Consider the following 123,904-nt stretch of genomic DNA (forward strand, 5'->3'; position numbering starts at 1 on the left):
CTTTCTTGTTTGTCTGGAATTTACCCTTTGACCCTTTTGACTGTTCCCTGCCCTTCTTCCTTATTGCCATTAGTTATTTCCCTTTTCCCATAACTCCAATCAGTTTTTCATGTTCTCACCCAGTGAAAGATGAGGAAATTGCAAGCAGAGGATGAATATACTATTAGGTGATTTGAACTGCATTCCGATTACCCTCAAGAATCCTAAAAAATGAGGACATTTGCCTGATAGATCACCGAATTATTTTTATTTTTTTTTGAATACTTTCTAAAAACTGATTAAACTTCCTGGATCTAGAAGAAAAGAAGCTAGTTGTTTTTCGCACAGCAGTGTATTTGTTGCTTGGTTTCGCCATGGCTTCCTGCCGCATCAGTAACGTCAGGGAGCTGGTAGCCATCGTGTGTGGGTTGCTGACGGCCATCATTTTGGGACTAGGCATCTGGAGGACTGTGGTCAGGATCCAGAGAGGTAATGTGCTGCTAAATTAAACTGAAAGCGAGAGAAGGCATTGAGCCTCTGTCCCTGGGACCAGGTACACCAGCCCAGGAGAGTGCCTTGTCTGGGCTGAGGCTGCCCACTGGGGTTCTATTTATTAAATATTAAAGACAAGGGTCAATTGATGGCTAGCATAGGGTTTATATACATGAAGGAATCCGAGTGTGTGTGAAGAGACAGAGAATGACATGGTTGAGTTGTCTTCTTTAGGCTTTATGCTGTTTAATTCCTGATTGAACTACTTGCAGAGTAACAATTAAAACAATAACATTCATTTGGTTTTATTTAGCTAAATTCAAGAGAGGTAAATAATTAGGGACACACACAAAATCAAATATGCATAGAATGGAATTTCAGTTTAGAAGGAGTTTAGGAATGCTATCACTAGGGTTATAAATAAAATGTTCTTTTGGTACACACATAAATATCCCACTTTCCAGGTATAGAAGATGACTCAAATATTGATATCTTCTTAATGGTTATTTGACAAATATTATTTATGCATCTGCTGTTTGCCAGAGGTGAAACTGAGACAAAGGACAGACGTTTGGGGGAACCAACAGGGCACAATGTGAGATTGTAAAGGTCCATTTTTGAAAATAAAAAGAGGTCAAATGTATTGGCTGCTGCTGGAGTGGTAGATGGGAATGGATGTTTTTCTAAACAAAAGACAGTATTTAGAGAGTAGTGTATTAATTAACAGTATTTTGAGAACAACATGAGAAAATTTACCAGAACAAAAACAAAATTTAAACTTGGGGAAAGTGGTTTTTGTTTGTGTGTTTAAGGTTTGTAAAAAAGTTTAACCTGGATTTAAAAAATTATGAACTATGGGTTTTACCCTGTAAGGCTGCTAAATTTATTTTAAGACCTTATTTAAAGGATATACTTTTTAAATGTTTGTAGTACTTCTCTTCCTTCTTTTCTTCTTTCTTTTATTTATATGACATCTAACTTTCAAAGGGAAATTTGTGGTGACTTGTAAAAGGCACAGGTATAATAGAACCATTAAAACACAGACCAAAGTACAAAAAGAATACAAGGAAGAGGAAATAGTGGGGCTTAGAAAGAATATTTAAAGTTCAAGGCTAGAAGGAATTGCTACAAATAAATACAATATGTATCTGTATCCCTGAATTTCCTGAAGGCTAAGATCCAAAGGGAAGTGCCATAGGTAACAAAGATGTCACCTCAAACAGCAGAAGCATTGCCACTCCTAAGAAAAGAGAAACTTTTCCCTTGCTCTGAGTGGAATTTTTCAAATGGCTCACTATATAAGGGACACCTCTCAGCTTTTAGATCAACCCCATGGAAAAGGAAGAGTTATTGCTATGGCTTAAAGAAAAAGATAAAAAGCTAGGTACTGTTTGCTCTTACTAATTTTCCTTGCACATTTTACTGAGGGTGAGTTTTAATTGTTAAAACCTGTTTTATTCCATCCTGTTTTGTTCCAATTGTTTCCATTCATTCCACTCCAACTTACTCTTCTTCTTTCCACTCACTCCACTCCACTCCATTCCACACAGTTACTGAAATGTTCTTCTTTGGCCCCTTTACTTGGGTATAGGGATCAATTGTTTTCAAATTTATTTTTTTGAGGGGGGGGGTCATGGATATCTCAGGGAAACTGATGAAAACTAGGAACACTTTTCAAAAGAAATAATATGCGTAAACACATACATAAAATTTTGGGTCAATTTACTGTATTGCATTTGACGTTAATTTTGTCAACAGAAACAGAATTTTAAAAGTCTTTGTAATGAATATATATCACTTATTTTTCATGAAAAATTAATGCCTTCTTTCTTAAAAAATACATTTTCAGATTAAATTTCCATGAGAAGTTACTGTTGTTTGTATAGTGAACATTGTATATGCTGTTTAAGCATTTAGTGACTATAATGCCTAAAATTTTAAAAATTGTTACTATCTTCTAGGTTTATTCTAAGCACCTCACATGCCTTATCTCATTTAATCCTGACAGCTGCCTCTGAGGCAGGTATTAATGTTATCTCCATGTTATGGATGGGGAAACAGAGTTAGGGATGGTTTTCATGTTTATATAGTAGAAAGCATCAGGTCTGGATTTGAGCCTAAGTCATTCTGCCTTTGATACCTGTGCTCTTAACTTCCAAACTCTTCTGCCTTCCTCGAGGGAAGGCAATTGCAACCCAAATGATTCATCTTTTCTTTTTGAGGCAATAATGTCTGAAAACCCTAATTCATAAAGTTATGCTGTAGCCAGTAGAATCAGAGCATCCAGCTATTTTGCCAGGCAAAGTTAGGTTTAAGTCATGTTTCATTGTCTTCAAGTCAATGGGATCTGTATTATTATGCCATTTACAAGAGTATACATCAGCATTCCTGCTTTAATTTTAAGGTGTTTGGTATTCAAGTGGTATCTACAGATTTTTGGCTGTGGACTAACTGCCAAAGCTTTGCCCCTTCAACTAGGTTATACAAAGGTGCTTCTTCTAGCTTTGCAATGTTCAATAGCTGTCTGCCTTTGATCTTCTAGTCCAGAACAGCAAAAGATGCTGTATTTCGTAGCAGTTTTAATCATGATGACTGCGTTTAATTGAAAGGTTTCTTTCATTCATATGTTTGATGATCATATCCCATCAAACAAGCCATTGATGAGCTCATCTCTGTTTAATTATTCTAAGAGTAAGTTTTCCCTTTTCATTTTTTAAATGAATCATTGGTTTAAATATCAAACAAGTGCTTCAAGACATGGCCTCTAGAATGCCAGCAAGTTGTGTGTGAATGAAGTAGAGAAAAACTTCTTATTCTGCTCCTATTTCTTAATAAATTCTCTTCTTAAAGGTCACAATTCAAGGCTTTGGTTGTGATGAATTTGACAGAATTTCATGTAGCTGGATAATTCTTCTTTCAGGATTGCTGGGTAGTATTTGGCATTTTTATATGCAGATGATGAAAACATTAAGAAATAACGACCTCCTTTTCACCAAAGCAACTCAATCAGATATATTGCCAAGTGTAACATTTCTTCAGTCGATGCATCCAGTAACAAGATTACTTAACCATTTGAAGCTTTGTGTGGCAAAGAAATTTATCAAAACTATCGATGACATCTGCAGTTTCCAAAATGAGCACAATGCTAGAAGTTCTCTGATGAAGTTGGTTTGCCTGGAATACCCTTCACCCAGCGTTTCACATGGCTGCCTCCTTTTTTGATTATTTAGGTCTTTAGATAAATTTCACCTCCTCAAAGAGACCTATCCTATCTACCCAGTCTAACATAACCATCCCTTTCACTCTCTTTCGCATTTGTTTTTTTTTCTGGCTGTTATCATCTGACAATTTCTTACTTATTTGTTTACTGTTTTACTGTCTGTCTCCCCACTTCTAGAATGAAACCTCCAAAAGAACAAGGACATGGCTTATTAACCTATTTGCCATGTATTTGGAACCATACTTGGAATAAATTTGCCAATGCCTAGTTGATGAGTAAATGAAAGAATCACATGAATGCTAGAAACTGGACCAAGAGCTAAATAGTTGTATTCAGAAGAGAAATAACTATCAATTCCTTGTCATTTGTTTTTAAATGTTAAAATAAATGCAATGCTGGAATTGTTCTCATCAGTTAAGAAAGATACCATTTTAATTTTCTTCCTCAGCTCTAAGCCATGAGACACACTGACCATTTTCCAGGACTCTAGGCTTCATTAAGAATTTTTCAACTATGTGTGTCCTGTATTTAACCATGTGATCAGCAATCTTGAAGAGTGCTTCTATGTTGGAGCGAATCTGAGTTTTGCAAATCTCCAGCCTTTTCATACTGGCATTCTTCATACAAACCTATCCACATTGTTTGGTGCATTTTCAGAATGGACAGACATAAGGTGCCCTGTAATCTCTGCTTTGTGTTTCCAATAGCGAGACCCTTGTAACACATTGTGACCTTCAGGTTCTGTCACAGTTGTTGGTAAAAGTAAAATGAAAACATAGTTAAGCTTTCTTCTATTTTTTTTCCTTCCCTTGTATTTTCCAACTTAAGCTGGGCTTGATGTAAACATAGACAGGTGTCTATAATCAAAATTATAGGGGATGTTTTCTTTAATACCTACCAATGAAAAAGTGTGTTAACCTCCTAACACATAAGTAAAGATGATTTTACCTTTTTTCATCTCATCTTGCCTTTCCTGGCTCATAGGATTTCATGCTGTCATCATAACTCTCTCTCTCTCACCTCTCCAGGTTCTCAAACTTTCATTCCCTACTACAGGGTCCACCTATGCCTTGTGCTAAGAAGGGACTAGAGTAGGTTGAAATGTTCCTAAGCCCCAAGGTCAGACTTCATAGCATTGATAATTCTTGCACAGTGGGAAAAGTAGGATGTGGCAAAAGGTCAATGAAAGTTCATTGTTTCTCAGAAAATAGTTTCTCCACAAACACTTGGTTTTCATTTTACTCAATTACAGCACTTCTCAAAGAGGTAAACTCCATAATAAATCAAACACATGTGACTGTGTCTGGAGGAAAGTTGCATTTGGGGGGTTAACAAAATAAAGGTCCAGAGAAGTGTTTTTGGATGAAGGAAGTTGGGTTTTAGGGAGCAGTACCATTATTCGGTCTTAATCCTGTTGTTGTAAATCTCTTCTGCACCTTTACTGGTCTCCCTTGTTGCCTCCTCACATAACCATCCCTTAAATCATAAGGTAATTCCCATGAAAAGGATGGAATTATTTTTTGAGGAATAAATTTTGTTATGTAATTGTCTGAGAGAGATGGATTATTTTAACATCAGAATTAATGAAGTTTAAAGTGTTTATTCTATTTTCTTTTTTTTTTAATCTTCATTTTCTTGAGATATATTCACATACCACGCAGTCATACAAAACAAATCGTACATTCGATTGTTCACAGTACCATTACATAGTTGTACATTCATCACCTAAATCAATCCCTGACACCTTCATTAGCACACACACAAAAATAACAAGAATAATAATTAGAGTGAAAAAGAGCAATTGAAGTAAAAAAGAACACTGGGTACCTTTGTCTGTTTGTTTGTTTGTTTCCTTCTCCTATTTTTCTACTCATCCATCCATAAACCAAACAAAGGGGAGTGTGGTCCTTACGGTTTTCCCAATCCCATTGTCACCCCTCATAAGCTACATTTTTATACAATTGTCTTTGAGATTCATGGGTTCTGGGTTGTAGTTTGATAGTTTCAGGTATCCACCACCAGCTACCCCAATTCTTTAGAACCTAAAAAGGGTTGTCTAAATTGTGCGTAAGAGTGCCCACCAGAGTGACCTCTCAGCAACTTTTGGAATCTCTCTGCTACTGAAGCTTGTTTCATTTCCTTTCACATCCCCCTTTTGGTCAAGAAGATGTTCTCCGTTCCACGATGCCAGGGCTACATTCCTCCCCGGGAGTCATATTCCACGTTGCCAGGGAGATTCACTCCCCTGGGTGTCTGATCCCACGTAGAGGGGAGGGCAGTGATTTCTCCTTTCAAGTTGGCTTAGCCAGAGAGAGAGGGCCACATCTGAGCAACAAAGAGGCATTCGGGAGGAGGCTCTTAGGCACAACCATAGGAAGGCCTAGCCTCTCCATTGCAGCAACCGTCTTCCCAAGGGTAAAACCTATGATAGAGGGCTCAACCCATCAAACCACCAGTCCCCTATGTCTGTGGTCATGTTAGAAACCATCGAGGTGGGGTAGGCGAATACCCCTGCATTCTCCACAGGCTCCTCAAGGGGGCACTACATGTTTTTTTCCTTGTTTTTCTTTTTTTTTTTTTAACTTTCTCTTCTTTTTTAAATCAACTGTATGAAAAAAAAGTTAAAAAGAAAACAAACATACAATAAAAGAACATTTCAAAGAGACCATAACAAGGGAGTAAGAAAAAGACAACTAACCTAAGATAACTGCTTAACTTCCAACATGTTCCTACTTTACCCCAAGAAAGTTACATAATATAGCAACATTTCTGTGAACTTGTTCCTACTATATCCATCAGAAATTAACAGACCATAATCATTCCTGGGCATCCCCAGAACGTTAAATAGCATATCTGTTCTTCTTGGATTACTGTTCCCCCTTCCTTAATTGCTCTCTATTGCTAGTTCCCCTACATTCTACATTATAAACCATTCGTTTTACATTTTTCAAAGTTCACATTAGTGGTAGCATATAATATTTCTCTTTCTGTGCCTGGCTTATTTCGCACAGCATTATGTCTTCAAGGTTCATCCATGTTGTCATATGTTTCACGAGATCGTTCCTTCTTACTGCCGCGTAGTATTCCATCGTGTGTATATACCACATTTTATTTATCCACTCATCTGTTGAAGGACATTTGGGTTGTTTCCATCCCTTGGCAATTGTGAATAATGCTGCTATGAACATTGGCATGCAGATATCTGTTCGTCTCACTGCTTTCCGATCTTCCGGGTATATACCGAGAAGTGCAATCGCTGGATCGAATGGTAGCTCTATATCTAGTTTTCTAAGGAACTGCCAGACTGACTTCCAGAGTGGCTGAACCATTATACAGTCCCACCAACAATGAATAAGAGTTCCAATTTCTCCACATCCCCTCCAGCATTTGTAGTTTCCTGTTTGTTTAATGGCAGCCATTCTAATTGGTGTTAGATGGTATCTCATTGTGGTCTTAATTTGCATCTCTCTAATAGCTAGTGAAGCTGAACATTTTTTCATGTGTTTCTTGGCCATTTGTATTTCTTCTTCAGAGAACTGTCTTTTCATATCTTTTGCCCATTTTATAATTGGGCTGTCTGTACTATTGTCATTGAGTTGTAGGATTTCTTTATATATGCAAGATATCAGTCTTTTGTCAGATACATGGTTTCCAAAAATTTTTTCCCATTGAGTTGGCTGCCTCTTTACCTTTTTGAGAAATTCCTTTGAGGTGCAGAAACTTCTAAGCTTGAGGAGTTCCCATTTATCTATTTTTTCTTTTGTTGCTTGTGCTTTGGGTGTAAAGTCTCGGAAGTGGCCGCCTAACACAAGGTCTTGAAGATGTTTTCCTACATTATCTTCTAGGAGTTTTATGGTACTTTCTTTTATATTGAGATCTTTGGTCCATTTTGAGTTAATTTTTGTGTAGGGTGTGAGGTAGGGGTCCTCTTTCATTCTTTTGGATATGGATATCCAACTCTCCCAGCCCCATTTGTTGAATAGACCATTATGACTCAGTTCAGTGACTTTGGGATCCTTATCAAAGATCAGTCGGCCATAGATCTGAGGGTCTATCTCTGAATTCTCAATTCGGTTCCATTGATCTATATGTCTATCTTTGTGCCAGTACCATGCTGTTTTGACAACTGTGGCTTTAGAATAAGCTTCAAAGTCAGGGAGTGAAAGTCCTCCCACTTCGTTTTTCTTTTTTAGAGTGTCTTTAGCATTTCGAGGCATCTTCCCTTTCCAAATAAATTTGATAACTAGCTTTTCCAAGTCTGCAAAGTAGGTTGTTGGAATTTTGATTGGGATTGCATTGAATCTGTAGATGAGTTTGGGTAGAATTGACATCTTAATGACATTTAGCCTTCCTATCCATGAACATGGAATATTTTTCCATCTTTTAAGGTCCCCTTCTATTTCTTTTAGTAGAGTTACGTAGTTTTCTTTGTATAGGTCTTTTACATCTTTGGTTAAGTTGATTCCTAGGTACTTGATTTTTTTAGTTGCTATTGAAAATGGTATCTTTTTCTTGAGTGTCTCTTCAGTTTGTTCATTTCTAGCATATAGAAACATTACTGACTTATGTGCATTAATCTTGTATCCTGCTACTTTACTAAATTTGTTTATTAGCTCTAGTAGCTATATCGTCGATTTCTCAGGGTTTTCTAGATATAAGATCATATCATCTGCAAACAATGACAGTTTTACTTCTTCTTTTCCAATTTGGATGCCTTTTATTTCTTTGTCTTGCCGGATTGCCCTGGCTAGCACTTCCAGCACAATGTTGAATAACAGTGGTGATAGCAGGCATCCTTGTCTTGTTCCTGATCTTAGAGGGAAGGCTTTCAGTCTCTCACCATTGAGTACTATGCTGGCTGTGGGTTTTTCATATATGCTCTTTATCATGTTGAGGAAGTTTCCTTCAATTCCTACCTTTTGAAGTGTTTTTATCAAAAAGGGATGTTGGATTTTGTCAAATGCTTTTTCAGCATCTATTGAGATGATCATTTGATTTTTCCCTTTTCATTTGTTAATGTGTTGTAATACATTGATTGATTTTCTTATGTTGAACCATCCTTGCATGCCTGGAATGAACCCCACTTGGTCATGGTGTATGATTTTTTTAATGTGTCTTTGGATTCGATTTGCAAGTATTTTGTTGAGGATTTTTGCATCTATATTCATTAGGGAGATTGGCTGGTAGTTTTCCTTTTTTGTAGCATCTTTGCCTGGTTTTGGTATTAGATTGATGTTAGCTTCATAAAATGAGTTAGGTAGTGTTCCATTTTCTTCAATGGTTTGAAAGAGTTTGAGTAAGATTGGTGTCAGTTCTTTCTGGAAAGTTTGGTAGAATTCCCCTGTGAAGCCATCTGGTCCTGGGCATTTATTTGTGGGAAGATTTTTGATGACTGATTGGATCTCTTTGCTTGTGATGGGTTGATTGAGGTCTTCTATTTCTTCTCTGGTCGGTCTAGGTTGTTCATATGTTTCCAGGAAATTGTCCATTTCCTCTACATTATCCAGTTTGTTGCCATACAGTTGTTCATAGTATCCTCTTATAATTTTTTTTAATTTCTTCAGGATCTGCAGTTATGTCACCTTTTTCATTCATTATTTTGTTTATATGGGTCTTCTCTCTTTTTGATTTTGTCAGTCTAGCTAGGGGCTTGTCAATCTTGTTGATCTTCTCAAAGAACCAACTTATGGTGATATTTATCCTCTCTATTGTTTTTTTGTTCTCTATGTCATTTATTTCTGCTTTAATCCTTGTTATTTCTTTTCTTCTACTTGGTTTAGGATTGGTTTACTGTTCATTTTCTAGCTTCTTCAGTTGATCCATTAGTTCTTTGATTTTGGCTCTTTCTTCCTTTTTAATATATGCATTTAGTGCTATAAATTTCCCCCTCAGCACTGCTTTTGCTGCATCCCATAGGTTTTGGTATGTTGTGTTCTCATTTTCATTCATCTCTATATATTTAGCAATTTCTGTTGCTATTTCTTCTTTAACCCACTGATTCTTTAGGAGTGTGTTGTTTAACCTCCAGGTATTTGTGAATTTTCTAAGTCTCTGATGGTTATTGACTTCTAATTGTATTTCATTGTGGTCAGAGAATGTGCTTTGAATAATTTCAATCTTTTTAAATTTACTGAGGCTTGTTTTATGTCCCAGCATATGATCTATTCTGGAGAAAGTTCCGTGAGCACTAGAAAAGTATGTGCATCCTGGTGATTTGGGATGTAATGTTCTGTATATGTCTGTTAAATCTAATTAATTTATCAGATTGTTTAGGTTTTCAATTTCCTTATTGGTCCTCTGTCTGGTTGATCTATCTATAGGAGAGAGTGATGTGTTGAAGTCTCCCACAATTATTGTGGAAACATCAATTGCTTCCTTTAGTTTTGCCAGTGTTTCTCTCATGTATTTTGTGGCACCTTGATTGGGTGCATAGAGATTTACGATTGTTATTTCTTCTTGTTGAATTGTCCCTTTTATTAGTATGTAGTGGCCTTCTTTGTCTCTCAAAACATCCCTACATTTAAAGTCTATTTTATCTGAGATTAATATTGCTACACCTGCTTTCTTTTGGCTGTAGCTTGCATGAAATATTTTTTCCATCCTTTCACTTTCAATTTCTTTGTGTCCCTGTGTCTAAGATGAGTCTCTTGTATGCAACATATTGATGGTTCATTTTTTTTTTGATCCATTCTGAGAATCTATATCTTTTAATTGGGGAGTTTAATCCATTTACATTCAACATTATAACCGTGAAGGCATTTCTTGAATCAGCCATCTTATCCTTTGGTTTATGTTTGTCATATATATTTTTCCCCTCTCTCTATTAATATCCTTTATTGTACCCATACCGAATCTCTTTAGTACTGAACCTTTCTCCAAGTCTCTCTGTCCTTTCTTTGTTTCTCTGTCTGTAGGGCTCCCTTTAGTATCTCCAGTAGGGCAGGTCTCTTGTTAGCAAATTCTCTCAGCATTTGTTTGTCTGTGAAAAATTTAAGCTCTCCCTCAAATTTGAAGGAGAGCTTTGCTGGATAAAGTATTCTTGGTTGGAAGTTTTTCTCACTCAGAATTTTAAATATATCGTGCCACTGCCTTCTTGCCTCCATGGTGGCTGCTGAGTAGTCACTACTTAGGCTTATGCTGTTTCCTTTGTATGTGGTGAATTGCTTTTCTCTTGCTGCTTTCAGAACTTGCTCCTTCTCTTCCGTGTTTGACAGTGTGATCAGAATATGTCTCAGAGTGGGTTTATTTGGATTTATTCTATTTGGAGTTCACTGAGCATTTATGATTTGTGTATTTATGTTGTTTAGAAGATTTGGGAAGTTTTCCCCAACAATTTCTTTGAATACTCTTCCTAGACCTTTACCCTTTTCTTCCCCTTCTGGAACACCAATGAGTCTTATATTCGGATGTTTTATATTATCTATCATATCGCTGAGGTCCGTTTCGATTTTTTCAATTTTTTTCCCCCATTCTTTCTTTTATGCTTTCATTTTCCATTCTGTCATCTTCCAGGTCACTGATTCGTTGTTCAGCTTTCTCTAGTCTTATACAATGAGTGTCCAGAATCTTTTTAATTTGGTCAACAGTTTCTTTAATTTCCATAAGATCATCTATTTTTTTATTTAGTCGTGCAATGTCTTCTTTATGCTCTTCTAGGGTCTTCTTGATATCCTTTGTATTCTGTACTATGGTCTCATTGTTCATCTTTCGTTCTTTGAGTATCTGCTCTAGGTGCTGTGTCTCCTCTGATCTTTTGATTTGGGTGGTTGGGCTTGGGTTATCCATATCGTCTGTTTTTTTCATATGCTTCATAATTTTCTGTTGTTTTTGGCCTCTTGGCATTTGCTGAACTTGATAGGGTTCTTTTAGGATGTGTAGACCAATTGAAGTCCTTATCTCTAATTTATCAGATCTACAGCTTCGTGGAGTACACTTTCTCTAACTAACCAGCAGGTGGCGTCCACGAGCCACCTGTTGTCCACAAGCCAGTTCTCCCCTGCTTTGCCTTTGTGGTGAGTGGGGGAGTGAGTCTTGTGGGGTCCAATTGGTGTACCAAGCTTGCGTGTGTAGTTGGTGTTGCCCGCCCTGTATATGGGGCGTGTTTCTGGGCAGTCAGGGAGTGGGGGTGGCTCTAACAATCAAATCTCCCTGGTGCCCCTGGAGTTTTAAAGCTGCTGCAATAGTCTAATCCTTCAGTTCAGTCCTGCCACAGTTTATCTCTGCCACTGACCCACAAGTCCTTGGTATTGGTGTATGGCTCCTGAGACTTGCAAGTGGGTCCCTATTCCAGGCCGTGCACCCCCTGGTCCTCTGTTGAGGGATGACTGTGCTATGTCACAGGTGAGTGCCGTCCCCCCAGGGAGGTTCTGGGCTGCTGGGCTGTGTAGGGAGGCTCCCAGTCTGCTGAAATGATGGCTGAATGGGGCTTTGTTAATTCACACTGGTCTACGTTCCCAACTCTGGGACAATCAGCTGAGGTTGCAGGGAAGGCTAATGTCCACGCCCAGTTTTGTGGAGTGTGCCTGCTATTTGAAGCACTTCCGTCACACTGGGTTGTCTGGGGCAGCTCTGGGCTATGGGGCTGGCGATGGGCAGGAGTGTTTCCTGTCCACCAGGATGATGGCTGTGAGCAGACACCCCCCTTTTCTTGGGAAGTTGTGTTGTTTAGTGACTTTTCTCAGCCACTGGATTATTGCGTTTTGTCTCAGAGCTCTCCTAGTTCTGCTCTTGGCTTGACCTGCCCAAATAGCAAGTCTTTGAAGCTTTCTGTATTGGGCTTCTTAGAGTAATTGTTTTAGAAAAAGAAAAAAGGATTAAAAAAAAAAAAAAAAAAACGGGCCCTCTTCAGAGATCTAATGGGTTATTGAAATGCTAAGAGACAAAGCAACCAGGGCCATTAAGGAAAGGTCCACAGGGCAGAGAGATCAGCTTTTCTTCGGGATTTGCATATGTGCCTCAGGGCCCTTCCCCTTTCTGTGTTCACCAGAACTCCAAAAATCCTCTGCTTTTATTTTGGAGTTTTTCGTGTTGTTTTTTTTCTATGCCTGTCTCCTCTCTGCTGGACTGGCTGCTCTCAGATTCTCTGGTGTCTGGTCTCAGTCTATCTATGGTTGGAGTTTGAATCAGTAGAATGAGCTTCCAATAAGGGCAGCCACTGCAGTTCTCCCTTCTCCTTCCCGGAGCTGACAGCCCCTCCTCCCCCGGGACTGAGCCTGGCAGGGAGGGGCGCGGGTCCCCTGGCCGCAAAAACTTACAGATTTCGCTGATCTCAGCAGTTCCACGTTTTCATGAGTGTTGTATGAAGTATGCCCAAAGTCAGATTGCTCTGTGGTGTCCAGTCCACGCAGTTCCTGGCTTTCTACCTACTTTCCTGGAGGAGTAACTAAAACATACAGCTCACCAGTCTGCCATCTTGCCCCACCTCTCCTGATTCTATTTTTAAAGTCACTTTCTTTAACAGGCTAGAATCTTGGTTAAGTGGATTACAGGTCTTAGATATCTTTACTTTACACTCTGAATATGACCATCATCCATGGGTCTTTGATGACACATGTTGTTGAAAAGGATCTATTATAAGTATAATGGTTAAGAGTATGTTCTTCATAATAAGCTCTGGAGCCAGACAGCTTGGGTTACCTGTGTAGCCTTTTGCAAGTTACTTAACCTCTCTGTGCCTCAGTTTTCCTCTCTATTATAGGAATAATAATCAATCTTATCTCACAGGGCTGTTATGAAGATTAAAGGACTTAATACATTTAAAAGGTTATGATGATGTCTAGCAAACTGTAAGCACTCAATAAATGTTAACTACTATCCTCTAATTTATGGATATTTAGATAATTCAGCACAGAGCATAGTTTAATCATTCTCTGAATTATACCTTGAACTGCAGACACTACTGACCTAGATTAGACCTTGGATTGAGGCTCAAGTTATCAAACTGAAGGTCTACAATAGGTTTAATCATTACGTTCAATTGACTAGCTCAAATAGAAACAGAAACAGTTCTAAAAACTGCCATCTGTTCCTGCATTTGTTTTTCAATGTTCACGCTACAGTGCACCATCAAGGGGAAAGCTTATTAAATTATTTAACAAGTTTGTTGAAATATTTAATCAGGTAGTTAATACTGAACAACATTCACCTTAAATTAAACCTATACTTTATATATTTTATTGGTATGCATTCTTTAGTTCATTTTTTTTCCACAACAGAATAAAGTTTCCTAAACATTTTCCGCATATTTAAGACTAAACTTTATCTTCACCCAACTGTTTCAAATTCCCAATCTGGGACAGATGCCAGATGCTTGTATTTTAAACCCCCAAAGACTCTAAGCCAGACACTAAAAGGATTCCAAACAGAATTTCTATGACAGAGAAAAATTACAATTTGGTCTAGTTTAGGAGAAGGAATTTATATTTTCCATTTGAATTTTTAAATATTATTTTATGCTACTTTTTCAAGTAGCATGAAGTGTGAATGTCATTATATATGTTTTTAATACTCACCTGTGTTGTGTTTATTGCCTTTTTTGCCGAACAATATTCCATTGTATGAATATACAGTAATTTTTTGTTTATTCATTTTCCTATTCTATTGATGGACATTTTTGTGGTTTCCTTTTTTTTTTTTTTTTTCTGCTATCAATAAAATTGTCAGGTTTGGGTTCCCTGGAAAACAAATTCTGAATTACGGATTTATGTACAGAAAGGCTTAGGAAGGTGCTCTTGGGGTCAATATTTATAGGGAAGTGAAGGACACAAGAGTGGGCAGATAAAGTGAACTGAAACACAGCCGGTACTGGCATGGCCCTTCAGAATTGTCTGTTAGTTATACACTACTGATAAGTAATCTATTGCTGCAGAAGAAATCACTCCAAAATTTAGTGGCTTAAAACAACAATTCTCATTTTTTATCTCTCATGGTTTTTCTGGATCTGGAATTCAGAAGCAGCTTGACTGGGCAGTTCAGGTTTAGTTTCTCTCATAAAGTTGCAGTCAGATGGTGGCAGGGCCTGGGGTCTTCTTGAAAGCTTCTTCACTCAGATGTCTGGTGCTTGGGTTGGGAAGACTCAAACAGCTGAAACAGCTGGGGCTCCTCAGGCATCTCTCTCTATTTCTATGTTGTTTCTTCACTTGATCTCTCCAACATGGAAGCTTCAGAGTAGACTTCCTTTCATGTCACCCATAGACCCAGTCTCCCAAGGCATATGCCCTGAGAAAAAGGGAGCCAGGTAGAAGCTGAAGTACCTTTTCAGATGTACGTTTGGAAGTCACACAACATCAAGGCAGATGCAAGGTCTACTCAGATTCAAGGGGAGGGAACACGGACTCCAGCTCTCAGTACACGAATGTCAATGTCAGATCATAAGAGGAGCAGGTGAAATGGGTTATATATTGGTGCATCCATCTTTGGAAAGTACACTCTGCCATACCTCCCATTAATATTGGGGGATATGCCTTTATTCCCTGGCATTGACCAGCCACAGGATGTGTCATGGGGATTTTTTTTAAACATAATTTTATTGAGATGTATTCACACACAATACAATCCATTCAAAGTGTACAATCTATGATTCACAGTATCATTACATATTTGAGTATTCATCATCATGATCATTTTTAGAACATATGCAGTACTCCAGAAAAATAAATAAAAAGAAAAAAGAAGATGCCAAACATCCCATACACCTTTACCCCTCCCTCTTATTGAACACTGGTATTGCCTAGGTACCTGTTTTTCCCCCTGAAATTTTATTGAGATATATTCACATATCATACAATTATCCACAATGTACAATCAATTGTTCACAATATCATCATATAGCTGTGCATTCATCACCACAGTCAGTCCTTGAACACATTATTACTCAAAAAAAAAAAATGAAAATAAGAATAAAAATAAAGGTAAAAAAGAACACTCAAAACATCCCATACCACCCCATCTCCTCCTATGTTTATGTTTATGTGGTCTGTCCAAAAGCAAAATTCCCCTCTAGCTGTGAACCTGTGAAACTTAGAACAAGTTATGTGCTTTCAATATACAAAGGAGGGACAGTCATAGGGTAAACATTCCCATTGTCATAAGGAGAAACTGAAAAGAAAACATGGTTAACAGGACCAAAACAATTCCTAAAACCCTCAGGGCAAACTCTGTTAGATTTCAGTCTGAGAGTCATTAACAGAAGGATGTTTTATCCTTGGGGCTTGAGAGAGCAGGAGTCTAATCCTTCCTAAGGGCCTTTGCAGCAGCCCTTTTCTCTCCAAATGCTGGGGTGAGTGTTCCAAATATCCACATATTGGGGAGACCACCTTCTCAGCCCCACCCTCCTCAAACATCAGGGCAACACTCGGATTCTATTCCATCTCTGGGGCACATACTCAACCCCTTCAGAACAATGGGGTGGCAGCCAGGTTCTCCCCAATTCCCTGGGAATGTGCTCCACCCTCTTTGGGACTTGGAGTGGCAGAACATTTCCTAAGCCCTTGACCTCCAAGGCACGCTTACCCTTTCCATTCATTTGGGCTGCTCCCCTTTCCCAGCCAGGATCTCTTGACGCCGGATCTCAACTTCCATTGGCTCTGTCTTCGAAGGAATTTCTCCTTCAATTTGTTCCTTGTATGTCTCCTCCAGTCCAGACTGGCAACAGCTCTGTCTATAAAGATCTCACAAAAATTCTGTTGGTTTGCGCTTGAAGCACACAGGGGTCAAAGCCATCAGACAATAGGACTTTCCACAAACCCTTTCTGAATAACTCCATCTCCAATCTTGGCTTGTACTGAAATGGCATTTGGGTTCCATGTTTGGTTAAATCCTCACATTGGGCTGTAGCTCCTGGGTTTCCATCTGCTGGAAGCCTGGAATTTTCCAAACCATCAGCTTCTGATTTCTTTGAACCCAAGAGTTCAGTTCTAAGTTTATCTCTCTTTGCTCACGTTTTACTATAAGCTGCAAGGAGAAGCCAGGGTACATCCTCCACACGTAGTCTGCAGAGCTCCTCAGCTAAGTATTCCAGGTTGTTGCTTTCAAATTCTGCCTTCCATTGGACACCAGGACACAATTTTGCCAAATTCTCTGCCACTGTAAAACAAGAATCACCTTTCTTCCAGTTTGCAACAACACATTCATCATTTCTGCTCAAGGCCTCATCAAAAGTATCTTTAGAGTCCATATTTCCACAAACAGTCTCTTCAAAACAGTTTAGGCCTTTTCTATCAAGCTCCTCACAATTCTTCCAGAATCTTCCCCTTATCTATTTAAAAAGCTGTTCCAATGTGTTTGGTATTTGCAAACTCAGCAGCACCCCACTTCTCTGGTCCCAAAATCTGTTCTAGTTTGCTAATGCTGCCGGAATGCAAAACACCAGAAATGAATTGGCTTTTATAAAGGGGGTTTATTTGGTTACACAGTTACAGTCTTAAGGCCATAGAGTGTCCAAGGTAACACATCAGCAATCGGGTACCTTCACTGGAAGATAGCCAATGGTGTCTGGAAAACCTCTGTTAGCTGGGAAGGCACATGGCTGGTGTCTGCTCCAAGTTCTGGTTTCAAAATGGCTTTCTCCCAGAACATTCCTCTCTAGGCTGCAGCTCCTCTTCAAAATGTCACTGTTGGTTGCTCTTGGGGTGTCCTCTCCTAGCTTCTCTGGAGCAACAGTCTGCTTTCAATGGCCATCTTCAAACCGTCTCTCATCTGCAGCTACTCTCTCAGCTTCTGGCATTCTTCAGAGTGTCCCTCTTGGCTGTAGCAAGCTCACTCCTTCTGTCTGCGCTTATATAGTGCTCCAGTAAGTTAATCAAGGCCCATGCTGAATGGGTGGGGCCACACTTCCATGGAAATTATCCATTGAAAGATCTCACCCACAGTTGAGTGATCACATCTCCATGGAAATATCCAAATTCTCCAACCCAATCAACACCAATATGTTTCCTGCCCACACAAGACTGCTTCAAAGATAATGGCATTTTGGGGGACATAATACATCCAAACCTGCACATTAGGAGTGGAATTTCTGTGTCTTATATAGGTAAATACTTAACTTTATAAGAGACTGCCATATAACTTTCCAAAGGGGTTTTACAAGCATTTTTAATTCCTAGTAGCAATTTATTAGAGTTGTAGTTATTCCTCATCCTCAGAAGCATTTTCCAGTGTCAATTTTTTTTTTTAATTTTAGCCCTTCTAGTGGCATGTGAAGTGGTATTTCATTGTGGTTTTTTGTTTTTTTTTTCCATTTTTATTGAGATTGTTCAGATACCATACAATTATCCAAAGATCCAAAGTATACAATCACTTGCCCCTGGGTACCCTCATACAGCTGTGCATCCATCACACTTAATTTTTGTTCAATTTTTAGAAACTTTTCATTACTCCAGACAAGAAATAAAGTGAAAGATGAAAAAAGAAAAAAAGAAAAGGAAACTCTAAACCTCCCCTATCCCTAACCAACCCCCCTCAATTGTTGACTCCTAGTATTGATATAGTACGTTTGTTACTGTTTATGAAAAAATGTTGAAATACTACTAACTGTAGTATATAGTTTGTAATAGGTATATAGTTCTTCCCTATATGCTCCTCTATTATTAACTTCTAATTGTATTCTCATACATTTGTTCTGGTTCATGAAGTGATTTCTAGTATTTGTACAGTTGATCATGGACATTGCCCACCATAGGATTCAGTTTTATACATTTCCATCTTTTGACCTCCAACTTTCCTTCTGGTGACATATATGACTCTGAGCTTCCCCTTTCCACCTCATTCACACACCATTTGGCGCTGTTAGTTATTCTCACATCTTGCTACCAACACCCCTGTTCATTTCCAAACATTTAAGTTCATCTTAATTGAACATTCTGCTCATACTAAGCAAGAGCATCTACATTTCTTCCACAAGGCAGGAGGGAGAGTCAAAGAAGGTAGAGAGGCAAAAGAAATAGGAAACAAACAAACAAACAAAAATGACAGCTAGGAAGCAGCAAAAGGAAAAATAACCTTAAATCAAATTAGAATAAAGAATCAGACAATACCACCAATGTCAAGTGTCTAACATGCCTCCCCTATCCCCCCCTCTTATCTGCATTCACCTTGGTATATCATCTTTGTTACATTAAAGGAAGCATAATACAATGATTCTATTAGTTACAGTCTCCAGTTTATGCTGATTGCATCCCTCCCCCAATGCCTCCCCATTTTTAACACCTTGCAATGTTGGCATTTGCTTGTTCTCCCTCGTAAAAGAACATATTTGTACATTTTATCACAAGTGTTGAATACTCTAGATTTCACCAAGTTACACAGTCCCAGTCTTTATCTTTCCTCCTTTCTTGTGGTGTCTCACATGCTCCCCATCTTCCTCTCTCAACCGTATTCATAGTTACCTTTGTTCAGTGTACTTACATTGTTGTGCTACCATCTCCCAAAATTGTGTTCCAAACCACACACTCCTGTCTTCTATCACCCTGTAGTACTCCCTTCAGTATTTCCTGTAGGGCAGGTGTCTTGTTCACAAAGTCTCTCATTGTCTGTTTGTCAGAAAATATTTTGAGCTCTCCCTCATATTTGAAGGACAGCTTTGCTGGATATAGGATTCTTGGTTGGTGGTTTTTCTCTTTCAGTATCTTAAATATATCACACCACTTCCTTCTTGCCTCCATGGTTTCTGCTGAGAGATCCGCACATAGTCTTATTAAGCTTCCTTTGTATGTAATGGATTGCTTTTCTCTTGCTGCTTTCAGGATTCTCTGTTTGTCTTTGACATTTGATAATCTGATTATTAAGTGTCTTGGCGTAGGCCTATTGATATCTCTTCTGTTTGGAGTACGCTGCGCTTCTTGGATCTGTAATTTTATGTCTTTCATAAGAGATGGAAAATTTTCATTAATTATTTCCTCTATTATTGCTTCTGCCCCCTTTCCCTTCTCTTCTCTTTCTGGGACACCAATGATATGTACATTATTGTACTTTGTTTCATCCTTGAGTTCCCGGAGACGTTGCTCATATTTTTTCATTCTTTTCTCCATCTGCTCCTTTGCGTGTAGGCTTTCAGGTGTTTTGTTCTCCAGTTCCTGAGTGTTTTCTTCTGCCTCTTGAGATCTGCTGTTGTATGTTTCCATTGTGTCTTTCATCTCTTGTGTTGTGCCTTTCATTTCCATAGATTCTACTAGTAGGTTTTTTGAACTTTTGATTTCTGCCGTATACATGTCCAGTTCTTCCTTTACAGCCTCTATCTCTTTTGCAATATCTTCTCTAAACTTTTTGAATTGATTTAGCATTAGTTGTTTAAATTCCTGTATCTCAGTTGAAGTGTACGTTTGTTCCTTTGACTGGGCCATAACTTTGTTTTTCTTAGTGTAGGTTGTAATTTTCTGTTGTCTAGGCATGGTTTCCTTGGTTATCCAAATTGGGTTTTCTCAGACCAGAACAGGCTCAGGTCCCAGAGGGAAGAAATATTCAGTATCTGGTTTCCCTGCGGGTGTGTCTTAGAAAATTGCTCCACCCTTTGATGCCTCAGGTCACTGTGCTTTTCTGCCCAGCAGGTGACGCCTGTTAGCTTATAATTCTTTTTTTTTTTTTTTTTTTTTTAATCATCATTTTATTGAGATATATTCACATACCACGCAGTCATACAAAACAAATTGTACTTTCGATTGTTTACAGTACCATTACATAGTTGTACATTCATCACCTAAATCAATCCCTGACACCTTCATTAGCACACACACAAAAATAACAAGAATAATAATTAGAGTGAAAAAGAGCAATTGAAGTAAAAAAGAACACTAGGTACCTTTGTCTGTTTGTTTGCTTCCCCTACTTTTCTACACATCCATCCATAAACTAGACAAAGTGGAGTTTGGTCCTTATGGCATTCCCAATCCCACTGTCACCCCTCATAAGCTACATTTTTATACAACTGTCTTCGAGATTCATGGGTTCTGGGTTGTAGTTTAATAGTTTCAGGTATCCACCACCAGCTACCCCAATTCTTTAGAACCTAAAAAAGGTTGTCTAAAGTGTGCGTAAGAGTGCCCACCAGAGTGATCTCTCGGCTCGTTTTGGAATCTCTCTGCCACTGAAGCTTATTTCATTTCCTTTCACATCCCCCTTTTGGTCAAGAAGATGTTCTCCATCCCACGATGCCGGGTCTACATTCCTCCCCGGGAGTCATATTCCACGTTGCCAGGGAGATTCACTTCCCTGGGTGTCTGATCCCACGTAGGGGGGAGGGCAGTGATTTCACCTTTCAAGTTGGCTTAGCCAGAGAGAGAGGGCCACATCTGAGCAACAAAGAGGCATTCAGGAGGAGACTCTTAGGCACAAATACAGGGAGGCCTAGCCTCTCCTTTGCAGCAACCGTCTTCCCAAGGGTAAAACTTACGGTAGAGGGCTCAACCCATCAAACCACCAGTCCCCTATGTCTGTGGTCATGTTAGCAACCATGGAGGTGGGGTAGGCGAATACCCCTGCATTCTCCACAGGCTCCTCAAGGGGGCACTACATCTTTTTTTTTTTTTTTTCCTTGTTTGTCTTTTTTTTTTTTTTTTTTTTTAACTTTCCCTTCTTTTTTCAAATCAACTGTATGAAAAAAAAGTTAAAAAGAAAACAAACATACAATAAAAAAACATTTCAAAGAGACCATAGCAAGGGAGTAAGAAAAAGACAACTAACCTAAGATAACTGCTTAACTTCCAACATGTTCCTACTTTACCCCAAGAAAGTTACATAATATAGCTACATTTCAGTGAACTTGTTCCTACTACATCCATCAGAAATTAACAGACCATAGTCATTTCTGGGCATCCCCAGAACGTTAAATAGCTTATCTGTTCTTCTTGGATTATTTTTCCCCCTTCCTTAATTGCTCTCTACTGCTAGTTCCCCTACATTCTACATTATAAACCATTTGTTTTACATTTTTCAAAGTTCACATTAGTGGTAGCATATAATATTTCTCTTTTTCTGTCTGGCTTATTTCGCTCAGCATTATGTCTTCAACGTTCATCCATGTTGTCATATGTTTCACCAGATCGTTCCTTCTTACTGCCACGTAGTATTCCATCGTGTGTATATACCACATTTTATTTATCCACTCATCTGTTGAAGGACATTTGGGTTGTTTCCATCCCTTGGCAATTGTGAATAATGCTGCTATGAACATTGGCGTGCAGATATCTGTTCGTGTCACTGCTTTCCGATCTTCCGGGTATATACCGAGAAGTGCAATCGCTGGATCGAATGGTAGCTCTATATCTAGTTTTCTAAGGAACTGCCAGACTGACTTCCAGAGTGGCTGAACCATTATACAGTCCCACCAACAATGAATAAGAGTTCCAATTTCTCCACATCCCCTCCAGCATTTGTAGTTTCCTGTTTGTTTAATGGCAGCCATTCTAACCGGTGTTAGATGGTATCTCATTGTGGTCTTAATTTGCATCTCTCTAATAGCTAGTGAAGCTGAACATTTTTTTCATGTGTTTCTTGGCCATTTGTATTTCCTCTTCAGAGAACTGTCTTTTCATATCTTTGGCCCATTTTATAATTGGGCTGTCTGTACTATTGTCATTGAGTTGTAGGATTTCTTTATATATGCAAGATATCAGTCTTTTGTCAGATACATGGTTTCCAAAAATTTTTTCCCATTGAGTTGGCTGCCTCTTTACCTTTTTGAGAAATTCCTTTGAGGTGCAGAAACTTCTAAGCTTGAGGAGTTCCCATTTATCTATTTTCTCTTTTGTTGCTTGTGCTTTGGGTGTAAAGTCTCGGAAGTGGCCTCCTAATACAAGGTCTTGAAGATGTTTTCCTACATTATCTTCTAGGAGTTTTATGGTACTTTCTTTTATATTGAGATCTTTGGTCCATTTTGAGTTAATTTTTGTGTAGGGGGTGAGGTAGGGGTCCTCTTTCATTCTTTTGGATATGGATATCCAACTCTCCCAGCCCCATTTGTTGAAAAGACCATTATGGCTCAGTTCGGTGACTTTAGGGACCTTATCAAAGATCAGTCGGCCATAGATCTGAGGGTCTATCTCTGAATTCTCAATTCGATTCCATTGATCTATATGTCTATCTTTGTGCCAGTACCATGCTGTTTTGGCAACTGTGGCTTTATAATAAGCTTCAAAGTCAGGGAGTGTAAGTCCTCCCACTTCGTTTTTTCTTTTTTAGAGTGTCTTTAGCAATTCGAGGCATCTTCCCTTTCCAAATAAATTTGATAACTAGCTTTTCCAAGTCTGCAAAGTAGGTTGTTGGAATTTTGATTGGGATTGCATTGAATCTGTAGATGAGTTTGGGTAGAATTGACATCTTAATGACATTTAGCCTTCCTATCCATGAACATGGAATATTTTTCCATCTTTTAAGGTCCCCTTCTATTTCTTTTAGTAGAGTTATGTAGTTTTCTTTGTATAGGTCTTTTACATCTTTGGTTAAGTTGATTCCTAGGTACTTGATTTTTTTAGTTGCTATTGAAAATGGTATCTTTTTCTTGAGTGTCTCTTCAGTTTGTTCATTTCTAGCATATAGAAACATTACTGACTTATGTGCATTAATCTTGTATCCCGCTACTTTGCTAAATTTGTTTATTAGCTCTAGTAGGTGTATCGTTGATTTCTCAGGGTTTTCTAGATATAAGATCATATCATCTGCAAACAATGACAGTTTTACTTCTTCTTTTCCAATGTGGATGCCTTTTATTCCTTTGTCTTGCCGGATTGCCCTGGCTAGCACTTCCAGCACAATGTTGAATAACAGTGGTGACAGCGGGCATCCTTGTCTTGTTCCTGATCTTAGAGGGAAGGCTTTCAGTCTCTCACCATTGAGTACTATGCTGGCTGTGGGTTTTTCATATATGCTCTTTATCATGTTGAGGAAGTTTCCTTCAATTCCTACCTTTTGAAGTGTTTTTATCAAAAAGGGATGTTGGATTTTGTCAAATGCTTTTTCAGCATCTATTGAGATGATCAATTGATTTTTCCCTTTCGAGTTTTTAATGTGTTGTAATACATTGATTGTTTTTCTTATGTTGAACCATCCTTGCATGCCTGGGATGAACCCCACTTGGTCATGGTGTATGATTTTTTTAATGTGTCTTTGGATTCGATTTGCAAGTATTTTGTTGAGGATTTTTGCATCTATATTCATTAGGGAGATTGGCCGGTAGTTTTCCTTTTTTGTGGCATCTTTGCCTGGTTTTGGTATTAGATTGATGTTAGCTTCATAAAATGAGTTAGGTAGTGTTCCATTTTTTTCAATGTTTTGAAAGAGTTTGAGTAAGATTGGTGTCAGTTCTTTCTGGAAAGTTTGGTAGAATTCCCCTGTGAAGCCATCTGGCCCTGGGCATTTATTTGTGGGAAGATTTTTGATGACTGATTGGATCTCTTTGCTTGTTATGGGTTGGTTGAGGTCTTCTATTTCTTCTCTGGTCAGTCTAGGTTGTTCATATGTTTCCAGGAAATTGTCCATTTCTTCTACATTATCCAGTTTGTTGCCATACAGTTGTTCATAATATCCTCTTATAATTTTTTTTAATTTCTTCAGGATCTGCAGTTATGTCACCTTTTTCATACATTATTTTGTGTATATGGGTCTTCTCTCTTTTTGATTTTGTCAGTCTAGCTAGGGGCTTGTCAATCTTGTTGATCTTCTCAAAGAACCAACTTTTGGTGATATTTATCCTCTCTATTGTTTTTTTGTTCTCTATGTCATTTATTTCTGCTTTAATCCTTGTTATTTCTTTTCTTGTACTTGGTTTAGGATTGGTTTGCTGTTCATTTTCTAGCTTCTTCAGTTGATCCATTAGTTCTTTGATTTTGGCTCTTTCTTCCTTTTTAATATATGCGTTTAGTGCTATAAATTTCCCCCTTAGCACTGCTTTTGCTGCATCCCATAGGTTTTGGTATGTTGTGTTCTCATTTTCATTCGTCTCTATATATTTAGCAATTTCTCTTGCTATTTCTTCTTTAACCCACTGATTGTTTAGGAGTGTGTTGTTTAACCTCCAGGTATTTGTGAATTTTCTAAGTCTCTGATGGTCATTGACTTCTAATTGTATTCCATTGTGGTCAGAGAATGTGCTTTGAATAATTTCAATCTTTTTAAATTTATTGAGGCTTGTTTTATGTCCCAGCATATGATCTATTCTGGAGAAAGTTCCGTGAGCACTAGAAAAGTATGTGTATCCTGGTGATTTGGGATGTAATGTCCTGTAGATGTCTGTTAAATCTAATTCATTTATCAGATTGTTTAGGTTTTCAATTTCCTTATTGGTCTTCTGTCTGGTTGATCTATCTATAGGAGAGAGTGATGTGTTGAAGTCTCCCACAATTATTGTGGAAACATCAATTGCTTCCTTTAGTTTTGCCAATGTTTCTCTCATGTATTTTGTGGCACCTTGATTGGGTGCATAGACATTTACGATTGTTATTTCTTCTTGCTGAATTGCCCCTTTTATTAGTATGTAGTGGCCTTCTTTGTCTCTCAAAACATCCCTGCATTTGAAGTCTATTTTATCTGAGATTAATATTGCTACACCTGCTTTCTTTTGGCTGTAGCTTGCATGAAATATTTTTTTCCATCCTTTCACTTTCAGTTTCTTTGTGTCCCTGTGTCTAAGATGAGTCTCTTGTATGCAACATATTGATGGTTCATTTTTTTTGATCCATTCTGCGAATCTATATCTTTTAATTGGGGAGTTTAATCCATTTACATTCAACGTTAAAACCGTGAAGGCATTTCTTGAATCGGCCATCTTATCCTTTGGATTATGTTTGCCATATTTTTCCCTCTCTCTATTAATATCCTTTATTGTACCCATACCGAATCTCTTTAGTACTGAACCTTTCTCCAAGTCTCTCTGTCCTGTCTTTGTTTCTCTGTCTGTAGGGCTCCCTTTAGTATCTCCAGTAGGGCAGGTCTCTTGTTAGCAAATTCTCTCAGCATTTCTTTGTCTGTGAAAAATTTAAGCTCTCCCTCAAATTTGAAGGAGAGCTTTGCTGGATAAAGTATTCTTGGCTGGAAATTCCTCTCACTCAGAATTTTAAATATATCGTGCCACTGCCTTCTCGCCTCCATGGTGGCTGCTGAGTAGTCACTACTTAGTCTTATGCTGTTTCCTTTGTATGTGGTGAATTGCTTTTCTCTTGCTGCTTTCAGAACTTGCTCCTTCTCTTCTATGTTTGACAGTGTGATCAGTATGTGTCTCGGAGTGGGTTTTTTTGGATTTATTCTATTTGGAGTTCGCTGAGCAGTTATGATTTGTGTATTTATGTTGTTTAGAAGATTTGGGAAGTTTTCCCCAACAATTTCTTTGAATACTCTTCCTAGACCTTTACCCTTTTCTTCCCCTTCTGGGACACCAATGAGTCTTATATTCGGACGTTTCATATTATCTATCATATCCCTGAGGTCCATTTCGAGTTTTTCAATTTTTTTCCCCATTCTTTCTTTTATGCTTTCATTTTCCATTCTGTCATCTTCCAGGTCACTGATTCGTTGTTCAACTTCCTCTAGTCTTGTACTATGAGTGTCCAGAATCTTTTTAATTTGGTCAACAGTTTCTTTAATTTCCATAAGATCATCCATTTTTTTATTTAGTCTTGCAATGTCTTCTTTATGCTCTTCTAGGGTCTTCTTGATTTCCTTCATATCCCGTACTATGGTCTCATTGTTCATCTTTAGTTCTTTGAGTAGCTGCTCTAGGTGTGTCTCTTCTGGTCTTTTGATTTGGGTGCTTGGGCTTGGGTTATCCATATCGTCTGTTTTTTTCATATGCTTTATAATTTTCTGTTGTTTTTGGCCTCGTGGCATTTGCTGAACTTGATAGGGTTCTTTTAGGGTTTGTAGACCAGTTGAAGTCCTTATCTCTAATTTATCAGATCTACAGCTTCGTGGAGTACACTTTAACTAACCAGCAGGTGGCGTCCACGAGCCACCTGTTCTCCACAAGCCAGATCTCCCCTGCTTAGCCTTTTTGGTGAGTGGGGGAGTGAGTCTTGTGGGGCCCAATTGGTGTACCAAGCTTGCGTGTGTAGTTGGTGTTGCCTGCCCTGTATGTGGGGCGTGTTTCTGGGCAGTCGGGGAGGGGGGGTGGCCCTAACAATCAAATCTCCCTGATGATCCTAGAGTTTTAAAGCTACTGCAATAGTCTAATCCTTCAGTTCAGTCCTGCCACAGTTTGTCTCTGCCACTGACCCACAAGTCTTTGGTATTGGCGTATGGCTCCTGAGACTTGCAAGTGGGCCCCTCTTCCAGGCTGTGCACCCCGGGTCCTCTGTTGAGGGATGACTGTGCTATGTCACAGGTGAGTGCCGTCCCCCCAGGGCAGTTCTGGGCTGCTGGGCTGTGTTGGGAGGCTCCCAGTCTGCTCAAATGATGGCTGAATGGGGCTCTGTTAATTCACACTGCTCCCCCTTCCCAGCTCTGGGACATTCAGCTGAGGTTGCAGGGAAGGCTAATGTCCACGCCCAGTTTTGTGGTGTGTGCCTGTTATTTGAAGCACTTCCGTCACACTGGGTTGTCTGGGGCAGCTCTGGGCTATGGGGCTGGCGATGGGCAGGAGTGTTTCCTGCCCACCAGGATGGTGGCTGTGAGCGGACACCCCCCTTTTCTTGGGAAGTTGTGTTGTTTAGTGAATTTTCTCAGCCACTGGATTATTGCGTTTTGTCTCAGAGCTCTCTTAGTTCTGCTCTTGACTTGACGTGCCCAAATTTCAATTCTTTGAAGCTTTCTGTATTGAGCTTCTTAGAGTAATTGTTTTAGAAAAAGCAAAAAGGATTTAAAAAAAAAAAAAAAAACGGCCCTCCTCAGAGATCTAATGGGTTATTGAAATGCTAATAGACAAAGCAACCAGGGCCATTAAGGAAAGGTGCACAGGGCAGAGAGATCAGCCTTGCTTCGGGATTTGCATATGCGCCTCAAGGCCTGATCTCCACCCTTCCCCTTTCTGTGTTCACCAGAACTCCAAAAATCCTCTGCTTTTATTTTGGAGTTTTTCGTGTTGTTTTTTTTCTATGCCTGTCTCCTCTCTGCTGGGCTGGCTGCTCTCAGAGTCTCTGGTGTCTGGTCTCAGTCTATCTATGGTTGGAGTTTGAATCAGTAGAATGAGTTTCCGATAAGAGCAGCCACTGCAATTCTCCCTTCTCCTTCCTGGAGCTGACAGCCCCTCCTCCCCCGGGACTGAGCCTGGCAGGGAGGGGCGCGGGTCCCCTGGCCGCAAAAACTTACAGATTTCGCTGATCTCAGCAGTTCCACGTTTTCATGAGTGTTGTATGAAGTATGCCCAAAGACAGATTGCTCTGTGGTGTCCAGTCCACGCAGTTCCTGGCTTTTTACCTACTTTCCTGGAGGAGTAACTAAAACATACAGCTCACCAGTCTGCCATCTTGCCCCGCCTCCAGCTTGTAATTCTTGACTGGTGTGAGGAGGTATGGCCGTGTTCCCCTAGGCTCTGGGGTCTGGTTCTGAATGGAAAGGGCCCCACCCCTTTCCTCCTAGAGAAGACAGACCCCTCAGGTGGAGGTAATTAGCATTTCAATGGTCTCGCTCTCTGCTTGTGGTGTCTGCACCCTTCCCAGAGTCACAGCCCTGGAAACTGAAAATGACTGGGGCTTTCTCCACTGAGCCAAAAAAGAAACAGATAGTCCCCTTCAGACGGAGTCTCTCCCAGGTCAGTCGTCACCCAAAGCCTCTGTCTGTTTTTGGGGGCTGCATACCTGTAGTGAGCAGTTCACACTCGCTACTTAAAATCCCAGTTGGAGCTCAGCTGAGCTATATTCGCTTTCTGGGAGAGAGCTTCTCTGTGGCACCACGCGGCTCCGCAGCTCGGGCTATGGGGGAGGAGGTCCCCCGACCTGGTTCCGCAGGTTTTACTTACAGATTTTATGCTGTGTTCTTGGGCATTCCTCCCAATGCATGTTGGTGTATGATGAATGGATGGTCTCGTTTGTCCCCCCGCAGTTATTCTGGATTATTTACTAGTTGTTTCTGGTTTTTTGTAGTTGTTCCAGGGGGACTACTTAGCTTCCACTCCTCTCTATGCCGCCATCTTCACTTCTCTCTCATTGTGTTTTTAATTTGCCTTTCTGTGATGACCAGAGCTGCTGAGCCTTTTCATGTGTTTATTGGTTATTCATATATCTTCTTTTATGAAGTGTTCATTCAAGTCTTTTGCCCATTGAGAAAACTGGACTGTTTGTATTCTTATTATTAATTTGTATTCTTTATATATTTCAGATATAATTCCTTCATTATGTGTTAGTAATGCAAATATTTCTCCCAGTATATGTTTCCATTTTTATTTTCTTAAGAGTGTCTTTTGATAAGCAGGAGTTTTAAATTTTGAGGAAGTATAATTTATACTTTTTTCTTTTTATGTCTTCCCTTAAAAAAGTTGCCCTTCCCAAATTTGCAAAGATATTCTCCTGTTTTCTTAGAGAAGCTTAATGGTTTTAGCTTTGCTTTTAGGTCTATGGTCCATCTCAAATTGAGTTTTGAGTGTTGTGTGTTTATTCAGTTATTTTAGCACCATTTGTTGAAATAATTTTCTTTCCCAGTAGAATTGCCTTGGCTCCTTCGCAAAAATATCAACTGGCCATGTATGTTTTCCTCTATTTTAAATTCTTTATTCTATTTCAATAATTTATTTATTTATCTTTATGGTTAGAACATACTTTGTTGAATGCTCTAGCTTTATAGTTAGTAATAAAATTAATAATGTGAGTAATCCAACTCTGTTCTTCTTCCAAAGTTTGTTTGGATGTTTCTATGATCTTTCTATTTCCACAAAATTTTGAAATCAGTTTGTCAATGTTTATGAAAAAGTCTTTTGGGATTTCGACTGTAACAATTTGGGGGAAAATAGGTATCTTAACAACTTCAAGTCTTCCACCCATGAATATGGTTTATCTTTCCATTTATTTAGATCTTAAAAAAATTCTCTCAGCATTAAGGTCTTGCACATCTTTTGTTAAATTTATTTCCAAGAATTTAATTATTATTGGTGCTGATTTAAATTATTTTATAATTTAATTTCCAAATTTTTGCTCTAATATATTGAAATTGAAATGAATTTGATTTGTGGGTATTGATTTTTGTATCATGCAACTTTAATAAGTTCACTTATTAATTTAAAAAGCTTTTCTTCTAGACATATAGGGATTTTTGATGTAAATGATGCCAGCTCAAACAAAAGACAGTTCTTTTTCTTCCTTTCTTAATTTATGCTTTTTATTTTATTTTATTTTCTGCCTATCGCACTGTCTAGGACCTTCAGAACAATGTTGAATAGAAGTGGTTAGAGAAGTTATACTAAACAGTTTTCAGTCAACTTAGGGGAAAAGAATTCAATATTACACTATTCAGTGAATAATATATTTATTTTATATGTATAACATATAATACATGTAATATTAATATTATGCTAATAAGTTGAGATGCTGGTGGTAAGTTTTTTCAATAGATCTTTTTTATCAGTTTTGGGAAATTCCCTTTTATTTTTTGTTTCCTGTGAGTTTTAACAAATATGTTAGATGATCTTCTTCCCCACTTTGCAACTATTGAGATGAATATATGGTTTTATTCCTTTATTCTGTTATATTGTGAATTAGAATAGTTGATTTTCTATTTTTAATCCAACCTCATATTACTGGGATAAATCACACTGGTCATGACGTGTAATCCTTTTTAGATATTGCTGGATTGGATTTGCTGGTTTTAATGAATTTTTTCATCTGTGTAAATGAAGACTACTGGTCTGTGATTTTCTTTTCTTGTAATGTCTTTGTCAGACTTTGGTATAGAGTTATCATGGCCTTATGAAATGGCTTGGGAAGTTTCTCCATGTCTATATTTTCTAGATGAGTTCATATTAGATTGGTTATTTTTCTTCCCTAAATCTTTGCTATAAACACCAGTGAAACTGTCTGGGCCTATAATTTCCTTTTGGCAAGGTTTTTTTTTTTTTTTAATATTTGAGTTCTTTAATTTATATAGGGGCATTCACATTTTCTATTTATTCTATTTTAGTTTGCTAAGTTGCATTTTTCAAGTAATTGGTAGCAATTTGTCCATTTCATCTACATTGTGAAATTTATTAGCATTAAGTTGCTCATAAAAGTCTCTTATAATCCTTTTAATGTCTGTTGGTTTTGTAATGATATCCCTTCTCTAATTCTTGATCATCTTGGTAATTTGTGTTCTCTCTCTCTCCCTTTGCTCTTCTATTTTTAGAAATTATTTTATCAATTTTATTAAAATTTCAAGAACCAATCTTTGGATGTTAATATCTCTATCTATGAGTGCAGATTTCTCTATTACTCCCTTTGGTTTGGCTAGTTTTTTGCTTCATGTATTTTAAGTTCTGTAATTAGGTGTGCATATATTTATGATGTCTTCTTGATGCATTGGCCCTTTTATTGTTATGAAATAGCCCTCTTTATTTCTGGAGATATTCCTTGTCATGAGGTATACTTTGTTTGATATAAAGCTTCCATATGCTATGATTTTTACAACATATCTTTTTCTAGCCTTTTACTTTCAACCTCTCTGCATCTTTGTAGTTAAGCCATATGGATAACATATGGTTTGGTATCTGCTTTTTCATCCAGTACGACATGCTCTGCCTTTTGAATGTTTAGTCCATTTACATTTAATGTATATAGATATTGGGTTTAGGTCTACCATTTTGTTCTTCATTTTCTATTTATCCATTTGGTTCTTATTCATTTTCTGTCTTATTTTGGGTTAATCAGAAGTTTTTAGGGTTCCATTTTAATTCCTCTTTTGGCTTTTTGATATATGTCTTCGTAATTTCTTAGTGATTACTTTAAGGATTAAAATGCATTTTTGTCTTATCATAGTCCACTCAGAATTAATATTGTATGACTTATAAATGTCATACATTTATAATTTTTTATGTTTGATTATAAAATGTAAGACCTTTACAAGAGTACAGTGCTATTTACTTTCCATTATTTGTTCTATTGTTGAAACATATTTACATCCACTTACATTATAAACTTGACTACCCTGTTTAAAATTTTTGCTTTAAACTGTAAATTATATTTTAGAGAATTAAGAAAAAGGAAAAAAAACATTATATATGCCCATACATTTTCTCTTTCATGTGCTTTCTATTACTCCTGTAGATCAAAGTTTCCATCTAGTGTCGTGTCCCTTAAGCCTGAAGCACATATTTTAAACTTTTTAATTTCACTTTGTCTTCATTTTTGAAGGATAGCTTCAATGGATTTTGAACTCTGAGTTGACAGTTTTTTTTCTCTTAGCACTTTAAAGGCGATATTGAATTGTCTTCTGGCATCTATTGTTTCTGATGAGAAATCAGGCTTCATTCATATAATTACTCCCTAGTGTGTAATTCTCCCACTTTTGGTTGCTTACATAATTTTCTCTTTATCTTTGAGTTTCAACAGTATGACCACAATCCACAATGTGCCTAAGCATGGTTTTTCTTGTACTTATTTTGCTTGGGCTTTGCTTACTTTCTTGGATCTAAAAGTTAAATTTCTTAACCAAATTTGGGGAATTTTGACCACTGTTTCTTCAAATATTTTATGTAAACCTATTCCTTCTCTTCTCCTCTTCTGAGACTACAATTGCATATATGTCAGACTACTTGGTATTGTCTCATGGGTCCCTGATGTTCTGTTTATTTTTTTAATCTTCCATCCATCTAGATTTGGAGAAATTTTCATGCAGACTTTAAGCCTCCATTTTATATGGTTCCCTTCATTCTTGGGTATCCACCATCAATTTACAGTTGCTCTGATAGCTCCAAATAGTTGTTCCTGACAATTTGATTCCTTAAGACTGTGGCTTTCTGTTCAAGTTTCAGATACCCTAGCTACAGAGCCTGCATAATTCCCTTATTACAAAGACTATAAACTGAAGTTTAAAATTGTTATCTGTGGGAGGGTTAATATGGTACAAACTACTGAATCATTATTGGAATTGGAATTCTGCTTCTTATATTCTTAAGCTTAATTTGTTCATCCATCTTGCCATCCAATTTAGAGACCTTAGAGTCCCCCACTGAAAATAACTAGCGAAAATCCCAATAATGCCTCCTGAATCTATTGACACATAAGTTCCTAGAGACATTGCTTTAGTTTGGTCTTTAACTGATCTTCCTTGCCTCCTAGGACACATCAGAATTTTCCCTGCTTTTGTGATTTTGCATTTTGTATCCTGTCTCCTTGGGCCATCCATTTGCATCTAGCCTTTCTAAAATTAATGTCGAAACACAATTCAAATACTGCCATTTTTGGAAAGTCTTCTCTGGCTAGGCTATGTCTGCCCTCTACATCCCTCCTTTGATTTCTGATAGTACTTATGAGTCTGAATGTTGATTTGGTCCATCTATCTATCAGTTATCTATCTATCTACCTATCTATCTATTTATCTATCTAATCTATCTAAACATCTATCTATCTATCTATCAATCATCATCATCTATCTGTATCATCTATTATTTTTTAATCTCCTGTTTCCCTAATGGAATTCTAATTTCCTAGGCCAAGGTGTTGTGTCCCTCTTTCAAATATGGTTGTTTTGGTTTTCTTTGTATCCATAATATCTAGCAAGCAGTATACACCCTGTGTAGATTCTCAGTGTATATTTTTGTTGTTGATATTCAGAGGATATTTCTCAGCAAAGATATTCAAAGTAATGGTTTGACATATAGAAATTAAATGGTCACAAGCCTAAAGTGAGAAACTAATCAGCCAGATCATTTACTGTTCTGTTATTTATTGTTTCTTTAGAAATACCTACTACCCAAACAAACACCCTTCAGGGTTTCTGCAAAAATGGTGGAACCTGGCAGAATGGCAGATGCATTTGTCCAGAAGAGTGGAAAGGACTGAGATGTACAATCAGTAAGTTACTTGGGATAGGACTAGGTTGTAAGGCTTAGATGACTCATGTTAATAAGATGCAAATCTTCTAGAAACTTAGTTAATAATCTCAGTAACAATATGTATAACAGCAATGGCTTTAAGATGGGTTTATCAGCCTAATAGCAAAAATTAATTTTTTTGGACTATTTTCCTGTATATTCAATATACCATGTCTCCCTCCTGATTGTCAAAAATTTCTGTAAACCCACAGTTGTGTTTAAGCAAGGATAGCAGGTAATATGTGATACTACCCCATTTCAAATATCACAATTCTAACATATTTAACTTTTCTGATATTAAGGTGCACCTTCCTATCAAAAAGTATATGCTTATATGAAGTTTTTGTCTTTTCTTCATTTTCTTTAAGAATTTGTATTAAATTAGCAGTTTGATTTCAATCATTGAAGTCTTAAATCAAAGTTCAAAGCCACTTCTTGGCCTGAGGTGTGCTCCCCAGCACATACTTCATGCTGTCTGCTTAGGATCCAGAGCCCCAGAACCTCCATGCCCATCATTTTCTATACTCTTATCAACCAGTGTGTCTCATACATCCCACAACTGTCATTTTTTATTTGACTCACATCCTCAAGATGATCTTTGCCATTGTAGGCCCTATATCTTTAACTCTCAAGATCCCAACTAATCTGATAAACTATCCTTGCTGATGTGCTAGTGTCATATTCCCACCTCCTCCCAGTTACATATTGTGCCCTTTTAATTGGAACCTGTTATCTAGCCTACCAGTGAGGCTAATGGCAGTAATCCTAACTAGATAGGAAGGCATGGAGGCCCCTAGCAGGCCAGTGGGTAACACAGGACTTCTATCTCCTTTTCAAATTGCACTGAGTAGGTTCTAAACTAACTTTTATCTGGATTCAAATATGAAAAGAGAAAAGTATACTTTTATGATGAAAAGATATATTTTCTTTCCATTGCAGCTAATTTCTGTGAGAACAGTACCTATGAGGGTTTTACTTTTGCCAGAATTCCAGTGGGCAGATATGGACCTTCCTTACAAACGTGTGAAAAGAACACTCCCAATGGTAAGTGTTTTTCAAACATTTCCTCTGTGTACATGTAAGAATCACTCTGCTGGATCATACCTATAGTCCTTTCAATCATCAGCTCCCTGAAAGAAGTATCAATAATGGAAGGTTTAATGCAAGGGCATGGCTCCCTTTCATGATGCAAATGTTCACATTTAAGATGGTACATCATGTAATTCCTAATTTTCCTCAAAGTGTTAATAAAGATCAGTTGTTTGTCACTTCCTCTTAATCTTGCTAGAATTATTCTGCTTTCCTAGCTTATTCTATTTCCTAGAATTTGATCAGGTTAATATCTGCTCTTTAAATTATATCATTTGTTCCAATTTTTGAAATTAGTCTAGATCATAGGCTTACATTACATCTACGGTTAGACTTCATCTTTCCAGATAGAGATGAATAGTTAAGTCTGTGTCTTCATCTCCTTGGTCATTTTTGCTCTTCTTGGACATTCTCTAGCTTCATCATCCTTTTCTTGAAGCACACAACCTAAAGTTTACATGAAGGCATCCCGTGAGTAAAGGAGAAAATAATATTTTCTATTTCTCGTGAGAATTCATGATATCCTTCCTTTTGATGACTTATTTCATTTCAGTACCACATTGGGCAACATCTTCTTGGAGCAAACTTTAGCCTTTCCTAAAGGCTTAAGTCCCATTATTCTATTTGATTTTAACTAAATGTTGTACTTACTCTTTGTTTACATTGACTTTGATTTGCCCAATCCTCCCACCGCTCATATTTACCTGTAGGTGCTCCCCCATTTCTATAGAGCTGGATGCCTCAGGAATACAGCCAATTCCAGATCATTTATAAAAATGTTTGATATGTCTGCTATCAGTAATGACCCTGGGGAGAATCTCGTATTTTATTTAGATATTCATTTGTTTGTATGTCAATGCATCTTTCAAAGGCTAAATAATTCTTATGCACTTATTTACCTTATTCTAAGTGGTTATATAGATCTGCATTCCATCTGCAGACAGAAAATTGCCTTCTGCCCACATGTATATTGTGCTTACTCAAGTATTCATGATCTTACCCTTTACATAGGTACTTCCAGCCTTTTGATTGAGAACTCAGAAGGTACAAAGGGGCCTTCAGCTGCCTTGGTGCTAATTTTTTTTTTTTTTTTACTGTATGATGTGTCTGGGGTACCTATTTTCTTTATTTTAAATGTTTTGTGTATATTAAATACTTCATAATATTTTATAAAACAGATCCAGCTTACAAAGAATAACTGTGTATACTACTGAATCAGGAAGAGTAAAAATTGCATTAACATACCCATCAATGGGCATAACACTTGCACCACACTTTCTTGGTTAAGGGAATCATCTTTCATTTGGTTATATACTTTTCTTTTCTGAGCAACAATTATGAAAATATTATTTTTTCTCTGAATTTCAGATTGAACTCATAAAATAATTTTAAAGTTAAAGATTCTCACTGTTTTCAAATTTTCTTTTGGTTTTATGTTAAGAAGTGCTTTTACTTACTCAACTTTACATAGCAAATAACCAAAATTCTTTTCAATGCTTTTGAATAGGCAGACTTATATTTGTAGGTAATATAGAGGAAAAGATGCACTTGAAACATGGCCACTCAAAAACTTTTTATAGCCTATATGTACGTTTGAAATTTTCATTATATCATGGAGTACAAGTGGAGTCATTATATAAGTTGATAATGACTCCAACCTTCCACTTTGTGTTGTAAAAGTTATCTCTGATTTCAGTGCCTCCAGTTTTTGTTGCCCCAAGGAGTAGCTGCCCAAAGGTAGTTCTGAAGAAAGTTCACCTTCTGATCAGCTGCCCCTCTAATGAAAGCTGGAGGTGATTTTATCTGTTACAGCCTCTTAAGTATTAGCTATAGATGGGCACTGAGATGGGGAGGCTCAGACGGCAATCCTAGGAAATAAACCAAATGATACAAGAAGCATATACTAAGAGTAAATTGAGAGCTAGCCAAATACCTAATGGGTGATGCAATACAATAGAACTCTTCTTCACCTTTCAAGTGTTACCCTAATTTGGGTAAAATGGAAAGATCAACATATAATTCAATATCTAGTAGGACTTGTTTCATATTGTCTCTGATTTCTCAGCATAATATTCCCCATCACATCCTATTTAAAACCATGTGTCGTTAGTTATCGGAGGGCAAATCTTCCTTTCTGACATCAAAGGAAGGAAAGAAAGTTCATTGGTCTTTTGAATTCCAGTTTTTAAAAACCAAAACAAATGTAATTTACCTAAAATTTCTTGTAGTAGTTATCTGATTCACTTATTGACTGCTGTGTATCTAACTGCCCCAAACTTGGTGCCTTAAAGCAAAAATGATTTAGATTTCTCACAGTTCTGTGGGTTGACTGGGGCAGCTGGGCTGGGCTGTAAGGTCCAAGATGACCTCACTGATACGTCTGGGGCCTTGGTGCTGGCTGTTGGCTGGAGCCCCTGGGTTGTCCTCCAAATGGCCTCTCACCCTTCAGGAGGTTAGACCTGCTTCCTTATGTGGCAGCATTCTAAGGGTGCAAGTTTGGAGCTTCAAGGCTTCTGTAGGTCTAGGCTCTGGAACTCATACATCATTTCTACCACATTGTAATTGGTCAAAGCAAATCACAAGATGAGCCCTGATTCAGGGAGTAGAGAAGTAGACTTTACCTCTTGATGGGAGGAGTAGCATAGTCATATTAGAAAGGAACGTGTGTATAGGAGCAGGTTTTGGGCTGTTGTTGTGGCCATCTTTGCAAACACTATCTTTTTTTTCCCCCTTTTTACTAAAGCGGGCTTTCCAAAGGCAACGCGGCTGTGCAATCTCACTATGTTTGGAGAGATAGAACTACAAAATGCGACAATGGGAAATTGCTCTGAAACTCTGAAATCACTGGAAGACCAGGTATGCCATATGGCCCAAATGATGGACAACTGGAAAAAGTTCCAAGTCTCTGTCATCTGATTGTGATCATCTGATCAGTTTTGCATGCAAATCAATGCATCCAAAATCCTCAAATTATAAATAACAAAAACTAGTAACATTCTTTTTTTTTAATAAAAGTTGATAACTATTTGTGAAAAGGGGACAGTTGGACTTTCTGGGTTTATTTTAGCAAATGATAATCATTAGAACACATTTTAAATTGCCTCATCTTTGTAGACCAGTGAAGTCTTGACTGAACAGGATTCCTGACATTTGAGACCAAAAGGAAGATCTTGTGATGGTCTACTGGATCAGAATGAAGAAAAAATATATGTATGACCAAAGACCCTGTGAGAAGGAAACTCCAGACTCTGGTGCTGGTCTCAGGGCTCTATCCATGAGTAGGTGAAATGGGAAGTACATCTGACTAGATACAGTTTTCCATGCAGATTAAATTAGTTTCACTAATGATGTACTGAAATGCAAGGAAGAGCTAACACCTGAGGCCAAGCAAGGGCAGTAAGAGGAAACACACTTTTATATAGGTCCTTCTTTGTGCCGAGCAAATTACATAGGTTATCTCATTCAATCCTTATAAAAATTCTGTGAATTAGCTGTTATTCCCATAACAGAGATAATTATAGTTAATAACAGTTACAAATTATTGAGCACTGACTGTGTGCTAAATACTGTGCTAAGCATTGTTTATATGTTATTATTGTATCATATTTCATTCTCCTAATAACCATATGGATAGGTGGTAAGGTACACATTGTATTGCTGTTCAGAAACTGGCTCAGAGAGGTAAAATGCTTTGTCCAGTGAACCACAGTCAGGCAGTGAAAGAACTGCCCTTGATTTCAAAGTCTACATACTTGTCAGTGTACCACACTGGCTCCCCAGTCACAGATGGAGGACTGGGGGTGGCTTCTATCCACACAGGTCAGGGGGAGGTGGGTGTGGGTAGGCTGCAGGCAAGACAAGACAGTGTTTGACTCTCAGCTCTATCACTTCCAAGCTATGTGAACTTGGGGCAAACTCCTCACCCCTTTGTGTCTTTCTCATGCGAACAACAGAACTGAGAGTGCTCAAGTCGCAATGCTGTTTTGAGTATTAAATATGAAAATAGCTATAAAGCATCTCACAGAGTGTACCTGGCTGTTGAATGACAGCGCTATTCCTTTCTGTCTACTGATTGGATAATGTTTCAGATGCTTTCTTAAGTCCAAATAACCTATAACCTTGGTTTGATTTTTGAAATAATACTGCCACCTAGTGAGAACTAAGCTACACACATATTGACACCCAGTTCCACTAAGGACAACATAGATTAACACGTTTCAGCCTTGCAACACAGCCATGGGCCAACTGTACCTGGTGAGCTTGTCTAGACCAGTGCTTCCCAAGCTATCTGTGCTGAAAACTGGTTTTAAAAATAGGCAATCCATTGCAGACCAACAATTTTGTAAAATACAATAAAAATGAATTACCAGATATGAAATAATTAGAATAAGCAAATTCCTAGATTCAGAAAGTAAAATACAGGTTACCAGGGGCAGGGTTGGGGGTAGGGAATGGGGAGTTAATGCTTAATTAGTACAGAATTTCTGTTTGGGGTGATGGCCAAGTTTTGGTAATGGGTAGTGGTGATGGTAGCACAACATTGTGAATGTAACAAACACTGCTGATTGATGTATTTGATCATGGTTAAAAGGGGAAATTTAGTTTGTATATATATCCTAAAAGATAGGAAAAAACCATGAGACCGTACAACACAAATAATGAACCCTAATGTAAACTATGGATTATAGGTAATAGTATAATCATGATAATATTCTTTCATCAATTGTGTTAAAGGTGCCACACTAATGCAGAGAGCTAATAATAGGGAAAACTGTGTGTGCAAGGGGAGGTCTATGGGAGCTCTGTATTTTCTGCATTATTTTTTCTGAAAAACTACAACTTCTCTAATAAAGCAATTATAAAGAAATGAATTTCTAGAAAAATGAAATGAAAAAGATACATAAAATACACACCTTATTTTAAATTCTTAGATTCAACAGCATCAAGTTCCTATGTCAAATTGCTATACAAACTTCTGAATGCTTACTTTCAATTTCTGGGCTGGCCTTCCCATGTATCCTATAACAAACAGTGAACTGACATTGGCCCAAGGACCACACTTTGAGCAGCATTAATCTCATTAGGGCAGTCCATTCTACTTCATTACTCCTGGAAGTCAGTAAAGGCTGGGAAAACCACTGGCCTGCATGCACTTTGTCCTTTACTCAAGGCGAGAAGCAAATGTATGGAAAACCGAATGGATGTGATGTTCGGGAGATATTGAAGCTCAGATCATTTCCAGCTTATTCATCTGCAGTTGCTTGCAAAGTTTTTCAACATAGTTGTATAAAACTAGGGTTTTCATTTTTAACAGATAGTGGACATCTCAAACAAATCTGGGAACATTTCCTCTGCAGCCCAGATTTTAACATCTGATGCCAATAAATTAACTGCTGAGAACATCTCTTCTGCTACTATGGTGGTTGCACAGATCTTCAACTCATCACAAAACGCTACACCTGAGGTAAAATTCATCATGTTAAAAAAAAAAAATAGGTGAATAAAAAAAAAAGAAAGAGACCTCAAACTTTACCATTTATTCCATGATACAGAATTGGGCATAGTTTGGGTTGCTTAAAACAGTTGTGAGGGGAATTCTTTCTGAGAGATGCACAAAGGAAAATGAAGGGTTCCTTGTACAAATACTCTCCTTCAGGATAGTTAAAATGAATATGTCATGTTGAATCTTCCAGAAAATCCTGGAAATGAACAAAACTATTTCACCTTATTGATATGTTTAGCAATTTCACTTGACCTCATCAATTCTATTCTATGCCAAGAAACTAGTATTCCTAGGAACTAACTTTGGAACATGCTATCTTAAACTGTGATTCCTTTCTGCTGAGTATGTTTGCATTTTTGTCTTGGCTTTCTGAAAACTTTAAGCCTAGTTTACATTTCAAATGTTATAAACTGCTAAACTCTGATTCTTGAGGACTAGAATGATAGACAACATTTACCAGTAAGTACAGCTTGGACACTGGACAAGCTTGGCTAGTAACCACCGATACGGACTGACCCAGTGTCTGTCGGTTGAATATCAGCATAGCCTGCTCCTTTCTTCCATCTCTTTTAAGTGTCTTATCTCAAAAAATTATTTTATGCTACCCCAGGTCCTTTGGAAAGTAGGTGAGATTCAAAGCATGAATTAAGTAAAATGAATTTAAAAGAGAAAACCATTTACATCCAAATATGGAATTTATGGAAGGATTAGTCAACAACAACAGAAGGGCAGCAATAAAAAGAGGGCAGTTAAATAGCAATCAAAGATGAAGAGATCCCCTCTCTGGCATACTCCTAATTTTTGGTTGTAAAGAAAACTAGAAATCCTTTCTTAAGTAATAAAATTACACTAATTGTTGTGAGATGTAATGTTTTAACATTCAGAACCCTGCACTCTTCTGATTTTGTTTCTGCTTTTGTAACCAAGTGTTTGCTTTTGTGCCCTTAGGGATGTGGGGAGTTTGCTAAGAGTCCAGATTTGGAGACCTAAGTCTCTAATTGACTGCTTCATTTATATTTTTACTTTGCCTAATTTTGATTCTGTCACATTATATAAACCAACATTCTGAGCATTTGTTTTTGAAAAATTATTGCCTCTAGATTATCAGACCAGTGGTGCCTCTACTAACATAATAATTCATGATGAGGGTACTGATGATGATGTATGGTCTGTGTTTTCTATGATTATTAATACCTTCTCCTTGACAGGCAAAAGAAGTTGCTGTAACAACAGTGAGTCAGCTCCTAGATGCCAGTGAAGATGTTTTTCAAAGAGCAGCTGCTGTTGATAAGAATAATATCTTTGGAATGTAAGCAAACTTTCAATTTGGAAGGAAAACCTGATTAAGTACTGTTTGCATTCCTATGTTAAAGCATTAACAGAAATTAAATATTGCTCTCATGGATGCACCAAATGGCGGATTCCTCTGAATGCAGACAAAAGCCTCAGCTTTCCACGTGATCTTCAGTTACTGAATGGAGTGATGTATGTGAACTCCTGGTCCAGGGGTGACCATGGCCTGGGAGAGAGAGAATAACTAGGATGCTTTAGATTAGAACTTGGAATGGCCAAGGGGGATCCTTCATGCACAGCAGGGAGTTCTTCCAACTCTTTTCTTAATGCACAGAGCTTCAGAGAACAGCATAAATTTGCAGGACACTCTGCCATCCCCACATCTCAGAACTCTCTTTATAAGGCCCTGATGTGTTTTGATTAAGCTTTCTTTAGCTTTCCCATTTACACTGAAGGGGGAAAAAAAAAGAAGCTAACTCTGTCTGTTTTCTCTCTTCTTAACTCCTATGTTCTGATTTTTTTTTTTTTTTTTTTTGGTTGTATACTTGTACATACTTTCTTGTACATATTGTTTGCTTGATCTGTTATTTCCTTGGGAGAAAGTACTCTTAGAAGTAGTTGACTGGCTTTCTGATTATTACAAGTATCTCTTTAGTGTTGAGCCCTCAAAGTAGAGAAAGCACAAAAGCACGAAGTAGAAAAAGCATTCAAAAGATTATAATTCTGAGAGATGGTGGTATAGGTTGTGTAAACACTTTTACTGGTAAAGTTTGTGACTCCAAATTTCAATAGGGGTCCGGGCCCTTCCTCCCATTTTTCTTAAAGTAGAAGGACGTGTCCGTGGGTTCAGTGTCTAAGATCAGTGAACATGGAGGCCCAGAGCTAGTTTGGGAGACTTCGGAACTGAAGGCCCCGGGCTCACAGAGTCTTGCTAGAGGAAAAGGAGAGGAGTGGATGGTTTTGGTGAGAAATCTGAGAAAAGGGAAGTTATGGGATTCAGCTGAGATAGTCACAGATCACCATGAGGATGGAAATAGTGTCCTAACAGAAAACAATTATGAAATTTACTGGTTTAAGGCCTTGAAAGGCAAAAGTAATTCTGTGTGATTTTTGTGTAATAGCCAATTGATTGCAAAGGAGATGGTTGGAGGATTAACAAAACTTTAAAATAGAACACATTAGAATATGAAATAGTATAACCATAGTCAATCTTCCCTTCCACACACTCTGAATTTTGAATCTACTTATTTTTCTAATCATGGACTGCCAGTTTACCCTCCTCCATGTGACGTTTTGCGTAAACTCTTGTAGACTCTGAACTGCGTGCCTCCAGCCTCAAGATTAGCTCACCTACCCCTTAGCCCTTTTCAGGAGAATACTCTCAACAAGCCAACAGAGGTCATCCCTTACTCTCTTCTCTCCACAGGGAAGGAAGTTAACTGTTTGGGATAGCTCTTGCTTCCCAAACTCCATCCCCTGAAGCTAGACCTCTGAAAGACAGGAGGCCTTGGTTGCCCATCTAGCTTCGGCCTCTCCCTTCTTTCATTCAGTTTCCTCCTTTGTGTCCCCCAGTTACTTAACTCCCCTTCTACACTTGTGGGGAGAAGTGGAGAGAATGGGGGTAAAAGAGAGAAGAGCAACAGGGAGGAAAAAATCCACCCCAGCTTCAGCCATCTCAAGTTGTCATAATAAAGTTCTCTCTCATCCATTCTCTTTTTCTAAATGGGGAGGAGGCAGAACATTGAAATGGGCCAAGTTCTGGAGCCATGGGCAGGATGTCTGCTGGTGAAGGCATCCTACTATAATCAGTGAGTCTAGGACTTCATTTCTACACTTTGGAACATTGGCTGCAAAGGCTGATCCGTAGCCTGGAAACTTTGCTGCCATGTTCAAGCTCATAATTGTCCTTATTTACCCAACTTGGATAATGCAAAACTGCTTCCCAACACTGACTACCTTATACATATTCATTTCACATCTGTTAATATTTCTATTCCAGCCAGCCTTTTTTGGTTATAAGACACTCATTCAAGTTATCTTGACCAGGCAGAGATTTATTATAAGGAGGCATATGGGATCTCATGGGAACCCAAGAACAGGAATACAATATGGTTGGGCCTTAGTACCCTGAGCAGGGAGATGGATGACTGTGGATTCAAGGTGGCTTTGGAGATCTCAGTAGAAAGAATTTGTGGAGCTTCCCTTCAGGATAATATAAGGTTGTGGCCATAGCCTTTGGAATCAGACCTGGATTCAAATCCTAACTTTGTCATTCAGTAGCTATTTCTAACTACTTCATATCTCTAATTATTCAAATTATATTACTTCATAAACTGAGCTCAAATTCTTTAATATGAAAGAGGATAATGTTGAGACTTACCTCAGAAGGATTCTTGAGAGGCTCCAATGAGATAATAGATGTAAACCACTGGCATAATATCTGACTTATAGATAGGAAAACCTCAAAAACAGGTTAGTTAATGTCTCTATAATTAACATGACTCAATAAGCATGTGTGTCTCTTCTTATCAGCTCTTCTCTTTCATAAGTTAACCCTTTCATATCCATTCATACTATAATGACCTCTCTAACCCTCTGTAAACCATGACTTCCCTGATATAATTCCCATACAAGCTAGAACATTATTTACAGAATGATGTAATATGATTGCTTCTTCTAGTCATTTGTAACAGAATGATGGCCAGCCTCTAGATTGGCACCCTTGGGGCAGGGGTCCATTATAATCCAATTAGTTTGGCATTAATAGGGAAGAATTATATTGTAGAAAATATGACCTTTAGCAGGGGCTGTGAGTAGAGGAACCCTTTAGAAGTGGTTGTGAATATGGAAGACACCTGCATGTATCTAGCATATTTTTCCCTTTGACCTCTGAATGCCTGAGAGAGCTCCTTTTGGAATCCCCTCAAGTGTTTCCCAGGATGCTGACCACATAGTAGGTGCTCAACAGACATTTTTTGGTCAAATGAATGCATGAATGAAGGTCTTTAAAGTTGGAGTTTTGTTAGGTATTCCCTCTGAGGTATGACTGTTATTCATTAAGTGGGAAATACATAATGTGGATTGTTGAAAATTCATAAAATGGTGTTATGAAAGGAAAGCATCTGAAACAGAGAGGCCCTACTTGAATGTTTCCATACGTTATGGCTATTGCATTCTCTTTATGAAGCAATCTGTATTTTCAAATTTATCCCTCCTTTTTATTTCACTTGGGAAAGGAAAAAATATCTCAACGGCAGAAATAAATATTTAGGCTGCAGAACCACTAAATTTTAATGAAATCATTTGATTTCCTGGAAAAGTAAAGCAGTGATCTTAGTTATAGAGGTTTGCTTTTGCCAAGAACAGAAATAATACGAATACTTCTTACAGGAAACAAGAAAAAGTAAAGATCTTACAACTTTTTGTTGGGGAACTCCAAACTGACAGGTTTCCCCTTCCCTCCCTCGTACCTGACATTCTAATCTATCTTTGAACTCAGCCAAAGTAGAAAAGAACTTTGTGAAAATCTGCAGAATTTAGTTAATAACCAAGGCAGAAAGCTCAGAGTGTTGCTCTTAGTTCCCATCTGAATGGTAGACTCAGGAACCATCTTACAAAGAGATGCTTTTTTTTTAAATGCAATTTTATTGAGATATACTCACACACCATATAATAATCCATCCAAAGTATACAATCACAGTATCATCGTACAGTTGCTCATTCATCACCACAATCACTTTTCAAACATTTTCATTACTCCAAAATAAATTAAAAAATAAAAAAACAGAAAAAAATTAAAAAGAATACTCAAACCATCCCATACCCCTTATATCCCTCTATTATTTATATGTTTTTGTCATTATTTTATTACTCATGTTCCCATACACTGATTAAAGGGAGTGTCAGTCACCAGGTTTTCGCTATCACACAGTCACACAATTAAAGCTATGTAGTTATATAATTAGCATCAAGAATCAAGTCTTCTGGATTACCATTTAACAGATTCAGGTATTTCCTTCTAGCTTTTCTAATATACCAGAAACTAAAAAGGAAAATCTATATAATGCACAAAAATAACCTCCAGAATGACCTCTTGACTCCATTTGAAATCAGTCAGTCACTGAAACTTTATTTTGTTTAATTTCTCTTCCCTGTTTTGGTCTAAGAAGGCTTCCTCAATCCCATGATGCCAGGCCAGGCTCATCCCCACATGACTCCCTTGAAGTCATGTCCCACGGCGCCAAGGAGACTTACACCCCTGGGAGTCACGTCCCATGTAGGGGGGAGGGTAGTGAGTTTATTTGCAGAGTTGGCGCGAGAGAGGCCACATCAAAGAGAAGCTTTTGACTGCAAGGGATTTGGGCAACAGGACTGAGTCAAATACATGGAAATTGATTTCTATCACCAAGAAACAACTAGAAGTACATGCCTGACTGATGTGGCAACATCACCCTTTTATGCAAAGAGCTGCGTGGTAAAAGAATATTTCTATTGGGAAATGGGTCATTCCTGAGTTCCAGTTTTCTGGCATCTATGTCCAAGATACCCTCCAGTAGGGCCAGACTACAAGAATCAACAACAGCAGCAAATGTATATATAACAAAGAAAGAATCTGGGAGGAAAACCAATTATTTTTATGTGTTTATGCCAATGTTGTTGTGACCGTGTGACTTTCTGATCATCCCTTTCTCTTGGAATGTATGAGGGAAGGCACATCTCTGACTTTATGACGTAATCTCTAAAATATTACATGTTCTATTTTATTCCATGCAGGCTTATTCAGAACATGGAGAATTATTCCTTGTCTTTGGACAATGGGTCAGTGGTGGTACCTAATATAGCAGTACAGTCTGTAAAATTATCTCCAAATAACACTGTGGGGTTTGAAGGTATTCGCTTCTCTGTGGGGAAAGGTGAGCTGTTTGTCTTGTGTGCTTGTAATAGCAGAGAATATTCTGCCACTAACCATGAGTAATGTTGTATTCATGAAAATATGGGTTTCTAAAATGCCACTTTTTCCTTCTCATAGGAGCTAGCGATTTTCTAACTCCTAGTTCAACACAGATAGATTCAAATGCAAATGGCCTTAATCCAGAAGGACAGACTGAACTCCAGATCTTGCTCAATATCAGTAAAGGTAGGTTTCAAACTTTGTTACATTAAAAAATGCAGTCAAATTTATTGAATTATTAAGTTAAAATCCTCTGAGGGAGAAAGAGTGTTTAGTTTCACCCGGAATGATTTCTGTTTGAGTACCTTTGCGCTCTGACATATTATGTTCATCTTGATTCTACTATTCCAAGACATAAACATGATTTTCTTTTCTTTTCAAAACTAGATCTTCAGAGGGTAGCAGAATTGAAATGCGCAGGCCATGGACAAATCTGTTTCCCCACAAATATCTTGCAAAACAGTTCTGCTTTATATTTATACATTAAAAAATATTTAGACCACAAAATTTTTACTGTATTTGTCCATATTTACAGTGTCATGACATTCACAGACTAGGACTTATCCTGCAGACTTGCCCTTGGAGCATTTTATGTAATTAGCATGGTTGTCAACACTAGTACCAATTTTTGATTTCTCCTCTAACTTGGTGTCCACCATGGACATCTTATCATCTTGCACATGGACCTTCAGAAGTTCTTGTGTCTAACTTGAAATGGTTATATGTTTCATAATCTAAAAATAAATAAACAAAAGGGGAGGAATATGACAATAATAATATATAAATTGAGCCCACATATTTACATTCCTTCTCTCCCCAAGTCAAAATTCAATGCCAGAAAGTACATACTTTAGAAAGAATAGATTCACAATAGCACTGAAAGAGAAGAAAGGCTATTACCCGTGGATCTGGCAGGTTGTGGAATTTTGCTCCCATTTGCTTAGCCACATACTTTATGAGGGTAAAGATTAAATCTTGCTTTTTTCTTTCCTTTTCTTTATTTGTAACTTAAAAATATTTTACCAATACAGAAAAGTACAGCAAATAATATAAGCAGCACCTATGTGCCCACCAGCAAGGAAAACTAATGTCAAAATTCAGCAAGGAAAACAAATGTCAAAATTTTGCCATATTGGCTTCAGTCCTTTTTTTTTTAAATTTCATTTTGAAATAAATTCAAAGTTACAGGAACGGTTGCAAAAACAATACAAACTCCATACACAGAACTCCAGCATACACCGACCCCGCTCCCCCGATACTCTGATCCACCAACTTTAACATGCTGTCACACCACCATTTCTTTCTTTCCCTCCCTCCCTCCCTCTCTCCCTATCTATTATCCATCATCTATTGCTCTGTCTTCTGAACATATGAGAGCAAGCTGCACACATCCTTGAACAAACATCGTAATTCACATATACAATTCCCATGAACAAGAACATTCTTTTATGCATCCCATTAAGCGCAGCTAAGAAGTTCAAGAAATTCAACATTGATACAAAGCTTACATTCTATATTTCCTTTTTTATTTTTCTTATGTCCCAACTGTGTCCCTTTGAGCCTCCTGTCCTCCATCCTCAGATCCCATCCAAGACCATCCTTGGCATTCCACTGTCATCTATTTAGACTGCCTTTTTTTTTTTTTTCATATATACAGCCTAAATCTTCCCATTCAACCCCCTCCCTAGCATTCCATTAGTGGAATTAATCACATTAGAATGTTGTAATGCTATATCACCTTCCCACCATCCGTTACTAGAAATTTCCCTTCACCTCAAACAGCAACCCTACACTCATTTCTTAACTCCCCATTGCCCCTACCCCTACTTCTCGTAACCCATACTCTACTTTCATCTCTATGGTCATATTCTCTGATAATATCTTTGTGTTTACTGTGGGGCTTAAATTTAACCTCTTAAATCCATAACAATCTTGTTTTTCTTTGATACCACCTTCACTTCAATAGGACACATAAACTATGTTTCTATACTACTCCATTCCCCCGCTTTTATATAGTTCTGTCAAAAATTACATATTTTACATTGAGTCCAAAACCACTGATTTGTCATTAGAGTTCATGTATTTTGTATCCTGTAGGAAGTAAATAGTGGAGTTACAAATAAAAAATTATTGACTTCTATTTGTATTCCATTGTGGTCAGAGAATGTGCTTTGAATATATTCAATTGTTTTTTTTTAATTGAGGCTTGTTTTATGTCCCATCATATGGTCTACTCCGGAGAAAGATCCATGATCACTAGAGAAAAATGTGTGTCCTGGTTATTTGAGATGTAAGGTTCTATATATGTCTGTTAAAATTCTCTATCTCTCTCTCTCCTTTGTTTCTCTGTCTGTATGGCTCCCTTTAGTATCTGAAGTAGGGCAGGTCTTTTATTGGCAAAATCTCTCAGCATTTGTTTGTCTGTGAAAAATTTAAGCTTTCCCTCAAATTTGAAGGAGAGCTTTGCTGGATAAAGTATTCTTGGTTGGAAATTTATCTCTCTCAGAATTTTAAATATGTCATGCCACTGCCTTCTTGCCTCCATGGTGGCCTCTGAGTAGTCACTACTTAGTCTTATGTCGTTTCCTTTGTATGCGGTGAATTGCTTTTCTGTTGCTGCTTTCAGAACTTGCTCCTTCTCTTCAGTGTTTGACAGTCTGATAAGAATATGTCTTGGAATGGGTTTATTTGGATTTATTCTATTTGGACTGGGCATTTATGCTTTGTGTATTTATATTGTGTAGAAGGTTTGGGAAGTTTTCCCCAACAATTTCTTTGAATACTCTTTGTAAACATTTACCCTCTCTTCCCCTTCTGGGACACCAATGAGTCTTAAATTTGGACATTTTATTTTATTTATCATATCCCTGAGATCCATTTTGATTTTTTTCTCCATTCTTTCTCTTGTTCTTTCATTTTCTGTTCTGTGGTCTTCTAGGACACTGAGTCATTGTTCAACTCCCTCTAATCTTGTATTATGAGTATCCAGAGTCTTTTTAATTTGGCCAACAGTTTCTTTTATTTCCATAAGATCTTCTATTTTTTTATGTACTCTTGCAATTTCTTCTTTTTTTTAATTCATTTTATTGAGATATATTCACATACCATAAGTCATACAAAACAAATTGTACATTTGATTGTTCACAGTACCATTACATAGTTGTACATTCATTACCAAAATCAATCCCCGACACCCTCATTACCACACACACAAAAATAACCAGAATAATAATTAAAGTGAAAAAGAGCAACTAAAGTAAAAAAGAACACTGGGTGCCCTTGTCTGTTTGTTTGTTTGTTTGTTTCCTTCCCCCACCTTTCCACTCATCCATCCACAAACTAGACAAACGGGAGTGTGATCCTTATGGCCCCCCCCCAATCCCACTGTTCCCCCTCATAAGCCACATTTTTATAAAATTGTCTTCAAGATTCATGGGTTCTGGGTTGTAGTTTGATAGTTTCAGGTATCTACCACCAGCTACCCCAATTCATTAGAACCTAACAAGTGTTGTCTATATTGTGCATAAGAGTGCCCACCAGAGTGACCTCTCGGCTCTTTTTGGAATCTCTCTGCCACTGAAGCTTATTTCATTTCCTTTCACATCTCCCTTTTGGTCAAGAAGATGTTCTCCATCCCATGATGCTGGGTCTACATTCTTCCCTGGGAGTCATATTCCACGTTTCCAGGGAGATTCACTCCCCTGGGTGTCTGATCCCATGTAGTGGGGAGGGCAGTGATTTCACCTTTCAAGTTGGCTTAGCTAGAGAGAGGGGGCCACATCTGAGGAGCAAAGAAGCATTTGGGAGGAGGCTCTTAGGCACAATTATAGGGAGGCCTAGCCTCTCCTTTGCAGCAACAGTCTTCCCAAGGGCAAATCCCATGGTAGAGGGCTCAATCCATCAAACCACCAGTCCCCTATGTCTGTGGGCATGTTAGCAACCATCGAGGTAGGGCAGGCCTATACCCCTGCATTCTCCACCAGCTCCTCAAGGGGGCTCTGCATATTTTTTTACTTTTTTTTTTTTAACTTTTTTCTTTTTCTAAATCAACTGTATGAAAAATAAAAACAAATTAAAAAAACAAAAAAAAAACATACAATAAAAGAACATTTCAAAGAGACCATAACAAGGGAGTAAGAAAAAGACAACTAACCTAAGATAACTACTTTACTTCCAACGTGTTCTTACTCTACCCCAAGAAAGTAACCTAATATAGCAACATTTCTGTGAACTTGGTCCTACTATACCCATCAGAAATTAACAGACCATAGTCATTCCTGGGCATTCGCAGAACATTAAATTTACCCATGATAGCTTATCTGTTCTTCTTGGATTATTGTTCCCCCTTCCTTAATTGCTCTCTATTGCTAGTTCCCCTAAATTCTACATTATAAACCATTTGTTTTACATTTTTCAAAGTTCACATTAGTGGTAGCATATAATATTTCTCTTTTTGTGCCTGGCTTATTTCGCTCAGCATTATGTCTTCAAGGTTCATCCATGTTGTCATATGTTTCACAACATCGTTCCTTCTTACTGCTGTGTAGTATTCCATTGTGTGTATATACCACATTTTATTTATCCACTCATCTGTTGAAGGACATTTGGGTTGTTTCCATCTCTTGGCGATTGTGAATAATGCTGCTATGAACATTGGTGTGCAGATATTTGTTCATGTCACTGCTATCTGATCTTCCGGGTATATACCGAGAAGTGCAATCGCTGGATCGAAGGGTATCTCTATATCTAGTTTTCTAAGGAAGTGCCAGGCTGACTTCCAGAGTGGCTGAACCATTATAGAGTCCCACCAACAATGAATAAGAGTTCCAATTTCTCCATATCCCCTCCAGCATTTGTAGTTTCCTGTTTGTTTAATGACAGCCATTCTAATTGGTGTGAGACGGAATCTCATTGTGGTCTAAATTTGCATCTCTCTAACAGCTAGTGAAGCTGAACATTTTTTCATGTGTTTCTTGGTGATTTGTATTTCTTCTTCAGAGAACTGTCTTTTCATATCTTTTGCCCATTTTATTATTGGCCTGTCTGTACTGTCGCCACTGAGTTGTAGGATTTCTTTATATATGCAAGATATCAGTCTTTTGTCAGATACATGGTTTCCAAAAATTTTTTCCCATTGAGTTGGCTGCCTCTTTACCTTTTTGAGAAATTCCTTTGAGGTGCAGAAACTTCTAAACTTGAGGAGTTCCCATTTATCTATTTTTTCTTTTGTTGCTTGTGCTTTGGGTGTCAAGTCTAGGAAGTGGCCACCTAATACAAGGTCTTGAAGATGTTTTCCTACATTATCTTCTAGGAGTTTTATGGTACTTTCTTTTATATTGAGATCTTTGGTCCATTTTGAGTTAATTTTTGTGTAGGGGGTGAGGTAGGGGTCCTCTTTCATACTTTTGGATATGGATATCCAACTCTCCCAGCCCCATTTGTTGAAAAGACCATTATGACCCAGTTCAGTGACTTTGGGGGCCTTATTAAATATCAGTCGGCCATAGATCTGAGGGTCCGTCTCTGAATTCTCAATTCAATTCCATTAATCTATATGTCTATCTTTGTGCCAGTACCATGCTGTTTTGACAACTGTGGCTTTAGAATAAGCTTCAAAGTCAGGGAGTGAAAGTCCTCCCACTTCGTTTTTCTTTTGTAGAGTGTCTTTAGCAATTCGAGGCATCTTCCCTTTCCAAATAAATTTGATAACTAGCTTTTCCAAGTCTGCAAAGTAGGTTGTTGGAATTTTGATTGGGATTGCATTGACTCTGTTAATGAGTTTGGGTAGAATTGACATCTTAATGACATTTAGCCTTCCTATCCATGAACATGGACTATTTTTGCATCTTTTAAGGTCCCCTTCTATTTCTTTTAGTAGAGTTATGTAGTTTTCTTTGTATAGGTCTTTTACATCTTTGGTTAAGTTGATTCCTAGGTACTTGATTTTTTTAGTTGCTATTGAAAATGGTATCTTTTTCTTGAGTGTCTCTTCAGTTTGTTCATTTCTAGCATATAGAAACATTACTGACTTATCTGCATTAATCTTGTATCCTGCTACTTTGCTAAATTTGTCTATTAGCTCTAGTAGCTGTATCATCGCTTTCTCGGGGTTTTCCAGATATAAGATCATATCATCTGCAAACAATGACAGTTTTACTTCTTCCTTTCCAATTTGGATGCCTTGTATTTCTTTGCCTTGCCAGATTGCCCTGGCTAGCACTTCTAGCACAATGTTGAATAACAGTGGTGATAGCGGGCATCCTTGTCTTGTTCCTGATCTTAGGGGGAAGGCTTTCAGTCTCTCACCATTGAGTACTATGCTGGCTGTGGGTTTTTCATATATGCTCTTTATCATATTGAGGAAGTTTCCTTCAATTCCTACCTTTTGAATTGTTTTTATCAAAAAGGGATGTTGGATTTTGTCAAATGCTTTTTCAGCATCTATTGAGATGATCATTTGATTTTTCCCTTTTGATTTGTTAATGTGTTGTAATACATTGATTGATTTTCTTATGCTGAACCATCCTTGCATGCCTGGAATGAACCCCACTTGGTCATGGTGTATGGTTTTTTTAATGTGTCTTCGGATTCGATTTGCAAGTATTTTGTTGAGGATTTTTGCATCTGTATTCATTAGGGAGCTTGGCCGGTAGTTTTCCTTTCTTGTAGCGTCTTTGCCTGGTTTTGGTATTAGATTGATGTTAGCTTCATAAAATGTGTTAGGTAGTGTTCCATCTTTTTCAATGTTTTGAAAGAGTTTAAGTAAGATTGGTGTCAATTCTTTTTTTAAAGTTTGGTAGAATTCTCCTGTGAAGCCATCTGGCCCTGGGCATTTATTTGTGGGAAGCTTTTTGAAGACTGATTGGATCTCTTTGATTGTGATTCATTGGTTAAGGTCTTCTATTTCTTCTTTGGTCAGTCTAGGTTGTTCATATGTTTCCAGGAAATTGTCCATTTCCTCTACGTTATCCTGTTTGTTGCCATACAGTTGTTCATAGTACCCTCTTATAATTTTTTAAATTTCCTTGGAATCTGCAGTAATGTCACCTTTCTCATTCATTATTTTGTTTATATGGGTCTTCTCTCTTTTTGATTTTGTCAGTCTAGCTAGGGGCTTGTCAATCTTGTTGATCTTCTCAAAGAACCAACTTTTGGTGATATTTATCCTATTGTTTTTTTTGTTCTCTATGTCATTTATTTCTGCTTTAATCCTTGCTATTTCTTTTCTTCTACTTGGTTTAGGTTTGGTTTGCTCTTCATTTTCTAGCTTCTTCAGTTGATCCATTAGTTCTTTGATTTTGGCTCCTTCTTCCTTTTTAATATATGCATTTAGTGCTATAAGTTTCCCCCTCAGTACCACTTTTGCTGCATTCCACAGGTTTTGGTATGTTGTGTTCTCATTTTCATTCGTCTCTATATATTCAGCAATTTCTCTTGCTATTTCTTCTTTAACCCACTGATTGTTTAGGAGTGTGTTGTTTAACCTCCAGGTGTTTGTGAATTTTCTAAGTTTCTTAGGGTTATTGACTTCTAATTGTATTTCATTGTGGTCAGAGAATGTGCTTTGAATAATTTCAATCTTTTTAAATTTATTGAGCCTCGTTTTATGTCCCAGCATATGATCTATTCTGGAGAAAGTCCCGTGAGCACTAGAGAAGTATGTGTATCCTGGTGATTTGGGATGTAATGTTCTATATATGTCTGTTAAATCCAATTCATTTATCAGATTGTTTAGGTTTTCAATTTCCTTATGGTCTTCTGTCTGGTTGATCTATGTATAGGAGAGAGTGATGTGTTGAAGTCTCCCACAATTATTGTGGAAACATCAATTGCTTCCTTTAGTTTTGCCAGTGTTTCTCTCATGTATTTTGTGGCACCTTGATTGTGTGCATAAACATTTATGATTGTTATTTCTTCTTGTTGAATGGCCCCTTTTATTAGTATGTAGTGACCTTCTTTGTCTCTCAAAACATCCCTGCATTTAAAGTCTATTTTATCTGAGATTAATATTGCTACACCTGCTTTCTTTTGGCTGTAGCTTGCATGAAATATTTTCTTCCATCCTTTCACTTTCAATTTCTTTGTGTCCCTGTGTCTAAGATGAGTCTCTTGTATGCAGGATATTGATGGTTCATTTTTTTTTATCTATTCTGCAAATCTGTATCTTTTAACTGGGGAGTTTAATCCATTTACATCCAACGTTATAACCATGAAGGCATTTCTTGAATCAGTCATCTTATCCTGTGGTTTATGTTTGTCGTATGTATTTTTCCCTCTTTCTATTAATATCCTTTAATATACCCATACCGAATGTCTTTAGTACTGAACCTTTCTCCATGTCTCTCTCTCCTTTCTTTGTTTCTCTGTCTGTACGGCTCCCTTTAGTATCTCCAGTAGGGCAGGTCTCTTGTTAGCAAATTCTCTCAGCATTTGTTTGTCTGTGAAAAATTTAAGCTCTCCCTCAAATTTGAAGGAGAGCTTTGCTGGATAAAGTATTCTTGGTTGGAAATTTTTCTCACTCAGAATTTTAAATATGTCATGCCACTGCCTTCTTGCCTCCATGGTGGCTGCTGAGTAGTCACTACTTAGTCTTATGTTGTTTCCTTTGTATATGGTGAATTGCTTTTCTCTTGCTGCTTTCAGAACTTGCTCCTTCTCTTCCGTGCTTGACAGTGTGATCAGAATATGTCTCAGAGTGGGTTTATTTGGATTTATTCTATTTGGAGTTCGCTGGGCATTTATGATTTGTGTGTTTATGGTGTTTAGAAGATTTGGGAAGTTTTCCCCAACAATTTCTTTGAATACTCTTCCTAGACCTTTACCCTTTTCTTCTCCTTCTGGATCACCAATGAGTCTTATATTTGAACGTTTTATGTTATCTATCATATCCCTGAGGTCCATTTCGATTTTTTCAATTTTTTCCCCATTCTTTCTTTTGTGCTTTCATTTTCCATTCTGTCATCTTCCAGGTCACTGATTCATTGTTCAACTTCCTCTAGTCTTATGCTATGAGTATCCAGAATCTTTTTAATTTGGTCAACAGTTTCTTTAATTTCCATAAGATCATCTATTGTTTTTTTTAGTCTTGCAATGTCTTCTTTATGCTCTTCTAGGGTCTTCTTGATGTCCTTTATATCCCATGCCATGGTCTCGTCATTCATCTTTAGTTCTTTAATTAGTTGCTCTAGGTACTGTATTTCTTCTGATCTTTTGATTTGGGTGCTTGGGCTTGGGTTATCCATATTGTCTGGTTTTTTCATATGCTTTAAAATTTTCTGTTGTTTTTGACCTCTTGGCATTTGCTTAACTAGGTAGGGTTCTTTTAGGATTTTTAGGCCAATTGAAATCCTTATGTCTAATTTGTCAGATCTACAGCTTCATGGAGTACACTTTCTGTGACTGACCAGCAGGTGACGTCCGTGAGCCACCTGTTCCCCTCAAGCCAGTTCTCCCTGGCTTTGTCTCTGTGGTGAGTGGGGGAGTAAGTCTTGTGGGGTCCAGTTGGTGTACCAAGCTTGCATGTATAGTTGGTTTTGCCCACCCTGTATAAGGGGCATGTGTCTGGGCGGTCAGGGAGGGGGGCAGCTCTAACAAGCAGATCTCCCTGGTGTTCCTGGAGTTTTAAATCTGCTGCAGTAGTCTAATCCTTCAGTTAAGTCCTACCACAGTTTGTCTCTGCCACTGACCCACAAGTCCTTGGTATTGGTGTGTGGCCCCTGAGACTTGTGAGTGGGTCCCTCTTCCAGGCCTTACACCCCCTGGTCCTCTGTTGAGGGATGACTGTGCTATGTCACAGGTGAGTGCCGTCCCCCCAGGGTGGTTCTGGGCTGCTGGTCTGTGTAGGGAGGCTCCCAGTCTGCTGAAATGTTGTCTGAATGGGGCTTGTTAATTCCCACTGCTCCACCTCCCAACTCTGGGACAACAAGCTGAGGGTGCAGGGAAGACTAATGTCCATGCCCAATTTTGTGGTGTATGTGTGTTATTGTAAGCACTTCCATCACATTCGGTTGTCTGGGGCAGGTCTGGGTTATGGGGCTGGTGATGGGCAAGAGTGTTTCCTGTCCACCAGGATGATGGCTGTGAGAGGACTCCCCCCTTTTCTTGGGAAGTTGTGGTGTTTAGAGAATTTTCTCAGCCACTGGATTATTGCCTTTTGTCTCAGGGCTGTCAGTTCTGCTCTTGTCTTGACCTGCCCAAATTGCAAGTCTTTGAGGCTTTCTGTATTGGGCTTCTTAGAGTAATTGTTTTAGAAAATGAAAAAAAGATTTAAAAAAAGAAAAAAAAAAGGGCCCTCCCGGCAGATCTAATGTGTTATTGAAATGCTAAGAGACAAAGCAGTTAGGGCTATTAAGGAAAGATCCAGGGATCCAGGGGGCAGAGAGATCAGTTTTTCTTCGGGTTTTGCAAATGAGCCTCAGGGCCTGAGCTCTGCCCTTCCCCTTTCTATGTTCACCAGAACTCCAAAAAGCCTCCGCTTTTATTTTTGAGTTTGTCTTGCTGTTTTTTGCTATGCCTATCTCCTCTCTGCTGGGCTGGCTGCTCTCAGATTCTCTGGTGTCTGGTCTCAGTCTATCTATGGTTGGAGTTTGGATCAGTAGAATGAGTTTCCGATAACAGCTGCCACTGCAGTTCTCCCTTCTCCTTCCCAGCACTGACAGCCCCTCCTCCCATGGGATTGAGCCTGGCAGGGAGGGCCGTGGGTCCCCTGGCCGCAAAAACTTACAGATTTTGCTGATCTCAGCAGTTCCACGTTTTCATGAGTGTTGTATGAAGTATGCCCAAAGTCAGATTGCTCTGCGGTGTCCAGTCCATGCAGTTCCTGGCTTTCTACCTACTTCCCTGGAGGAGTAACTAAAACATAGACCTCACCAATCCACCATCTTGCCCCACCCTCGCAATTTCTTCTTTATGCTCTTCTAGGGTCTTCTTTATGTCCTTTATATCCTGTGCCATGTTCTTCCTCATGTCCTTTATATCCTGTGCCATGCTCTCATTCTTTGACTGTAATTCTTTGATTAATTGCGCCAAGTACTGTGTCTCTTCTGATCGTTCGATTTGGGTGTTTGGGACTGGGTTCTCCATATCATCTGGTTTTATCATATGCTTTAAGATTTTCTGTTGTTTTTTGCCTCTTGGCATTTGCTTTGCTTGATAGGGTTCTTTCAAGTTATAAAAAATACCAATCTAATTTTTCAGATCTACAACTTGGTGGCATTCACTTTCTCTAACTAACCAGCAGATGGCGTCTGCGAGTCACCTATTCCCCTCAAGTCAGTTCTCCACAACTTTGTCTTTGTGGTGTGTGGGGAAATGATTCTTCTGGGGTTCAACTTGTGCACTCAGTTTGGGTGTGTTGTTGGTGCTGTCCTCCCTGAATGTGGGGCATATGTCTGGGTGGTTAGGGAGGTAGGGCAGCTTTAATATTCAAACCTCCCAGGTGTTCCTGGAGATTCAAGGCTGTTGCAAGAGTCTAAGCCTTCATTTCAGTCTTGCCACAGATTTTCTCAGCTGCTGACCCACAAGTCCCCAGCACTGACATAGGGTCCCTGGGTTTTCCGAGTGGGCCCCCCTTCTCAGCTGTGATCTTCCAGGACCTCTGCTGCGGGTTTTCTCAAGGGAAGCCCCGGGCCTCCAGGCCATGCAAGGGCACTCCCAGCCTGATGCAAAAATGGCTGAATGGGACATTTCAACCCCCCCCCCCTTTCCGCACAGCTCTGCCTTCCCAGCTCCGGGACAACTAGCTGTGGGTGCACCCAAGGCCACTGTCCACGGCCAACATTGTGGTGTGTGCGTGGTGCCATGGGATACACTCCCTGTCAGACTGGGTTTCCTGGCATGGCTCTGGGCTGTGGGTCCAGCCCCTGGCAGGAGTGTCTCCAGCCCTCTGGGGAGCTGGCTGCAAGCGGTGTGGTTTCTTTCTCCTTTTGGCTCTCCCCTCTGCCCCTCCGGCCCTGAGGCAATCAGCAGTGGCCTACCCTCCACACCAGACACCAATAGGTTGGCACAGCCCGCTCCTGCCATGCTTCATGGCGCAGTTCTCACCATCACAACTGCAGCCTCTCCTGTTTTGTTTTTTTTTTTTTTTTAAAGAACTAGTCCTTCTCCAAATGCCAACCCTCGGTTTCCCCACACTGCAGTGTGGCCGTGGGACTTTCAGCAGGCTTACTCACTTGTTTCAGAATGCAGACTCCCAGTTTCACCAAGTGCGAGGTCCCTGTGGTTTTAGCAGACCTTGTCCAGCTGGTGCATTGCTGGAAGTGGTGTTCTGGGTCATTTTCTGGTTTTTAGCTAGTATTTTTCATGGAGCTGTTTTTTTGCCCTGTCTCACCTAGCTGCCATCTTAGGTTCCGTCTTCAGTCCTTTTTAAAAAAATGAGATTATAGCTGTATCTAAAGCCCACCTCCTTATCGCTTCCCATCACTTCTCCCCAGAAGTTACATCTTTCTAAAACTGGTGTGTATCACTTTCATGGTTGTTTTTGAATTTTTTTTATGTATCAATAAATGAAATATCCTATTGTTGGGATATTATAAATATTTACATAAATGGTATTATGCTGCATGGCACTTTTTTTACTAGAGAAGTTGTAAGTTTACAGAAAAATCATAACGCAAGTACAGACTTCCCATGTAACCAAACTATTATTAACACTTTGCATTAGTGCGATATGTTTCTTGCAGTTGATGAAAGAATATGATTATAATTGTACTATTAACTATAGTCCATGGTTTATATTAGGCCATAGATGTGAGGGTTGGTTTCTGAACTCACAATTCTATTTCATTGGTCTATATGTATAACCTTGTGCCAGTGCCATACTATTTTGACTACTGTGGCTTTGTAATAAGTTTAAAATTATTTATTCTTCTTTCTCAAGATGGGTGTGGTAGTTTGGAGCTGTTATGTACCCCAGAGAAGGCCATGTTCTTTTAATCCATTCCTTTGGGTGCAGACCTATTGTAGGTGGGAAATTTTGGTTAGGTTATTTCAACTGAGATGTGACCCACCCCACTGAGGTGGGTCTTCATCCTCCTACTGGAGTACTTTATAAGAGAATAAAACACATACAGAAGCCAACAGAGGAATAAGACAAGCTCATAGAAAAAGGCCCCAGAGAAGCTGAGAGACAAGGAGACACACAGAGGCTCAGAGAGGAAGCCACTGAAGCCAGAAGCTGGAAGCAATGAAGCCTGGGAGGGAAGGACCAGCAGATGTTGCCATGTGCTTGCTATCTGACAGAGGAACCCACGCTCGCCAGTAACCAGTCTTCAGAGAAAGTATTGTCCTGTTGATGCCTTAATTTGGACATTTTCATGGCTTTAGAATTGTAAATGTGTAATCTAATAAATCCACATTGTTAAAAGCCAGTCCATTTCTGGTATATTGCATTTCGCCAGCTTTAGCAAACCAAAACAATGGCTTTAGCTATTCAGGGCCTCTTATACTTTCATATAAATTTAATGAATGCCTTTTCCATGTCTGCACAGAAGGTTGTTGGAATTTTGATTGGGACTGTGTTGAATCTGTAAATTGCTTTGGTTACTGTGATGGTTAAGTTCACGTGTCAACTTGGCCATATGATGGTGTCCAGGTGTCTGGTCAAGCAAGCACTGGTCTAACCATTACTGCAAGGACATTTGTGGTTGGGCAATAAAGCAGAAGGTGGTTTATTAAATCATCTATCAATTGACTGCACCTGTGACTGATTACATCAACAAAGGGCGTGTCTTCCAGATTGAGAGAATTCAAATAGCTGGACTTAATCCAATCAGTTGAAGACTTTTAAGGGAGAGAGAGAGGACCTTCACTTCTTCAGCTAGCCAGTGAAGCATTTCCTGAGGAGTGCATCAAACACCTTCATTGGAGTTGCCACTTTGCTGCCTGCCTACAGAATTTGGACTCATGCATCCCCAGAGTTGTGTGAGACACTTTTATGATATCTTGTATTTAGAGATATCTTTTGCTGGTTCTGTTTCCCTAGAGAACCCTAGCTAATACAGTTACAGTTTACATCTTAACAAAATTTAGTCTTCCAATCCATGAACATGGAATGTCCTTCCATTTATTTAGGTCTTGTTTGATTTCTTTTAGGAAAGTTTTATAGTTTTCTTTGTACAGGTCCCTTGCATCTCTTGTTAGATTTATTCCTTGATATTTGATTATTTTAGTTTCTATTGTAAGTGGAATTTTTTTGTTTTGTTTTGTTTTCCCCATCAGATTGCTCATTAAGAGTGTATAGAAACACTACTGATTTTTGCATCTTGATATTGTACCCTGCCACTTTGCTAAAATCATTTATTACCTCTAGTAGCTTTATTGAGGATTTTCCAGGATTTTCTGTATAAAGGATCATGTCATATGTAAGTAGGGAGAGTTTTACTTTTTCCTTCCCAATTTGGATGCCTTGTTTCTTTCTTGACTAATTGCTCTTGCTGGAACTTCCAGTAAAATGTTGAATAGTAGTAGCGATATTGGGTAACCTTGTCTTGTTCCAGATCTTAGAAGGAAAAATTTCAGTCTTTCACATTGAATATGATGTCAGCAATGGGTTTTTTCATGTATGCCATTTAACATGTTGAGGAAGTTATCATGTATTCCTATTTTCTAAGTGTTTTTATCAAGAATGAATGCTGGATTTTGTCAAATGCCTTTTTGAATCAATTGGGATTATCATGTGTTTTTTTCTTTTGTTTTGTTAATATGGTATATTACATTAATTGATTTCTTTATATTGAACCACCCTTGCATACCAGGGATAAATCCCACTTGATCATGGTGTATAATTCTTTTAATGTGCTATTGGATTCAGTTTGCTAGTATTTTGTTGAGGATTTTTGCATCTATATTCATAAGGAATATTGGTCTAGAATTTTCTTTTCTTGTGGTATTACTATCTGGCTTTGTGTTAGGGTGATGTTGGCCTCTTGGAATGAGTTAGGAGTAGTCCCTCCTTTCAGTTTTTTGGAAGAGTTTGAGAAGGATTTGTATTAATTCTTCTTGGAATGTTTGATAAAATTTACCTGTAAAGCTATCTGGTCCTTGGCTTTTCTTTGTTGGAAGGTTTTGAATTATTGATTCAATCTCTTTACTAATTACTGGGTTTTTTTTTTTTTTTTTGAGATCTTCTATTTCTTCTTGAGTCAGTGTATATAGTTTATGTGTTTCTAGGAATTTGTATCTTTCCTCTAGGTTTTCTACTTGTTGGTTTACAGTTGTTCATAGTATCTTCTTATGGTCCCTTTTGATTTCTGTGTGGTTAGGAGTAATGTCTCCCTTTTCATATATGATTTTAGTTCATTGTGTCCTCTTTTTTTTTTTTTTATTGTCAGTCCAGCTAAAGGCTTGTCAATTCTGTTGATCTTTTCAAAGAATCAATTTTAAATTTTGTTGATTTTCTCTATTTTTTTTGTGTGTGTTCTCTATTTCATTTATCTCTACTTTAATCTTTGTTATGTCCTTCCTTCTGCTTGCTTTGGGTTTACTTTGCTTTTATTTTTCTAAATTTTCTAGTTGTGAGGTTAGTTCTCTGAATTAAGCTCTTTCTTGTTTTTTTGATGTATGCATTCAAGCTATACCTTTCCCCCTCAGTACTGCCATTATGGCATCTGCATAGTTTTGGTATATTGTGTTTTCATTTTCATTCACCTCAAGATATTTTCTAATTCCCCTTGTGATTTATTCTTTGACCCATTGGTTGTTTAAGAGTACACTGCTTAATTTCCATACATTTGTGAATTTTCCAGTTCTCCCTCTGTTATTGATTTCTACCTTCATACCATTGTGGTCAGAAAAGATACATTGTGTATTTCATTTTTTTTGAATTTATTGAAACTTGTCTTGTGATCTAATATGTAGTCTATCTTGGAGAATCATCCATGTGTGCTAGGGAAGAATATGTTTTCTGCTGCTGTGGGGTGAAGTGTTCTTTATATGTCTGTTAGGTCTAGTTGTTTTAGAGTATTGTTCAAGTGTTCTGTTTCCTTATTGATTGTCTGTGTAGATGTTCTATCCATTATTGAAAGTGTTGCATTGAAGTCTCCTGCTATTAATGTAAAACTGTCTACTTCTCCTTTCAGATCTGCCAATATTTACTTCCTATATTTTGGGTCTTTGTCACTAAGTGCATATATATTTATAATTGTATTTCTTTTGTGAAATTGATCCCTTATCAGTATGTAGTGACCTTCCTTGTCCCTTGTAAAAGTTTTTGACATAAAGTCTATTTTATCTGATATTACTATAGCTATCCCAGCTCTCCTTTGGTTACTAGTTGCATGATATATGTTTTCCATCCTTCCACTGTCAACCCACTTGTGTCTTTGAATTTAAAGTTCTGCTTTTTTATCCATCTGCCAGTCTCTACCTTTTGACTGGAGAGTTTAATCCATTTACATTTAATGTAGCAACTGATAATGCTGGACTTCCTTCTGCCATTTTGCTTTTTTGGCTTTATAAGTCTTATACCGTTTTGTCCCTCAATTCTTCTGTTAATGCCTATTTTCATATTTATTTGAATTTTTATATTGTACCATTTTCACTCCCTTCTCATTTATTTCTATATATATTTTTCATATATTTTCTTTGTGGTCACTAAGGAGCTAAAATGTAATATCCTAAACCTATGGTGATTACATTTGATTTGATACCATCTTAACTTCAATAACATAAACATATGATTTTCCTTTACACTTCCATCCCCCCATCTTTTTGTTGTACTTTTACAAATTATCTGTATGCATTGTATGTCCAAAACCATAGATTCATCATATTTTTTGTGCCTTTATATTTTCAAACCAGTAAAAAATAAAAAGTGGAGTTATATACCAAAAAATACAATATAATAGTACTGGCATTTATAATAACCTCTAAGGTTATCTTTAGCAGAGTTTTTTATTTCTTTATGTCACTTTGATTTACTTTCTAGTGTCCTTGCCTTTCATTCTAAAGAACTCCTTTCAGCATTGCTTTTAGGCAGGTGTAGTAGCAATGAATTCCCTCAGCTTTTGTTTATTTGGGAATATCTTAATCTCTCCCTCCTTTTAGAAAGAGAGTCTTGCCAGCTATAAAATTCTTGGTTGGCAAATTTTTTCTTTCAGCACTTTAAATATTTTTTCCCCATCCTTTCATGGTTTCTGATGAAAATCAGCATTTCATCTTATTGGGATTTCCTGGTACATAACTCATTGCTTGATCTTTCAGTTTTCAGAACTCTTTCCTTGTCCTTGGCTTTGGACAATTTGATTACTATATGTCTGGGCATGATTCTCTTTGAGTTTAACCTGTTTGGGTTTTTTGGATTTGCTGAATGTGTGTATTCATGTCTTTTGTTAAATTTGGAAAGTTTTTTTTGTTTGTTTGTTTGTTTTACCAGTATTTCTTTGAATATTCCTCCTGCCTCTGTCTCTCTTTCTTCTCCTCTGGGACTTCCAGAGTGTGTATATTGTTATGTGTTATGGTTTCCCACATGTCTCTCAGGTTCTGTTTACTTTTAAAAAATTTTTTTCTTTCTGTTCCTCAGGCTGAATGATTTCAATTGTATTGTCTTTGAGATTATTGATTCTTTCTTCTGCCAGGTGCAATTTGCTGTTGAAACCCTCTAGGGATTTTTTTTTTTTCATTTTAGTTCTTGTGGTCTTCAACTCCAGTACTTTTGTTTGGTTCCCTTTTTATATTTCCAACTCTTTATTGTGATTCTTATATTGCTCTTTCCTTGTTTTCTTCATATCTTTAGTTCTTTCTTTGTGTTTTCCTTTGTTTCCTTGAGCATATTGAAGATCATTTTCTTAAAGTCTTTGTCTGGGATATCCAAAATCTCATCTTCTTGGTTGATAATTTCTGGATTTTTATCTGTTACTTTGGATAGGGCATCATTTCCTGTGTCCTTGTTTTCTTGTCACATTTTATTGCCCACTGTACATTTTAATGTTTTAAAGTGCTAACTCTGGGATGTAGTCCCTGAACTGTCTGTTCCTTAAGTTTGTATACAGTTAGTGATATGACAGAGATTTCCTTGAGTGCCAGGAGCTAACAAAAACAAACAAAATCTATAAGCACCTTTCACAGTTTTTGCAAATTGGCTCTGCTTTGGCTGGTGGTCTCCTTCAGAGTTTAGCCTTCCTATCAAGAAGATCACAGGAGGAGAATTTGAAATGCAGTGTCCTCTCTCTCTTATGAGCCTGTGTGGAGCCTGGGCTTATGCTTTCTCCTGGCCTTAGGAATTCCCAGTTTCATGGAATTTGAATGTTTCCTCTACTCCATTTGAAACAGACTTTCACCTCCTCCTGGGTTCTCTAATGTATGGCTTAATGCAGATAGTTCTTTGCCCTAGGCAGTTTGACTTAAATTATTTCTTACACTGTTTTAGCTGTCTGAAGCAAACTTCCTTTTCTTGTTTTTTGTTTTTTTTTCACCTGAAAATCCTTTTCTGGTGTTTCATCCATGTAGTATCAAGGATATTAATTTTAACTTATCTGATAAGTATGAAATAGGTATTGTTGTTTTTCTTTTACAGCTTGGAAGTTCAAGTTTTTTCCTTTTCCAGCTTAGAAGTTACATTTATATTTTTCTCTTCCTTGATTTGAAAATCTTTCCATGTGTTTTTAAACATTTGGATATCTTATTCTGGGACTTGCTGTTCCAATACTATCATCATTTTTCTATTGGATTGTATAACTTTTGCTTATTTGTCTTTAGAAATCCTTTAGTATTCTAGAAGCATCGAGGATTCTTTGCTGGTTATGTAGGTTGCAGACATCTTCCCTTCAGTTTGTAGCTATCTATTTATGATGACTTTTGTTATACCAAAATTTAAATATAATGCAGTTTGTTGTGCTATTCCTTTCATCTATAATTGGTGATTTATATCTTGTTAAAAGAAATTTTTCCTTACATTAAAGTAAAAAAGATAGTATCTTAGGTTTTCTTCTAAATATTTTCTGTGTTTGTGTTCACATTTAGGTTCTGTCAGATTTAGATTCATTGTACACAGAATTTATTCTTGTGTTTGGTGAAAGGTAGAGATTTGGCTTTTTATTTCATATATGTAAACAATCCATATAGTGGACTGGATTAAATAACTCTACTAAGAAACAGAGACTCTGAATTGAAAGGGACTCATTTTTATATTGATAAAAATTACTACCCCCAAGAAATCTATATTTTAATTATTTACTCCCCTGAAAACACTTCATTGAAACATATAAGCAAATACTAACACCAAACCACTAAAATAGGGGAGAGAGTTTCTATCCCAGAAACTGAAAATCAAGTTGAAAAAAATTAATAAACTTATGTTTATGTATATTATGTGTTTATATGCTTTTGTTTGTAGATTGAAAACAGATATTAAAATTTCTTTTCAAATGTCTAGAGAATGATTTAAAAGCTGACCATTTATTAAGCCATAAATAAAGATTATAAATTCTGTAAAGTAGAAGTTACACAGGACAGTTCCTGACCACAATGCAATAGAACTAAAAATGTAGCAGAAAAGAATCATCCTAATTTTATTTAATTAGAAAATCTCATCATGGATAGTGGGGAAACTAAAGTGCAAATTACAAATTATTTGGAAATTAATGGCAATGAGAACACTACATATCAGAACATATGGGATGTGGACAAGGTGGTATTTAAAGGAAAATGTCTATTCTTTGATACATTTATTAGAAAATAAAAGAGATTGTTAAAATGTGAACTAAACATTGAGCTGAAGAAGCCTAAATAAAAAATATAAATATAAAGAAAGAAGAAAAGAATTTTCTGTAGAAAGAAATTAATATATCTGTATAAATTAATAAATCAATAAACACTATAAAAAATGGATTTCATGAAAAGACTTGTGAATAGGTGAACTTTTGACAAGCTTGATTGAGGAGAGAGAGAGAGTATATGCAGAAAGACAGACTATATATAAAGAAACATCACAAATAAGAAAGAGGGTATATCTAGAAATATGGAGATTTTTAAAAATTATAATGTGATATAATGTAAATTTGACTAATGAATCTGACCATGTAGATGAAAATGATGATGTTCTAACAAAGGACCGAATTTGATTCAAGAAGAGGTAGAAACTTGAATAATCCAATAACATAGAAGAAATAAGAGAACTGAAAAGGAGCTAGTTTCCAATACTTTTATATATAAGTTCCACCAAACTTCTTATTAATAGTTGTTTTAAAATTATTGCAGAAAATTAGTAAAAATGTTGAAAAATCTTCTCAACTCTTTGTATGAATTTCACATAATGTCGGGAATTGAGTCATGTCCCCTTCAAAAGTCATGTTCTGGTCCAAACTGCTGGTCTTGTGAAGATGTTAATAGTTAAGATGTGCTCAAATTGAATGAGCTTGGCTTTATATGGCTGAAGTCCTTATAAGCAAAGGAAATTGGAGATAGAAAAGAAGGCAGAGGGGAGCAGCCAGAAGCTAAAAATTAAGGGAATATAGAAGAGACAGGAGAAGATGCTGCTATGTGCATTGCCATGTGAAAGAAAAGTCAAGGACCAAGGATTGTCAGCAGCCAGCATCAAAATGACACAGTTTTCAGGGAGAAAGCTTTGTTTTGTTGAAGCCTTGATTTTGAACTTCTAACTCAAAACCGTAAGCCAATAAATTTCAACTCATTGTATGGTATTGTTTTAATAGCTGGGAAGCTAAAACAATAACCTTGTTAGAGTGACAGATGAGGCAATAAACTAGCTAAATAGAGCAAATTTCACTAATAAATGTTCTGGGTGTTAGGTGAAATTTCTTTGGGTGATGAGGTACAAACACAGATAGCCAGCCAGGAATGCATGAAACCACAGCTTTGTTAGATCAAAGGCCCCGGAGAGGGAGAGGGGTGAGTGAAAGTGGCAAAGGATCCTGAAGCTTACCTAACCTAGGCTAGGACCCCCTGCTAGGATTCATGGAGAGGGGGCTAAAGAGAGAGCTCTTGCCTTTATTGTGACCTAGAGGAGAGGGTTGGTCTTTCCCATGGATACTGGGGATTGGCAGTTTCAAACTATGCAGAACAAAAAGCAGAAGCTACAAAGGCCATTTGCAGAAGCTTATGGCAGTTTCTTATTATCAAGTCATATGGAGATACAGGCCTTGCTAGTAAATTATGTGGTGCAAAAGGCAGAAGTGGCAAGGAGCCATTCAGAGAAGCTGAGGAAGGCTGTCATCCTCCAAACAACATGGAGTACAGGCCTAGCTAGTTGTGATTACACTCAGGGTAGGGCTAATTGGGGTGGTCAGTCAAAAGGGGAACTTATGACTAAGCCAGGCAAGATGACAAGGCATCGGATATAATTCATTTTATGTCATTATGATGAACACAGAGGCAATAATCTTAAATGAAACTATAGGAAATAAAATCTAGAAGTCACTAAAATAATATTGCTTGATCATTACAGTTTACCCCCAAAATATGGAATGATTCAATGTTGTAATCCTCTACAATAGAAGAAAAAATGCAGAAAAATATTTTAACAATAAATAGTGTTGTGATAAATGAGTTAACCCTTTTGAATAAAAATAAACATAGATGTATACCTTATACTAAACACAAAAATATATTTTAGGTAGATTAATTAAATAATTTAAAATAAATATAGATTTTATTTTTATAATCTTGTAATGGAAAAGATCTTTCTTAGCAAGACATGAACCTGAGAAGGCATTAAGGACAATTAAAAGATTTGTCCATGTAAAAATTTAAAATCTTATGTTTGAAAAGATTCCCTAGAAGTGGTTAAAAGAGAAAAAATAGAACAGACTGAGAAGAAATGTTTGCAACGAGTATTAAAGATAAAGGACTCGTAGGCGTAATATGTAGAGAGTACCTACAAATAGATATGAAAGGGTAAACAATCCAATATACAAATGGGCAAATGATATGTACAAATAATTATAGAATAAGACATATATAGAATTAAAAGAAGATTCTCCAGCTTACTAGTAATGATAAATCAGGGAAGTTAAAAATTAAAACAAGCTACCATTTTTGTTACCAGACCAAGGCGGTAGATTCTGTTGCCCGATGTGCTCAAATGACCAAACCCTGAGACACCGGGTTTCAAACAGAGAAGGAGTTAATTGCTAGGCGCGAAGCAGGAGAACAGATGGCCTGTTGGTCCAAAATCTATCTCCCCGAACTGCGGTATTCTGATAGTTTTATAGCATCAAAAGATGGGCGGGTTTTAGGATGATGAGTACATTGGCTCCGGATGATGTAATTGGAAGTGATCTAATTATTGAGCATGCGCAGATTGATTACATGCTTAGTCACAGAACGTATATAAGAAAATGGTAGCCTTTATGTGATGATGGGCATGATTTTTAATATGATGATGAGATACAGGTAACTTGTAGATTAAAGTCTAAGGTACTGCAGATGTCAGGCAGGCCCATTTTAGTTAGATCCAGCTTTGGTTATCAAGATAACTTTGGACTTTGGGTGGGTTAGTTCTGCGCTGACCCAAGACCCTTCATTAATAAACATTAGGGGCCGTCTTTAATGATCATAAGACTCTAAAGTAGAAAAACTGGAAAAACGGTTATAAGTAAAGGTCGGTCTTGGGGTTTTTACAATCACAAGGGCACAAGATAAAGGCTTTACAATCATTATCAGAGACCAAGGCAGCTGGATTACAATTCAGGTTTCAGGTATTTCCCTCTGTCTACTCTTAACATACCAGAAAGTGAAAAGGAATATCTATATAATTATTCAGTAATCATAATCAATCCTTAAATCCTAACTTATCATTTACATTTTTTGCCCATAAGATTGAGAAAAATTAAAAAGATTGATAATATCAAAAATTGGAAAATACATAGGAAAAGAGTTACTCTAATTTTGTGTTTGTAGAAGTATGAATTGCTATAGCTTTTCAGAGGTTAAACATGCATCTAATTAGATCCAACACTTCCAATTGTTGAGGAATTCAAGAAGAATGCTTGTACAAGTGCACAAATAAAAATATCTATTGCAGCATAATTTTGGTGTCAAAAATAAGAAACAGACCACATGTCCATTATTAATGGCATAATTAAATAAATTGTGTGATCCATAAATAACAAGATATTTATACAGTTAAGAAGAAAAATGATATACAACTATTTATACTGTTGTAGAAAGATATTGCCAACATAATAAGTGAAAAATGCAAGAATGTATATAACATAATTCCATTGGTACAAAATAGCTCATCCTTACCTGTATGGTGTATGTTTCTGGAAGGTCAAATAGCATATATTAAGGGTGCTGTAGGAGTGAGGCAATGCTGCAGGATTGAACAAAGGAGTGAGCAGACACTTTAAATTTTTTATCTATATAATTCTATGGATTTGAATTTTATGTCAAGTATGTCCTTTTGTAGAAACAAAAGAAGCAAAGAACCCCCCCCCCCCAAAAAAAAACCATGAAGAATAGAAAGGAGCCCTACTGTACAGTTTTTTTAAACAGTTTTATTCACACACCATACAATCCATCCAAAGTGTACAATTAATGGCTCTCGGTATAATCAGAGTTGAACATTCAGCACCACAATCAATTTGAGAATATTTTCATCGCTCCCAAAAGAAAAATCTCATTGCCCTTATACTCCCTAGTATTGGCACTTAATATTGGTATGGTATTTTTGTTACAATTGATGAAAGAATATTGCAGTCTTACTGTTAACTGTAGTCCGTGGTTTGCATTGGTAGTATTTTTTCCATATACCACCCTATTATTAACACTTTGTAATTGTGATGTACTTTCGTTCATGGAAGAACATTCTTATATTTGTACTATTGACCATGGTCATCATCCACAACCCTACTGTACTTTTTAGGATTAATTTTGACTTCTTGTGTACAGGAGAAATGCTTGGCTAAGGACATCATGCCATGGAAAAAAAACAAACAAACAGAAACCAGTGTCTTTATTTCCAGGTAGAGGACAAAGGAACATGGCTGGCAGTGAGGGCATATTTTGGGAATGCCTTACTTGCCTATCTTTCAGACTGAGCAGGCTGGTCTTACTGCCACTATTTTAACTTTCCTGTATATCAGTCATAAAAGATAGCAGAGTACAGGGAAATACTTCTGGTATAAATGTATACTTGTTGCTGCTATTTTAAATTTGACCAACAGTTGTACAGAGTGTTAGGAGGCATTGCTTAGCTGGTTCTTTTGACCACCCTGCCATGACCAGGTCAAATGCAAAATTTGATGCTGTGGCCATGCTCTTCCAGGATTTCTCATGAACAGCTGACCACTGCTTCTATCACCCTGAAGAAATATGCCCCTGTAGTATTCCAGTCTTGGAAAAGCCCATGATTGCCACAAATTAGCAGAGATAATATGTTATTCTCAAAAATTCACTGGTATGCATAATTTAAGTCCCTTGTTCTGTGATTCTATACCACTGGTCTCTGCTTAGTCCCTCTGAACAGGAAACAGATGTCAAGGGGCACTTCTCTAGGGACCGCTATCCTGGTATTCATCCTTTGCTGTTTTGTATGATGTCTAGTCATTGGGGTAGCAGCACGGGCTGCTTGGGCTACATGAGGTCACGTTCACTCTGTCTCACTGCACTGAAAGCAAGATGTATACTTTATGCATGAGATCCTTGCAATATGTTTATGAGGTAGATTGTTCCCATTTAGAAGGTAAGGAAACTGAAACTCAGAAAAAAATTAAAATGGGTGGGATGGCCAACCATGGGTTATATATGTTAATCATGTATTGCAATTAAATAAAGTTTCAGCCAGCAAACCATTCTAACTGTAGTTGATTCAAATATTAAGCAGCCTTCCAGTTTAACGATGTGGCACTTTATTTCGTGCTTACGCTAGGCATCATATATTGATTTTAAAGTCCTTTTTTTTCCCCCACAGCTGACACCACGGCATGTGGATTTGTAATGTTTCAAAACAACAAGCTTTTCCAATCAAAAATTTTTAGACCAAGATCAAATTTTAATCAAAGAGTTATCTCAGGCAGCATTGAGACAAGTGATTCTGAAAAGAGAGCTTCTGTTGAAATGGTCTTTAATCCAAAGGTGAGTTTTCCCATTAACAGAAAAAAAAAAAAAAAAAAAAAAAAATTCAGCCCACCCTTGACTACAAAAGCAAGGGTAGTTTTGGTAGCAGAAATTCACATATAAATCTAACATTTATTGAAAGCATTCATTTAAACCTCCCTTTCCCCATATCTTTTGTCAGGCTAGCTAAGAGCAAAAATAACTAATTTGAATCCTATGTCCTTCCCACCCACCCCCAATCCATGAGGACAGTGCTAATGTTTAGTAAATATTTAATTGGTTTCTCATATGCGTATGCTAACATGAGTTTTGCTACCCAGGTCAGTATTAAGGAATCAGTAATTTTATTGTCTTATCAATTCACAGCACAACCAAAAGCAATTTGATCTCCATTCCTATGCCTGTGTCTTTTGGAATGTTACAAAAGAGGATTGGAGCACGGTTGGCTGTTTCAAAGAGAGGCGCACTGATGGATTCCTTCACTGCCACTGCAATCACACCACCAACTTTGCTGTATTAGTGGTAAGGGTATATATAGTAATTTCTTCTCAGAGAATTTTCCTTACACACAATTCTAGTATGTTCTAATGGGAGATAACTTTGAGGTTGAGATTACAAAGATACTCGACTTCTCAGTTTAAATAGAAAAAGGGGGATGGACTGATGGGGGACTAAAGGAAAGCAATGGGAAAGGCAAGTAGAATAGGGGCTTTGTTTTTGCCATATGGTTATTGCATTGATGAATTTGGCACTGTTGTGTCTTATAACGGGAAGGGAGCTGATGTGTGAAAGAGGAGCAGACAGAGTGCCTCCAACTAACTGGCATGTTCTGAAACATGAAGTTTTTGTAGCCAGAGTTAAGGCTTTATAGCTTTGTGTGTTGGGGACAGGTTCAGTGCATACTTAGCTATGGGTAAGCAGTTTAAATAAAAAAACCAATGCCCTTTTTCTATTGGAATCATCCAAGTTACTAAATGTATGCCAGATTATATGAGGAAAAGTTCTTGAATTCATTCAATTTGTCCCACAGTTCCTCTGAATATTTACAGGTGAGGTTCCTTAATTCTTTTAGTCCAAAGCTGCACTGTGCAAGTGACTAGCAACACTGAGTTCTGGTATATAGCTATTTCTGCATCTCTGAAATTCTTGGGCTGAGTCTTTTAAGAAGATGGGCTTCTATATTTTCCATTTCCAGGAACCTATTATTTTGGTGAAACCAAAAAATGTTCGTTTATATACTTGATGGAATTTTTTTCTAGGCATTGGAATGGGGAGGGATGTATAGTTTCTTCCCCGTATAAAAGGGCTTTGAATGTTATGAATTTCTCAAAGAAAAGCAGTTATTCCCATTCCTCAGTGGCTATAATATATGTATTTGGGAAGTCAGTGGAGATCAGTAGAACATATTGGTCCAGCATAGATTGTCAAAGTATGGAATCTTGCTTCTCAAAATTTTTTGAGCTAACCATAGTTTTATTATTTTAATTATCAAAACTTTCTTGTTTAATTGATTTGAGTATGTCTTTTTTAACTTGCATTACATCGAGGTTTGCTTTCTCAAACAGAAGATACTAAAGACAAAATTTTAACTCTTTAAATTCTATCTTAATTGTTGTGTAAACCCACAACTTCTCTAATAAAAAAAAAATTTTAAATACAAAATAAATAAATAAATAAATAAATTCTATATGAAGGTCATCAGGATCATTCATTAGCTGTAGTAAAGCTCAGATTGCCATACATATTAACTAATTCTGACTACATTGCCATAGTTCTCTCCTATTTTGAGGCCAGGCTTTCAGGTATTACTTCTTACTAATTTCTGAGTCTGTCTCTAGCAATGAATACCTACCCACATTCCCAATTAGTTTTGGGTTGTAACACTTAACAAAAAAGACTATTTAGAATTGTTTTAAAGTAAGAGTAGATGGTCTCTGAGTGAACAGATCCAAAGATCTGTGGACTTGATGATTCTTTGTGCTTCCACTTAGTTAGTATACTGCACACAGGAAATAGTATGAAATTTTTGTTTTACTATTTTTAAAAGTAAATATTCATTGTATAAAGTATGAATGTTTACTTACTAAACAAATATGATGATATGGAAAATGTTTATGATATCTTAAATGAGAATAGCAATTCACCTGTAATCCAATTATGTTAACAAATCCCTATATAGTTGTACAAGAGACATGGATAATATTTGTAAGTGCATAAAAGAAGAATTCTTGACAGTGGTTACCTCTGGAGAGGAGATGGATTTCAAGACGTAGGATATAATGTGGGGTAGCTGGCAGTGAAGAGGGACATTTGATTCTATATTAAAGTATATATTGCTTTTCTAATATTAGCAATTTAAAAAAATAAAAAAGTACAGTTTCCAGAGTGGCTGTATCATTATACGTCAAGGATTGTATGTTATGTGAATATATCTCAATAAAATTGCATTTAAAAAAAGAAATTACAGACAAGCAAAAAGAATTATATATATCCTATTCACCCAGCGACCACTGTTACTACCCCTCCAGATTTTTTTTGAGTATATATTCACATTGAATTTACTTTTCTATGCTTATGTACCAACATGCTGGAATAGATACAATACACAAAAATGAGACCTGCTTTTTAAATTTAATTAATAGGATAGTATACACATCTTTCCATGTCTCAAAAATATTTGTACAATTTTATTTTTAGTGCACCAGCTTGGATATGCAGGTTTCCTCTTGTTACACATAAAAATAATGTAATGGATAAGAGAAGCAACTTTATCCAATTTAGACCTAATCCAAACAATTTTGATTTAGACATTGAGGAAAAGTATATATTTTTTACCTAATTGAATTAGAGAATTGTTCTCAATCTCTACTTCAGATAAACTGCTTTGATCTAAGGAGTTAAGATATTTTGTTTATAACTATGTCAACAGCTTTATAAAAAAGAAGAGATATCTGGCAACAATCTGGTTCTTTTGTCCTATGCTAGGTCTTCATAATGTTGATTTTCATCAGTGTTTCAGGAATGGTTATTTCCTGAAAAAGAAAAAACAAAAAACAACTAAGAGTCCTAACTTATTTTTCAGAGTTTCAGAAAGATATATAAATATCCTGCATCACTAGATGTATTATCCACTGTTGGATGTGCACTGTCCATTGCTGGTCTGGCTCTCACGATTATATTTCAGATTGTCACCAGGTAAGAGGGGAAGCAGGCTCTTCTCATAAGAGAAATTGCTATACTGATCTAATTGATTCTGAGCATATTCTCACCAGAATACAGTCAGAATGTGAAGGGAAATCAGAAATTTAGTTCAACACGATCATTTTATAGAGGAGGAAGTCCAGATAGGCTAAGAAATTTACTTAAGCTCCACAACTAGTTTATGTCACAACTCTTTAGGGTTGAATAGAATCTTGCCTACCAAACTGCATTTCAAAAATTGCAAAGAAATTTTCCTAATAAAATTAATTAAAAATATATGTGTACATATAAAGTTTTCAACCCTTTGGCTGTTCCTCAAAAAGTTAGACGTAGAATTACCGCATGATCCAGCAATTCAACTCCTAGATAGGTACCCAAAAGAATTAAACAGGAACTCAGATAGATACTCGTGTACCAGTGTTAATAGCAGCATTACTCACAATAGCCAAAAGGTAGAAACAGCCCAAGCATCCATCAATATATGAATGGGTAAATGCAATGTCTTATAATCATACAGTGGAGCATTATTTTGGCATAAAAATAAATGAAATTCTGATACATTCTACCACATGGATGAACCATGAAAACATCATTATGCTATTTGACACAAAAGGACACATATTGTATGATTCCATTTACATGAATAATCTGGAATAAGCAAATTCATAGAGACAGAAAAGAGTTTATTAGGAGATGGGGGCAGGAGGGAATGGACAGTTTATTGCTTAATGGGTACAGAATTTTTTTGGGGTGATGAAAAAGTTTTGGAAATAGTGGTGATGGTTGCACAATATTGTGAATGTAATTTATGCCACCGAATAGATATTTAAAAATGGTTAAGATAGTACACTTCATGATAAGTATATTTTGCCACACTAAAACTAAAACAAAAACATTTAAAGTATTCAAATGATGAAACTTTTTAAAGATTTTGAATGCCAAAGGTTTTTTTTTTTTTAAAAAAAGTCTACTTTTAAGTAATTACCTAAAAATGTGCATCTCTACCTTGACCACCTCACTCAAGGTCCAGTTTTGTATCTCACTTGGTATTTTTGTCACCCGCTAGATTTTAAACAATCTGTAATCTCTTATAAGCTTGTTCACTCGTAAGTTTATTGGTTTTCTGTTTTCACCTTCAGCATGAAAATTCATGAGGCTGGTGATCTTCTCCAATTTTGTTGTTTTTGTTTGTTTTGTTTTGTTTTAATCACTGTATCCTCAGGGCTGAGCACAGTTCCTGACCTGGATTTAAGGAATATCTGTTGAATTAATGGTTTTATTGTGCATTTCTACCTGTTTCTCCCCTCAAACTCCAGATGTATCAAGATGAACTCATCTTTCCTTCAAAATCAGTTCTCTGTACTAATTCCTTTGCAAATATTTTCTTAGGAGTGTAGAGTCAGAATTTTATGTTTTTATTGTTATTGTTATTTTTGAATTTTTTCCAAAGTTTTATTTTGAAAAAATTAAGCACTTATAAAAAAGTTGAATGAAGAAAACACTGAACATCTGTATACCCTTCATCTAGATTCACCAATTATTTTACTGTACTACTTCTTCATTTCTCTTTCTATTTTTTTTCTGAAAGGGTGAAAGTAAGTTGCAGATGTCATGACTGTCATCTCTAGATTCCTCAAGCATATACCTCTTAAGAAGCAGGACATTCTCCTACAGAGCATAATACCATTCCCTGCTTAGGAAATTTACTGAAGAAATTTAACATTAATACAATAATATCATGCTATATATAAACCACGTTCAAATTTCTTTAATTGTAATATTCTGTATAGCTGTTTTCCTTCCCTTGGTTCATATGTTGTCATGTCTGTTTAGTCCCCTTTAGCCTAGAATAATTCCTCTGTTTTTTTTTTTACTGTTGTTTTGTTGTTTTGGTCCTTCATGGCATAAACATTTTTGAAGTGTCCAGGTCAGTTATTTCATAGAATGTAGAATATTCTATAATTTCTGATTTGTTTGAATTATTCCTCATGATTAGATACAGGTTAAATCTTGTTGGGAATACTGGATTAGTGATATTGTGTCCTTTTTTAGTGCAGCACAACAAGAAGTACAGGATGTTAGTTTGTCCCATTATTGGTGGTGGTAAGTTTGATCATTTGTCTTACGTGGTATCTGCCCGGTTTCTGCATTGTAAAGCTTCATTTTTTTTTTTCCCTTTTGCAGTCTATGGAGTGATACTTTAAGACAGTGAATATTTTGTTTCCCAACAAACTTTCATTCACTTGTCTTGGTGTCCAAAGATGATCCTTACCAGGATACAGTATTACATTGGTGGTTGAAAATGATGAATTTCTCACTTTGTCATTAATTCGATGTTTACTAGCAGCCTTGTTTTGTAAAGAAGAGCACTCCAAAATTTAGCCAGAGGGGGCCCCTTCATGCTGTTTTGTTACTTCCCTATCGTGTCTTCAAGCACTCCCTTATTTCAGGCACAGCAGATGATCCAGGCCCATCTTTTACTTTCTCGGCCCCTTTACCTGGAACCGGCTATTTCTCCAAAGAGCCAGAATTGATTTTGACTCCTCTTGTTTACTTTTTACACCAAATGAGTGTCTTGCCATTCATCAAAAAAATTTTACATTGAATGCTTATTATGTGCCAAGCACCGTATTAGGAATAGATACAAAACTATGAACAAGACAGACAAGCTCCCATCACTCATGGTATTTACATTCTTATAGAGGGAGCCAGACATTATACAAATATATATACAAATGAACATAAATTATAAATTTTGGCAAGTGCCTTTAAGGAAAATAAGAAATCTCATTTCCATCTGTAAATGTCCCTTATATTTGTTCCTCATTTTTATTTCCCTCATTACTATACTTGTATAGATAATTATTCAGTCCCATGCAGATTAGTTACAGTAGCTACATTACTAGTCTCTTTGACTAAAATCTCACTCCTTTCAATTGTTTCCAGATTTTTTTGCATCCTCTGTCAACATGTTTCTTAGCATAGTTCTGCAGTCATAGATGGCACTAAAACACAAGAGGAAACAAAAAAGAAAATTAATTGACTTTTAAAACCCCAATCAAATAGTTTATTTTGTTTGCAGGCAGATTCCCATATAATAATAATGCACAGAATATAGTAATGTAAGAAGGGTCACGCTGTTTTTTAAATGCCCTTGCTTCTTTCTGTTGATTGTAACTTATGTTTGAAACTGGAGAAAACTTAGAAACTTATCATATATTTATAGAAAGGATTCTTCTTAAACCTTTCAAAAGACAATGAAAATTTGAGTCATTCAGAAAATCTCATAAAATATCAAGAGGATGGAGAGAGTTCCATTTGAATATAACTCTTTATTCAGTGTATAAATCTAAAGACAGAGAGGTCTTGATGAACAATAAAAAATCATAAAGGAAATGTAATTGGCAAACAGACTTATTCATCATTCTGGAGTATTAGAAATAGAGAGGTGCTTGAAGATGTTAGAACTTTAAGCACTGCAATAAACCTAGGGAAATGGTTATTCTAGGATGCCTTGCAGTCTGAAAACTCCAGAAGGATTTAGAGAATAGTGATGTAAGATTTTATAAGATGTATACTATAGTATATAGAAATCTGTAATGTGTCATTGGAGGGAAAAAAGAATATATCTACCTTTAAACAATAAGGAAAACAATATATGCACAACAAAGAGAGTTTTCATGTCTCACTTCTGAGATCAGATTTATTGATAGCCACTATGCTGGTTTGAATGTATTATGTCCCTCAAAATGCCATTTTCTTTGATGTAATCTTATGTGGGCAGATGTATCACTGTTGATTAGATTGTAATTCTTTGAGTGTTTCCATGGAGATGCACCCCACCCAACTGTGGGTGATGACTCTGGATAATTTCCATGGAGATGTTACCCCATCCATTTATTGTGGGTCTAAATTAAATCACTGGAGCCATATAAATGAGCTGACAAACAGAAGGAACTCAGTGCAGCTGAGAGGAGCTACAGCCAAGAGGGAAACTTTGAAGAAAGCACAGGAGCTGCAGTTGAGAGACAGTTTGAAGACAGCCATTGAAAGCAGACTCTTGCTCCAGAGAAGCTAAGAGGGGACAAATGCCCTAAGAGCAACTGAGAGTGACATTTTGAAGAAGAGCTGCAGCCTAGAGAGGAATGTCCTGGGAGAAAGCCATTTTGAAACCAGAACATGGAGCAGACACCAGCCACATGCCTTCCCAGCTAACAGAGATTTTCCAGATGCCATTGGCCATCCTCCAGTGAAGGTACCCAATTGTTGATGTGTTACCTTAGACAGTTTATGGCCTTAAGACTGTAACTGTTTAACCAAATAACTCCCCTTTATAAAAGCCAGTCCATTTCTGGTGTTTTGCATTCTGGCAGCATTAGCGAACTAGAACAGATTTTGGTACCAGGAGTGGGGTGCTGATGCTGCTGAGATTACAAATACCAAACATGTTGGAATGGCTTTTTAAATGGATAAAGGGAAGGTTCTGGAATACTGGTGAGGAGCTTGATGGAAAAGGCCTAAACTGCTTTGAAGAGACTGTTTGTGGGTATATGGACTCTAAAGATACTTCTGATGAGGCCTTGAGCAGAAGTGATGAATGCGTTGTTGCAAACTGGAAGGAAGGTGATCCTTGTTTTAAAGTGGCAGAGAATTTGGCAAAATTGAGTCCTGTTGTTGGATGGAAGGCAGAATTTTAAAGTGACGACCTGGAATATTTAGCTGATGAGCTCTCCAAGCAAAATATAGAAGAAGTAGCCTGGCTTTTACTTGCAGCTTATGGTAAAATGCAAGAGAGCAGAAATAATCTGAGAAATGAACTCTTGGTTTCAAAGAAACCAGAAATTGATAGCCTGAAAAACTCTGGGCTTCCAGGGGGTGAAACCCCAGAAGCTACAGCCCAACATGAGGATTTAACCAAACATGGAACCCAGCTGCCATTTCAGTATAAGCCAAGATTGGAGAAGGAGTTAAGCAGAAAGGATTTGTGGAAAGTCCTATTGTCTGATGGTTTGACCCCTGTGTGCTTCATGTGAAGCCAATAGAATTTTTGTGAGCTCTTTATAGACTGAGCTGCTGCCAGTCTGGACTGGAGGAAACAGACAAGAAACAAATTGAAGGAAACATTTCTTCAAAGACAGAACCATGGAAGTTGAGGTCTGGAGTCAAGAGACCTTGGGCTGGGAGAACGGAGTGGCCCGCATGCACGGAAAGGATGAGTTTGCCCCAGAGGTCATGGGTGGGCCTTCTGCCTCGATGCTCTGGAAGTTTTGCCACCCCAGGCCCCAAAGATGGTGGAGCATATTCCCAAGGAACTGGGGACAGCCTGGTTGCCACCCCACTGTTCTGAAGGGGTTGAGCATGTGCCCTGGAAATGGAAGGGAATCTGGGAGCTGCCCCAATGTTAGAGGAAGGTGGGGCTGAGAAGGTGGTCTCCCCACTGTGTGGATATGTTAAAGCACTCACCCCAGCATTTGAAGAGAAAAGGGCTGCGGAAAAGGCCCTTAGGAAGGGTTAGACTCCCATTCTCTCAAGCCCCAAGGATGCAACATCATTCTGTAAATGACTCTCAGAGTTTGAAGTCTAATGGAGTTTGTCCTGCAAGTTTTAGGAACTGTTTTGGTCCTGTTAACCCTGTTTTCCTTTCAGTTTCTGCTTCTGGCAGTGGGAATGTTTATCCTATGAATGTCCCTTCTTTGTGTATTGAAGCACATAACTTGTTCTAAGTTTCACAGGTCCACAGTTAGAGGGGAAATTTTGCTTTTGGACAGACCACACCTGTAACTGATTTAATGGGATCTTGTACTTAACTATTGTTACTGAAATGATTATAGTTTTTGTGATATTGTGATGGGATGAATGTATTTTGTATATGGAAAGATCATGTCATTTTGGGGTCCAGGGGGTGGAATGTGTAGGTTTGAATGTATTGTGTTCCTCAAAATGCCATTTTCCTTGATGTAATCTTGTGTGGGCAGATGTATCAGTGTTGATTAGATTGTAATTCTTTGAGTGTTTCCATGGCGATGCACCCCACCCAACTGTGGGTGATGACTCTGATTGGATAGTTTCCATGGAGATGTTACCCCACTCATTCAGGGTGGGTCTAAATTAAATCACTGGAGCCATATAAATGAGCTGAGAAACAGAAGGAACTCAGTGCAGCTGAGAGCGACATTTTGAAGAGGAGCTGCAGCCTAGAGAGGAATATCCTGGGAGAAAGCCATTTTGAAACCAGAACTTGGAGCAGATACCAGCCATGTGCCTTCCCAGCTAACAGAGGCTTTATGGACACCATTGGCCATCCTCCAGTGAAGGTACCCAATCATTGATGTGTTACCTTGGACACTTTATGGCCTTAAGACTGTAACTGTGTAACCAAATAACCCCCCTTTATAAAAGCCAGTCCATTTCTCTATTATTTACTCTATCAAAAACATCCCAGCATTTTGCATCCCAGCAGCATTAACAAACTAGAACAGTCACCTATTATTCTATCCCAATCTGAAAATGCACATGTGGGCCACCACAAAATGCACATACTTGTATACACAGACACTCACACACATACACACACATGCACTCACACTGCCTTCTCAAGAGTACTGGTAAACATTGCCTGCTGGCAGACTGAAATTAGAGAGAAGGCTGCTGTTTTTGAGCAAAGACCTTAGGCAAATATGAGGAAGATTAAAAAAAGCGGTTTTAAAGAATACTTGGTTCTATACTAGAAAGTATATCTATAAATGAAGGAACAGTCCTAAGGCATATTTTGCATTAAAAGGACAATTCAGAAGATCTTGAACATTTAATCATAAGCAAATATTTCCCAAACTGTGGTCCTTGGAATACTAGTCTGGGAGATATTCCATGGAACAAGGATTCTGAGAAGTCTTGCAGAAAAGACGCATGTAAAGATTTGTTAAATATAAGTCATTCACAGAGATAATCACTCAAATTATGAAGGAAAGTATTAGTAGCAATAGTCTGTGAAACAAATTTAAAATAGTTAACTTAAAATTTTTATGGAAGCTTCTCTCTTAAATGTAAAGTTGAACATTATACCATCTTGTTTTAAACTTATTACATTGTTATGTAAAATCAGTTAAAATTATATTTGACAGTATTGTTTAAAACTTAATTACTGATTTTCTTTTTAAAGAATTGCTTTTACAAACTCAAGGGACTTTTTACATACCCTTGAATGTGGGTCCATCTGCTACTGTTCAGCAGTTTCCTGTTTTGAAGTTAAAAAAAAAAATCCATTTAAGAGGTTCTTCTATAGGTAGCCTTTGTATAAACTTGCAAATTTAGAGTGGAAATTTATTGCTGCATGACAAGCTATCCTAAAACTTACTGAGTTAAAACAACAATTATTATCTCTAGTGAATCTGTAGCTCAACTAAGCTGAGCTGGAGGGGTCTTTCTGCTAGCCTTGCTTGGGCTCTCCCATGAGACTGCAGTTAGAGGGTGGCTGGAGCTGGAGTCATCTGGAAACTCATGAGGGACGCTGGGAAAGCTCGGTCTTTCTCCCTCTCCATGTGGTTTCCTTAACAGGGTAGTCTTGACCTCTAGGTGAAGGCTCAGAGCTCTCAAGAGCACCAAAGGGGAAGCTGCCACCAGGGCTACATTGTGACTTTTGTGGGCCCCAGGCACTTTTGTCTTCATTGCACCCTTCCTTCATAAAAAATTTAAAAATTATATTTTACAGCTGTGTGGGTATAAGATGAATATATTGATATGATGACATTTCTCTTCAATTTTTCTTCTAAACTTAAAAGTAATTAAAACATTTTTTGCATGCCCCTAAAACTATTGGGAGCCCTGATTACTGTCCCTACTGTGTCCAATAGCTATTTGGCCAGTGACACCAGGTCCTCTTAATTCTTAGGTTCAGAGCTGGTACTTCTGCTGCCTTCAGTTATCCCAGGCTAGCCCTGGGAGGGGAATACAGTATAAATATCAGGAAGTAGGGTTCATTAATCACAATCTTTGGAGATTAACAATGCAAGAACTTCTATCAGAGCACAGTTTCAAGAAAGGATGCAATCGCGGGCGGAGCAAGATGGTGGCATAGAGAGGTGTAGAATTTAGTCTTCTAGAGCAACTAGTAAATAACCAGAATCAGTTTGTAAATAATCTGAAACAACAGTTGGGAGACATATGTGAATGGACACACGTTGTACACCAGCCTGGAATGGGTGGAATGGCTGAGATTGAAGCCCAGAATCGTAAGTAAAGCTCTGCAAACCCAGAGCTGGTGCCCCCCACCACCACCACAGGCATGGCAGGCTGAGCCAAAACACTGCCATGTGGAAAAAAGAAACAGGTTACAGGGAAAGTAACTCAACTAAGCTCCAACTGCAGTTTTAATTAACAAATTTGGACTATTGAATACAAGCTATAAGCACAGATAATCCCGTATGGAGCAGAAAGGGAAACAGGTTCTTTCCTGTCCAGACATGGCTGATGGGGAAAAAAATACCTAAATAAATAAAAACAGAGACTTCTGGAGACAGCTGAGCTCAGAATACTGGAAGACAGCCACGTCCCAAGAAAAGAGGCACAGAGAAATGAGTACCAACTCCAGTAGACCAAAGAAACTGAGGGGCTGGGGACTAACTCTGAAAAGGGGCTTTTGCTGTTTTTCCTTTTTTTTTTTTTCCTCTTACTCTAAGTAGCTCATTAGAGAAAGCCTCAGGCATTTTCAACTCCACCCAGGCAAGGGTGGAGTTAACAGAGCCGGAAAAACAAAGGAGGAATTCAAGTGGAGAAGATAAGTCCCGAGGGGGTGTATCTTCCCTAAGGAAAGGGAAGCTGGGGGGCAGCTCAAGTGGCTGCATTCCCTCAGAGAGCTCAGACCCTAGGGCCTGAGGAAAAAAAAAGCAGAAACAGCTTAAGCTTGGCATCTGATACTCTCAGCCCCTGGCAGTAACCAGGTCTACTGAGAATTAAAGGCAACACACCTCTTTACACCAGTGGGGAGCTGTGGGCTGACAAGCACCACCTTTTGGGCAGGATAGGAAAAACACAGAGTCTACAGGCCTCATGGGGAAGTCTGTCAATCTTCTAGGACTCACTCTCAGCAAAACCTCATACTGAATGCAGCCTCCTCCTGAGATCTGAGCCCCTCTGGTCTGGAAAATCTGACTGGGGTAATCAAGGAAACCAGATGCTTAAACAACAGAAAATGAAAAATCACACTAGGAAAAACAAAGATATGGCCCAGTCAAAGGAACAAATTTACACTTCAACTGAGATACAGGAACTGAAACAACTAATTCTTAATCAAAGAACTCTCCTAAATCAATTAAAAAATCAATCCAAAAAATCAGTTCGATGAGTTGAGGGAAGATATGGCAAAAGAGATGAATGATATAGAGAAGACATTGGGTGAACATAAGGAAGAACTTGAAAGTTTGAGTAAACAATTGGCAGAACTTATGGGAATGAAAGGCGCAACACGAGAGATAAAGGACACAATGGAGACATACAGCAGCAGAGGCAGAAGAAAAGATTCATGAACTGGAGGACAGGACATCTGAAACCCTACACACAAAAGAACAAATGGGGAAAAGAATGGAAAGATATGAGTGACGTCTCGGGAACTGAGCAACAACATGAAGCACATGAGTGTACATGTCATGGGTGTCACAGAAGGGAAGAAGTGAAAAGGGGCAGAGGCAATAATGGAGGAAATAGTCACTGAAAATTTCACATCTGTTATAAAAGACATACAATTACAGATCCAAGAAGCACAGCGAATTCCAAACAGAGTAGAACTGAATAGACTTATGCCAAGACATTTAATAATCAGATTATCAAATGTCAAGACAGAGAATTCTGGAAACAGCAAGAGAAAAGCAATCCATCACATACAAGAGAAGATCGATAGTGCAGGTTTCTCAGTAGAAACCATGGAGGTGAGAAGGCAGTGGTATGATATATTTAAGATACTGAAAGAGAAAAATCACCAACCAAGAATTTTATATCTGACAAAACTGTCCTTCAAATATGAGGATGAGTTTAATATAGTCTGAGACAAACAGACATTAAGTTTGTGAACAAGATACCTACTTTACAGGAAATGCTAAAAGGAGCACTACAGACAGATAGGAAAAGACAGGAGAGAGAGGTTTGGAGCACAGTTTTTGAGTTGGTAGCACAATAATGTAAGTACACTGAACATGACTGAGTATGGTTGAAAGAGAAAGATTAGGGGCATGTAGGTTACCAGAAGGAAAGATAGAAGATAAAGACTGGCTTAGCGAAACCTAAAGCAGTCAATGATTGTGATAAAACGTACAAATACGCTTTTGCATGAGGGAGAACAAATGAGTGTCAACTTTGCAAGTGTTAAAAAGGGGGTGGTATGGTGGGGGGAAATACAATCAATGCAAATTAGAGTCTATAGTTAACAGTAACATTGCAATATGCTTTCTTTAATTGTAACAAAAGCAATACACCAAAACTAAATGCCTAAAAGACGGGAACATAAGGGAAGGATATGGGATTCTTGGCATTAGTGTTGTTGTCTGACTTTTTAATTGTATTTGATTTTAATTTTACCTTTTCTTTTGTGGCTTTTTAGTTGCCGTTTTTTCTTTCTTTTTCTTTTTCTATTGTCTTTTTACTTTTTTCACCTCTTTGTCTTTCTTTGTGGCTCTATTTTATCTTATTTTCACTTTTCCTTTTATCCTTTTTATTATTATTTTGTTTCAATTTTTTTTGAGTAATGAATATATGTAAGTGCTAATTGTGGTGACAAATGCACAACTATATGATAATACTGTAAACGATTGTACACTGTGGATGATTGTATGGTATTTGAATATATCCCTATAAAATTGCAAGGAAAAAAATAAGCCGAGGGACACAAGTGCTGGAGAGAACTTGGAGAGAAAGATGTATGTATTCACTGTTGGTGGGGAAGTAGAATGGTATAGCCTATCTGGAGGACAGTATGGTAGAAGCTAGGTATGTGGGTATCACAAGGTCCTGCAACCTCACTATGGGGTATATCCTTGGAAGATCTGAGAGCAGGGACATGAACAGACATTTGCACACTGGTGTTCATGGTGACAGTATTCATGATTTGCAATGGATGAAGGTTGTCTAAGGGTACATGGACTGATGAACAGAATGATGAAATTTGGTGTATGCATACAATAGAATATTGAGCAGCTACAAGAAGGAATGAAGCTGTGAGACACGCAACCAGGTGAAAGGATCTTGAGTACAGCATTTTGAGTGAAGCATGCCAGAAATGAGAGGACAAACATAACGCCTTACTAATATGGACTAACAACAATGTGTAACTCTAAGAACTGAATCTTAGTGCACAGCTTATCAAGGGAAGGCTTATTGTAATGTTCCCTAGATTGTAAGCTCTTACAGCAGTCACATCTATCTCTGAATTTTTATGCTTATCTCTAAATCCTGAGATGCTGAGCTCCTTGTGTATAACCTGCTCAATCTCTGAAACTTTGGGTATATGTGTGACATCCAAGACTTGGAGCTAGAACTTGGCAGCTATGAATGTCAGTATTACCCTATAAGGCAACTGTTGAAAGAGCTGAAAAAGAGTTCAGACTTCAATTAGAGACATGAATGAAGTGGATATGATTAGGGCTAAGGCAAATCAGGCCCAAGGATAAGGGATGATACTGACTGGGTTTTAAAACTACAACATTTGTGTGAGACCAAGCAAGGAGATGTTTATTTGGAGCAGGATCTATATTTTCTGTAGCACACTAGATAATTTAGCCTGTACAATCAGTTTCTTTGAATATCATAGGTTCATGGAGCTGTGAAAGGGAAGTGGGATTTGATGAGTTTGTACAGGCTGGGGTGAAATCCCGATACATCCTAGAGTGATATGGGCATAGAGTAAAAGTGTATTTGTGGGGCCCTCTGAGGAACTGGGGAGAAATGCAGAATTTGCTGATTTTACTGCAAACATTGAAGACTGCCAATTTAGTGGGCCAAGCCCTCTATCTGGGGGCTTTCCCCTGTGAAGCTAGTTTCTACAAGGGAGAGGCTAAGCCCACTTATAATTGTGCCTAGGAATCCGCCACTCCCCACCCAGAGAACCTCTTTTTTGCTCATATGTGGCCCCCTCTCTCGCTAAGCCCACTTAGCAAGTGAACTCACTGCCTTACCCCCTACATGGAACATGACACCCAGGGGTGTGAATCCCCCTGGCAATGTGGGGAATGACTCCTGCAGATGAGCCTGGACCCAGCACTGTGGGATTGAGAGGATCTTCTTGACCAAAAGAAGGAAAAGAGAGATCACTCTGGAGGGTATTCTTACGCACTATATAAATATCACCTTTTAGGTTTTAGTGTGTTGGAATGGCTAGAGGGAAATACCTGAAGTTGTCAAACTGCAGCCCAGTGACCTTGATTCTTGAAGATGATTAGCTTTGTAGCTTGCACAGTGTGACTGTGTGATTGTGAAAACTTTGTGGCTCACACTCCCTTTATCTGGTGTATGGACAGATGAGTGGAAAAATGGGACAAAAATTAGATGAAGAATAAGGTGGGATGGAAACAACTAGGTGTTCTTTTTTGTTTTTATTTTTATTTTGGAGTAAGGAAAAGTTTCAAAAATTGATTCTGGTGATGAACACACAAATGTATGGTGGTGCTGTGAATAATTGATTGTACACTGTGAATGACTATAGGTTCGTGAATATATCTCAATAAAACTATATTTAAAAAAGTAAATGAACAATGTGGGGAGGAGGAGAATGGGATGTTTTGAATCTTCTTTTTAATTTTTGTTTTATTTTTTGGAGTAATGAAAATGTTCAAAGATTGACTGTGGTGATGAATGCACAACTATATGACAACACTGTGAACAACTGATTGTACACTTTGAATGATTCTATGTTATGTGAATACATCTCAATAAAATTGCATTAAAAAAAACAAACCTAAAAAAGAAAAAAAGAAAAAAAGAAAGGTTGCATCAATTTGCTTCTCCTAACTCCTTTATAGAAATTAGATGAGAGGAGAGTATGCTTTGCTGATGTAATTTGGGAAGGTAAATTTGCTAACTGGACCACTGGCTGCGAGCTAGGTTTACACTGGATAATAGCTATTCCTCTGTTCCCTCACAGTTTCACTGGAGTTTGGTTTTTTCAGTTGTTTTGTTCATTTTACTATATTTACATTTTTTTTTTAATTAACAGGAAAGTTAGAAAAACTTCAGTAACTTGGGTGTTGGTCAGTCTGTGCACATCAATGTTGATTTTCAACCTCCTCTTCGTGCTTGGAATTGAAAACTCCAATAAGAACTTAAAGATGAGTGACATCAATACCAACAATACTGGCACTGACAATGATGAGATCCCCACAACAGACATTGTGAACACCCCAAACCCCATGTGCACTGTGATGGCGGCCTTACTGCACTATTTTCTGTTAGCGACATTTACCTGGACTGGGCTCAGTGCTGCACAGCTCTATTTCCTTCTGATTAGGACCATGAAGCCCCTTCCGCCACATTTCATTCTCTTCATATCTGTAATTGGATGGGGTAAGTGTTTGTCTTTCCACTTACTCTGGAATTTAATTTTGTGGAAATCATTTCATTTAAACACACACGTGTTGAAGGTGTTGAAGGCCTAATAGTACAAGGCATTGAAGAAGGGGAGATGAAAAATACAGTAATCACTACAAGTACCTGCTGCCTGGGAGCTTCTACTCCAGGGAAAGAGGCCAGCACGATCAACCTGGCTACTGCATACCTCATAAGCTAAATAAAGATATTAATTTCCTTTAACATCCTTTTTTATTAATTTCATTTGAGATTGAGAACACAATATAACCAAGTTTTTAGTTACTTTAAAAGAAATGTTTCAAGAAAGACAGTGAATCTTTAAGAAAAATAATTTGAAAAATTTATTGGGTACCAGCAAAGGAAGATGCTTTAGTGATATCTAAATTTAAATTTATTCAAGTGGAAGAGAAACTATGTTATTTAAAAAATGCAAATGATAGTAAGAGTTACAGAGAAATAGGAAATAGTAAAGGATTGGTGCATATAAACACTCTGAAAGGGAAAGAAAAACACTCAGAGGAACATTACATTGACCTACATCTGTAGGATCATTTACTATATTGTCCATGGTGGAAAGTACAATACATCTTGAAAAGGCTCAGATATATAATTCATTCGTGGTCCTTTATAATTAATCCCCAGTCTTGGGTAAATTATTAATTCCTTGTATCTCTTTTTCACATAGGCGTCCCGGCTGTAGTGGTGTCTCTAACAGTGGGAATTCTTTATTCTCAGAATGGGAGCAATTCACAGTGGGAGTTAGACTACCGACAAGAGGAGATGTGAGTTGATATGTTTAAAAATGTCCATTGCTTTGGCATAAGAGTATGGCTGTTCAGTGATGTTGAATCCAAGTGTCACTGTATATATGCATCTCATTCATGTTTAGTGGAATTTCAGATTCTCAAAGGGCACACTGTATTGCAAGTGTGATAACATGGAAATTTCCTATGATAAATCCTTTTGTAAAGCAAGTAATTACCTTCTAAATTTATAAATCTGAAATTCTTATATGAAATACGTCTTCTTATACTAAGTCTGAAAATCATATAACACAGTAGATATGATCTGTGTTAACCCCTCATTTAGTTTTTTCATCTGCAAAACTGAAATAACAACAGTAATACCTACTCTGGGGTTACCGTGAAGGGTCAAATAAGCATGAAAACATTTATACTTAGAAGAGGACTATTCATATGCCTCATTTGTATGAACCAATTCTATATTCATATAATTATAAAAAATATTTCATGATGACTTATCATACATAACCAAATGACAACCACTCTCTCTCTTCCCCTTTTCATTTTAGATATCTTAACTGTTCTTATCCCTAATTTCCACCTTAAATCCCAAACCATCCCAAATGAAAACAAAACTCTTAGAAAGGTGCTACACTCCCAAGGAAAGGCTGTGGTGTCAGCAGGGTACTTATATTTTTCTCGGGTCAACTATGGCTAACTGTAGAGTAGGGTGCTGCACTCCCAGATACTATTTTTCCCTCTGTTAAAGTGTCATTAATATCTTTCAACGAGGTTCTAAATTTTTAATTGCACAGTTAAAGAAGTAAGATGCAAATGTCCCATGGGAGAGATAATTCTCTTAAAATTGCATTATGAATATCATACCCTAATCCAGGCACAGGGCTAGACCCACTCTTATAAAAGTCTTCAGGAGGAAGAAACCTATTGACTTAAATTTATTCATACTGCACTATAAATAATTGACTCCAGATCCTTTCCAAGTACATTGTTAGATGCCGAGGAAGACACTAGGCGACTGATAAGCAGAGAAGTTGGGAAGAGAGGAAAAGATGTGTAACATGAGTGCCAGCCTCATCTTGGTTCCCTGTATCCCCACGTTCCACACCCTGTCCCCCCACCTTCCACCCCTTTTCTTCCCACCTTTCACACTCCCTGTCCTCCCATCTTCTACCCCATGTTCCCACATGTTCTACCTCCTATACCCCCACCTTCCACCCTACACACTTGCATCAAGGGACACATCTCTCCAGTATATATTGAGAAAGGGGAGAGGTTATTGTTCTTTTCCTGATCCTCCCAGCAGTTGCTCCTCAATATCCCATGCTGTCCATCGCTGCTCCCAGCTCTGCTGATTACACCTGAAACCCCTAACCCAGTTCCCCAGAGATACTGTTATCTCTGTGTGGGTCAGTTAAGGGGTGAATGTACACTCCCCCTTAATGTTCTACCTCCTAGTTGTCTTTACCACCGTATAGACTGTTTCCAACTTCCCTGAAGAGTTGAGGTAAACATGAGAAATTATAATTCATGAGGGGGAAAATTTTTTCAAGTATATGCAGAATATACTCAAGCTGTCTTTTCTCATGTTCCATGGAAAAATCACTAAGGAATAAACACTTCATCTGATGTCCACTGTTTCAGTTTCCCAGCTGCTAAAACAAATACCTCATAATGGGTTGACTTAACAACAGGAATTTATTGGCTCACAGTTTCAGAGGTTAGAGTCTTATTGTTCCTGCAGTTGGTATCTTCTGTCTGTCTGGAAAACTTTAGGGTTCCTTGGCTTTTCTGTCACATGGCAATGCATATGGCATGTCTTCTCCTTTCCTTCCCAAGTTCCATTGACTTTCAGCTTCTGGTCACTCCCCTTGGCTTCTCTCTCTGGGTCCAATTTCCTTTGCTTTTAAGGACTTTAGCCATATTGACTGTAGGATCACTCATTTCAGTTTGGACCTCCATTAACTAATAAAATCTTCAAAGTTTCTACTTACAAATGCATTCACACTGACAGGACCAGAGGTTGGGACATGAATATGCCTTTTGTGAGGGACATGATCCAATACCCAACATCTACCTATGTTGCTTTCCTCACCTAGGTCTATAACTGTTTATTAGATCAACTTTGGCTGTGTGACTCTCCAATCTCATTTCCAGAAATCCTACCTGCTGCCCACAAGATTTGGTCTCACCCTACGATCCATCCCTCTTCTCAGCAGTCTATTTCCTAAAACTGAGTTATTCAATCTAGAATAACAAGAGGAAGGAGTATCGTGGGAATAAATCCAGAATGACTACCTCTTGTGGCCCTTATCACTCTATCCCAGAGGATAGTGGGGGTGATGGGTCCCTTCCTGTAGCACATTTCCTCATGGGCATGGGTATCTGAACCTGTTTCCCTTCTGGGTCTACCCATTGAAGTGAGGTAACTGGAATCTTCCAGGCATGCCTTTTGTGCACTCACACACACATATATACACATAAATGTCTGTGGTACAAATAGTAATTCTGAGGCATTGTCTAAAGTTTAAACAACACAAGGCTTATACAGATAAAAAATAGATATTTTTCTAATTGCACCATAATTTGCAAGTCAGCCTTTATCCAAAAGAATTGGTATGTCATAAGCAAAGAATGTTCATATTCTTTCTCTGACTATTCCTTCTTATTAAAACTGTGATCCTCAAGGAATGGATCCATCTCTCTCATTCAGCTTTCTCATTTATAATTTTGTGTGTTCATTTGCTTAGTCACAGAGAGAGGTTTCAGAGGTTTGGAAGTCTTCTCTGCAGTGTTCCATTAAATCTTTAGCTGAGAGTTTTCCTATTTCTTCTGTGTCTGAGAGTGGGAGGTGGAGGGTGGCAGGAGGGTTGTCCTTCCAGTTACAGATAAAGGTAGATTAGAAGTCCTGAAGACAGAATGCTCGATTTCACTATTTTATTTATAGTTAGGTCTGTTCTATCTTTTAATGGGCCCAAGGCACATATTTTCACTTAATAATTCATGCAATAGACTTGAACATAAGACCTTTTCCCTCCAAGATCATTCAGATTAGGAGTATGATTTCTAATAATTCTTATTATAGAAATATTCTGAAGCAAAAGCAATATGGAAATCCTTCAGCATGTGTAATAATGGTGTTACTCAAACATTAATTGAATGCCATATATACGTCAGTGCTTCTCGTGTTTTTTTGTTAATACTTGACTTCCCACCTGGCACCTGCACTTGGATGCCTAATAGACATCTTGTTCTTTAACTCCTGCCAAACTGCTTCTTCCCTCCCAAACCTGCTCCTTTCATCATCTTTCTAATATCAGTTAATGGTAATTCCATCCCTCCTGGTGCTCAGTACAAGGAGTTTGGAGTCATCCTTAATTCTCCCACATTCCACATCCAACTCATCAATAAATCCTTTTCCCCCCATGGATTCCATGTCAAGAAATCACTTTGCTTTACCTTTAAATATATCTGGAATCAGACTATTTCTTTTTAAAAAAAATAAGTTTTATTGAGATATATTCACATACTATACAATCCATCCAAAGTATACAAACAGTGGCTTTTAGTGTAATCACAGAGTTGTGCATGCATTGCCACAATCAATTTTACATTTTCATTGCTCCAAAAAGAAAAACCCCATACCCCTTGTCACTTCTAAAATGCTTTACACTTCCCCAGCCCTAATAACCACCAATATAATTCTGTCTCTATAGATTTATTTATATTGGAAGCAATGAAGTTATTTCAGGATACTTGTTTTTCCAATTCCTTTATTTTATTTTGTCTGGAAATGTTTTGTTTGTTTGTTTTTTTGATAAAGTTAACAACAAAAAAAGAAAAGTCATGTAAGAAATACAACATTCCCATATTCCCCCTATTGTTGACACTTGGCATTAGTGTACTTTTGTTACAATTGATGAAAGAATTAAAGTATTACTGTTAACTATAGTACATCATTTACATTAGGTATATTTTTCCCATATACCACCCTATTATTAACACCCTTGTATTAGTATTGTACATTTGTGATAATTCATGACAGAACATTCTTATGCTTGTACAATTAATTATAGTTCATCATCCTCAACAGGGTTCACTATGTTATGCTGTCCCATGTTTTATCTTCCATCTTTCATTCTAGTGACATACATGACCCAAAACTTCCCCTTTCAATCATACCCACAAACATAATTCAGCATGTTAATTAAACTCCCAGTAATGTGCTACCATAACCACCATCCATTTCCAAACATTTTCAATCAACCTAAGTGGAAATTCTGCACAAATGAAGCATCATCTCTCTATTGTCTACCCACATTCTATCTCTTGGTAACCTCTATTCTAGATTCTAACTCTATGACTGTGCTTATTAGAATTACTTCATATCAGTGGGATCATACAATATTTGTCCTTTTGTGTATGACTTATTCAACATAATGTCCTCAAGGTTCATCCACATTACCGCATGCATCAGAACTTCATTCCTTCTTATAGCTGAATAATATTCCACCAAATGTATATACAATATTTAGTTTATCTTTTTATTAGTTAATGGACAGTTGAGTTGCTTCCACCTTTTGGCAGTTGTGAATAATGCCTATATGAACATTGGTGTGCAAATGCCTATTCAAGTCGAGCTTTCAGTTCTTCTAGGTATATAACTATAGCAGGATTGCCAGATTATATGGCAGTTATGTACTTAGCTTCCTGAGGAACTGTCAAACTGTCTTCCACAGGGGCTGCATCATTTTACATTCCCACCAGAAGTGACTGAGTTTTCCTATTTCGCCACATCCTCTCCAACACTTGTAGTTTTCTGTTTTCTTAATAGTGGCCATTTTAGTAGGTGTGAAATGATATCTCATTGTGGGGTTTTTTTTAAGTTCAATTTTATTGAGATATATTCACATACCATATAATCATCCAAAGTGTACATTTTTTTTGTTCACAGTACCACCATAGAGTTGTGCATTCATCACCACAATAATTTTGAACATTTTCATTACTCCAAAAAAAAAATAAAAATAAGAAAACAAAGTAAAAAAGAACACCCAAAACATCCCATCCCCCACATATTATTCATTTAATTTTTGTCCCCATTTTTCTACTCATCTGTCCATACACTAGATAAAGGGAATGTGAGCCATAAGGTTTTCACAATCACATGATCACACCAGGTAAGCTATATAGTTATACAATCATCTCAAGAATCAAGGCTACTGGGTTGCAGTTCAACAGTTTCAGGTATGTCCTTCTAGCTATTCCAATACACTAAAAACTACAAAGGGATATCTATGTAACACATAAGAATAGCCTCCAGAATGCCCTCATGACTCCGTTTGAAATCTCTCAGCCACTGAAATTTTATTTTGTTTCATTTCTCTTCCCCGTTTTGGTCCAAGAAGACTTTCTCAATCCCACAATGCTGGGTCCAGGCTCATCCCTGGGAGTCATGTCCCATGTTTCCAGGGATATTTACACCCCTGGGAGTCTTGTCCTACGTGGAGGGCAATGAATTGATTTGCATAGTTGGCTTAGAGAGAGAGGGGCCACATCTGAGCAACAAAGAGGTTCTCTGGGGGTGAATCTTAGGCACAATTTTAAGCATGCTTAGCTTCTCCTTTGCAGTAACAAACTTCATAAAGGCAAGCCCCAAGATCAAGGACTCAGCCTTTTAATTGTTAGTCCCCAATGCTTGTGAGAATATCAGTAATTCCCCAGGTAGGGAAGCTAATATTTCCATATTTCCCCCAGTTTCTCAAGGGGGCTTTGCAAATACATTTTTATTCTCTGCCCAAATTACTCTGGGATGTATCAGGGCTTCACAGTAACCTGTACAAACCAACCAGATCACACTCCCTATTCAAAGTTCCATATAATTATGGTGTTTGAATAAACTGACCATACAAGTTAAATTATATAGTGTGATACAGAAAATATAGATTTTGCACCAAGTAAACATCTCTTCTTTTGGTCTCACACAAAAGTTGAAGCTTTAAAACACCGTCGATAGCATCCTTTCCCCTTTAGTCTGATTTGCCTTAGTCCTAACCAGATCAGCTTCATTCATATCCCTAATTGAAGTCTGATCTTTTTCAGCTTCTTTAACTTTGCTGTATGGGGTAATGCCAACATTCATAGCTGCTGAACTCTGGCTTTGAGTCTCAGGCCAGACTATTTCTTAACATCTCCTCTTCTGGTCCAAGCCACCTGGGTTACTATTAGAGTCCTATCTAGTTTCCTACTTCTGCTCTCGCCCTCCTCTCATCACTGTACCTAAAATAATCCTTTTAAAGCTCAAGACAGATCATGTCACATCTCTCTATTTTACCCAGCATATAAGCAGTCACCTACAAGTCCTCTACATAATTTGCATCTTTCCGGTTTCCACTAAACCCGTCCACTCACTGTGTTCCAGCCACATTAGCCCCTTTGATGTTCCTTAATCTCTCACCTCAGGGCCTTTGCACTTGCTCTTCCCTCTGCCTGGAATAACATTCCTACTCATCCACTTCAGGTCTTAGCTCAAATATCACTTTTTCCCATGAGGCTTTCCCTGACCACTCGATTTAAAATGTAACACTGTGTCTTAGTTTCTTGGCTGCTATGACAAATACCACACAGTGGGTTAGTGTAAACAACAGGAATTTATTGTCTCAGAGCTTCAGAGACTGGAAGGCTCATTTCCTCCCACAGACAGTAGTGTTCTAGCTGGCTGACAATCCTTGGGGTTCCTTGGCTTTCCTGACACATGGCAATATACTCTCCTTTCTCTTCTGGGTTCCCTTTACCTCCAGCTCCTTCTCCTCCATGTGGCTTTCTCTTCCTGAAGCCTCCAGTAATAGGATCAAGGTCTAACCTCATTCAGGTGGCCAACACCTTAACTAAAATTAATATCTACATAAGGTCATATTTACAATGGGTTCTTGCCCACAGGAATGGATTAAGTTTAAGAATAATGTTTTTTATCTGGGGCACGTAATTCAACCTACTACACATCTTCCACCCCTTATGCACCTTCTCAGTAGCCCCTGCTGAGTCATAGAGAAATATGGCAGAACCAGCCCATTTCACTTTTCTAGTTGACTTTTTTTTATTGTGATTGTTCGCATACCATACAATTATCCAAAGATCCAAAGTGTACAATCAATTGCCCCCAGTACCGTCATACAGCTGTGCATCCATCACCACAATTAATTTCTGCTCAATTTTTTGAATATTTTCATTACTCCAGAAAAGAAATAAAGACAGAGAAGAAAAAAGAAAAAGAGAAAGAAACTCATATCCTCCCATATCCCTAACCAACCCCCCTCCATTGTTGACTTGTGGTATTGGTGTAGCACATTTGTTACTGTTTATGAAAGAACATTGAAATACTACTAACTGTAGTATATAGTTTGCAATAGGTATATATATTTTTCCTATATACCCCTCTATTAATAACTTCTAGTTGTAGTGTCATACATTTGTTCTGGTTCATGAAAGAGATTTATAATATTTGTACAGTTAATCTCAGATATTGCCCACCACAAGGTTTACTGTTTTATACATTCCCACCTTTCAACCTCCAACTTTCTGGTGACAAAAATGACTCTGAGCTTCCCCTTTCCACCATATTCACGCACCACTCAGCACTGTTAGTTATTCTCACAATGTGCTACCATCACCTCTGCTCATTTCCAAATATTTAAGTTCATCCTAGTTGAACGTTCTGCTCATACTCAGCAACTGCTCCCCATTCTTCAGCCTCATTCTATATCTTGTTAACTTATATTTCATGTCTATGAGTTTACATATTATTTAGTTCCTATCAGCGAGACCCTGCAATATTTGTCCTTATGTGTCTGGCTTATTTCACTCAGTATATTGCCCTCAAGATTTCATCATCAACCCATTTTTTTAAAGATGGTTTTGTTGACATGCCATACATTCCATCCTAAGTAAACGATCGATGGTTCCCTGTATAGTCACATATTTATGTGTTCACCACCCTCACCACTATCTATATAAGGACATCTCCATTTCTTCCACAAAGCAGGAGGAAAAGTCAAAGAAGGAAGAGAGGCAAAAGAAAAAGAAAAAAGAAAGAGAGAAAAAACAAACAAACAAACAAACAAAACATGACAGCTAGGAAGCAGCAAAAGGAAAGATAACCTTAGATCAAAGTAGAATAAAGAGTCAGACAATACCGCCAATGCCAAGAGTCTCACACCCCTCCACTATGCCCCCCACTTATCTGCATTTACCTTGCTATATTGCCTTTGTTATATTAAAGGAAGCATAATACAATGATTCTGAATTATAGTCTCTAGTTTACGTTGATTGTATTTTTCCCCCAATACCTCCCTATTTTTAACACCTTGCAAGTTTGACATTCGTTTGTTCTCCCTTGTGAAAAAACATGTTTGTACATTTTATCACAATTGTTGAACACTCTAGGTTTCACTGAGTTATACAGTCCCAGTCTTTATTTTTCCTCTTTTCTTCTGGTGTCCCACATGCTCCTCACCTTCTTCTTTCAACCATATTCATAGTTATCTTTGTTCAGTGTACTTACCTTGCTGTGCTGCCATCACCCAAAATTGTGTTCCAAACCTCTCATTCCTGACTGTTTCTATCAGTCTGTAGTGGTCCCTTTAGTATTTCCTGTAGGGCAGGTATCTTGTTCACAAACTCTCTCATTGCCTGTTTGTCAGAGATTATTTTGAACTCTCCTTCATATTTGAAGGACAGTTTTGCCAGATATAAGATTCTTGGTTGGTGGTTTTTCTCTTTCGGTATCTTAAATATATCACACCACTTCCTTTTGCCTCCATGGTTTCTGCTGAGAGATCCGCACATGGTCTTATTGAGCTTCCTTTGTATGGGATGGATCACTTTTCTCTTGCTACTTTCAGGATTCTCTCTTTGTCTTTGACATTTGATAATCTGATTTTTAAGTGTCTTGGCATAGGCCTATTCAGATCTGTTCTGTTTGGAATATGCTGAGCTTCTTGGATCTGTAATTTTATGTCTTTCATAAGAGATGGGAAATTTTCATTGATTATTTCCTCTATTATTGCTTCTGCCCCTTTTCCCTTCTCTTCTCCTTCTGGGACACCAATGATATGTGCATTCTTGTATTTTGTTTTGTCCTTAAGTTCCCGGAGACGTTGCTCATATTTTTCCATTGTTTTCTCTATCTGTTCTTTTGTGTGTAGGATTTCAGGTGTCTTGTTCTTCAGTTCCTGAGGGTTTTCTTCTGCCTCTTGAGATCTGCTGTTGTATGTTTCCATTGTGTCTTTCATCACTTGTGTTGTGCCTTTCATTTCTATAGATTCTGCCAGTTGTTTATTCAAGCTTTCAATTTCTGCCCTATGTACACCCAGTGTTTTCTTTATAGCCTTTATCTCTTTTACCATATCTTCTCTAACCTTTTTGAATTGATTTAGCGTTAATTGTTTAAATTCCTGTATCTCTGTTTAAGTGTAAGATTGTTCCTTTGACTGGGCCTTAACTTCATTTTTCTTAGTGTAGGCTGTAGTTTTCTGTTGTTTAGGCATCTGGCCTCCTTGGCCACCCCAATCAGATTTTCCCAGATAAAAGCAGGCTCAGGTCCCAGAAGGAGAGAATATTCAGTATCCAGTTTCCCTGATGGCTTGACTTAGAGGATTGTCACACCCTGTGCTTTTCTGCCCAGCAGGTGGCACCTGTCAGCCTGTCACTCCAGGCTGGTGTAAGGGGGTGTGGCCTGCGGCTCCCCCGTCTCCAGGCTCTGGGGTCTGGTTCTGAATGTAAGGTGGGTAGTAGAGCTGGGCCCCACCTCTTTTCTCTTGGGAAGCTATGCCCCCTAGAGAGAGGTCATTTGCATATAAATAGATTCTTTGCTTCTCTGACTCTGCTATCTCCACCCTTGTCTGTGTCAGAGTGGTGCAAGTTTAAAAGGGCTGAGGCTTTCTCTATTGCACAGCACTGTGAGCTGAAAACAGTTGAGGCTTTCTCCACTGAGCTGCCCAGGTTGATAGAGACAGAAAGAGACAGAAAGCCCCTTTTCAGGGTCAGTCTTCAGTGCCCAGATTCACCCGTCGGCCAGAGATAGCACCCGATCGTTTGGGCTCCCCATCCCAAGACAGAAGTGTCTCCTAATTCTCCAAAGTCAGTCGTCTCAAAAAGCCTCTGTCTACTTGTTGGGGATTCACAGTCTGTATTGAGTGGTTAACATTAAAACCCCAGTTGGAGCTGGCCTGAAGTATATTGGCTTGTTTAGAGAGTGCTGCTCTCTAGCACCACCAGGCTTCCGTGAGGGAGGGGCTCTCGGCTCTCGGTGGGTCCACAGTTTTTACTTACTGCTGCAATCTTGGGCATTCCTCCCAATTCAGGTTGGTGTATGGTAAGTGGACGGTCACATTTGTCTCCCTGCAGTTATTCCAGGTTATTTACTTGTTGTTCCTGTTGTTTATTAATTGTTCCAGGGGAGCTAACTATTTTCTACTCCTCTCTATGCCACTGTCTTAGCTCCTCCCTCTAGTTGACTTCTTGAAATGTATAGGATGCAAACGGATACAGATAGTATATCTTTCACCTGATTAAATATCAGTAAATGTGAATGTTACAGGAAACCAGTGTGTATACTTTTCTTGGTTAGCTGAAATAACTTAATTTTTCTCCACAGCTGCTGGCTGGCAGTTCCAGAAAGCAATGGTTTTATAACAAGTCCGTTTTTGTGGTCATTCATCATACCTGTGGCCATCATCCTAATCAGCAATGTTGTTATATTTGTCATCATCACAGTCAAAGTGCTGTGGAAGAATAACCAGAATCTGACAAGGTAAAAGCAATGGATGGGAAGTTGCCAGGTAATGTTCATCCAGCACATAATGCAGCACCATAATAAATCTTCAGTTCCTGGAATAGTTTTCAAGTTCTGGGGCAATAGCCATATGTAGTTTGAAGAACAGTTTCTTTTACACTTTGACTCAAAGTGTTGAACAGCAGAGCTACAATGTGGGTCTACTGCATTAAATGATATACTTTTCTGTTATATGAGCCCTATAAAAACTAAACCCAGAGAACTCAAGGAAACAAATTTCTCTTCTAACCCCAAATATTCAAGAAATAAGATTTGAATTATTAGAGAAATGAGAGGGCTGTGAGGAGATAAGGTAACTGCATTTTCATCTTACAAACTAGTGGCTGTAGGCTACATTTTACATGTGTTTCTTGAATCACTTGTGGCTTAAAGTTTTTTTTAGTTAGTTGCAAATGTATAAAAATCGGGAGATTTCACTTAAAAATTGGATTTTCTTTTGACAAATTGGAACATCTGTCTACACCAAGCTTAAATATCCTGCAGATGGGGCACTTGTTTTCTTGTTTATCAGGTCCCATCCAGACTGCTTTTCTGAACCTTTCTATAAACTTTCTTGCCCCCAAAAGCATTTGCAGTGTCATCCCTGATGTACAGCAAGAGCTTTCAGTTGAAGAGAAAAATAACTGGAACTATCAAATACATACTGTCTTCCACCCTCCCACTCCTGCCCACACACACCCAGAGCATTGAATTGGTTAGAACATGGTTCTCATGAGGCTATGAGTTTGGGCTTGATTTAATAATATTCTGCTCAACTCAAGTTGGTCACCAAATGGAATCACTTGGTAAGGACGAATGAATGAAAACCACCATCATTACTGGAAAAATAATCCTAAATTTGTTCTTTACAGATCAAGGGTAAGTGTCATCTTTTCTATTGAAATGATAGTCCATACTGAAAGGAAAGATGGTGAAAATACTATCACTGATAACCATTAAAATCTTTTATTACTGATACAGAAAAATCCTGGCAAATTAAATGACAGTTCCTTTATACAAAACAGTGTCATTTTTGGCCACAGACACCAACCAAATCCAACTTTTTTCCCTAAGTTTTGCTGACAGCCCATGGTTCTTAAATTGGGCTAGCTACAATGAAAAGCATGTTATATGTTAATTAATGGATTATATTCTGTATATCAGTTAGTTTCTGCCACATAACAAATTAACCCAAAATAGAGTGTCATAGAATGACAAATACATATTATTTGTCCCAAGTTTGAGTGTGGGCTGGGCAGTTCTTCATCTTGGTTGGCTTGAATGTGGCTGAATTACCTAGGATGGCTTGCTTTCATATCTGGTGGTTGCCAGCTGAATGGTCTTGGGAGAGTGGCTCAGTTGGGAAAGCTCATGTTTACTTCATGCAGTCTTTCATCCTCCATTAGGCCAACCCAGGCTTCTTCACATAGTAGTCTCAGGTTTCCAAAGAACAATTAAGAGAGGGCAAGCTCTAATGAGCAAAGCACTATCAATCCTCTGCTTGTGGCATATTTTCTTAAGTCCCTTTAGTGAAACTTAGTCACATGGACATGCCCAGATTCCAGGGGTATAGAAATAGATTCCACCTCTTTATGGAGGGAGTTACAAAATTTTGCATCCATATTGGCAATCTACCACATTCCCTGATCTTTTTTGAAATCTTAATCATGAAAATAAAAAATCTAATCCATTGTTTTGTGGTTTAGCCATCTTTCACAGCCTACACCCATCTCCTTTGGCCCAGACCCACGCTCTTTGTCACCATTATATATCCGTGTTGCACATTGTAGCCTATTTGACCAGTATTTTCTCTGTTCCGGATTAATAAGAAATGCTTGACATTAGGTGAACACTAAAGCACTGGTCCTCAACGTGTGGGCCTAAGATCCTGGTATGGTTCAGAGTTTTTCCAAACACCTTACAAATCCATAGGTATACCAAGCATTGTCATTTTGATATTTTCTTTGGGATAAAAAACTATGTGGCATAGGTTTCTGAGACACTGTTTGACAACCTTAAAAACAGTGTCCTTATACTGAAAACAATTAGGAACTGTTGAGTTAGAGAACTTCTCTCATTTAATACCCACAATTTTCAGTAATGGTTTCTAGCAAATCAAATGGCAGAAGTATTAGGGAATTTAACCCTCTGCCAAACATAATGGTGGGAATGTTGGGCAATGGGACATGCAAGGGAACAGGAAATCATTTTTTTTTTTTTCAGATTATACCAACAAAAACATGCTTGTTCTTATTTTATATTCAGGGCTGGCAGGGCTGGCTTCATGGGCATGTGGCCTGTGCTATAGCCCAGGTCCCAAGGCTAAGGAGGGCCCTGTACTTGATTTAATGCTCTGCTGTTTTGAAACTTAGTATTTTTAAACAAAGGGCCTGATGTTTTCATTTTGCACCAGGTCCTGCAAATTATGTAACCAGTCCTGTGGGCTGGTCCTGACCATTGGCAGGACAAAAAGGTGACTAGGCTACTCCTAATTGTAGAACAAACTTCTGTGCCTTTTGCTGATGAGACATGAGGGCTATATATTGTATAAGGAAAGCTCCTTGTTGGAATTAGGCTTATTAACAAGTGTAGGAAGCATTTTTTATTTTAGTTAAGCTTCGTTTGAAAACTTCTGCAGAATAGAGGTAGGGATCTAGAAAAGCCATCTCAGAAACTAAAAACTATTGTACCTTTTGATAGCTTTTGCAGAATGAAACCTGTTCTCTAGTAGGAAAATTCAGTGAGTTAATGCTAAGTATAGAAACTTTTGAAGTGATTAATAAGCATCTGATACTAGGGTGTTTATCACCTCTCATAGTTATGTAAAATATACTTTACAATTTTGAAAACCATATAAACATAGAGGATTTATATTTTAGATGAGTAATAAAAGAGATGGACAGCAAGATTATTATTATTTCTTAGTGAATGGGAAAAAAAACAGATTAATCTGTAACTTTTGATAGAGAACCAAGTACTTATGGTTAAATTTAGGTTTACTTGGAACCTTCATTTCATATTTATTAATCAGATATCTAAAGCTTTGTGTTTGTAAATTTAGTTTTCCCTTCAGGAGTGACTAATAAATTTTTACAGCATGTTACCTGAATTTTTTAAAAAAATATTTTTATATTCAAGCTATTTTTTTCATAATCTGTCTTTTATTAGATTTGATTGGACTGTGAAAACTCACATTTTTGGTTTCATAGTTTCTCAAAGAGGAGACACATATTCTGTTTCAACAAATATATAACAAGAGAGAAAAAATTACATTCAGAAAAAAATAGATATAAGCATGCCTCTGGTTAGACAAGATAAAGTTTCTTGTTATTTTATTTATGCATGATCATAATGAGTATCATCATCATCATCATGATTACTTACAGATTGTATTTATTTAAATCTTGCTATATAACAGGTAAGTGCTTATATCTCCTCTCAATTTATATTCCAAAATCTATGACTTGGATACTATTCTATACCTAATAACAGATGAAAAAAACAAGACTTAGCATGAAATGGAAGAAGATCACTCTGCACCTTAAAAATATTTCTCCCCCATATTAACCCAAGGAATAGGAAGGCCCCTGATGCCCCAAAAAAGGAATTGTTCACTGGTAATCTAGTAATAATAATCACTAAATAAAAATTCCATTCTTATAAAAAAGTTAATTCTTGGTAAAATTTTCCTGCAGTAATATTTAAAGAACTGTTTATTCCTGAGTTTTCAAGCAGGTATCAATATACTTTTAATAAAGCTTGCTAAATCAGATTTTTTCCAGAATGATATAGGGTCAAGCATTGTTTGTCCACTTGAAGCATAATATTGTTAAATGAACGGTGTATATGGGGAGCTAAACATGCTTTCTAAGTAAGAGGATAACAATGATATTAATAGGTAAAACCCCAAATGAATCATATTTTCTTTCTTTCTTTCTCTCTCCCAGCACAAAAAAGGTTTCATCCATTAAGAAAATCCTTAGCACATTATCTATTGCAGTCATTTTTGGAATTACTTGGATTCTTGCATTCCTTATGCTAGTTGATAATGATGATATCAGGATCATCTTAAGCTACATATTCTGCCTTTTCAACACTACTCAGGTATGGTGTGAACTAGTCTGAAAGTAGCAGATGTTGGTGGTGGAGATAACACACTTCTTTTTAAATCCCCGAAAGCCATTGCTTAAGCTTTGTTGATGAGGAAGGAAATACAGAACGGATTGCTCATTCTCGTTAGCTCTTTATGAATACCCTACTTTGTCTTTTCCTGGGCTGGAGGTCATAAAACACAATTGCCAAAGGGTTGGATCATGTTGGTCCCTCTGTTCTGTGTAGAAGTGATTTTTGTCAAGCAACTAGCTTGGGAAACACCTCCTTTCCTTTTCCCCCGTGCAACAGTTCAATGGCAGCCCCTTACTGTGGGTGGTATGGACAATACACAGTTATTGTTGGAGCTTGGATCCCTGTGGGAGATGGCTGAATTTTTTCTTTCAATTCTTTTACATTTACTGAGACTTGTTTTATGGTGTAGCATTTGTTTTATCTTGATGAACAAAACATTTGCACTTGAAAAGAATGTGTAGTCTATGATTCATGGGTGTAGTGTTCTAAAAATGTCAGTAAGGTCAGAGGGGTTGTTAGTGTTGTTTAGCTCTGTCTTCACTGGGTACTCTCAATTGCTGAAAGAGAAGTGTTAAAGTCTTTATGAATGTGAATTTGTCTATTTTTCTCTTTAATTCTCTCAAAGTTTGCTTTATGTGTTTTCAATTTCTTATCTCAAATGTATATGCATTCATGATTGTTATGTCTCACATATAAATTGAACCTTTCATCATTTTTGAATGTTCTCTTTAACTCTGATAATATTCTTTCTCATGAAGTCTACTTTAACTGATATGCAGGGTGATATTAATATACTCTATCCTTCTTATTTGAACTGTTTACATCCATTTAATTTTTTGTTGCTGTTGTTGGTCTTTATTGCAAGAGCAATGTGAAAGTTGTGTGGTATTTTGTTGTTGTTGTTTTAACTTTTTATTGTAGTAATTGATAAAGAGCACACAATTTCACATTTTAAGTACATTCAAATGTGCAATTCAATAGTATTAATTATATTCACAATATTTGCTTCCATAACTACTATAAATAATATACTGTAGCATCTCTGAATTCTGTTACATTCCTGTCAAGAGTAGGATTAGCAGGCAGTTAACATGGGTTGACCAAAACTGCAAGCCCTGTCTCCTCTAGGGTAGGCAGCAGCCCAAATCTCTGTTTAGTCCTTTTAGCCTAAGCTGGGATTCTTGGAGTAATCCCCCAGCACATATAGCTCAAAGTTTAAACAGAAATTTGGGCAGAATTTATAAACAGATTTTGGAACTTCCCCTCTCTGCCTCCTCCTTTCTTGGATATTCCTCCTTACTTTTTGGCTGCTGTGGTTTCCAGAAGCCCTGTGCTTGGTTTTTCAATCCATTTTCAATCCAATTAAACTTCATATTTCAATCCTAGGTTTTGGCACCTGAGTGGGCTGAACAGGTTTGCATGCAGGTTTAAAGCTATTAAAAATAAACAAAACCAGGAATCTCATCTATTGTTGGTGCCTTTTCTTAAGCATAGATTCCCCTTCCAGTTTCTGGGTGTTTTTGGTTGTCCTCCAGTGTCTTCAGGTAGTTTTTTTAAGGATGTTTTGTCCAGAGTTTATAGTTATTGTCTGCAAGAGGGTTGGTGTTCCAGTTTGCTAAAGCTGCTGGAAATGCAAAATACCAGAAATGGATTGGATTTTATAAAGGGAATTTATTAGGTTACAATGTGCAGTTCTAAGGCCATAAAAATGTCCAAACTAAGACATCAACAAGAGGATACCTTTACTGAAGAAAGGTCGATGGCATCTGGAGTTCCCCTGTCACCTGGGAAGGCACATGGCACCATCTGCTGGTCCTGGGCTCTGGTTTCAAATTGGCTGTCTCCAAAATGTCTCCGGGTGTTTTCTCTCTAAGCATCTTTCTGAGCTCTCTTCAAAATGTCTCTGCCTTTTATCCTCTCATAGAAGATGCCAGTAAACTAATTAAGACCCACCTTGAATGGGCAGGGTCACATCTCCATGGAAATGATCTAATCAAAAGGTCCCACCCACAATTGGGTGGATCACACCTCTGTGGAAACAACCTAACCAAAAGATCCCACCCATAATAGGTCTGCTCCCACAAGATCGGATTAAAAGAATTTGGCCTCTCCTGGGGTACATAACAGCAGAGTTGGTATGATAGTAGCAGAACCTCATGAAGTTGTTTTATAACGTAAATTTACATAGGTCTGAAGATGCTTTTATTCCTTGAGTCTTATCTCAAGAATAGATTTAATCAGAAATCTTTTTTAAACATTCAATTCATACTTTGTATTAAAATCTCAAAAGAAGATTTTCTTTGAAATCTTTTCTTTTAATGCCTTGGAAGTGTCTAATATAAGAAAATGAACAGTTAGACTGAAGATTATGGTCAACTACTAGTTTTCATCATGGTAAAAATACTAGTATAGATAAACCAAAAATGATAGATAAAAAGAAAAATAATTATGTTTGACCTCACAAAGTTTTTTTTTTATAATTTTGTTTTTATATATTATGTATGAGGAATTTCAACACTTTAAAATAAAACAAGGATGCATTATAGAAAGCTTACCTTGAGATCAGCATTGCCTTTTGTTCTGATGAAAAATACTGACATGGAGACTTACCGTCTCTGAGCTGGAAGGGTTAACTATACTTCAGTAATTAAAGAACTTCTCTTAAATGTACCCACACTACACCAGGATCATCTGTGAACAAATGTAATCACTGAACCACCTGCTTGGAGCAAGTAAAGGAGATCTTTGCTGGAAGCTCCCTCCTCAAGCTCCGGAGTGCCAATCCTGAAGGCAAAGAAATAACTGCTTAGATTCCACATAGACTGTTATTGCTTTAAAAAAATTTCTGAGCTTGACATTTATTGGGATTACCTTCTGACTATTTTTATATGTTACATATGAAAGTGATATATTTATTTTTCCAATTATTTTTCATAAAACTTTACTTACCATCTTAGTTTGCAGGACTGTTATGATGAATACCACACAATAGGTTGATTTGAACAACATGAATTTATCATCTCACAGTTTTGGAGGCTAGAAGGCTGTTCTAGTTTGCTAATGCTGCTGGAATGCAAAACACCAGAGACGGATTGGCTTTTATAAAAGGGGGTTTATTTGGTCACACAGTTACAGTCTTAAGGTCATAAAGTATCCAAGGTAACACATCAGCAATCGGGTACCTTCACTGGAGGATGGCCAATGGAGTCTGGAAAACCTCTGTTAGCTGGGAAGGCACGTGGCTGGTGTCTGCTCCAAAGTTCTGGTTTCAAAATGGCTTTCTCCCAGGACATTCCTCTCTAAGCTGCAGTGCCTCAAAAATGTCACTCTTAGTTGCACTTGGGGTATTTGTCCTCTCTTAGCTTCTCCGGAGCAAGAGTCTGCTTTCAACAGCCATCTTCAAACTGTCTCTCATCTGCAGCTCCTGTGCTTTCTTCAAAGTGTCTCTCTTGGCTGTGGCAACTTGCTCCTTCTGTCTGATCGTATATAGTGCTCCAGTAATTTAATTCAGAACCACCCTGAATGGGTGGGCCAACACCTCCACGGAAATTATCCAATCATGGAAATTATCACAGTTTGGTGGGGCACATCTCCATGGAAACACTCAAAGAATTACAATCTAATTAGCACTGATAGGTCTGCCCACACAAGATTACATCAGAGAATATGGCTTTTTCTGTGGGACACAATACAAACTGGCACAAAGACCAAAACCAAAGTCTTTTCAAGCCTTGCTTCCTCCTAGAATCTGTAGTGTTTTGCCACTATCCTTGGAGTTCCTTGGCTGACATCTCTACCTCTGTCAATGAAAATCTGTTCTTGATTTCCTCATGTGACTTTCTCTGACTGACTGCAACCAAATACCTCTGTCTCATAAGGCCATCCTGATTCAATTTGGTCTCATCTAAATAGGCTCTTCAAAGATCCTATTCACAAATGAGTCCACACCTTAAATAAAAATAACATCCTCAAACGTACCATTCACAAATGGGTGCATACCACAGGAATGCAATTTAAAGCTTGAACATATCTTTTTTGGGATAAATAATTCAACTCCCAGCATTTACTTTTAACTTTTTCATCAAAGACATAGAGAGGCATGGAAACAGCCTTTACTCTTATTCGTCTATCAATTTTTCATCCAGTGTTTAACTGTTTTTACACAATTCAATGCTATATTATCATACTACTAAAATTTATTATCTGTTTCAGTCAGTGATCTCCAGAGAAACTGAACTGATTTTATATATTTTATATATTTTACTTTATATATTTTATATATTTCACTGAAGAGATTTATTATAGGACTTAGCTCATGTGACTATGGGGGCTGGCAAGCCTGAATTCACCAGGGCAGGCCACAAACTATAAATTCCAATAAAGGTGAAGCCGAATTCCCCTGGGGAAGTTGGCTGGCTGGAGTAGAGGCAGAAATTTCTTCTTTCTGACTTCTGAAATCCTCAGTTCTAGCTTTTAAGACCTCCAGCACATTGCTAAAGGCAATCTTCTTTGTTAATTGTAGATGCAATCAACTGATTATGGCTACTACTCCAGCTATGAAAACCCCTCACAGTACCAAGCAAGCATGTCAGTGCTTGGTTGACCAAACAACTGGATACCATAATCTAACCAAGTTGACACACAGAATTGAAAATCATATGAAAATTGTATACCGTTCTGGTGTGCTATAACTTTTATCAATATAATAAAGCAGTATTGATTACATTTTGTCTTGCAATCTTATTTTCCATATATTAATGTAACAAATTCGAATTTGATGTTATTTGATTTTATCTAATTTACTTATGCTAATTCTTTTATTTTCAAGCTTTTTTGTGTTCCTTTTCTTTGTCTTATCTTATTCTCCATTTCTATAGTTTTTTGCATTTGATCATATTCACATAGCTTTTCTGTATAATGAAATAAGTTAATTTTTCAGCTATTTAAGGTTACTGTCATAACAAATATGTTTGATCTTATTCTGTTATCCTTTTTCAATTTTTCATGTGTCCAAGAGTGCTTCCTCAGTTTTATATATTCTGTATAAATTATGTTTTCTTTACTTAACTTTCTCTAATTATTTAGAACATTTTCATTCTCTTTTTAATTCTATCAATTATTATCTTTGTTTGTGAAAAATAGCTACAACTTATAAAGATACAATTTTAAATTTCTGGAGTCAAACAGCATGTATTGATTCTTTCCCTTTTAGGTTATTAATATCAGCAGTTTGACTGCTCCTGCCCCTGGTTTTGTTCATATAATTTAAACTTTATCGTACAATTATTATTGTTAAATTATACTTTCTACATTTTCTTCTTTCAAGAGATATTTATAGTACTTGGATTATGTTTAATAACCTCATTAACATCATTTTTCTTACACTTAAGTGTAAAAGGTTGCAATGTGTTCTGCCTGCCCTCGTATAATAGAGTGTACTGTTATTTATACTTCTTTATTCTAATGAATCTCTCACTAGTGGTAGTATATTTTTGGTAATTGTTTAATGGATAATCGGTAAACATTAATGAGGACTTTTCTAACCTGATAATTTTACTTTATATACCATGATAGATTTGCCATGAATTACCTTGGCATTTAATTCTAGGCATTAATCTTTATTCATTGAAATTCTGTAGACTTACTGAGATTTTATATTGTGGAAAAAAGTCTGAGATGAGGTAAACATTTCTTCTTTTTTTCTTTTTATCCCCATTCTTATACCATTCTGCTTCCCCCCCTTTTTTTAACAAAACTTTTTATTTTGAAATAGTTTTTGATTCATAAGAAGTTGCAAAACAGTACAATGTGTACCCTTAAACCAACTTCTCTTAATGATAATATCTTAGGTAACTATAATCCTTTATTAAACACAGGAAATTGACATTGATACAATCTATATAGATGATTTACACATGGGCTTTAATCTCTTGAAATGATGGTTTTAGTTTTAGGTATAATAATTTAACTGTGAATTAAATATGTAAATGTAATTTATTACCAAATACAAGAGAATTAGTCTTTTTTTTTTTTTAATTATTTGACCCTTTCTTTCACCTTAAAACAAACTTTTGATGAATGCAAGTCTCTTCTCCTTAACCAGAATATCAGTTCTTTGAATGCGGGAAACTTATATGTGTCTTTCACAACAGAAAGCATCTTGTTCAATACCATGATTCCATATATTACACTTCCCCAGAATTTTGTGGGGAAGTTTCAGTATTTGATTATTGTCCCATCAGATTGCTGAGAGTAGTTACAACTGTGTGAAGGTGATATCGTATTGGTTGTTTCTGGCAACCAACTGTCATTGCAGAGGGAATTCTTGAGGCAAAAATGGAAATCATCAGGAAGGACATTAGGTAAAGTTGACTGTTCTGGTTTGCTAATGCTGCCAGAATGCAAAATACCAGAAATGGATTGGCTTTTATAAAGTGGGTTTATTTGGTTACAAAGTTACAGTCTTAAGGCCATAAAGTGTCCAAGGTAAGGGGGTACCTTCACCGAAGGATGGCCAATGGCTTCCGGAAAATCTTTGCTAGCTGTGAAGGCACGTGGCTGGCATCTGCTCCAGAGTTCTGGTTTCAAAATGGCTTTCTTCCAGGACGTTCCTCTCTAGACTGCAGCTCCTCAAAACTGTCACTCTTAGTTGCTTTTGGGGCATTTGTCCTCTCTTAGCTTCTCCGGAGCAAAAGTCTGCTTTCAAAAGCCATCTCCAAAATGTCTCTGTAAGCTGCAGCTCCTCTCTCAGCTCCTGTGCATTCTTCGAAGTGTCCCTCTTGGCTGTAGCAAGCTCACTCCTTCTGTCTGAGCTTATATAGCACTCTAGTAAACTAATCAAGGCCCACACTGAATGGGCAGAGCCACACCTCCATGGAAATTATCTAATCAGAGTTATCACCTACAGTTGGGTGGGTCATATCTCCATGGAAACACTCAGTCAAAGAAATACAATCTAATCAACACTAATATGTCTGCCCATATAAGATTGCATCAAAGATAATGGCATTTTAGGGGACATAATATATTCAAACTGGCACATTGACCTAACCACAAATGATGATGAGTCTGTATGGTGCAGTGTGGGTAGCTGTTTGGCTGTCTGAAATGCTACCAACATGTTTAATGTTTGTAACCACCTCATTCTCTATGCAAGGTAGTCTTCTGTAGTGCTTTTTAGGTATAAGTTCTTTAGATATTAACTGTGTGCCTGCTATTGAATGTGAATGAATGTAAGGCAGTTCTTTACAGTTGTGGACACCCAACAGGAAATCCCTAAGTGGGCAATAAATAGGGTAAGCTTAGTCTGGGATTGCCAATTGACCCATGGACTTATTTTCTAGAGTGAGCAGGAGTTTAGGGAAGAACCAGAAAGAAGGCATAGTCAAGGATAGTCTCTCCTCCAATTTAAGAGAGGCATATTACAGCATAAAGGCTCAGTACAAAATATTAATACTACATGGTAAAATTGTGGGTAGCAATGTGGCAAGAGCACTGAACTAGATATCAGGAAACTTAGAATGTACTCCACCTTCACTAACAATGATTCATATGATTTTAGGCAAGTAACACAACTTCTCTAGGAGAGGTATGAAAAATATAAAATTGAAGAGGGGAAGATTAAAATAGAATGTTTTTCTCAAAATGGATCTGCATATGACTTACACTAGAACTTAGCGAGTGTTAAAATGCTGATTCTTAGGCTTCACCCCTTACCTACTCAACCAAAATCTATGGGGTAAGAGCTGAGAATCTTCATTTCATAAAAAGGACTCCCAAGTGATTTCTGTGTACACTAATGTGTAGGAACAATTAAATTAGTTCACATATAAGGCTTCTTCTAGACTTACAATGTTAAAATTCTAATACATATTTATTAAATGCTATAGATATTACTTAAAAACACAGTTTGGTCTTTGTGCCAGTGATAATTAGTTTGACCTACACATTTTGGGAGCACAGAAATGTTGAGAATCCACCAGACAGGACCCCACAGGATGGAGTCGTTATTGAATCTCATGGTCCAGGATATTTTCCTAAATATTTCACAACCAGAAATTTGATCCAAGTTTTTATTTTCTTTGGAATTTAAACTATGGAAAAACCAGGTGAAGTATTCCACTCTGCAGAAGGGGATACTTCTCTAAAGACTAGATTTCTCATATACCCCAAATCTAAACTGTCTCTCACTTAACAATCAGGATGATCGATGACTATTACCGTCCTTCTTAAACCCATGTCCCATGCACACTCTCCTCTGTCATCAGGGCCTTCCTTCAGAGCAGTTAGATACTGCCTATTAAGTAATGATCAACTTACTCTTTCTGCTTTGGACCAGACTACTAGTCTATCTCTTACTAGCATTTTCTGATTTTATTAGTCAAGCTCTTGAAATCCTTGGGTTATCTTACTATTTAGCACCGGCTGTCTCCTATAACAGCACTCTGAGGGTATGTTTTTAGGTATAAATATTTTAAGGCTTGGAGTCCTGTAGATACCAATATGGGCGACATTTCATGGATGTTTATGTTTAAATAATTTTTAAGTTTGATATAGGTTAATATTTACAAGAAGTTACAAAAATAATACAGAGAGTTCCAATGTATGCTTTTTCAGTTTCCTCCAATGGTAATATCTTTCATCAAAAGGAAGAAACTTTGGAACCAAACGTATGAGGGTTCAACTTCAGGCTCTACCAGTTACTGGTTAGGCAATCTTGGGCAAGTTACTTAATTTAGCTGAGCTTTAGTTTCCTCATCTGCAAAATGGGGAAGGTAAAACTTATTTTATAGTGTTGATGTAAGGATTAAATGAGACAATGGAGCAAGTGTCTGGTACTAATAGGACTTCAAAAAGTGGTATTCTTGATTTTTAAAACCATAGTACTCAGCTTTTTGTGGGTTAATTCCTCATGTGCATCTGGTCTTCATATTTAAAGTTCAAAAAAAATGAATTGGAGGGCTTTTAAAAAATTGTCCTTAAATGCACAAAATTTCTAGGTATTGTACTAAAACACCAACAATCCTAGATGGTTAGAACCGGAAGAATTAGGGATCAAGAGTCAAACTGCCCCCTTCAGGAAATGGAAGCTCATAGAGATTAGAAAACACGAGCAAAGTTACATGCCCAGCAGGTGGCAAGGCAGGACCTGAACCCTGGTCTTATGACTCCACCACTACTTGTAGCAATTTATATATGAGTAGGACATTTCCTCAACCCTCTTAGATGAAAATGTGCACAACAGCTACAGACTGGTAAACTTAGATATACAATGTGAGAGAGTGGGTGGAGGGGTGAAATAAAATCTCTTCCTTGATTCTGTATTGCAGTACTAATGTTGAACTTTCATTTTATCTTCAGGGATTGCAAATTTTTATCCTCTACACTGTTAGAACAGGAATTTTTCAGAGAGAAGCTTCCAAAGTGATGAAGTCGCTGTCGTCATCCGCTGAGAGAGTGAAGTCAGTGCCATTGTTCAGAAAACCAAAGCTGCGTGTAAGGATGTATAATATGATCAGATCCTTTCCAACCCCAAAAGAACACTTTAGGCTATTGGAGCCATCTGTAGTCACTGAGGAAATGACCCTGTCTGAAAGTGACCAAGCAAACTCAAGCATCTAGACAGTAAAACTCTTATCTTTTGTGGTCCTCTTTGTATGCAACATGCATGGTTTTTTATGTTTCCTTCCTTTATTATCCAGTCTTCCTAGAAAGGCTCCTTCGATATATTTTGCTCAGGGTTAAGAATTAGGTAAAACCTGTTGTTTATTGTCACTGGGGATAGTGAGTCTGGTAGTTTTCCTATTAGTTAATAAATTCCTGCACAAATGAAGTGGAGAATTACACACAGCACTCAAAATTACCATTGCTCCTTAAATCATAAAGTCTATGTGACAAACTTTGATTAAAATGTAGGATCTAGAACAACTTCTTTTCTAATTTACTGAAAAGGACACAAGGAGTTAAATTTACCTTCCAGAACAAAATGATTCCTGATGAACATTGCAGGGAGTTGCTTATATGTACGATGTTTTTGATCTGTAAATGTTATAAATTTGTATGTGCTTGTAATTTTATTTACAATTTAGAACTTTGAACTAATTTAACCTCTGTGAATGGATATTTTTTTCTTAAAAAAAAAAAAAAAGCAGATTTTGTGGCCAGAGAAATTGGCTGTGTAAGAAATGGACAGTGAGACATGGAAAGTTAATTGGTTAATAAAAAAGCCTTTGGATATTTCCTTCCAATTACTGATAGAGTGCCTCAGTCTGCCCTTTTTGTTGATGAAATGACATTGAGATTCAAAAAATAAAGCATTAGTCACTGTTTTCGTTTCCTAGGCTGCTCATAGCAAATAAAATGTAATAGGTTGTGTTAAACAATGGGAATTTATTTGCCTGTGGTTTTGAGGCCAGGAAAATGTCCAAATCAAGGTGATGTTTCCTAAAGACTGTGGCATTCTGGGGCTGTCTGCCAGCGATCCTTCGTTCCTCTGACACATGGCAAGGATGTGGCGGTATCTCCTGGTCCCTCCCTTCTCTTCCAGGTTCCATTTCAGCTTCTTGTTTCCTGTGACTTTCTCTCTCTCTGTTTGAGTTTCATTCCACTTATAAAGGACTCCAATAATAGGATTAAGACCTATCTTGATTGAGGTGGGACACACCTTAACTGAAGTAACCTTATCAATGAAGTAACCTACTTACAATGGGTTTAATCCAATCCACAGGAATGGATTAAATTTAAGAACATGTTTTTTTCTGGGTTCCATACAGCTTGAAACTACCATGGTTACTTTGTAATAGAACTGCTCATGGAATTTCAAACACTTGAATTATGAATGGCTTTCTAAAAAAAAAAAGACTACCACTGGGGTGGGGAGACTCCCACTGGAATTAAGAGATACCGTCTTTGAATTGCTGTGTTCTTTTTTGTCATAAACTAGGCAGCTGCTGTGTCTGCATTGAATTAAGAGACAAATGTTTTGTGAGCTGTGGCATACCCTTCTCACCATGACCTAAAGAACATGTGTTTCTACAGAAATTGTAGTAAATAGCTGTTGGATTCCTAGCCAAGCCAACAAGGCCTATTTAATTTGTAGTATAATTGAGGCCTTATGGAAGAATGAGAGAAAGTAAGGAGAATAAAGAAGAAAAGTAGTTCTCAGAGGCCAGTGTTCTTCATGGTATTGTAGTGTTAGCCCCAGATAGAGATTGGACACAGGGAGAATTATAAGATGTGGCTGATATAATCTATGTCCAAAAATTTGTATTCAGTTCAAAATGAACCTTAAGGGAGGGCCACATTAAATGTGGGAAAAAAATCACCCTGCATAGGGTACATGTATTCCCTTGGTGAATTTAGTTTTCTTTGCATTTTCTTCCCTCAACACTCTTGGTTTACAGTAACCAAAATTCCATACAATATTCTATAAATGGCTATACTTTGATGGATGTGCAAACTCTACAAGCCAACTGTGGAGGCTAATTCAGGAGGATGCTGATGTTCCCCTGTCTGAAATCCTATTACTAGGAAATAATTATTTAGATATAAAGCCTGTGTCTCATGCACTGGTCAGGAATCTTTAATTTTAGTTTAAAACAAAACAAAACAAAATAAAAAAACCAACCAAATTAGGTTAAGAGTCAAGGGAATTTAATGGTTCAACTAATTGTCATTTTCAAGAACTGAGTTGATTTTAGGTAGGGTGATTATTTGTTCTGGTGTGCCTGGGCTAGTCCCGCTTTGGGCCTGTTGTTCTATTTAGGTATTACTGAAAGCCCTTTTACTATCAAAAGTGTCCTGATTTGGAACATAAGATATCTAATTCTCATTTTAGGACTAGTTACAACAAGGAGTTCAAAGTTTTTAGGGTTCTTTTTCTCTCCATTTGTGCTTGCTTTGTGTGTGTTTGCCTTTATTCTCAAACTGGGTTTAGGTGGCTAGAAATTGGCCATCGGCAACCCCAGTCATACAGCCTTATGATCCAACAGGAAGACAGACCTCTTTTATCTTAGCATCCACAAATCATTTCATGAAATGGCTAATTCTAGTCAATGTCTGATGAAGGAAACAGAAAGCCTTAAAGTATTTAAAATAGAGGGACTCGAAGGTGACATTGCATTGAGAAAGCTAAAAGACAAAATGTGGAATCCTGTGGAAACCCAGAGATTAGCAACAGGAGAAAGAAGTAACTGCCTCTCTTAGGCTAGAGAGACAAAATGAGGAGAAAAAATTTCCAGAGCCAGGGGAGGGGACTGAAACCACTGCAGGCCCATGGCGGGACCTAGAGCCAAGGAGAGGCAGCCTACCCCTTCCAGTCTCCCATTGACTACAGGCTGCCAGAAGCCAGCTGAGCCAGTAGGCTGTGACACGTAGCAGAGCAGGGCAGAGAGAGGAAAGGACTTGAGGCAAATAGGCCCAGAACTGCATACCTTGCTTGGATTGTATGTAGACAGGCATTGTGTTCAGGGAATATTTGTTCAGCCTGAGTCACATACCCACTGTGAAGTGTAAGGATGGGGGATGACCTGATAGGCAGGATACCAAGGAAGGGATGCTGGCAATTAAATGTTTAAGGTGCTTCCACTACATATCCTGGCAAAATAAAAGTACCCTTGGGAAAACAACCACTTTAAGGCTCATCAATCATGTCCCATACTTTGAATTAGCCTATTATATCATTGTCTGAGCAGATTTTGAATGGGGGTGGGTAGGGAAAATAAGATTATTTGGACTTTCAGATGTCTCAGAGCAAGGAGAGGGAATATAGGAGTGAAGGGTGACCTATTAAGAAAGGAGAAAATATCAGGAAAGGGATATTCAGGGTAATGAAGAACTGGTTTTCACAATATTTTATAGTGACAGCTCTGACCTTCAGTGTTTTCTTATTTATTTTGCAATAACTGTGCCCTGTAGCCTTTTGGCTGTGGCAGCACATACAGTCTCTTTGGGGACAAATCATCCTGATCTTTGGATTTCCTTTCCTGGGTCTTAACTGGTAGTTCAGAGCTCAATAGTTTTTGTCAGAGCCCAGACTCTTTTTCTCATACCTTTCCCCATTTTGAAATTTATATAGCCTCAGAAACAAAAGGGAGACCATTCTCAAACTCATTGCTATTGGCTTGGCATTGCCTTATTTGGAAGACATTGGCATTCTTTGTAAATATTTGGGAAATCTGAGCCACTTGTCAACCCCTGGCACTCTCTGGCTCTGGGGAACCTCCTGAAACATGACCCTGAGCCTTGTAATACGTGGCTCCTCGGATGAGGTCCAAGACTGAGCCTCCAGGATTAGGTTCTAGCCAGGGGGTCACTAAGAGAGGAAACTGCATCCTATTTAAATGTTTAAAAACAGTACCAAAAATGTTATAAAGTCAAAAGATACCACAAAGCACATTTTTTAAAAGAGTAAAATCCAATTTTCCCTAACCAATCAATATTGTCTCTTTTTCCATGTTCCCTTATGCTCTTTGCCTGAATACATAAGAATTTTACATAACTGTAATTAACAGTACAGGAAATTTTATTCCGATTTTTACTATTACTCAGTAATGTAGTCATAATAATAAAGTATTGCACAATATGGCATAATATATTAATTTGTTCCCCTATTATTGGATATTTAGGTCATCTTAATTTTTAACATTGTAGTAACACTGTGATGGACAAATTGATGCATAATTTTTGCCTTTCTTTTAAATTATTTACATAAGATAAATTCTCAGGACTGGGATAAATGAGTCAAAAAGTATGACCATTTTTTGAGGTCCCTGTATGTATTACTAAATTGTTTTGAAAGCATTGCACTATTTATGTCAACAACTCTTGAAGTACCATAAGCATTTCTGTGTCTACTTATTTACTTTGGTAACACATTCTGTGATTATTTTATTTTTTCCTGTTATTTATATCCTTTGCTCATTTATTAATTGAGCTATTATTTTTTTCTGTTAAATTTGTCTAAGCTCCCTACCTATTGTAGATATTAGCCCTTTAGTTCTTGCATTTAGTGAATATATTTTTTCCCAGTTTGTTGTTTTTCCCTCTATTTTTTTAACTTTTTATTTTGAAATAATTTCAACCTTAGAATTCAGTTACAAAAATAATAAAAACCCCATTCAAAGAACTGCAATGTATTCCCCCCACCCCAGGAACCCAGATCCACCAATTTTAACATTTTGCCACCTTTGCTGTATCATTCTATCTACCTATCATATCATTATCTATCTATCTATCTATCTATCTATCTATTTTCTGAACATATGAGAGCAGCTTTCATACATTTTACTCCTTGAACACATAATACTACCATGTACATGCCTTCCTAACCAGGATAGTCACTTATGTAATCACCTTAAGTGCAGTTATCAAGTTGAAGAATTTAACATTGATATAAAGCTTATAGTCTATACTCCAATTTAGTCTTATGTCCCAATAATATCCTTTTGAGCCTTTTTTCCTCTTGGATCTCAGCCAGGACCATGTATTGCATTTAATTCTCATTATCTCTTTAGTTGTTCTTTCTTTCTTTCTTTTTTTAAATTGTGGTAACATATATACAACATAAACTTTCCCATCACAACTACTCCCAAGCATGTCATTCAGTAAAGTAACCATATTCACAATATTTCAGTACCCTTACCATCTTTCATTATTAAAAGTTTCCTGTCTCCCCAATAGAAACCCATTATGAATTAACTCTCCATTCTCTCATGCCCACAGTCCCCACACCTGGCAACCTGTACTCTACTTTCTGTGTCTACTAGCTTGCCTATTCTATGATATTTTCTTTGTAGATGCCATGGAGTTTAAATTCAACATCCGAAATCTATATCAAGCTTGTTTACTTTGATACCAATTTAACTTCAATAGTACACACAAACCATGTTCTTATATCTCCCCACTCCCCCTACCTTTATATAGTCTTGTCAGAAATTACTTGTTCATACATTAAGAGTTCAACACCACTGATTTAACATTACATTCTATACATTTGCGTTCTAGATCCTGTAGGGGGTAAAAAAGTAGAGTTTTAAATTAAAAAAAAATACAATAGTTCTGAAATTTATACTTACCCGTATGTTCTAGTTTGCTAATGCTGCTGAAATGCAAAACACCAGAGATGGATTGGCTTTTATAAAAGAGGTTTATTTGGTTACACAGTTACAGTCTTAAGGCCATAAAGTTTCCAAGTAACACATCAGCAATTGGGTACCGTCATTGGAGGATGGCCAATGGTGTCCGGAAAATCTCTGTTAGCTCGGAAGGCACGTGGCTGGCGTCTGCTCCAAGTTCTGGTTTCAAAATAGCTTTCTCCCAGGACGTTCCTCTCTAGGCTTCAGTTCCTCAAAAATGTCACTCTTAGTTGCACCTGGGGATTTGTCCTCTCTCAGCTTCTCCAGAGCAAGAGTGCTTTCAATGGATGTCTTCAAAGTTTCTCTCATCTGCAGCTCCTGTGCTTTCTTCAAAGTGTCCCTCTTGTCTGTAGCTCCTCTTCAAAACATCACTCACAGCTGCACTGAGTTCCCTCTGCCAGTCAGCTTATTTATATGGCTCCACTGATAAAGGCCCACCCAGTATGGGTGGGGCCATGCCTCCATGGAAATATCTCATTAGAGTTATCACTACAGTTGGGTGGGGTACATTTCCATGCAAATCAAATCAGCACCAAAACGTCTGCCCCACAAGATTGCTTCAAAGAATATGGCTTTTTCTGGGGGACTTAATACATTCAAACCAGCACACCATATCATTATCTTTCCTGGAGATCTTTATTTCTTCATTGGCTTTAGTCAATTGTCTAGTGTCCTTTCCTTTCAACCTGCAGAACTCCCTTTAGCATTTCTTTTAGGGTTAGTCTAGTGGTGATGAAGTCCATCAACTTTTGTTTATCTAGGAATGTCTTAATTCCTCCCTCATTTGTGAAAGACAATTTTGCTGGATACAGAATTCTTAATTGGCAATGTTTTCCTTTCAGCACTTTAAATATGTCTTTCCACTGCCTCTTTACTCCATTGTTTCTGATGAGAAATCAGCACTTAATTTTATTGAGGATAACTTGTATGTGACATGTTGCTTCCCTCCTGTGGCTTTCAGAATTCTCTATCTTTGGGTATGGGTCTATTTGGGCTTATGCTTTTTGGAGTTTGTTGAGCAACATGGATGTGTATATTCATGCCTTTCATTAAATTTGGGAAGTTTTCAGTCATGATTTCTTTGAGTATTCTCTCTGCCCCTTTCTTTCTTCTCTCTTCCAACAATGCATATATTGGTATTCTTGCTGATGTCCCACAGGTTCCTCAGACTCTATTCACATTTCTTCATTTTTCCCTTTTTCTGCCTCTCAGACTGGATGATTTCAGTTATCTGTAAGTTCACTGATTCTTCTGTCAGCTCCAATCTGCTGTTAAACACATATAGGGAATGTTTTTCTGTTACTAGGGCCTTCAGCTGTATTTGGTTCCTTTTATAATTTCTATCTCTTTATTGATATTCTCTTTGTATTCATCTATCATTTTCTTGATTTCCCTTAGGTTTTTGAGGGAATTTAGGACTGTTTTTTAAAGTCTTTGTCTGGAATGTCTCAGATTTGATCCCTCTCACTGATGGTTTCTAATTCTTTATTTTTCCCCCTTTGTCTGGGCCATCATTTCCTTTTTTTTTTTTTTTTTTTTTTTTTGGTTTGTTTTGTAATCTTTTGTTGAAACCTGGACATTTTGATATCTTAGTATGTTATTGCTAGAATGTTGATGCTGTGGTGTGTGTTTCTTAAGGTTCTGTCTAGCTAGTTTCATAACAGAACTTTTCTTTTTTTTTTTAAATTAAATTCAGTTTTATTGAAATATATTTACATACCATACAGTCATCCATGGTATACAATCAACTGTTCACAGTATCATCATATAGTTATGCATTCATCACTACAATCTATTTCTGAACATTTTCCTTACATCAGAAAGAATCAGAATCAGAATAAAAAATAAAAGTAAAAAAGAACACCCAAATCATCCTCCCCCATCCCACCCTATTTTTCATTTAGTTTTTGTCCCCATTTTTCTACTCATCCATCCATACACTAGATAGAGGGAATGTGATCCGGTTTTCACAATCACACTGTATGACAGAACTTTTCTTGAATGCCTTAAGCTAACAAAAAAAAAAAAAAAAAAAAAAAAAAGAAAGGATAAAAAGAAAATACCTTTCCCAGTTTTTGCAGATTAACCTGTAAGGCTTATCAAGAAAATGAGTTTTGATAATAGCTCCAGTCCAAATTGTAGAAGCCTCTCTGATCCTTTCTGTGCATGCCTCTTGTCTTGGTTGTACACATGTGGCTCTAGGAATTTCCCCATTTACATGGATATGAATGTTCTTTCCTAGGAAATGGTTTCTTCACAGTCCCAGGCACTGTACTGTATGTGCTGTGGCCAGCAATCCCTTGCCCAGGGCAGCATGACTTGGCTTCTCTCCCACAGAGTTCTGTAGGAGAGCTCAGTGAGCTGCTTCTATAGGCAGTGCAAGTTCTGGGATGGTGAGTTGCTCAGGCCACCATTGGCCAGATTTGGCCAGAAATACATGCTCCCAGTATGTGCACGAGGGTCATTTACATGTAAGTGACTTATGAAATGTGTATTTGAAAAAAGTTATAAAAGTTGCTGAAAATTGCTTAAGTTAGGAAATTTCAATGAAGGGAAAATAAGAATAGAAGCAAAACCTATGAAGTTAGGGATGAGATTAGTACCCAAGAAACATGTCATATCATCTTGTATTTTTGCTAGGAATGGACTACGAATTAGACTATAAGCTTCTTAACACCCAACATAATAGGGAAACATGATCACAGCAGTCATGTATCTTTTAACAGTTATGAAAAAAATAAACAATCGTTCCTTGGGTAAAACACAACTATTTCAACACTACTTGAAATTGGCATTAAGTTTTGAAAATGTCCATGTGGTTATATTATCAAATGAGAGGGAAAACTATTTTGAATGATCAAAGGGTCCAAAGTAATATCCTGTCACATCTGGAAAGTCAGCGTGTTTGCGTTCATGCCTGCTGGTTTGCTAAGGGCACACACTACAATGTTATGTATAATGTTCAATGTTACTCTGAAGTTATACCATACTATCTATTCACAAAGACACACTTTTAATATACCACAAGGAGTCTCAGTATCACAAGTAGATCACTAAAGAATATTTTTTAATATATATTTTTAAAATATTAAAGTGGTTTTCCTTAATTTAGACTACTGGAGTTAGTTTTATGTATTGTTTGTTTTGGTAAGGGTCTTGTCTTGAAGGTTTTATTTATTTTTTTGCTTTTTAAGTTAACTTTATTCATGTTTAAGTTACACATAATGAACGCAACCATTTTAAGTATACAGTTAGATGACTTTCAACAACTCTATACACCTGTGCAATCAGCTCTGCAAACAAGATTAAGAACATTCTCATCACCTCATAGCTATCTCTTCTGTCCCTTCTCAAATAAACTCTTCCCTTCATCTCCAGTCCCAGGCAACCACTGGTCTGCTACTTATGACCATATATTGATTTTGCTTGTTCTAGAGTGTCATATACATGGAATCATACAGTATGTCTTCTTTTGAGTCTGACTTCTTTCACTCAGCATAATGTTTCTGAAATTCATTCATGTTGTGTGTTCTAATGGTTTGTTTCTTTTCATTGTCAAGTAGTGTTCCATTGTCTGCATACCACAATTTATTTATGCATTCACCAGCTGATGGGCATTTGGTTGTTTTCAGGTTTTGGCTATTATGAATGAAACTGCTATGAACACTCTTGTACAAGTCTTTGTGTGGACATGTTTTCTTTTCTCTTTAAATACCTACTAGTGGATCTGCTGGGTCATAGAATGAATAAGTATATATTTGACTTTATAAGAAAATGCCAAAGAGTTTTCCAAAGGTTTTGTATAATTATATTCTTTTGCTAGAAATATATGAGCATTTGGAGTTAGTCTTTAAAGCTTTGATTTGTGAATTATTTTAGAAATAGGTTATAAATCATTTTTTAAGGCATTGATCAGGTTTCTGAAAAATCCTATTCATAATACATTAGTCATTTATTTTAACAAGAAGGGGGAAAAAATAAAAGTAAAGCAGAGTGGATGATCTAATGCCATATCTCTTACAAACTATATTTTCCAGGCAACTATAGTCCAATTCTTATCTGTACTTTTCTTCCAGTGGATGTTTGGTACACGTGGAAGTATGACACTTATAAGTTGCTGAACTTTGATATAAGCTTCTATGAAACTGTGATATAACAATTGAGACCTTCTGAACTTCTGCATAACAAAAATGCAGATTGTTTTTCTGGCCTCAGTACTCACCAAGAAACGGCAGTGTAGGAAAGCACTCTGGATTGGGAGCTTTGGTTCCAGTTATTAGTTATTTGACTTGGGGCAGGCCATTTGCCTCTGAGCATAAGAAACTGAGGCTCTACCTTTTTAAAGGAATAGACAGGAGTAGGTGAACTCTTAATTTCCTCCCAACTCTAAAATTTTGTGATTCTAAATGAAGACTAAAAAAAGTTTTTTAATTAAATTATTTTCCCACCTAAGTAATACATGAGCAGGTTTTCCTTAAAAAAAAAAATAGAGCATTCCAAATAGAACTAAAGTCCCTTTGGATCATTATTACCAAATCCAGATCCCTCCCCTCCTCATCCTTCTTCTTCCCAGAATTAACCACTATAATGAGTTTGGTGTGTATCTTTCCAGATTTTTAAGAAATATGTATACCCCAAATTATACACCCATAGAAACACTTAGTACTTTTTTTCTCTTTTTTTTTTTTTTACATAAATGGTATAGGAAACCGTGCTGGTGGTCCTCAAGATCATATCTAGGCTAGGTTTGATAATTTGCTAGAAGGGCTCAGAGGACTCAGCATAGAGTAGTACTCAAGGCTAGAATTTATTACAGTGAAAGGATACAAAG

General features: G+C 37.4%; 1 protein-coding gene across 2 annotated transcripts; it reads left to right on the forward strand.

Moving 5' to 3' along the window:
- Positions 1-353: 353 nt before the first annotated feature.
- ADGRG7 (adhesion G protein-coupled receptor G7) lies at positions 354-113,560 on the forward strand. 2 transcript variants are annotated; one of them, XM_037835673.1, is made up of 18 exons: positions 354-473; positions 11,966-11,984; positions 21,105-21,112; positions 33,504-33,585; positions 34,545-34,649; positions 37,438-37,550; positions 40,009-40,158; positions 41,406-41,506; positions 46,264-46,403; positions 46,520-46,627; positions 71,310-71,473; positions 71,822-71,977; positions 74,538-74,650; positions 87,852-88,198; positions 88,908-89,004; positions 99,638-99,793; positions 103,762-103,918; positions 113,300-113,560. In XM_037835673.1, the coding sequence occupies exons 1-18, from the start codon at positions 354-356 to the stop codon at positions 113,558-113,560; spliced, it is 2,397 nt and encodes a 798-aa protein (XP_037691601.1). The 2 variants fall into 2 exon arrangements, with proteins under 2 accessions (XP_037691601.1, XP_037691521.1); XM_037835593.1 differs by lacking the exons at positions 11,966-11,984; positions 21,105-21,112 and having other exon boundaries at positions 354-468; positions 33,472-33,585.
- The last annotated feature ends 10,344 nt before the right edge of the window (positions 113,561-123,904 follow it).

This window comes from Choloepus didactylus, chromosome 1 (genome assembly GCF_015220235.1).
Source record: "Choloepus didactylus isolate mChoDid1 chromosome 1, mChoDid1.pri, whole genome shotgun sequence".
Taxonomy (NCBI): domain Eukaryota; kingdom Metazoa; phylum Chordata; class Mammalia; order Pilosa; family Megalonychidae; genus Choloepus; species Choloepus didactylus.

Excerpts from the sequence above, each read along its gene's own strand:
- ADGRG7 (XM_037835673.1), top strand. The coding sequence starts at position 354 with ATGGCTTCCTGCCGCATCAGTAACGTCAGGGAGCTGGTAGCCATCGTG. Across the intron at positions 33,586-34,544 it reads AGGACTGAGATGTACAATCA|CTAATTTCTGTGAGAACAGT; the intron begins GTAAGTTACTTG and ends TTTCCATTGCAG. Across the intron at positions 34,650-37,437 it reads TGAAAAGAACACTCCCAATG|CGGGCTTTCCAAAGGCAACG; the intron begins GTAAGTGTTTTT and ends TTTTTACTAAAG.